This window comes from Cervus canadensis, chromosome 20 (assembly GCF_019320065.1).
Source record: "Cervus canadensis isolate Bull #8, Minnesota chromosome 20, ASM1932006v1, whole genome shotgun sequence".
Lineage (NCBI taxonomy): Eukaryota > Metazoa > Chordata > Mammalia > Artiodactyla > Cervidae > Cervus > Cervus canadensis.
In genome coordinates this window covers 36647901-36792079 of record NC_057405.1, presented here as the reverse complement: position 1 = coordinate 36792079, position 144179 = coordinate 36647901, and the positions used below count along the sequence as shown (strand labels likewise).

The following is a 144179-nucleotide window of genomic DNA, read 5'->3' as shown; positions in this document are numbered from 1 at the left end:
TCTCATTCACAGAATAGCCTCACAGAAGTCAATTTTACAAAAACCAAATATCGAGTAAGTAGCAAGCATAGGGATTTAAATGTGATTAAGTCTGACTCCAAAGCTTGTTATCACTCTCTCTATTCCACTTTCTCTTTATCCGTAAGATGAAATGACTGGACTAGATATTCTCTAAGACCCCTTCCAATTCTAACATTCTCTGCATCTCCATCATGTAACCACTTCACTGGACAACTCACTTTATTTTTTCCTTGCTGGCAAAGCAAGCTTTTATTTATTTATTTTTTTCAAAGCAAGGTTTTAAAATGAGTTCTTTGACTGGTACTATGAGGGCGTGAGGGCTTCCCAGGTGGCTCTAGTGATAAAGAACTCACCTCCAATGCAGGAAACATAAGAGACATGGGTTTGATACCTGCGTCAGGAAGGTCCCCTGGAAGAGGACACAGCAACTCACTCCAGTATTCTTGCCTGGAGAATTCCACGGACAGAGCAGCTTGACAGGCTACAGTCCATAGGGCACCAGAGTCAGACAGAACTAAAGAGACAGCACGCATGCCTGAGTGCCTGATCTTCCTTAACTTGCATTTCTTTCATTTACAAATGCATCCTTCATTTAGTATATGAAAGTGAAAGAAAGTGTTAGTCGCTCAGTCATTTCCGACTCTTTGCGACCCCATAGACTGTAGCCTGCCAGTTTCCTCTATCCATGGAATTCTCCAGGCAAGAATATTGGATTGGACTGCCATTCCCTTCTCCAGGGGATCTTCCTGACTCAAGGACTGAACCCGGGTCTTCTGCATTGCAGACATTCTTTACCACCCAAGTCACCAGGGAAGCCCTATTTACTATATATGTCATATTTAATTTTGTAAAAATTCCCTATCTGAATCTTTGCCTGTTCTTTGAAAAGTACTAGCAGGTTAGACATTAAATGAAAAATGATTCAGATGGTAACGAGTATATGTTGGGAAATTCAGGTGATATTTTCTCTTTTATTTACTCCATTGGTGTAGAATACTCAAAGTGTGCTTTACGAGTTCTGCATTCTGCAGGAAAATTTCTAAAACATCTACAGAAATGTGGAGCTTGAATAAGGCCCAAGAACATAAACATAAGGCCCAGAAACATAAAAGCAATAGAGTATTCAGTAAACACATGGGCTTTGGAATGACACAGCTGAGACTAAATCTTGGCTGCTAACAGCAATGGTTTCTTGGACTCAGTCTTGGTCTGATTCTCAGATAATTATCTATAAAATGAGGATAATTTTAGTATCTACCTGATAGAGTAGTTGAGATGATTACATAATTTAATATATGTAAAGCCATAGTGCCTGACCCAGGATAACTGCTCAGTTAAAAGTTTTTGTTATTCCTATTATCACCTTCATTATCAACAACCCTGTCAATAGCAGCAGCAGCAGCCTTGTTATTCAGGGCTAGTCAGAGGCAAAGCTCAAACCTAGGCCTCATGAGGCCTATCTCATTATTCTTCCACTTGAGTTTCAAGGTACTCTGCAGAATTCTAAGTTAATAATATTGCACAAAACTGCTTAAAAAATGCCTTCTTTTTGGATACCTCTCTCAACACTGGCAATTTTGTTTCAGTAAACATCACCATATATGTACTTTCCCCAACCCTGCCCTGACCATGGTCAATTAGGATGAATGTCCCAATAAAAAGCAATAGCAAAATAAATCTTCATCACAAATGCAAATAGCAATATTAGAGAGCTGAGACAATGAAATGCATAACCAGTGAGTGACAACTTGAAGTTGACATTTTTCATCAGTCTGGCTGTCTGTGGCACAACTGTTGTCTAATTGTCCCACATTCTTCAGATGGTAGAATCTTTGCATAGAGCTATTTTGTTTTCAGAAAAGTTTTCAACTCATATCTTCCCATTTGAATCTCATTATTCCATTTTACAAGTGAGGATAGTGAAGCTGAGAAGTGACTTGCTGTATATCACCATATGTGAAATAGATGACCTGTCCAAGTTCGATGCATGCAACAGGGCACTCAAAGCCTGTGCATTGGAACAACCCTGAGGGATGGGATGGGGAAGGAGGTGGGAGGGAGGTTCAGGATGGGGGACACATGTACACCCATGTGATTCATGTCAATGTATGGCAAAAATCACTACAACGTTGTAAAGTAATTAGCCTCCAATTAAAATAAATAAATTTTTTTTTTAAAGTGACTTGTTCTAGGTGATCCAGTTGGTAAGCAGCTGAGCCTTCACTGAAACCCTGAAATTCTGACCACAAGTGCATATATGCCCTTCAATTAGACAGTACTCTCCCTTTAGCTTGATTTCTTACATAGACAATTATTTACCAGACCATCAAAACGAGAGGCTTCCCCAGTGGCTCAGTGATAAAGAATCTGCAAGCAACGCAGGAGCCACAGGAGACACGGGTGTGATCCCTGTGTTGGGAAGACTCCCTGGAGAAGGAAACGGTAACCCACTCCAGTATTCTTGCCTGGAGAATCCCATGGACAGAGAAGCCTGGCAGGCTATAGTCCGTGGGGATGTCAAAGAGTTGAACATAACTGAAGCAACTTAGCATGCACACAGAATGGGATTTCTATGTTCAGACCAGGTCTCAAGTACTGAGTTGCCAAGCACATTCTTAGAGTAGCAGAAAGATACTAGCATCCTACAAAATAAGTTAGTCTTAAACAGAAAGAAATATTAGTATGGTTTTCTGAGGGGTTCATCGTAGCTGTACTCCCTCCAGACAGAACTAGATACCTGTGAAGATAAAGCTATGAATCTTTCTTTAAAGCCTGGAAACAAACATAGTAACCTTTCCAATGAAAAAAAAAGAAAAAAAAAACTTCACAGAGCAAGCAAGCAATGGCCATCTTTCTAAGTTGTTATCAAGACTTCTGTGCAACATCTGATTCTGGACTCTGTCACTGCCCAAAGCCAAGAAATAAAGAGACAGTGGGAGTCAAGTCCTTTGTAGAAATTAGTGGAGCTGCTGGGGGCTTTGTTCCCTTCCTTCTGCCAAATGGGATGGGACTCTGGCAGCAAAACTTTATAAATCACGAAAACAGTTCTAAGGGCCAAGAAATTACTTCATAAGGGAGAGGGAAGGCGATAGAGAAGGAGGTGCTGGATCCCTGGAGCAATCAACTTTCGTGCTGGGATATGAAGTTTGATTATCTTTATCTGATTTTTGTTACTTCAAACACTCTTGGTCACCAAATACCTCGCATTTTTAGGATCTCTGACTCACTTTTTAACCTGGTGACCCGTCTCTATATCCTGGGTATGTGTTCAATTTTTCCCAACCCATTCAGTTGGCAATGCCTCCACAATCCTTGAGGGCATTATCTTGACTTTTGTTAACTGACATTGGCTTTCATTTTTTATTCTTTGATTCCAATTCATTTTTCAATATGAAGCTAAAACAATCACAGCAGGTTATCATGGGGAAAATGCTGAATTTAATGTAGGGAGACTTGAATTGAGGTCCTGGTTTTGTCATTAACTGTATGACTGTGTTAAGCTTAATTGTATCAAGCTATCTTTAACCCTCAGGAGTTCAGTTTTCTCCTTCATTCAGGGGGGAAAAAATGTTTCTTTCTAATTTCTAAGGCATTAGTATATTCTATAATTCTACAAATTTCTGAGTTCCAAATAATCCATAGAAATTTCTATGTAGCCAAACACTGAGGCAGTATTTCTAAGTAAGACACACTCTCCTCCCACTCCAATAGATTAGAAGAATTTATAGGCTACAGCACATATAGCTAAGGCCACATTTTATTCCAAAATATTTCTGCCCAGGTAAATTAAATAAGCAGATATAAGAGCAGTTAAGATTTTATGTATTTGTTCATATCTTGTTTTAATGTGTAACTTTAAAATATATATAATATGGAAATATTAACATTGAAAAATTAAAATAAGGAAAATTCAAGTTGAATAGAAGATCAAGACCATAATGGTAGACATAAAACAGTGTGTGTGGATTGACAAGGTCTTTAATTGTTATTAACACTGATCTTCATGTCAATCCTCACTGTATGTTTTCCCCTTACTTAAAGATCACAAACTTTTTTATGGGGCAACGAAGTTAACGTTTATTATTTCTGAAGTCAAACATTTTTAAATATTTGTGGTCTTTCCTTATAAAATATCTATCTCATTCTGAAAAAAACTCTGTCCATATTTCACAGGTCCCAGATCATATCTGAAGCACTCAGGACTGGACAATTTTATATGTCTTAAGAAAATAATGTGTGCTCTATGCTTTTTACAGCATATATATCTGATCCATAATTAAATAGGTTTTAAATCCAAGGTCTGGATCTTTATTGAAATGGTTTTCAAGATATACCTCCCAGTTATATATTACTATTTGATTCTTTCAACCCCACTATCAACCCAGAAGATACACACCAAGTAAAAGCTTGATGACCATCTGGTGGGGATCTTACCAAGGGTGTTCATGCTTAGGGCAGAGTCTGGCTTCTTTTCATAACAGCTGGTGAAAACTGGGTGTGGACTTCAAGCCTGTGGACCAGTTCTCAGGAATGAGATAGAATCTTGGAGTCCTGGCTAGAAGAGGTCTGTTTTGCAGAGTACTGGACAGCAGATACAAACCAAGGAGAAAACACTAGTTTTATTGCAAGGATTATCAGTCACTATTGGAAGAATTGTATTAAACAGAAGATCCAAGAAACAAATGTAAGGACATAGACAGGAAATAAGGCAAAATTCAGGCGCTAAAGAGATCATGAGCAAGTCAGAAATCAGAGTGGATGCTGGCATATAGTGAAATGTTTATGATAAATGCTATCTTGTCCACAAACAAATGAAGCAAGGCTGCCAGGACCTTTTTTGGGAGGGAGAGTGGTACAGGGGATGTTGAATGGTAAATAGATTAGTCAGCTTAAAACAGCATTATCTTGGATATATAGGTCCACCTCCCCCAACCCCCCACAGTTACCCAGTAGAGAAGACAAAAGTGTCAAACACTCTTCAAACATTCTGGACCCTCCACAGCCACCTTAGCACCATTGCCCTGGCAAACTAAATGTAACAGGCCTCTCAGGTCACTCAATAGTTTAAGTGCAAGATATCTAGAGGATAAGCATGTTTTTGTCCAATTTTGTTTTAGGAGAGAGTTCTCCATGAGCCCATTCCATTCTTCCACATCTTCGGAGCAGAGGCACTTTCTATCTTTCTTACAGACTATCTTTTCAAGGATATTTCTATAACAAAGAGCCTTTGGAAAATAAAGACAGGTTACACACCAGAGCAAAGGGCAGGTCTGTCTATTGTCCCGTATAATAAAAAGTCTGTCCCTTTTCAGAGTAAAGAGCAAGAATGGTTACTGTCCATTATAAAAGATTCGGGTTTCCTAATCTCAGGACCTTTCTCCTTTAATACAACTCACTGCATGGACAGGTATTACCTAATCTTTTGTACTGTCCAATAAGAATGGGGTGTGGGGAAACAGTACAAGAAAATGCTTGATACTCTGGCTTTGGTATTGTTGATAATAAGGCCCTTTGTCTCAGAAGCAGGAATCCTGTGTCATCTGCCAGCATCTATGAAAGTATGGCAGGTTAGCTTAATTTGCAAGGAGTATAAAATCTCAAACAGAATAAAGATTAAAATAACTTGCTTATAAAAGAACTATCTCTGTTAACTGCCTCCAGGTGAAAAGTGATTCTTTACCATAAGCTCTGAAGAGTTTGAAAGCTTAAACTAACCACTGTATGTACTTTATGTGATAGTTATCTATTATATTTTATATACCAAAAATACTGGCTTTATATAACTTTACTTCAAGAGGCCTATGTATAACTACTGAAAAGAAACCCATTTATACCTAGAGAAACATTGAGTACATTCTCTCTAACATACTAAATGAAATTTCCTCTTAATTGATAAAACTTGGATTTAGAAAGGGGCTTCCCTGGTGGTTCAGATGGTAAAGAATCTGCCTGCAATGCAGGAGACCTGGATTCAATCCCTGGGTTGGGAAGATCCCCTGGAGAAGAGAATGGCAACCTACTCCAGTATTCTTGCTTAGAGAATTCCATGGAAAGAAGAGCCCAAATCCTATAACTTTTCCCCCTTGAGTTTCACCTCAGTTATTCTTGCTCTCTACTCCAATTTGCACTGAATCTTTATTTATGCCTTTAATATATTCAGTACATTTGCAAGGCTCAAATGGTAATCATTTATAATTACACCAACATGTTGTTTTCCAGTTATCACATCTACAACATTTATTGGTCCAGGTCAGTCCTGTAAGCCTTTCACTAAAAACTGGAGGAAAAGTGAACTATATCTACATGGTACTCTTTTTTTTTTTTTTTTTTTTTCTTTCTTTCTTTTAACATGGTACTCTTTACATGGAATTTTTTAACTCATTTTTTAAATGTTATTGGCGTTACGGCTAGATTGGGTCAGTCATCCTGGAATATTGTGGGAGAAAGATGCAGTGCAACCAGACAGAATGAAGGATCATACTATATAAATACAAAGGAAGAAACAAAATGTAGAGAATTACATTGAATTTTAGTCAAAGAGGTCATTAAATTCAAAAGGGGTCCAGGAAGGGAGGAGATAGAAGGAGCAGAGGTGAAGGGACAGGTTGTGACCTGGGGCAAACATTCTAGTCCATCCCAAGCTTAGATTATTCTGTTTTATCACTTCCTTATCCCAGACAATTCCATCCATACAAATGTACCACCCTATTCACTTCAGCAAAGCTTGCCAACACTCAGTAAGTTTCAGTTTAAACACATCACACAGATGTTTACATTCAGCAGAGAAATTTGAGAATTTTCATCAGGATATACAAAAATTGAGTCTGGAAGTCTGTGGTCTAACAAGTCCTCCTACTTAAAGGCATTATGGCTAAAAAGGCTGTTGATGAGGGGACAGAAGGACTGAGAGGTTTTACAGACAATGGGAAATATCACACTCATCCCAACTAATCTGTGTTATGAATCAAGTCATCTTTCTGGCCACATCAAATTATCCAAGACCAGATTTCTGTGTTTCCTCGATTTAGTGTCATAAAAAAAAAAGAGGAGTTGTTTATTTCAAACACTACACAATGGAATTCATGGTTTTGGTTTTTTCAGGAATGCATGCTAGGACCCTAAGTAAGCAGGTCTCTTATTTCTATCAATGGAAGTTTTCCCCTAGAATACATGTTCTAAATTGTCATTTCCCTTTTAGTTTCTCATTTTTCACTTTCTGCTCTTTATGCAATAAAAGTCATTGATGACCTACTATATTTAAAGCATTTCACTCAGCACAGAGTACCCAGTGATGAATAAAACAAAACCTCTGCCCTTAAGGAACTTAAAGTAGACAGTTATCTTTGGAAACAGACCATCATAGAAACAAACACATACTGCCATGCCAACAAAAATATTTAGGTTGTGAGTTGGTTTAACTTGCCACATTTATTAAGTGATTTCACCTATCAGAATAAAATACTTTATATTACATATATTTACATGTATATAAAATTGTTGCTATACTTTTATAAAGTTGGAAGTGATGCAAAATCACAAGCAGCCAGGCTCATTCTTGCCATGCATTTCTATTAAATAGTAAGGTAGTAGAAATGTAAAAACTAGCTTGAATTAAAATACAGTAACCATAATGATGTGTGGTTTATCTACAACCGCTACAATCCCGTCTCCAGTCAGGCACCCAGCACTTGGTCACTCTTTTTCACCTGTATAAAGGAACAGCTAAGTCATTCTTATCTTATTGTGAATTCATTGCCATCATGAGGTTTGCTTTTCTTTTTTTTTTTTAGTAAATCCAAAGAAAGTAATCTAAGGAAAGTTTCAGATAGCATGGTCAGGACAGAGATAATACAGGCATTGAAGACCCATCCTACAGCCATCAGTCAGCATCACACAGTCATCTGATAAACTCACTGTTTGGGTTTAGCCTTTCAGCAGCCACCTCTGCTTTTGCACACAAGATAATCATTACATTGACATCTATGGGCTTCCTAGGTGGCTCAGTGCTAAAAAAAATCCTCTTGCCAAGGCAGGAAATGCAGGTTCAATCCCTGGATCAGAAAGATCCCCTGGAGGAAGAAATGGCAACCCACTCTAGTATTCTGGCCTGGAGAATCCCATGGACAGAGGAGCCTGGTGGGCTGCTATCCATAGGGTCACAAAGAGTTGGGCACAGAGGAGAGACTCACCACACACACACACAGAGGCTATACAGAAACTGCAGCTAAGAAATCTGTATCAGATCTATTAGGAAACAAGGACAAAAATTTAACAATCATTTTCTCCAATGTCCTTCTATCCTAACACCCTCTGCATCAGAGAGTAAAGCCACCTCATGTTCAGTCATATATGGTCTGCACTTAGTATCTGGAGCAGCAACCCTAGAGGAGAAGAGAATAAGCAAATAAAATCTAAATGCAAGCATCTGCACTATTGATACTATGTACAAAATAGGCAACTGATGACAACCTACTGTATAGTTCAGGGAACCCTACTCAATGCTCTGTGGTGACTTAAATGGGAAGGAAATCCAAAAAAGAGGGGATATATACATATAGCTGATCCACTTCGCTGTACAGTAGAAATTTAACAAAGGCTTCCCTGGTGGCTCAGTGGTTAAGAATCCACCTGCAACGCACAGCCCTCATCTCTGTAATCCTCTTATGAATGTTCAAGTTTTGTCATTTGGGGTTAAAACTGAATGTATCCTACTAACTCTTCTTTCTTCCTCAACCTCACTTCCCATCAATGCTCCTGCCATGGTGATATCAGCACAATGTTTCTAAAACACACATAGGTAATTCAGTATGAAACAGCTAGAAGTCTGATAAATCTTCTCACCATTCACCACCTAAAAGAAGTGAAAAGTTGACATACACTGGGAATTAAGACTGACAGTGAACTGACGCCAGACTTTAGGAAGCATTGGGGAAGAATCTTAAAAGGAAAGTTGATGGCACTGCCCACCACAAGGAGAGTAAAGAATACTTATTTATCGAGTACCTCAGTTCAGTTCAGTTCAGTCGCTCAGACATGTCTGACTCTTTGTGACCTCGTGGACTGCAGCACACCAGACCTCCCTGTCCATCACCAACTGCCAGAGCTTGCTCAAACTCATGTCCATCAAGTCGGTGATGCCATCTGACCATCTCATCCTCTGTTGTTCCCTTTTCCTCCTGCCTTTCCCAGCATCAGGGTTTTTTCAAATGAGTCACTTCTTCACATCCAGGGGCCAAAGTATTGGAGTTTCAGCTTCAGCATTCTTACAGTGAATATTCTGGACTGATTTCCTTTAGGATTGATTGGTTGGATCTCCTTGCAGTCCAAGGGACTCTCAAGAGTCTTCTCCAACACCACAGTTCAAAAGCATCAATTCTTTGGCACTCAGCTTTCTTTATGGTCCAACTCTCACATCCATACACAACTACTGGAAAAAAAAATATAGCTTTGACTAGACAGACCTTTGTCAGCAAAGTAATGTCTCTGCTTTTTAATATGCTGTCTAGGTTGGTCATAGCTTTTCTTCCAAGGAGCAAGTGTCTGTTAATCTCAAGGCTGCAGTCACCATCTGCAGTGATTTTGGAGCCCAAAAAAGTAAAGTCTTTCACTGTTTCCATTGTTTCCCAATCTATTTGCCATGAAGTGATAGGATTGAATGCCATGATCTTCATTTTTTGAATGTTGAGTTTTAAACCAACTTTTTCACTCTCCTCTTTCACTTTGATCAAGAAGCTCTTCAGTTCCTCTTCACTTTCTGCCATAAAGGTGGTGTCATCTGCATGCCTGAGGTTATTGATATTTCTCCCAGCAATCTTGATCCCAGCTTGTGCTTCATCCATCCTGGCATTTCACATAGGGCTTCCCTGGTAGCTCAGATGGTAAAGTATCTGCCTACAATGCGGGAGACCTGGGTTCGATCCCTGGGTCGGAAGATCCCCTGGAGAAGGAAACAGCAACCCACTCCAGTATCCATGCCTGGAAAATCCCATGGACCAAGGAGCCTGGTCAGCTACAGTCCATGGGGTGGCAAAGAGTCGGACACGACTGAGCAACTTCACTTCTACTCTATATATAAGTTAAATAAGCAGGCTGACAATATACAGCCTAGACGTACTCATTTCCCAATTTGGAACCAGTCTGTTTTTCCATGTCCAGTGCTAACTGTTGGTTCTTGACCTGCATACAGATTTCTCATGCTTTCTCATACAGGTTTCTTATATTGAGTAGTAGCTGCTGCTGCTAAGTTGCTTCAGTCGTGTCCTACTCTGCAACCCCATAGACGGCAGCCCACCAGGCTCCCCCGTCCCTGGGATTCTCCAGGCAAGAACACTGGAATGGGTTGCCATTTCCTTTTCCAATATTGAGTAACTACCACATGTCAAATCATCTAGTGGGTCTTTAGACAGGAATTCAATTCATCACAATCCACTGGATTTGAAGTGTATCAACCAGAAGGAAGACCTAAATATCCCTGGTGGTGTGTGCTGAGTTGCTTCAGTCCTGTCCGACTCTTTGCAACACCCTGGACTGTAGACCACCAGGCTCCTCTGTCCATGCCATTCTCCACGCAAGGATACTGAAGTGGGTTGCCATGCCCTCCTCCAGGGGATCTTTCTGACCCAGGGATCAAAACTCTTATGTCTCTTGGAAGGCAGGTTCTTTACCACTAGCCCCACCTGGGAAGCCCATCCCTGGTGGTGTGTGAGTGTTAGTCGCTCGGTTGTGTCTGACCCTCTGTGACCCCATGGACTGTAGCCCGCCAGGCTCCTTTGTCCATGGGATTCTCCAGGCAAGAATACTGGAGTGAGTTGCCATTTTCTTCTCCAAAAAAGCTGATGAAAGTATGTAAAATCAAGATGATAACCGTACTTAGCAGCACAGTCACAATAAAGCATCACTGAGATCTGATTGATCCCTGGTGGTAGGTGCAGGTTTTTGAAGCAGGCAAGGGGCTTCTTTCCACTTCTACTTCCCAAACCACCAGAGACCTCCCTTTCTACATCTTGGTCTAATCCCGCAAACTCTAGAAAATCTGGGTAGGGATAGAATGTGAACACAGTAGTAATGACATATTTATTTCTAGAAAAGATAATTCTTACAAATAAGATATTGCTACATTTTAGACATAGGTACAGAGCATATTAAAAAGCAGAGACATTACTTTGTCAACAAAGGTCCATCTAGTCAAGGCTGTGGTTTTTCCAGTGGTCACGTATGGATGTGAGAGTTGGACTATAAAGAAAGCTGAGCACAGAAGAATTGATGCTGTTGAACTGTGGTGTTGGAGAAGACTCTTGAGAGTCCCTTGGACTCCAAGGAGATCCAACCAGTCCATCCTGAAGGAGATCAGTCCTGGGTATTCATTGGAAGGACTGATGTTGAAGCTGAAACTCCAATACTTTGGCCGCCTCATGCGAGGAGTTGACTCATTGGAAGAGACCCTGATGCTGGGAGGGATTGGGGGCAGGAGGAGAAGGAGATGACAGAGGATGAGATGGCTGGATGGCATCACCGACTCGATGGACACAAGTTTGAGTAAACTCCAGGAGTTGGTGATGGACGGGGAGGCCTGGCTGCTGTGGTCCATGGGGTCGCAAAGAGTTGGACATGACTGAGCGACTGAACTGAGCTGAACTGAACTGAACAGACAAGATTTGTGGAATATATTGAAGATTGTAGTTTTTAATGTCCTTATGTGTTCAAAATGACATATAGCAGGCAGTGGAATATAAAGACAGATCAAATTTTTTACAGTGACACTAGATAAACAGTTGCAGTTAGTGAAAATTGAGAAAGAATTCCCTGTACTAACCAGCCATTAAGGCCAGGAGTCTGAGAAGTAGACTTAACCATCATTAAAGTAAATAGACTCTGAAGCCCAAGGGCAATGCACACAGCCAGTGTGTTAGCAAATACAAAGAGTAAATAAATAGAAAAATAAAACAAAAATAAAGCAAGCAAGCTGGACTTCTGGAGAAAAATAAAAAGCAGTGGCAACCTGGGAGAAGTTACATCAAGTTTAAGGCCCAGTGAAAGAAAGAGAACTTTGAAAAAAATGTATTTAAGATGTACATATTTGGTACTTTAAGACCCAAGGACTTAGAACAAATGGAGGAGAAAGCCATAAGGGAGAGATGGAAAACCAGCAGAATATGAAAAACAAGGAAATAGGTAAGAAGAAATCACTTTCTTAAGCTAAAATGTAATAACAGAATTTAAATTCACACTGGAAGACATAAATTAATATATTAGCACTGTGAGAAATCAAATCAGTGATGTAATATACATACCTGAAACAGTCTTCCAAAATACTTTGAAAAAAGAAAAGACTAAATGGTGGTATATAGACAAAGTAACAAATATCTAAACATGCAGAGCAACTTTCAAAGCACTCTACACGCATTCCACTTTCTCATTTCTCTCAATAATCCATTTCATATTTATAGATTTAGCAATTGAGGGGAACAATGACTAGCTCAAGTGCACGAAGCAAATAGGGAAAGACTTACAATGAGGCCACTGGACATCAAAGTCTGCTGTTTATTAGTTGGTATGCCATAATTTCCAAGGGAAAAAAGTCACATAAAAAAGAGAATTTAACTGATAAAGGATTTGAAAAGTTACATGTGGATTTATTACCCATAAAGATAAACCTAGAGAAGAAATTTACATGATGACTATAAAGAAAAGGAATAGCTGATGTAAATTTTTTTCTGTAACAATAATTGGCAAAAAGATCTAAGGGAAAACTTCTTGTCCCAATAATTTAATATTCAGACAAGTTAGTATTCATCTGTGAAGGCAACTGAAGACATTCAAATGTTCAGAAACATACCTTCCTTGTAACACTTATCAAAAACTATATTGACATGTTTAACAAATGTTTACATCATACAATTGTGGCAAAAGTAAATTATAAAATAACAGGTATTATATGTCATTTTTAAATATATATATATCATTATAGACATATTCACTGAAAATATCTTAAAAGTTATATAGCAAAATATTAACATACATGAAAGTGTTTTTTAGCCTCATGTGAATTTCCATATTTGTAGTTTGTAATTGCTTATGTCATAAAATAATAATAAAAGTTGAAGTTTAAAAAGATTTCTGAAAGCTAAAAGAAAAATCAAAACTTCATAAGTAATCATATTATTTAGAAAGATTCTAAGTGCTGAACTCTGGTTAAGGATAGGCAGGAAGTTAGCTGAGAGCAACAAGAGTTGGCCCCTTCAGCTAACTATCCAAGAGCTATCTAATCCCACCAAGCAATTTGCAAGCCCCACCCTTAACACACCCTTACCAGTACTCCAAAAATAGTCAGAGGAGGCAGAAAAACCACCCCCACTAGCTTCACTGGCAGGACTTCCCCTACTCTAGCACATGCACAAACCTCACATTATTCTGCACTAAAGTAACCTTTGGTGGCCATTGGACTCATTAACTGCTCATAATTATTCCATGAATACATACATCTAATTATAACAGACTGAATTATGGGAAGGACATCCACAGTAGAGCATCTTGTTATATAACCTGCAGCGGTCAATCAAGGCTGTCAATCAATGGCCCCCTGGATTATGCAAATAACCTTGCCTTAAAAACTCTGTACCCCAGCCCTCCAGGGCCATTTGACTCCCCTGGCGTGGTCCACCTCTCTCTTGCGGTGTTCTCTTTGTTCTTTCTCTGTGTCTGCTCAGTCACTTAGTCCTGTCCAACTCTTTGCAACCTATTCTTTCTTTCTTTATTGTTAATAAACTTTCTTGTGGGGGCTAAGACCTTAGATTCTTCTTTGTGTCCTAAACAAGAACCAATGCCTGCAGGAGGAAGGGTCTCCAGACTCTCCTTCTGCTAACAGAATCAAACTGAAATATTTGATAATAAAACCTAATGAGAAACTACATGAAAAAATAATTATTTGCTAATAATCTTACATAAAAATCAGTATTTATGAAAAATAAGTACCTCAGTAGCAGGAAAGGCTGAAGAGTGAAATATTCCCTAACAGTTCATAACACATGTGGGCCCAAAAGTTATCATGAGGAAAGAATAAAAGCAGGCACTTTTAGAAGAAGCAATTTTAGTGGCTGGGAAAATATGGGAAGCTATTTGTCTTCTTTAATTAGGCAAATATAAATTAAAACAACAATGAAATTTTTTTCACATATGGGCTTGGCAGAAAGTAAAGATTTATATTATCCAGTACTGTTGAGTTTGAAAATTGCTGAAGTTGATCACAGTAAAAATATGTGCAGATGATGGAAGATGTGGGATTTCAGAGTAACAAGTAAAATTTACAATGTGCATGACATTCATCTCCAGCAATCTCACTCAGAACTTCTGTATCCCAGAGAAATAAGTGAACAGGGGCACATAGCACATAGAAGCACCTGCAAAATATTTATTGCAACATTATGTGTAACAGCAAAAAAATTGGAAGCATGTAAACATAAGTTAAAAGGGAATGGCTTAGACCTTTGTGGCTCATCCATACTGTGGAATACTGTGTTTAAAAGAATGAGATAGAACACTATGTACTGGCATACAACAATGTCCAAAAATCATAGCTTTATGAAAAGATCAAATCTCAGGAAAATGCATACAAGATTATTGCATTTCTTACGAAACTCCACAGAGAGAAGAAAACATATATATATATATATATATATATATGTATATATGTATTACCATCTGTCCTAAGTATATGAAAATGTTTACTAAAAATCTGGAAAAGAGGGGCTTCCTTGATGGCTCAACGGTAAAGAATCCACCTGCCAATGCAGGAGACAGCAAGTCGATCCCTGATCTGGGAAGACCCCACATGCCTCTGAGTAACTAAGCCCCAGCACCTTCACTACTGAGCCTGTGCTCTAGAGCCTGCGAACGGCTGCTATTGAGCCCACACGTGGCAACTGCTGAAGCCCACATGCCCTAGAGCTCACGCTCCACTACAGGAGAGACCACCACAGTGAGAAGCCCCACACCAAAACCAGAGAGTGGCCCCTGCTCACAGCAACCAGAAAAAAGCCTGCACAGCAACACAGACTCAGGACAGACAAAAACAAGGAAATAAGTAAACAAAATTATTATCTTTTAAACTAAATGTTAAAAAAAAGAAAGAACCCTTACAATTCAATAATAGAAATAATAGCCCAATTTTTTAAAAAAATCTAGAAAATGAAAAAAATGGGAATTATTTTTTTAATTCCTACATTTTTATATTTCAATGTAGGACTTAATTTAAAATAAACATATATCTGTCAAAACCAAGATTTCCTATAAACAGAGGCTAAGTTAAAGATTAAATCTTACTAGCTTCACTTGGGAAAAGAATGCAATCAGTGGCTACAAGAATGAATGAGAGAAACCAGCACATGAGACAAGGAAGTAAGGAAGCAGAAACAACATGGACTGGCACAGCTTCACAGGAAAGTGTGGTTGGGGACATGTCCTGGCAGGCCACATGGAACATCCGTTCGCACGCTGAAATAGTTGGGGATGAGATGGGAGTGAACTAGAGAATCAGCTCTCTCTCATCGCCTATTTCTCATTGGTCAACTATCCCTTCACAAGTTAACTCCTCTGTCCTTCTGGGTTGTATTAGTCATCACATCTGAAGAGTCTTTGGGAAAGGCATATCTCTTGCCCAATGCTCAGTGCTCAGCAGAAAGCAGAACTAGTGGGAAGAGAAAAAATTGTCATGCATTTAGTCGAGTTGAGCCTGCTTTACATGCTGCTGTAGATCTCCCTCCATCAGGTGCAATAAAATCTGCCATCTTGCCAGGGGAATCTGAGACAACAAGTGATATTTGGGAACGAGGCAACACTATAGTGTAGTGGTCAAAGATCTCCACTGAGCAAATAGCCAAGACCCCGGAAGTACATGGCATCAAGTGAATGTGAGAAGATGCATGAATGTTTAATTCTACCACAGATATATTAATTATGTAAATATACTAATTACAGAAATAAAAATAAATAACCTAAAAAAATGAGTTATTAATATATTTTTACCTTCAATATAAGAGACACTAATGAACTAAAGCATTTTTGAAAGTATTTTAATTCTACTAGTTAAGCAGGAGTAAAATTTAAAGTGGAATGCTTACTTTCCAAATTTCTAGACAAGTTAAAACCAAAATATAACTCATCACTAGTAAAAGGAGACTCCAAGGGAGCACAAAAGTCATGAAACATCAAACAAAATACTAAAAAAGAAAGATTTAAATTTTGCTGAATGGTCAACCTCCCTGTTAAAAGGAAAAATACACAGTATCAAAGCAAACAAATCAATACCCAAACATTTATTAGGAAAACATTCCTCATCAGTTCTGAGACCTCTCAGAGCACATAAATGAAAAGATATTAATTTTATTTAATGCAAAACATCTCCAACTGTCAGTAGAAAAAGTTAGTCCCCAAATGAATAGATGAATACAGATGTCTATGCATAAAATCTAATGGCAAGAACTAATTTGGAAGTTTGAATCTAAATGCTTTACTTAATTATTTTTAATGGAATGTATCTTGTCTATAGTAATAGAAACATGATTATATTTCCTTGTTTTCTAGTATGAAAAAAATGATCATTTTATAAATCATGGAAACCACAGTGGCACTGAGATGTTTTGATGGGGTGAGGAGAGACACAGCACAGGAAGAGTGTGAATCCTCATGATTATGGAGAAGATCCTTTGGGAGCTTTACTTCTCTATATGTTTTGCATTTTTTAAAGTCTTGGCATGAAACTGAACAGAAGTATAAAGGCAACAAGAGAAATCTACCAGTAACAATTCAGATAAGATTTTTAAGAGAGTTCATTATGATTAAGAGAAGTTCCTTACTTCTGTGCCTCTGCTCCAACATAGCTTTTTTTCCCTATAAACATTTTACATATTTTTATGCATTATTGTAAATGAAACTTAATCTTTTTTTCTTCTCTACTTCAAAGACTTTTAGTGGCTTTCCCAAAGCCATGTCTAAATGTTTGAGATAATTGTCGCACTACAGAAATTTACATATGTTGTTGAAGTCCTTACATTTACCCTCAGGAAATTTTGCAGTTAAAAGATAGTTTTTTCTGTGTCATCATTGCTATCCTTGATATAAGCTGCACCCCAAAACATAAGATATGAAGGATAAAAAACCATATATGCAGGATAAAAGCAAAGACTTATGACTATAAGTAATGCATAGGTTACTATGACGACTACTCTTCTGACACTAATTTTTTCCCAAGGAACGATCTTGGCGCTGCCTTTATATATCTTTATAGAAAAACACATTAACTATGATGTGTTTAGTTCTAGATTCTGAACATTTTTATGGTATTAGTGTCATTCTTCCGAGATATTCAAGCACTAGCTTTATCAGTCATTCATTTTGAGTTTCAAAACAGACTTGGGTCCAGTACACGTGAACACATCAATTTGTCAGTTTATCTACACTTTTCAGCCATTAAAAAGAAATGAAGAGGGATTAAAAGAAAGAAGGGAGATGATGACACAAATCTAAAATCCTGAAATATTGAGAGCAGTTCAGTTCTATGAAAACAATCATAAAATTTATGTTCATTTTATCAGTATTGGCCATATATACGCTATACTTTACCAGCAACTGACATCATTATCAATAGCATGAAGTACCTGCCTGAAAGCCAAGTCAGCTCTGAAACCAAGAGAAGAGAATGATACCAACCACCTTCCGAGGGCAGAGAACCAGCTGCTCCTTAGTAGAGTCACAGTGGCTTTAACACTCAAAGTACTCCTCTGTCATTTAAAGACACACCTTAAACTGCAAAAGGAATCATCAGAGACACAGAAACGAAGCCTCTAAAATCATAGATGATACTATCTCTATTGTGAAATTCTGCTCAGAGTTTTGATGTAAAGGATAAAAATATGTTTTGTTTTCTGCCATATCAATAGTTTGATTTTTAAATGAAAACATCTTCCTTCCACAAGGAAGACCTAGAAATTAACCTGGAATATAAGTTATCACAAAGCCTCTGCAATCTATATTAGACATTGGGCACTCCACACTGTTCAGCCTTCTGGAACACCAAAAAAAATCAGTTGAATAAAACATCAATCCAAGGTACAGAACTCAAATACAGAATGCCATGAACTCCTACCAGAGCTCATCTTTGCAAATGGCATTTATCCCTGTTTAATACTGTTTCAACCTGGCCTGTAACATCAATCTTTTTGACACTTCTGATTCTAGTATATGATATTACCATTAATATAAGATGTTAATTTTCTAATACATATTTAAATGGAGATGAAGTTCTCTTACCCTGGTCATCACACCAGTCCAGAAGAGGCACAAACAACTATGGCAGAAGGATGAGATAGGAATTAAAAAGAATGGATAAGAACTCTGCCTTCGGCCCTGCACTGAGCTCAGAGGTGAGGAGGCCTAAGTGAAAGAGATTCAGCATCAGGGTAGAAGGAAGAACACTCTGCCACACTCACTGATAAAGCCATAAATGTTCATGGTATGATAACGTGAAGGACATGATGATGCACAAAGCCTTCAGGTCCAGAAATCTCAACCCTGCCACTTAATATTTTATCATCAGGGATTTATGCCTTTGCAATTACCAAGGGAGGGGATCCCACAGTGTAAGTTGATGGCCAACAGGAGTGAAATGGTAGCCACTTGAAGAAAGAAATACAGAAGAGCTAAAATACAGGATGAAAAGTTTGTGATGAAAAAGGCCACTGAGAGGGTAGGTAATTTTGCAAGTTACAAAAAGAAAAAAAGATCAATTCTACATGCATCACTCGTTTCCCTGGATAAAAGTCCACTCCCTAGTAGAGGAAAATGACCAGTAAGAATCAAAACAAATAAAACATGCATTGAACACCTAGCATATAATCTAATTGGAGAAGGAAATGGCAACCCACTCCAATGTTCTTGCCTGGAGAATCCCAGAGATGGGGGAACCTGGTGGGCTGCCGTCTATGGGGTCGTATAGAGTCGGACACTACTGAAGCGACTTAGCAGCAGCAGCATATAAACGTCTTGTCATGGCTGTGGGCTGTAAGGAAGAAACAAAATGTGGAAACCAGAACAGGAAGAAAAGGAGGCATAATAACAGAAAGTTGCAATGATTAAGAAACTGTGAAGCAAAAGTTTATACACATTTTGTACTAAATATAAGAATTTCTAATTTCATGTCCAGTTCTACTTGGAGATGTGATCCTATTGTGATATGGAAATAAATTGGTATCTCATGAGAAAAATCCTGGCTACTCCTCATCCCCAAGGGCTACATCTATAAGAATGAACTATATGAAAATGTTTTGCAGATCTTAAAAGCATTCACTCAAAATCTGCTTTGAGTAAATACCAGCTTATAGCAGCCAGAGAATAAAATTGAAACTATAATTTCTTAGAAATAAATATGTAAAGTACACTAGAAAAAGATATTCAAAATAATTTTTCCTCCCTTGATCCCTAAAGAAAAAATTTCCTAAACCTGTTTCCTCAAAAATATAGGAGTTCAAGGAGGAAGCATGAAGAATTGCAATTAGTGATACTAAAATGAACTCCATGTCTCCTTAAGTAAGTTTCTAAAACTAGGTGGTTTTTTTTTATTCAGTAGCATTCTTTTATTCATCCTTGAATAAATATTTGAGCATCTCCTATGAGCAAGTCATGCTGCTTAAAATGAAGAATATAATCAGATCTACACTTAAGGAGCTTTAAGATGTGCTGAAGATCCCTGGGTTGGGAAGATCCCATGGACTAGAAAATGGCACCTCACCCCAGTATTCTTGCCTGGAAAATCCAATGGACAGAGGAGCCTGGTGGACTACAGTCCATGTGGCCACAAAGAGTCGGACATGACTGAGCATGAAGAGGTAAGCCACATCCAAAAAACAATTATAAGGCAAGATAAAAAATGACAATGCCAGAAGAAAAATGAAAGCAAAATGCCAAGAAAGTTCGGAGGAAGCAGAAATCATTCCCATAATGTTGGAAAGTACAAGGTGTTTTTCATGGAGCACACATCAACTGAGTAGGACCTTGAAGAACATGGAGGATTTCTATAGTTGCAGAGAGCAGCTGGAGGAATTCCAGATGAAAAAAAATACTGCCATAAAAGGAGCAAAAGGCCCAATAAGTGTTTAGGAGAAGAACATGTAGTCCAGTTATGTATGTTCAGTGATGGTCCAAGTATTTTAAGAACAAAACACTAGACATCCACAATTTATCTAGAAGTTCCTGGCTCATTCTCAGATTTTCAAGGCAGGCTTTTATACAAATGGTAAATTATCGTCTGTTGAAATAATATCATAAAATTTAGATCTGGGTCTTTCTAACTCAATGCTCTATTTTAGCAGAATTGAAAAACTGACTTTCGAAGAGGATAATGGCATTTCCAACTTCATACAGCTAATTAATGGCAATGTTAGGACTCATAGTGGAGCTTATATTTTGATGCGGAAGGAAGAATTTCCCTGATTCATAAATACTTTCCCACTCCACTCTTTACCTCCCCAATCATGCCAAAACATGCATTGGCTCACAGGCTGACCCGTGCAGTCTGTAACGAAGGACAGGATATTTTCTGTGTAAGATGCTACTTGGCTTGTATAGGGAGTCAGTCCCCACTTTGGCCTCATTGGCTCTAGGTTCTTATCACCTCCTGGACTGGACCTTTATTAACTAAGGGGGCCAAACAACGATGTCACCAAGAAAAGGAATTTCTAAAAAGAACCAATAGCAGTTGAAATGCAGGAAGTATAACTTTCTTAGATTTGACTCCCTCTAGAGTATGCTGGAGGAAAAGACTTGATCCAGTGAATTCTTTTTCAATACACATTTTAAAACAAGAAAAGCTCTTGATACAATATTCCCCTTCTTCCACAAAATCTACAAAGTTTCTTAAAGAAGAAAAGCCATAACAATTCCATTATTCTTAATGGATAGAGCTAAAATGTTTCTGCTGAGGAAACTATTGATTTATATCTCTAACTCAGCACCTGCTGGTACCAGGACAAGAGGTCTCTAAAGTCAAGTCGTTAAATACTGGCTTTGTGATTTATAGTATTAAAATTCCAAATTCCCAATAATATCTTTAGTGTGAGGCAGCTGGTGGTTTTTCCAATGGGCTGGCATTTGATAAATGCTATCAAATAAACCTACCAAGAAGCCTTTATTTCTACAAATTAAAGTTCACTAACCAAATTCAAATATATTCAGCTTTTTCACATGTATAATGAACATACAGTTACTTGTAAATGTGAAAATGTTATGCATTTTATTACGGCAAGATATATATGTATTAGTTCCATACTGCAAAAACAAAAATCAGGGACTTGCTTAATTCTCCTAATATCTTAACATTTGGGTACCTTTAAGAGATTTCTTCTACTTGTTTTGCATTTTCAATCTCAAGTAGGTTTATTAAACAGAGAAATTTTCTCAAGGTCATTGAAACGTTAAGTATCATACATTGATAACAATCGACGTAACTATGAAATCCCTCAAAGGAATAATACTTTTGCTAGGATAATCAAATTACATCTAACCACTTTTGTTCTTTCTAGCAGGAAACCTACCTAAAGTACATCTATATATGTGTGCATGCATACTTAGTCTCTTCAGTCATGTCTGACTCTTTGTGACTGTATGGACTATAGCCTACCAGGCTCCTCTGTCCATGGGATTCTCCAGGCAAGAATACTGGAGTGGTTGCCATTTCCTTTTCCAGAGTATCTTCCTGATTCAGGGATCGAACCCAGTCTCCTGCATTGGCAGACTGATTCTTTAACACTGAGCCACCAAGGAAGCCCATTTATGGATATAGATACAAGCTTTAGTGACCTGTTTAGTGGACTTCTGCTATTCTAGGTTGGCAAAACCTATTTTAATGTTATTTTATTATCTACCATCCCCAAATTTAAACAGTGCATTTGAGGGGGCAGGGGCGGCGGAGAATATGTGCAGCTTTGCTGGATCTTAGTTCCCGGACCAGAGATCAAACCCAGGCCCTGGTAGTGAAAGCATGGCGTCCCAAACACTGGACTGCCAGGGAATTCCTGAAGAAACCATAAAATCTTAATTTGAAAATGCCTTAATACTCATCCGAATTTATGTAGGAATTCTACTCTGCAGGAAAACATATTCCACTTTAGGCAACTCTCATGGTCCAAAGCAACCCTTATGTTCTTCTCTCTCAACAAAGCTCCTATCAGTAAAGAAATCTCTCTTTAGGCCTTGGGTCTCTGGCTACTAGTTGATTAGTAAAGTATTTTGGCCTGTCAACTAATATTAATAATTAACTTGATTGATTAATATACATTAAAGAGACAGAGAAAAGTCATGCTGGTGGGAACCTATACGAATTGGTTATTTATTTGAACACTACGGTATATTGAGAGTTCATTTTGACTTCATTGAATATTGCAAAGCAGATAACTGCTCAATTTCTGCAGGATTTAGAGGGGGAAAAAAACTTTTTCATAAGTTGCAAAATGTATGACTAATCTTTATTATATTGTATTACACAGTTGTATGATCACTCCTGATGTCAATAGACTATTTCCCATTCCACAGACTGGACTCACTTGACTTTCTGTTTATTTAAGTGACACTTTTGTTTGAAATTCTGGGTGCTTCTTATCCCTTTGAGTCACAGACCGCGTCTGGGAGCCTCTGCTCTGGCACTTTTAGCACCTCATTAATTACTAACTGTAGCAAAGTCCTGCTGTTTTGCAACTCCTCTGCCTTTGTTGGGAAATCACAACCCTTTTCTAGAAGGAGAAGGCAGGACAATAGTTATCTGCCAAATGTCCAGTTTGGAAGCATATTACAAAGGCTAATTATCTTAAGGTCTTGTAACTTCCCTAGATATCCAAGCTTAGCAAGATAACTCATTGTGGCTCTGAAGTACCTTTAAACATAGCACCAGAGACACACCCAAGAAACCTTTGCATTTAGCTAACTGTTTTTAAGAGAAGTTAAATGATTATTAAAGCTCTAAGTGAGAAAAAGTGATGAAACAGAGTAAGTCTCCAAGTTCACACAGACACCTTTTAGAGGGAGAAGCCCAAAGCATAATATCCACAGGCTTAAGAGAACCCCCAACTTCTTTAGCACTTGTCTGAATCTCCCATTTGGCTTTCAATATGTGCTCTGCTTCACAGTTGTTTATGTTTTTGTGCATACAAGTTCTGACCATCCCACGCCCCCCACTTCCAATAAATTTTAAGCCCTTCAGAGGCAGGGGTGGTATCCTTTAATATTCTTTTCATCTGCAGCACCTAGTGGAGTACACTGCACATTTCTCTACGTAGGTATTTAAAATACACAGTATTTTCCTACCACAAAAATAAAACAAATAAAATCTAAATAGTTCTATAAATGGATGCAAGGTCTTGAATGACAACTAACAATTTTATGAAGGATTCATATAATTGGCGCTCTATGTCAAGATGGTTGATGTATTGAACGGATGCGAGGATCATATCCACACCAGTATTAGAAAACCAGATCTGAAAGAGACACATGCAATCCAATGTTCATCACAGCACTGTTTATAATAGCCAGGACATGGAAGCAACCTAGATGCCCATCAGCAGACGAACGGATAAGGAAACTGTGGTACATATACACCATGGAATATTACTCAGTCATTAAAAAGAATTCATTTGAATCAGTTCTAATGAGATGGATGAAACTGGAGCCCATTATACAGAGTGAAGTAAGCCAGAAAGATAAAGAACATTACAGCATACTAACACATATATATGAATTTAGAAAGATGGTAACGATAACCCTACATGCAAAACAGAAAAAGAGACAAAGAAATACAAAACAGACTTTTGAACTCTGTGGGAGAAGGTCAGGTGGGATGTTTTGAGAGAACAGCATCGAAACATGTATATTATCAAGGGTGAAACAGATCACCAGCCCAGGTGGGATGCATGAGACAAGTGCTCAGGGCTGTGCACTGGGAAGACCCAGAGGGATGGGATGGAGAGGGAGGTGGGAGGGGGGGATCGGGATGGGGAATACATGTAAATCCATGGCTGATTCATGTCAATGTATGGCAAAAACCACTACAATACTGTAAAGTAACTAGCCTCCAACTTATAAAAATAAATGGGAGGAAAAAAAAAAAGTGTTGTTGCCCTTTGTTTCAGGAATAAAAAGACTACACATTTTTGAAATCAGTATTCCTCAACTTGGAGGCAAAATAATAAAAGAAATCCACAGAATAGCTTTCCACAGTACTGAAGAACGCCTACTCATTCCTTCCCTATTGAATCCTAAGACTCTCAATCACATTATCCATTCTGATTTGCTCTCTGTCTTCCCCTAAATATTCTGGTTATCTTCTCTGAAATGTTACCTTTCAGCACCACCCCTTTCCCAAACAAAGTGATTCAGAGTTGTTGAAAATCATTCACTGATCTAGGTGCAGCAATGACTCTTGATTAAGATAAGGGGATGCAAACTGATTTGAGCCCCACCCACCTCCACCTCTGCTTCAGATCAGTTCAGTCGCTCAGTCATGTCCCACTCTTTGCGACCCCATGGACTGCAGCACACCAGGCTTCCCTGTCCATCACCAACTCCCAGAGCTTGCTCAAACTCATGTCCATTGAGTTGGTGGTACCATCCAACGATCTCATCCTCTGTCTTCCCCTTCTCCTCCTGCCTTCAATCTTTCCCAGCATCAGGGTCTTTTCCAATGAGTCAGCTCTTCGCATGAGGTGGCCAAAGTATTGGAGTTTCAGCTTTAGCATCAGTCCTTTCAATGAATATTCAGGACTGATTTCCTTTAGGATGGACTGGTTTGATCTCCTTGCAGTCCAAGGGACTCTCAAGAGTCCTCCCCAACACCACAGTTCAAAAGCATCAGTTCTTCAGGGCTCAGCTTTCTTTATAGTCCAACCCTCACATCCATACATGACTGCTGGAAAAACCATAGCTTTGACTAGATGGACCTTTGCTGGCAAAGTAATATCTCTGGTTGATAATAGGCTGTCTAGGTTGGTCATAGGTTTTCTTCCAAGGAGCAAGCGTCTTTTAATTTCATGGCTGCAATCACCATCTGTAGTGATTTTGGAGCCCAAGAAAATAAAGTCTCTTACTGTTTCCATTGTTTCCCCATCTATTTGCCATGAAGTGATGGGACTGGATGCCATGATCTTAGTTTTCTGAATATTGAGTTTTAAGCCAGCTTTTTCACTCTCCTCTTTCACTTTCATCAAGAGGCTCTTTAGTTCTTCCTCACTTTCTGCCATAAGGGTGGTGTCATCTGCATATCTGAGGTTATTGATATTTCTCCCAGCAATCTTGATTCCAGCTTGTCCTTCATCCAGCCCAACATGTCACATGATGTACTTTGCATAAAAGTTAAATAATCAGGGTGACGGTATATAGCCTTGACCGACTCCTTCCCCAATTTGGAACCAGCCTGTTGTCCCATGTACAGTACTAACTGTTGCTTCTTGACCTGGATACAGTTTCTCAGGAGGCAGGTCAGGTGGTCTGACAACTTGAGTGTGTTGACATTCCCTTCTCCAGGAGATCTTCCCAACGCAGGGATAGAACTCAGGTTTCTTGGATTGCAGGCTGATTCTTTACTGTCTGAGCCACCAGGGAAGTACCTTGAAAAGCTCCCTTAAATGATTATATTGTGAAGCAGCTTCTCAACCCTGAATGTACATGCAAATCACCCAGGAAAATGGTTGAACTGATCCAGTAGACTGATTCAGCAGATCTTGGGTGGGGCCTGAGGTTTGGCATTTCTAGTAAGGCGGTCTCTGGGGTGCTGCTCATATGAGCAGCAGGGCTTATTAAATTGACATCTTCAGGAACAGAGTCAGAGCTAGAGCTTGGCCTTGGTCACCAGCGTCTCCTTCCCTTCTCCCTCTCACCTACACACATCACTTATATATTTTAGATTCCAGTGGTGAGTAAGACTAATAGCATGGAGGGAAAGATGAGAATAACCTGCCAACCTGTCTCAATGGAAAAACAGTTGGGTGAACGAATGTGACAACATGCCAGAGCGCTTTACATAGTCGGTAGAACTGAGCTTTCAGGAACTGCTGCTGAAAGGGAACCTGAACATTCTGAAGGAGCAGGTACACAGACTCAAAGGCGAGAGAGAAAGATTTGAGCCCAAGTGTTTCCTTTGAACAGTGAGAACTTCAGCACCTGAACTCCCCTTTCCCTATATCTTTATCAGATTTGCTTCAAAATCTGGCTTAACACCCAAATCCTCAAACACTGACAGCTTGACTGACTGACCTAATTCTTCTCATTTCTCTGTAGTCTAAAGAGTAACCTTTTTCTAGGGATAAGAATATATCCAGAGCATAAGATTTTCATGGTTCTTATATTTCTTTATGTCTTCTTCTAAACTAAATTATGAGTTCCTGGGGACCTATGTCCATCATTTCTTTGGTATAATTTTCACAAGGGTAATAAATTCATGTTTATTGTTCACATGGCAGACACAGTATTCTCACTAATTAGCAGTGTGGAAGCAGAATCCAAGTGGCTTTTTTATACATGGAACTAATTTGAAAATAAATGACAATTTCATCAGTACAAGTATAGGGTAATACATGGAATAAACACATGGCCTTATTCAACTGAGGAAGTTATCATTTTTTTTTTCCTTAAGTGCAACTGAAAAAACAGGGCCACTTGTATAGCAAATTCATATTGGAATCCTATATTATAAAAACAAATATGGGCCTCAGGAAAATAAAAACAGAAATATTAGATCTCCCTTCTATTATATTCAGAATTCATCTGACCCTAGATTTTGCAAATACAAGTAAATGAAAGTCTATGAGGAATTATTAAAAGAATCAGAATTAAGGTGTTTAACCCAAGGAAATTGGTAAATTCATAATATTCTCTGTATGAAGAGTTCTTCCTTTGAAAGTGGTAATGAGGATCAATACAATACCCAGAGAAGGTAGTTAAGGAGTGTTGGATAAATGGGAGCACACAAAAGAATGAACTAGTTAATGAATGTGTTGTTCTGCCCCCATTGATGTGAAACAAAAGGATACAGATTTCTAAAATAGTGATGAAACACTGAACGCTAAATGAAACTACATGTAGAATCTTGGTGTGGTCAAAAATATCCTAGAAATGAGACGGACTGGGCTTTAGTCTCAGCTTTGCCAGTGTGATTTTGGGCAGGTCATCTAATCTTTCAGGACTCAGTTTCCTATCTACAAAACAAAATAATATATACTAGGTGATCTCTAAGAGCACTTCCAATTCTAGAAATCCATGAATTTTGCAAGTCGAATTAAACTAAAACTTTCATTAAGAATTGGAAGTGTTACCAGCTTCTGGGCAGTTTTTGGTTTGCTTTCAGAATTTAAATTCAGGACAGAAACTTTATGCTGGCACAAGTGGCATTAGTGTTAGTTGCTCAGTCGTATCCGACTCTTTGAGACCCCGTGGACCGTAGCCCACCAGGCTTCTCTGTCCATGGGATTTTCCAGGCAAGAATTCTGGTGTGTGTTGCCATTTTCTTCTCCAGGGGATCCTCCCGACCCAGGGATCTAACTTGCCTGTCTTACGTCTCCTACTCTAGGAGGTGGGTTCTTTACCACTAGCACCACCTGGGAAGCCCATAAGCTGCATTAGAGTGAAATAAAATTTGTTCTGTACTTTTTTAAGCTTGCAAAGAAGACTGGAAATCCCTCCCACCAAGGTCTCTAACAGCAGAGCAGGCTTTGTGTCTCAGGGATTCCTTAAGCATTCTGCCTCAGGTTCTAGTGGCAGCAGGTTTCCCTATAGTATTCCAGCTCCCATCTAACACGGTCATAGCATGGAGGCCTGTATATAAAGTAATCCTGAAGCCCCTTAGGGCTTGGTGTTCCAAAGTGCCACAATCACAGTCAATGGGTGCACTTCAGAGGGCGGGAGCTGTAGCATCAGAGTGAAATATTTGCCAATATGAAAAATTAGAGTAACTACCAGACCCTTCAAATTCTCTAAAAAGTGTTCATAACAAACATATCCTACTCCAGGGAACCAGCTATGCAATCTTTCAGTCAATTTTACCATTATCAGTAAGAAACTATTGAATCTTACCTTGTAAATGATTCATTATTACTATTTTTATGGAAATTGTATATTTTAATTCTCTAATTTATTCTCCTTCTGCACACTTATTTTCATTCACATATGCTAGGACCTATGGAGAAAGAAATGGCAATCCAGTCCAGTGTTCTTGCCTAGAGAATCCCAGGGATGGGAGAGCCTGGTGGGCTGCCGTCTATGGGGTCCCACAGAGTCAGACACAACTGATCGACTTAGCAGCAGCAGCAGGACCTATGCTGACTGAAAGAATCAAAATCTGACTTTAGGGAAATCTTAGTAGCCCACTAACTACAAAGTTTTGTTTCTCACTCCTGCTGCATGTCCAATTTAGCCATCAACAGGTTGGGAGTAAGAAGACTGGCCACCATAGTCCCCCAGGGACCTAGTCTGATGAAGGCTTCATTTTGTCAAAATTATTTTTAGGACAATCCATTCTTTAATCTTTGACACAATCTTCTCCTGTGGTAAGGGAATTGCTATAAGGCATCTAACTTAAATTTTCATTAACGCTTCATTTGCTCACCTCTAGAAAACTAAGTTCATCCTTGAAACAGTCACATCTCCCCTTCTGCTGCTTTTTTTTGCAGCTTCTGTTTCTGTCCTTACTTTTCAACCTCCCATAGTCACTGAGCATGCTTATTAGACACGTCTCCCACATAATCACATTTCATAATGTCCTGCACATGCTGATCTTCTTTCCTTGCCACATGTCAGAGATCTGTTAAGAAAAAACAACCTAATTAAAATAGTTCATTTGTTCTTAACTTTCTAGGGGGCATGAGCATTTAAAATTAATTTTTAATTATGATGATTTCAAGTAGTATACATAATGTTGTGAACAATTTCAGCAATGGGACTGAACAGGTGAAAAATATATATAATCATGAGCACACATAGAGGAAAAGATAAAGCAAGCTATATATACCAATATAATTACTTGGGGGAGACATCCTCAGGTTATTACTTATCTATTAGAAGCTGAGCTGGCATCAGATTTCTAACTACTATACCATATGTCTCTAACAAAAACATGAAAGACACCATATTTTATATAATTTATGATGCTACTAAAAATTTTAATTCTTATGACCACAGATGATGAAAATTCACCATAAAGTCAGGCAAAATCACTCTGGCATTCTTAAGTCAGAGAATCAATGAACACCGAGGGAGTAAAGATGGTGGTTTCACCTTATTAAATTCCTTATGTTCCTCTGCACTAAAATGATAAGTCCATTTGTCAGTGTTAGTAGGTAAAAGGAAGGCTCTCAGGAAGAAGGCATTTAAACAGTGGTTCTTTTTCATAAAGAGGTCTCTATGCTGTATTCACAAATCTTAAGTCACACTTATCTTAGCCCGTGAGACAAGAGAGAAAGGAAGGAAAATAACAGGCCCGAGTTACCTCCATATAGGGAAGCTCTTATGACTCCTCCCAAGACAACAATGCCCCAACAATTTTTTCCTCCATGAGTTCCAAATGATAACAGCTCTCTACTTTTGGACTTAAGTCCAAAATTTTGTCCTACAAATGTCCTGGAACTCTGTTGCTATTGCTCAGTGGCTAGGTCATGTCCAGCTCTTTGCAACCCCATGGACTGCACCTTGCCAGGCTTCCCTGTCCTCCACTAACCCCACCTGCCAAATGGAAAAAAGTCAAAAGCAGGCTAGCATCCACACGCCAGAACCACCAGCAAACCAGAAACTTTTCTATTCCTCATACAGGTTTAAAAATGCCTATATCTGGGACATACCCCCCAGACCAATGTGAAATCAAACTACGTTTCTAGAAAGAAAGGCTTCTGTGAGGGAAGAGAGGAAGGAGACACTGGCAGAGCTAAGTCCATCCTTTATCACTAATGTGTGAACTAGACTTAGGTTTCAGAGTAAGGCGCTTCTAAAGTGGGGGAGGGTTAGATCAACCAGTGGATGAGACTCTGCAGGGGATGTATGGGCAAGGTGGGGTGACCGAAACACTGTCTAAGAGAACATGTTGCAAAGAAATACTTGGACGTCTATGGAATGACGGAGCGCGGGGCTGGGGCAGGAGGATGAGAGCAGCCGTACACCAAGGAAGACTGACTTTCATTTTTTGTTGTTGTTGGTTACTATAAATATATGCAAAATACTTCTAAGAAACTGGAGAAACGAAATGTCATTTTTCTCACATGAGTGGAATCCACCCACAGTGCAGCTATAATAAACTGGTCAAATCATTAACCCACAAAGACCCCTGCATAGGTATCAGCCATTAACAATACTCCCACATAGTCAATACTGAGCCACATTGAATTGCTGGAAGAGGAGGAGGCCTGATACCACTCCAGGAGTACGGCCTCCTCCCTAGCAAGCAGGCAGCCAACCTTGACCACTGACCTTCACAGAGCAAAAAGAAGGAGAGCTTATCCCCTCCACCTTTGAGTTAGGGCCAGTCTAAGCAAGGGAAGGAATCCTTCCTTATCTGCATTAAGGTTCACTATTAGTCCTTTAAATGTTGCCCATCTTAGACACAGAGCTTATCACGCCCCGCCTTCCCCCAAAGCATTGTTCCTCTTTCCTCTTCCCACAACACACCACCAGCCTTATCACACAGTATTTATCTCCTGGAAGCTTTCATGGTTTATGTGGCTCTCTCCCTCACTGAGGGGCTTCCCGGTGGCTCAGTAGAAATGAATCTGCCTGCAAAGCAGGGAACTGCAGGAGACAGCGGCTCAAGTTTGATCCCTGGGTCAGGAAGATTCCCTCAGAAAGGCTGGCAACCCACTCCAGTACTCTTGCCTGGAGAACCCCATGGGCAGAGGAGCCTGGCAGGCTACAGTCCATGGGGTCACAAAGAGTCAGACACAGCACTTAGCACACACGCTCCCTCACTGAGTGTTCTCTACTTGAGGGCAAGGTCCTAGTCTTCAGAGTTTTGTATCTCTAGAGCCTAGCATGGTGCTTACCATATGGTCAGTGAATGCTGAAATAAGGGTGACCAGTTGACCAAAACCAGCTACCTAAATGTATTGATTAACAATCAATGTGAACCAGAAGCAGCAGGTAAATATATAGATGGAGAGAGGTTGTTTCTGTTCTGTTTGTTTTGCTTTTTAATAGAATTGCTTGGATGAGATATTTCCTTAAAGCTTGTTGAACATGCCCTTATGTGTCTCTCCATGACATTCTATTTCTGTCATAAACCATTACATTGTTTTTAACCAGAACGCCAATACAACCTACACAGTCATCACTTCCACATTCTGGTCTTAAAGACCGTGCATGAATTTCTGGTCCAGCCTGGTGTCCTTCAATGGAGGCACCATCAACGTACACTTACTTGCAGAACAAATGGGTACCTGATTTACCTTTCCTGTGTAATCACCTTATTTCTGATGCCCAGCTATAATTTTGTATATGAATTTCACTTTGCTCATTGCCATTCTGATTCTAGTTATTCACTCTGGTTTAACCCACAGCTTTGCTCCAAAATCTGTTGTATGCCTACTTGTTTACATCAGAAGCCTTCCTGGCTTGAAACCCTGCAACTTCCCCTATTATCCGCCCCTTTACCTATCTCAGTTTTAATCAAGAGTACATTCCTCTGGATAGGGCTGATGACATGGTAGAAAAAGCACTGACTAAGTCAGATGGCCTAGTTTCAAGTCTCAGCTCTGAAACTTATGTGTCACTTAGGGAGGGACCTTGCAAGAATTTTTGAATAGGTGGTGTTTTTGTTTTTTGTTTCTTTTTTTAAAAAAGATTATTTATTTGGCTGCACAGGGTCTTAGTCATGGCATGCAGGAACTTTTAGTCACATCAGGTGAACTCTTAGTTGCAGCATGTGGGATCTAACCTGGGATCTGACCAGGGATTGAACCTGGCCCCCCTGCATTGGGAGCACAGAGTCTCAACACTGGACCACCAGGGAAGTCTGGAACCCCAGAAGAATTTTTGGAACATACTTTTACAAAAAGGACTATCTATGATAGCACAAAGGGAAGGGAAACAATAGGAGACGTTAAGGTACCCAGGAACTAGCCATTTTCACTCCTAGGTAAAGAGGCAGGGAGAGTCAATGTTGTTATTGAAACCTGGTTAAGAACTAGGGCCATAGAAACGGGGCTGCTTGACAGAGCTGTGGTCGCCCCTATGGATACAGCCACTTCTAGAATGATGCTGAAGCTGAGAGGGAGCAGAATCACTCTTTCCTCCCGTATTCTGATCTCCTCCTGGTGGTCCCATTAACCGAACTGAATCAGGAACCAGAGGAAGAAAGTGCTGGTGATTAGTCCGTAGAAATCAACAACTTGGGGGTCAGGGAGAGCAGAGAACATAGCTCTTGAGGGTGACATAGCCAAAGAGTGTCAATATAAGTTTAGGCAAACAACTTTATCTTTCTGACTTATGTTGTCTCATCTATGAAATCATGTGCTTCGAGGCTGTTTTGAGACAACACATGCAAGAGCAACAGCAAAAAAGTTGTTCATTAAAATTATCATGTAGCCTTGCCCATGACATCTTATAGGATTTGAATGTCATTGACAGTAATCCTTCCACCTACATCTGTGGCCACAGCCACTCAACCTTCACCTTTGACTTCCTGAGCATTTCCTGGGACAAAAGAGACATGGATATCAGTCCTCATCCAAAGACAGGAGTAGGAAAAAGAAAGGAATAACACAGAATAAAAGGAAAGACCAAACACTCAGTGAAATCCATGCGCCTTCCCCACTTACAATTCCTAAAAACAAAAAGAGATTGAGCAGTATTTCCATGAGGCGCAGAAGTCCTTTTCCCTAATCTCTCTGGGCGTGTGCTCAGAATCCAGGATTAAAATTTGTTCCTCTTTGTCCCCAAGTCTAGAGACATCTAGAAAAATGAAACTAGTCCTGGATCTGACTTGCCAGGCCAGTCGTCTAGGATTCTTGTAAGGGCTTAGGCATTTCCAGAAAATCAACACATTTACAGGCAGATTTCTAAATCTGGACCTATTCAGTTAAACACAATTCTGTAAGTGAAAGCTGTGATGTCACATAACTAGAAATAGCGTTGACATTTGCAATTACAAGCATGTCTTTCTTTTTTGGATATATTGCCATTATTTTCAGAGCTAAGAGGGACTCCGCAGATGATTGGATTCAGAACAAGGACCCACCTTGATCCCTAGATTTCTTGCCCTTCGTATCACAACACACAGCCTCTTTCTATTGATATTCTGTAGCCAAACAAAATTTTCTGAGGTAGTAAATAATTTATATTAAGTACTACCAGACATTCACTATTTAAATGAGCCAGTAGTCAACTGATTTGTGAAAGGTTTTTAAAAACAGGCACACCAGACTGCGTGTGCGCACAGTTGTGTCTGATTCTTTGCAGCCCCAGGGGACTGTAGACCACCAGCCTCCACTGTCCATGGAATTTTCCAGGCAAGAATACTGGAGAAGCATTGCCATTTCCTACTCCAGGGGATCTTTCTGACCCAGGGGTCAAACTGGAGTCTCTTGCATCTCCTGTATTGGCAGGCAGGTTCTTCACCACTGTGCCACCTGGGAAGCCCTTACACCAGATGGTGCTCACCACAACTTTCCAAGTGTCCCATAACTTCATCTGGGAGGAAGAACATTCTTTCTCGTTCACAGAAAGTAATTCATCATGGGTCTTGATTTTCTCATGTTCTTAGTGCTATATAACCATTTAATCATTTTTTAAATTGCTATAATAATTCTGTCTCCTCTGTTTCTCTCTCTAAAAATAGTCATTTCCTTCATCTACTCATTTCAATGGCTTTTAAATACTGCTGTCTGCTCTCAGTTTCAGGAGTGACTTCCAGCTGCATCAGTTACACAGACCCCACCCGCAGTACCCTGCTTGACTTAACTCACTCAGAGGCCGCCAGATCTGAGTAACTGGAGAGCTGAGCGTTTTCAGGGTCTGCATGTTAGCTCTGTGGTATAATGACTGATGTCAGCCCGAACTTTGCCAAACATCTCTCATCACTACCAGTGATGTCCCATTCCAAACTCTAGGGCTTGCTCTGTCTTTCTGGAGCATGCCTCCACCACCACCACGGCCCCCCACCCCACCTCACATATTTGCAGTATGGATTCAACAATATGACAGTTATTTTCTTTCCTTAAAGTGCCACTGCTGCAAGGGACAAAAATAACTTGTTACTGTTGTCACTGCCTGGGAGGGGGAAGTAAAGAAAGGAGAGATGAGAAGCTGCAATAACTAGTCTGGATGTGTTTAACCCTCTCTCTTTGTCCAAAACTCTTCTCTCCTCATGGGCTGACTCAAACTCCTGGTTATCTAAACTCCCTGGAACTGTAATATTTTCTGGAGAAAAACAGACAGCAAGCAAAAGTTGACTTCTAGGCTAAGCCTATGGCTTTTAACTTGCTTTAGGCTTGGGCCCTAGAATCCATCGGCAGCCACATACTTCTGTAAGCATCGTTTTCTTGATTAAAAAAAAAAAAAGGACTATGTTGCACAAAATAGGCCATGGCAAGCTTTCCATTAGCTGCAAGGAGAGTGGAGGGGACATAAGACTCAGCCAGGCAAGAAAATACGCATTTAATAGTATGATAACATGGATCAGGAAAAAGTTATTCTAATGCATAGCTTCAAGAAAGAATACACTCGCCATTTATTTAATGTTTTCCTTATGTTTCCTCAGAGCAGCACTTACTCCTTGACAAGCTTTTCCTGCCCACTGCATCTTTTCTGGGATGGCTCAGGAATTGTAGCTTCTCACTGTGTTTGTTTATTTATTGACAGGGCCATTCCTGCCCTCATCCAAATGAATGTATGTCTGCACAGCACACAGTGAAAAGTAAATGTCTTTCTTCATGTTTATTTCCCTGAACTTGTTCACCAAATTGCTTTTTTACATCCCCTTTTTGCAACCTCACCCCATCCGGCTCAAGTATCTAGGATTAGAAAAGCCCTCTCTGGAGTCCTTTTCAAAGGGAGCCTCCCACAGCCTTTAAATCCCCATGTTTTATGGTGCAGATATTCAGGATCTGAGGCATTAAGAAAGAAGGAAAGCAAAGCTGGCTGAGAGGGGCACAGAAAACTAGAGTAGCTTCTTCCTTGGACAATCAGTATTGGAATTGTCCTGTTATCTGCAACTTTTCTGGTTCAAAATAATACTCAGTCATTTGGAACAGGACATTATGCAACAGATAAAGGAAGGGTGTGTGTGTGTGTGTGTGATGTATAGAAAATACAGCTCCACCATGGAAAGAGAAATGTTGCAAATGACAATCTTTAAAATAAGCCCCAAAAGATCACCTTGATGGGTTGTTGTTTTCTGCAGAATAAAGAACCTAAAGAAAACTATTTCTACCTTCAAAATTCCCATACAGGTATGCAAAGTAATACATGATATTTAATGAAGGAATTCACAAGGAAAGGCCAGTCTCTCAGATTCTAATTTTTAGCACCTTCACAGGAGTGTTTATTTCATGTTTCCTTCCTATTGCTTCCAGGTCATTTCATCTCCTCACTTTGGGGATGAATAACAGCTATATCTTCATAGACACACAACAATTTGAATGAAGCATTGCAAGTTTGCAAAATGCGATGGATAGAAGCAATCACTTTTTTTTTCTCCTCTTATTCATCAACATATAAATTAAGGCAATCCAGTAAGAGGGATTACAAATGGATAAAAGAGAGAAAAAGACAGATCTTACTGTTTTTCTGCAAGGCGTTAGCTATTTTCTAAGCCTAAATTTTTTAGCACAAGCATTAGCAAGGTGTCTTTGAATCAGGGACTTTTTCAAAGCCACCCCTAAGAAGCCTGGGGCTGTGTAAAGCTGTAAGGCCATAGAGCAGAACCCTGGAGACAGTCTGAGTAATACAGCACAGAGGACAAATTAACATTAAAATCACTTTGGGGGCTTGTGACTTTCAGCTTTTTCAGTAAGTACTGGAAGCTCTTCGACTTGTGGTACTGGAGAAAAGAGATGGGAAGCTACCACTGATTAATAAGAGCCTGGGTGGACCCTGCTCTGAAGGGCCAGCCCTCAACTTTCCCACCTCGGGTGGGGGGGCGGCGGTGGGAGGGGGGGGAAGGCGCGGGAGAACAACGAACCTTATTTACTGCTGCCAAGGACCGCTACCTGCACTGGGAACAGGAATAGCGGACCTTCTCCTCCTCCCCCCGCCCAAGCCGGGAAAAATCTTTCCCAAGATCATTCCCAGTCCCCCAGATGAGAAACCAAATTGCACACGAGATCTTCTGGAGAAGATTGAGAGAGAGAGAGAGCGGCGCAGAGCGAGGGCGAGCTGACTGCGGAGGGAACTGCCCGAGGGGAGGAGGAATCTTCCAGAGCCCCGGCAGAGACTCCCTTTGGGAGAAAGTCGCAGCACAGTTGAACTTCCAAACGGTGTGTGAGAGCACACGCCTCTGAGACCGACCCGCGCCGGGCAGGTAACGGGCGGTCAGGCTGACCGCGAGTGTCCACCGAGATTCCTCCGGACCAGCCGCCCTGCGCCCGACCAACTGCAGCGACTTTTATTGAAAAGAAAGAAAGGAAAGGAGAGAAGCAACCGAGGAGGGGCTCGAGAAGACGGGGAAGGAGTCCGCAGCCAGAAACCCTCCAGCGATCTGCCCCGGAGGGCGAGGAGCGAGCTGCCGTGCGGCCGGGGTTGCGCGCGGGCGCCGGGAGCCGGGACGCTCGGCCGCAGGGAGGAGCGGAGCGCGCCCGACCTCGGGCGGCGGAGACCCGCCCAACTCGGCAGTCGGGCCCAGGGGGCGGGGAGGGGGGGACGAGGGGCGGGGTGGTCTCGCGGCCGCTGGACCTTCCACCTCCACACTCGCAGCCGGAGCGCGCCCACCTCTCCCCGCGAGAGCCGCCCTTCGGAGGGCTTCCACCGCGCTCGCAGTGCCTCCTCGGCTCCCCCCTCCCGGGCTCTCGTTCTCCCGCCTTCTTCGCCGCGTCCAGAGATGCTCCGCCGCAGACCCGGGACCCCTTAGGCGCCTCTTCCCGTGCCTCTGCCAAATCGCGACGCCTGTACTTTTCCAGCTCCCTCTTTCCCTCTTGAAATTGAAAGTTATTGAGGTCGCTCGGGGTTGTTGCTCCAGCAGTTTCCTTCCCCGCCCCCAAGCTCCCCCCGCCCCCCGCAGCCGCCCCCCTCCCCCTCCCTCGCCCTGTCCCTCCCTCGCGGCCTCCCTCCTTCCCTCCCTCCACCAGTGGAGCCGCTCCTGCTTGCGAACGGCAGAAGCAGCTCGGGGTCTCTCCGCCGCCCCTTGGCCATGGCCGCGGTGCCCACGGCGCCCGCTCCCCTCCGCTCCCGGGACCCCCGCCGCTGCCGCCGCCACCTCTAAAGCCCGAGGGGCCGCCACCGTCGCCACCGCCCGCCCGGATCCCGCGCAGCCGCGGCGCACCATGCTACCTGCGGCCACCCTGGCGAGGCCGCTCGCTGCTTCTGGAATCCTCACTCGCGGCATTGACAGCCACCGCACGGGAGCCCCCGCAGCTCAGGGCTCGGACAGTTTGAAAGTACAATAGTTGGTTTCCCCGACCACCCGACCCCGCTGCGTTTGCCATCCCGGCTCGCCTGTCGGATCTGAGTGGAGAAGTTGTCCGCAGCTGGGGTTAGCGCTTGCTCTCTCCATTACGCCTAACACCTACGTGTATTTCTGAAACAGTCAATCTTAATTAACAATCAAAAGGAAAAAAAAAGGAGCAAAGGAAGGGAAACATTATTGGGTTACTATGCACTTGCGACTGATTTCTTGGTTTTTTATCATTTTGAACTTTATGGAATACATCGGCAGCCAAAACGCCTCCCGGGGAAGGCGCCAGCGAAGAAGTAAGTGCAGGCTTTTTTACGCATTTGCTCCCTCCCGCCGCGTTCACCTGTCGGGTCGCTTTCCCTTAACTTGAGTCGGCTCACAGCAGCGGCAGTCCTCGCACCCACACCCCACGCCTGGAGAGGAGGTAACAGTTTAGGCTCCGGTGTGTCACGCCTTCCCCTCGGCGGCCCCTCTCTTGCTCCGCATCTTCCTGGGTGCCATAGCCCGGCGGACCCTGCGCTCCTGTGCCTCCCGCGCCCCCATAACCGCAGGTTAGCGGAAAAGTTCGCTCCTTGGTTAAGACCAGCTCAGGGGATGTGTGCTTTCCTCCCGAGACTGGGACCGGAGCCTCCAGCCCCCAGGCATCGCGGACGCCCGGCTGGCGAGGTGCCCCTGAGCCACTGTGACCGGCGGGGGAGGCGCGGCCGCGGCGCCCGCTCACCTTGCGTCGCCGCCTCGCGTGGGGAGACCTCGCGGGGTCCTCCCGCGGCGCTGGGGTCGCGAAGAGCTCTCCCGCCACTCGGGAAACGGAGAGCCAGCGCCTGCGCGGCCGCTACCCTCAGCCACGCGCGAGTGGAACGGTAGGGCGCGCCGGGCGCTCTGGATTCGCTTGCCTGCGCGCTGGCGGAGCCGCGCGGCGTACCCCTCGGGGGATCGCGAGGGCTGCCGAGCCAGCCGCTGGGAGCCAAGAGCGCCAGGTTTCCAGTGACAATCTTGCCTGTCACCCGGGAGGGCTTTTACCGTCTCAGGCCCTTTCAAGTGGGTCCCCTGGGGGCAGACACACACCGAGGCTGGGGTTTCCCTAAAGACTCTGGTTCGCTTCCTCGCTTCCCCTTATCCTGACTCCAGTTCCTCGGAAGCTTGGCTGGTGTAGCCTTCCTAGGACTGTGCGGTAGCTGGGATAAAACGGGTACCCCCAAGGGCACCCCCAACACGGCTTGGTCTGTTTCAAGGTGGCGTCTTCCACAGATGAGGAGACAAACCCGAGAAAGGCACCTCTCCTTGCTCCCGGGAAGCCTGGCGCGCCGGGCGCTCTGGCTTCTGTGCAGAAGTGGGGTGTCCCTTCTTCGCAGATAGAGCCGGAGCGACCCTGGCTCCAGTGTAGGGAGCGCTGGCGGGGACCCGGAGGGAGAAAGCTTCCCGGGGCGCAGAAAACGATGCTATTGCCTTAACCAACTCAGACCTCCGCCGCCGGGGAGCCAATGACGCTTGGCGGCGCCTGCTCCGGCGCGCAGAGCCAGCTCCCAGCGCTGGCCCGCGAAGCCCCTCGGGGTACGCGTGGGTAACAGCGCAGAAGACACAGCGTGGGCTTGTGTGAGATGGAGATTTAGTAATCGCTTGTCCGCCGCTGTTTGTGCCCTGTCCCTGGACGTGAGGGTCCCCTGAAAGCTCCCTTTGTGCCGCTTGCCTAAGGCAGACAAGGTTTGATTCACCTGAAAATTGTCTTTAAAAAACATAGCTGAGCCAAAGCGCCCGGGGCTCCCGCCCAGCCTCGCTGCCTCTGGGTTCTCGTGGCAAGGGGCAGGAGGGCCTAATCTAAACACGTCAGGGCATCCTATTTGTTATTCTTGGCCTCTGGATGGTTGTAGTCTTCGAAACTCTTCCACCTACCCTTCCCCTCGAGCCTTGCGGCTGCCTTACAAAACAAATGGCTTGGGACTCGAGCCTTGCCCTGGCTCCTGGCAGCCCCCAGGTCCCCTTCTTGCAAAGTCCGGCCCGAGGGACTGAGTCTCTCCCGCAGGTCCGTGGGGAGAAAGAGATGCTAGGCACAAGTGGCAGCCTCCTGCCTTCCCATCCCTCTTCCAGACAGTACCCCACCCGGCGCCCATGGCTCACACCCTCTTTCACCCTACCGAGCATCCCAGGGCAAGGAGCCCCGCAATTGCAGGGGAAGGACAGGGTCTTGCGTGTCAGTGTTAGAGTTGTCTCCGATTCCGGGGTCAGGGGTGGGGGGTGGGGGTGGGGGGCTGTTTGAGATGAAATACACCGGCAAGAAAGCTGACCACCATTGGTTCTCACTTCCCCAGCGAGGACAGCGGTGCAGGAAGCTGCCCAGTGGTGCTACCCCAAGTCTTCTAGGAGCAGAGGGGGTTGATGCACCGCTGGGCTTGGACTCGAGCCGATTTACAGAGTCTAAAGACGAGCCGCTTTTTGATCTGCCTTCATCGTCTCAAGGCCAAGTCAAAGGCGCCCTCTTGTTGTGCAGCGGGGATGAGAGACGGAGTGGGTGGAACTGTGTTGAAATTCCGATTGTGCTGTGGGTGTGGGGCCGGGAGAGAATTCCCCTAGCAGGGGATGCTCCTTGCGCCTTCACGCTTGAGTCTTGCCTTTGCTACTGGGGTTTGCTGGTGCAGTTATGGGAGAGGGGCGACCCCTTGCGTTCTTTAAGGAGACAGATTCTCTTGGCAGGTGTAGCATGGGGCTTGTTTGTTTTGAGAATGGGGAAGGGGAAAGAGGGTAAAGAGAGAGATTTGTTCCAAAATCCAGAAATTCAAGGTCAGATTGCATGTTCACATACTCATTGTTTGGGAAATCTCTGGGGGGAAAAGTTTTCTCAAATAGGGACTGGTAAAAGGTTGTTTCAATGAAAAATAAGGTAGTAGAGGTATTCTAGAAAGAAACAGTCTTTCCCCCTTTTCTTCAAGAGACAATTAAAGTATTTAAGGGTATCCATTTTGTCCTTAGAGTTAAATAGCTTCACTCTCCTAAACTTTAAAATCTTAACTAATGATAGAAAATTGAGGTGCATGCAAGAACTATTTTTCAAAAATGTTTAAAGCGATCTCTTGAATGTTTTTGTGGAAAAGTTTCTTGCAAAAAAAAAAAAATCATTTGCAGTGTTAAATATTATTAAGTATAAGGAGCCATGACTAATCCTCAGATAAAGGAGATAAAGCTATATCAATAATCCCGGTTTCCCTCAGTCAACTGGTATACTGTTTATTTCTACTTTGTTGCAAACTAGCTTCTTGTTTCCTTTTATAAAAGAAACAACATTTTAAACAGGAGTTTGATACTCTAAAAAATACTTATTGGGTTATGGATAAGGATCTGCCTGCAATGCAGGAGATGTGGGTTCGATCAGGGGTCAGGAAGGTCCCCTGAAGAAGGAAATGGCAACCCCCTTCAGTATTCTTGCTTGAAAAATCCCATAGACAGAGGAGCCTGGCATGACAAGAGTCCATAACGTGACAAGAGTCAGACACAATTTAGCAACTGAACCACCACCACCATGGTGTTATGGATGAAAAAATACCCAATAACTTTATTATTTACTTGGATTCATATACAGCTCCTAGAGTTGACTAAGTTGAATTTACTTAAGATAAACATGGAATGCATCCTCATTCAACAGTCCTCAACCAGAAATGTTTTCAGAGGATGTTACATAAAGAATCCTCAATCCAGTTTTAAAATCATTTCCCACTCAGCCTTTGCTACTTGATAGAGTTAGCTTCTGAATTCCAGATTATCTGCTAATAAAAGTAAAGGTTGTGCTTGCCATAATAACCACAGTGTCTTACAATTGCACCACACTAACTTGAGTTATTTCCTAGGGACCCTATATAGCCACTTGAGGTATAGAGGCTGGTATTAATACACCCATTTTACAGGGAAAGAACCCAAGAAACAGAGGCTAAGTAATCTGTGCAAAGCCATAAGATACTGAATGGAACTTGTCTCCTGCTATTTATGCTATATGCTAATACATGTTTGAGAGTAGGTGTCAGGACTATTAGATAATAAATCTGATTGTCTCCAAACCATCACTTATCCTGTGTTTGGAGAATAAGCCCTTATGGTTGACTGGACATTTTTGAACTGTTCTTTATATGTATTATACATTAATGATATGTGTAAAAGAGTTAAATACCTGATAGTTTGCCAAGTATAATATATTATTTGGTTATTAGGAAGACATTGTAGGTTCATATTATGACGGAATACTATTGTGAGAAACATCAGATGCCATTGTGGTATCCTTTTTATTTGATGCCATCTATTGATTCATTTTTAATTGCTTAGATTCCAGATAGATCCAAGTTTTGACAAGTCATTGTATGCACAATAATTACCAAGCACCCACTGCACAATCTATAAAATTTTTTTAAAAATATTTCATAAAGATGTTTGAAATAAAGGAGTAAGAACACAAGAGAAATCATTTTAATGGTGACAGACTGAAAAATGATGAATACAGTGGCCATTGCTCATGATATCTTGGATGCTGAGCCATTCTCTGAAATTATGATACACTCTTGATGATTAGGGCTTCCCTGGTGGCTCAGACGTTAAAGCGTCTGCCTGCAATGCAGGAGACCCGGGTTTGATCCCTGGGTCGGGAAGATCCCCTGGAGAAGGAAGTGGCAACCCACTCCAGTATTCTTGCCTGGAGAATCCCACGGACAGAGGAACCTGGTAGGCTACAGTCCATGGGGTCGCAAAGAGTTGGACACAACTGAGCAACTTCACTTCACTTGATGATTACATAACTAACTTGGAAAATAACAGGTTAACTGTAAGACAGAAAAATCATTCATTCTACTATACATTTTGTAATATTAATTTTGAATGAAAGTGTGTCTGGTTTGGATATTGACTACAGTGCATTTTTTTCACTTGTCCACTTTTGTCACCAGTCTACCTTGTTTTTGAGAGAAACACTGTTTAATGGATGGAGATATGAGCAAAATTTGCTAGAGGAAATATATTCTGCAACATATCATATGATATCTTCATGAATCAAAGCCCCAAATTCAGACTCTTAAGTAAGCAGTGATGGCAACATCTAAATATAAGCAAAGATCTATTTTTGTGAATTCTAATTTAATCATTATTACAGTATCAAAATTGTTTCTTAAAATATCTCTTTGTCATACTATTTTAATCCTTTATCACTTCAATAGAATGATTTTACTAAGAGCATTAAGAATGATAGTTTTTAAATACTGTCTCTTTAGTCCCAAGTTATTCTATGTAAAGTCATTGACAATATAATAGGCATAAAATTGATCAATGTCATCACTTCAGTATTTTTTAAGCATGAAATATGAACGGTTTTTTAGCTTGTAAGTAAATAAGTTTTGTTCAATCGTTTCTCCATTAAGTATCTCCTGGAATTTGATATTCTACAAATTAGGTCCCCAGAAAGTGATGAATGGGGAATTACAACATGTAGTTAATTTTGATTTTCAAATTATGGGGAAACTTTCGCCACACTACTGCAAAACAAGTTTATTAGTCATCTGATCACTTGAGGCTATTTTAATCTGAACAGAGATCTTCAGATTGCTACTATTTCAAATATTTTCTAGTTAAATGGTTAATCTTTTTTTAAAAAAAAAATGCAGTCGTTCTTTTAAATTCTGTGTATTTTTGATAGAATACTGTGCGCTGTCAGATCCCTATGTAGAATTAAGACAACATGATCCCTCTGCAATTACAAGAATAAACTATCAAAAAAATAAAACTATTCCACACAACAGTTTTCTAAATCATCTTCCCCCTGCTTTATCTCTATCCAAATGTTTCACTTTGGACATTGTCCTAACCTCTCTTCCCACTTCCTCACTATTCACTCTCCCCAGCCCCCAAAACATTTTTTTCCAAGTAGTGAATTCTTGAAATGCCATCAGAGTGGGTATTATGTTTCATGAAATGTAAGAATCAACTTTGGTTACCATTAGGAAAACATCATTCAGTTTTGAGAGCATGGTAAAGATCATGTAAGACAGTGTGTTGAAATTATATGTTTTACTTGGTTAGGACTTTTTCTTCTCTGAACAGTGCATTGTACACTGGTATTCTTTTGAGAATGATCATTTGTAAAAGTGTTGCATCATAAATTATATAGATTTTTTTTTGTCTTGCTTTTGATTTTGAGGAAAGATGTGGGTTGCTTTCTTGATTGTGAATTTTTTCGTAAGGTTTAAAATGATTGGATTATCTTAAAATTTACCATATGTTGGCCAACCTAGTAAGTTTGAAACGCTTTGTACCTATATCTTAGCAAACATATAGCATATAAACATATAAGGTATAAAATACATATCTGTAAAAGATGCTGTCCATTTTTTCTATTTACTTAATTCTATCCATCAGATCTTTCTATTCAGGATTACTACTAGTATTCTGATTAAAGTATGTATCCAACACTGCTGAAAAGACTGGAATGTTCCATTCGCAAGGATTGTAGGGGTGCTGATGATGCCATTGAGTGTTAAGAAATCCCACTTTCTGCTCCGAAGGTATTTCAACAATATGAAACTTTTAAGAAAAAGACCTGAATTCTTTTTACCTAACTTCTCTTCCCACTTCCTCACGATTCACAATTATCCAAACCATAAAATGTTTGAATAATTTCAAAAACTCATTTTAAAAAAGACGGTTGCAGGTGCCTCTTATCTGATAAGAATGTTTCTGCCTTATTTGTAATCTTGGCAAGGGAACCAGTACCATCTGCTGTCACTAAAATTCTTCTGGAAGTTTTTAAGGAAAATTTAACGGTCCTAAAGGATATGATTGCCCAATTAAATACATATTTAATAGCCTTTAACTCCCTCTATGCTTTATGCCTTATGCAAGTATCTAACCCAGTCTTCAAATTACTACTTTATGAGGCTCCCCTCTGACCTTCATAATGTGATGGATAACAGCAAACATCATAAATCCATGCTAGAGCCTGAGACCTAAGACATCACTGAGGGAGAATTCCAAGTGTGTTTTGGGAAAAGTAGACAGAAGTAGAAGACCTGGGTTCTAGGTCCAGCGCTGCTAGTAATATCTGAATAAACCAGACAAACCCCTATACCACACAAAGCTTCAGTTCCTCCTCTGTGAAGTGAGGTGGTTGGTTAAAATTTTAGATCTAAATGATTCTTATAGTCTCTTCAACCTTTAATCTTTTGGTCTAAGAGCATGAACCATGAGCAAAAGTGGGGACTTATTTCTTCTAAACCTAGCTATCTTATTTAACTAAGTTTAGTAGATGAAGAATATAAATGAATATAAGAAGTATTCATTTATTGTAAGTAAAATGTAAATTCATCATATAAAGATTAATAAGTAACTTATCAACATAGAGACTGAACTAATTATGTTATCCCACACACACCCCCCACATCACAATTTCTAGTGCCAGAAGACTACAGCCATAGCATCAATCCACACACTCCATCTCCAGCATGTTCATTTTGTCCTTAAGCATAAGAGTCACAGGGAACTGGTTTGGAATCCCAACCAGAGAGATGCTTCAGAACTCCCTTACATGACAGGTTTTTAGAAGGGGCCTGTGCTGGGGGTGGAAATGGCAATTACAGTGACCCAGGTTTAAGTTATAAAACCCTGTGTTATGAGAGTGACTGAGCAGAAGAGTGCCTATGAAGGGAAAAGAGGAAGAGAGCCACATTTGTCCAAACTCTGGAGTATAAGGACTCAGGTCTGATGAAAAACAAGGCACTTCATCTGGGCTTCCCTCGTGGCTCAGCTGGTAAAGAATCTGCCTGCAATGCAGGAGACCTGGGTTCGATTCATGAGTTGGGAAGATCCCCTGGATAAGGGAACGCTACCCACTCCAGCATTCTGGCCTGGAGAATTCCATAGACTGTGTAGTCCATGGGGTTGCAAAGAGTCAGACACGACTGAGCAACTTTCACTTCACTTCACTTCATCTGTTTTAAGGAGCCTAATATATCATTCTCAACTGTGGTTTCTCATTTTTGTAGCCCTGTTTGTGCACATAAGAGAGTGGTCACTGGTATCAGGAGCTTTAATTTTACGTCGCCAAGACTTCCAACTGAAGATAATACTTGTAAGTCTCATCAACTGTGGAGCTGTATTAGTTTGCCACAGATCTTAGGAGACCTAAAAAAGTTTATAGTAAGGAAAGATGTTTCCTAAAGTGTAAAAGTGACTTTTTATGTCATTCCACTTGGATCTAACATCTACTCATAGCATTCTACTTTCAAGCAGAATTTTCGAAGCACACTCTCTTAAAATAAGAAATTCTCCAGTGGGGAAGAATGGAGGGAAGGCTAGTTAGGGACTTTGGGATGGTCATGTACACACTGCTCAATGTTACGGGGCAGCCTAGATGGGAGGGGAGTCTGGGGGAAAATGGATACATGTATATGTATGGCTGAATTCCTTCACTGTTCACCAGAAACTATCACAGCAGTGTTAATCAATTATATCCCAATAAAAAGCGTAAAAATAAAGTAAACACAAATTCTCAGAATGGATTGAAACTTGAAGGAATTCAGTACATCTATATAGAACATGAACTACTTCTGCAACATGCCCATTGAGTAATTGTCTAGCCTCAGTAACAACCAGTTAGGGCTTCTCTGGTAGCTCAGATGGTAAAGAATCTGCCTGCAATGCAGGAGACCTGGATTCGATCCTTGGATTGGGAAGATCCCCTAGAGAAGGGAATGGCAACCCACTCCAGTGTTCTTGCCTAGAGAATCCCAAGGACAGAGGAGCTTGGCTGGCTACAGTCCATGGGGTCGCAGAGTCAAACATGACTAACACTACTCAGTAACAACCAGGTCCCATGCCTTTGCTTGCTAGTCAAGTTGGGTCTTCTGTATCAGGAAGCAGATTATGTTTTCTAGCATGCCTGTTCTCCTTCTTCTGAGCAGTTGACAGGGGCATGAGATTGAGATTTAGTTACCTTAAAACTTCTTTCTAAAATGGATACACAATAATTCAATGCACCATATTCACTCCCAAAAATTGCCCTTAGAAAACTAGCTGGTAAGCACATTTATAATTATACCCCAATACAAAGCACATTCCTGAGAGTAAGTGGTAAAGCAGCCCCCATTTTATAACCACATAATACAAGCCACCACCACACAATATAAAATGACATAATTTGTGAAATGCTTATTTTAGAACACTCTTTTCTTAACATATGCTTGATTAGCTGGTAAGAAAAAGAGCAGCTATTTTCCCATTGTTATGTACCCTCATACAATGGGACTGGACGTATGTGAACACGGTCATCTCGTCAAAGGCTGTCCAATAAGAAGAGGCGGCATCAGTCACATTTAGATGATAAGAAAGAGGTGAAATGTTATGACAAAGTGTGTATAGATACTGCATGGCAGCTATATTTTTATAGTTCTCAGAACCAGTTATATTCACATGCATTCTATCTGAATGTGCATGTATATTTATTTATTAAAGTGACTAATGTGATGATGATGATTTAAATAGGCGCTGTGTTTTAATCACCCATGGGTGCCAGACTTTGTCCTTGATGTTTTTGCAAATATTATCTGAGTGCTCACACTTAACCTGTAAGACAGGTGCCAATAGTCTCATATCAGTTGCCTGAGGTCACTTGAGTAAGATGTGGTACCTGGGCTTCCAGCTCAGGACTGACTTCAAAACTCATGGCCCTCCTTGATTTTTTCATGTCACTTCAACTGTTGGGATTGGAGTACTTGAAGCAATCTTGGCGGGGGATGGGGCGGGGGCTCTCAAACCCTACCTTACTTTTTTTCTTTCCCTTCCTCTCATTGCTTAGTATCTCTTCCTCCTCCTTTAACCACAAGCCTTCTTCAGACTTTTACTCCAGAGGTTGCTTCTGGTATTCTAATACTCTTTCCCACATCTCTTGCCTTTCTTGGTGGTTTTTCCTCTCCTTTCTTAAACCTGCCCTACTGATAGTTTTTAAACATAGAAAGTTGCTTAGAAGCAATAGAATAGCACAGTTTATATGAAGTACTTGAAGATTATTCTTCCCATCTATGGTGTGCAATTCAAGAGAAGACTAACTAAGTCATGAGAATGTGGGCAAAGTATGTAATTTTGCAGTTAAATATCAAAATCCTTCTATGTAATTTATAACCACAATAGATATTTCACTGGCTAGTGTTTGTTATCCAGAAAAGTTATCTTTATGGTGCTTCATAAAATCTCTTATTTATTTTCCTTTTACCATGAGCATTAACAGTAACTTCCACCCTGAATTCTTGCTTTGTGGGCCTTGGTACAGTGATTTTCAACCCTGATTTCAAATTAGAATCACCTGAAGCTCTTCAAAAGCTTTAGAAGCTCTTCAAAAAAAAAAGTCAGACTCCACCCTAGACTAGATACAACCATCTCTGGGGATGGGACCTGGACATCTGCATTTTCAAAAACAATCCTGGTGATGCTAGTTCAGTTCAGTTCAGTTGCTCAGTCGTGTCCGACTCTTTGCAACCCCATGAATTGCAGCACGCCAGGCCTCCATGTCCATCATCAACTCCCAGAGTTTACTCAAATTCATGTCCATGGAGTCAGTGATGCCATCCAGCCATCTCATCCTTTGTCATCCCCTTCTCCTCCTGCCCCCAATTCCTGCCAGCATCAGGGTCTTTTCCAGTGAGTCAGCTCTTTGCATCAGATGACCAAAGTATTGGAGTTTCAGCTTCAGCATCAGTCCTTCTAATGAACACCCAGGACTGATCTCCTTTAGGATGGACTGGTTAGATCCCCATGCAGTCCAAGGGACTCTCAAGAGTCTTCTCCAATACCACAGTTCAGAAGCATCAGTTCTTCGGCACTCAGCTTTCTTCACAGTCCAACTCTCACATCCATACATGACCACTGGAAAAACCGTAACCTTGACTAGACGGACCTTTGTTGGCAAAGTAATGTCTCTGCTTTTTAATATGCTGTCTAGGTTAGTGATAACTTTCCTTCCAAGGAGTAAGTGTCTTTTAATTTCATGGCTGCAATCACCATCTGCAGTGATTTTGGAGCCCCCAAAAATAAAGTCTGACACTGTTTACACTGTTTCCCCATCATCAAAACTGAGAAGTTCTATTGAAACCTTCATCTGAGGATAACACTGAGAGCTGAACAATTTGAAAACAATGCCAGTTTCATGAGAGTTAGACAAAATAGACTTGTGGGGATTATGATAAGAGATGAGAGCTGTGTCATTGAACAGATAGTAGTTTAAAATGTAGAGCATTTATTTATCTGATAGCCCCAGTTTGTTAATCAGTTGAGTCCTGTTTAAACTTGTGGCGCTGACTGGTTCGGCCGAGATCATGTGATTTAGAATTGTCTTGTTCAGAGAGTCTAAGGAGAGATGCCAAAGGGCCCACAGTAGGACATGATGGAGAGTGTAACAGATGCGGCTGTTGGTTTCCCTGATGGGAACCTTGCTGCCAGGAGAAGTGGATTCAGGAGTCAGAGTGCTTGCTGTTGAACTACAGCAGGGGTGAGGAAGGCAGTAAATAGGATGGAAGATGAGGTATCAGCCATATCAAAGATGTTTTTCAGAGCTACATCATCATAAACAACTGTTTTCAAGTCTTACAGATGATTGTGCCCTAGAGTCCTCTTTGTTTTCAGGAAAAGCGAAATGGTTAGGAAATAGCCTCTAATAAAAAATAAACATCTTTTTCTTTTATGGTTTCTACAATTCCTGACTAACTTTAGATTGACTACTGGTGATCAATGAAACTACTATAAACAGCATAGTTTTAACTCTATCTTAATGGGTGAAGTTTTGCAGTAGGTTGTTTATCCTTGAACTTACTGTTCTTCCTTCCCTCCTAATGTGCTCTTCTTTAAGTGGTTATCTTCATTAAATCTTGTTTATTATTTTCTAGCCCACGAACGATGTTCAGACCTTGCCATAAGCCAGGGAAAACTCCGTGTAAAAGTGAAGTGGAAGTCTGGGCTTCCTGTCAGACTTAATTCTGCTTGTTAAGGGGGCTCCTTGGGAGAATTTGGGTTCCAGTGAGTCACTAGGCCAAATCCCAATAACCACAATTGCCAAAAGCAATTAGACTGAGGAAAGCCAGGCTTTGGGGGCAGAGGGTCATCACAGCACGCTTGAGCCATTGCTCCGTGGTCAGACCTAGTTACTTGTCCCTGGGGATTGGGAGCAATCGTGAGTTACAGACAGCAGGAAACCCACCAGAAAACAATGCTTTTCCACCAATTTTTTTCCTCAATAGGTTATTCACCCTACGCATGCACGAGATGGAAACTTGCCGCCAGTATACGTGCCCAGTGCAAATCACGGTCATCTTATAAACCACCTTGTCTGCCTGCATGAGGGCAAACCACACATTCAGAGCTCCAGATGTCACCACTGTACGCGCTCCTCCTCCCTTCCTGAGTAGATAAAAAGAACTCCAGGAATGCAGCCTGAGTCTTTGTACAAGAGGTGTCCGATTAGGATGGGGAGGGAAGGGAAAGGATCTTTGTAAACATCCTAAGGTCAATTTAGATATAATATTACTGAAGTAATATTTGGAAATAAGAAAACAGAAGTACATTACACAGGATAGGAGCTCTAAAACCTCTAGAGCTAGGAAAACACCAAGAGCAAACTTAGGATTTCTTTTACTGAAAACAGTACCATTTTAAAGTGTGGCACTGTCCGTAGCTAAGTCAAAATTATTAAGAGCTAAGTGGTGCTCTGATTTTAAGCTCTCAATATGTTAGAAAGTAGAAGCTCTAGTGGTAAAGAACCCTCCTGCCAATGCAGAAGACGTAAGAGAAGTTGGTTCGATCCCTGGGTTGGGAAGATCCCCTGGAGGAGGGCATGGAAACCCGCTCCAGTACTCCTGTCTGGAGAATCCCATGGACAAAGGAGCCTGGAGGGCTAGAGTCCACAGGGTCACAAAGAGTCAGGCGTGCCTGAAGCAACTTAGCATGGGAGAAGATTGTTAACCTTTCTATAGGAAAATACTCAAGTAGCACATATATATCTATCCTTAATAATCTCAGTGAAAGTTCACCTTTGAAACTATTGGCATTGCCTCAATAGCCAGAAAGGTTACTCTGTCACCTCGAGTGTTGGATCTTTAATTGAACAAAGACACAGAGTCCCCACTGATTAGTGTCCTAAATGTGGTAAGTCTGACATTCTTTTATGATTCAGAATGACGTCAGTATACTTCAGTACTCCCATGATCTTAAACCTTAGACTCCTATGACCTGAGTCTGTCTTTGTTTAAACATGTGGATGGGTGAGATTGCTTCTTTTTAAATCCACAGAAAGGCAGGAAGTCAGATTCTCATTCTTGCCAGCCTTCTGTGGCAACTGGCAATCTCCAGGTAACACTGGGCAAGTAAACTCTGAACTCATACCCTTTGCCAAAGAGTTATCATGATCTGCTATCAATATGATGGCAGTTTAATGAATCATGTATTTGATTTTCTTTGGTCTTAAATCTGACCATGAACTGATTTAAGAATGGAAGAATCTTAACTTTTGGAAACTTAGCAGCAAAATGTGCTTACTTGTATCATACTTTTTGATGACTTGTAGTTTCTGCCATGAAATACAAAAGATATAGACTAATGTTGCCTGACTCTTGAGAGTCTTGAGAAACTCTTGAGAATCCCTTGGACTGCAAGGAGATCCAACCAGTCCATCCTAAAGGAGATCAGTCCTGGGTGTTCATTGGAAGGACTGATGCTGAAGCTGAAACTCCAATACTTTGGCCACCTGATGCAAAGAGCTGACTCATTTGAAAAGACCCTGATGCTGGGAAAGATTGAGGGCAGGAGGAGAAGGGGATGACAGAGGATGAGATGGTTGGATGGCATTACTGACTCAATGGACATGAGTTTGAGTAAACTCCGGGAGTTGGTGATGGACAGGGAGGCCTGGCGTGCTACAGCCCATGGGGTCGCAAAGAGCTGGACACAACTGAGCGACTGAACTGCACCTGAACCTGAACGTTGCCTGGCCACAAACTAAAGGACCACATATTGAGCCTCTTCCCCGGTGGCTCAGATAGTAAAGAATCTGCCTGCAATGTGGGAGACTTGGGTTAAGTCCCTGGCTCGAGAAGATCCCCTGGAGAAGGGAATGGCCACCTACTCCAGTATTCTTGCCTGGAGAATCCCATGGACAGAGGAGCCTGGTGGGCTACAGTCCATGGGGTCACAAAGAGTCGGACACAACTGAGCAACTAACAGTTTGACTTTTCATTGAGTCCCTGAAGGTTTGTCTCTTACAGATTTCAGTCTTATTTTCCAATGTATGACCGATTTGTTGATCTAAGTTTAAAAGGACCCTCATTACTATTAGATAACAAGAAGTAAAGCCCAAAAGTAGTATCCTTACGCCCCTCTGGTCTCAATTCACACATTCATTTGATGCCAATATTAAAATGTTAACTTGTAGCCCCCTCCACAAAGACTATTGTAATTTAAAATGGGCAGTGTCTCCTGTAGCATATTTCTAAGACATCCATCCAGCATTCCAGTTCTGTCCAGAGCTTCATGTAAATCCAAGCTTTTAACATAAATCAGTGGGATTCCCTTGGAAGCCAGCTAGACTTGCAAGATCATGCCGATGCATTCTTGGCCCTAGTACAATCAATAGCATGTGCCATTCTACCAAGCATGGAGCCTCCAGGAGCCAGCCCTAATTCATATGTGTTTTCAGACTTGTGACCATTATGTGTCCATACCTCAACATTTAATTTTTAATAGAATAAGGGAGATTTCCGGCAAGAGTAGCTCTAGACCGTTTCAGGCTACTTCTACTGTTTTCAGTACCCACATGGACATCTCCTTGACTTTCCCGGAATTCATTGTCAACTGTTTGCCTTTGAACTTAATAAACTGCCCATACTATAATGGAGTGCTTACAAACCCAGAAACCTTTGTGGAATCGTTTTTTAACCAAACTACTTCTTTCATAGACTTTGGGGGCAGAAGTACCATCGTTCATCAGATAAGAACACATTTCAAGTGAAAATTGCCGAGATTTTCCAGTGTAGGATATTTTCTCTTTCCTTTCTAGCCCAAACTTAACTTCCTCATCAACTCCTCAAATTCTAAACCATTACTAAGATGAGTCAAATAGTCTTAATTTTAGGCTCTTCCAAAGAAAAAACAAACACAGCGGAGTTAATTTATAAAACACTGCTACATTTATCTTGGCAGGTTTCACTTCTCTCCTGTCTAACTCTTGCATGCTGACTCTCTCGCTCAGCAATTCATGGAGGGAACAAGACATTTCTATATATTAAAGCACCTTGAGGGCCATTGCGTAGAATGATTTCGATGTTTCTTCACAGTTCCTGTACAAGATTCTTTCCTCATGTACAATTTGTTTGCTGGGTCTCTGAAACCTAAACCGTCCCTTTTACTTTAAACCTAAAGCCAATGGAGAGCCATTTTTATAAGAGCAATAAATGAAAGTGGCTGTTCAGATACTTCACTTGAATTGGTCTACACACTAAAGTACCTTTTTGTTAATACAACCCCCTCATGTTCCAGCAAGAAGCTTCCTGAAAATCTAGGACTGCTTAAGATTAGACAACCAGGGGCCAGGAATCCCCCCCTCCCCCCAACACCAGCTCCCTGCTCCTGGGAGTATGCCAGCAGTTTTGCAGGATTCATTCTGACAACTGTTCTGGTGTAAATATTTAGAGAAATCCTTTCCATTAGAGATGAGACAAAGTGTAAGTAAGTGTTCCCAAATGATAGATCTTATTAATGTTTGCAACAATAAGCCTTATGCTATCTGATGCCCAGATCCGATATGGGACACTAGAGACAATGATGAAGGGGGAAAAAAATCAAGACAAGAGTTAGACTGAACTCTATGGAACCTGAGCTGCAAAATATTATTTTAAGTTATCACCAGAGAGATGACATGTTTTAATGTACACAGAATGTAGGGGAAATGAGTTCGATTAAATTGAGAATAGTAAAACTTGGCTACTGGTGTTTTTAATGATTTAATAAAAAGTGAGGGGCAATTACAGATTTTTTTGATCAACCCTGCCAGTTAAATACAGTTCTTAGCTATTTCTCCATATTCCCAAGAAAATGAAGTCATACATCTGAGATCCTATCTGATGTAAGTTCTCATTTCTATATTATTCAAGAACTACTAAAAAGGATAATGGCTAGGCTCTAATGCTTATATCAAATACCACTTGTTAAAACAGGGTGGTACCCTAGCCTCAATGGGTGGAAGAGCAGTAGTCCACATCTGTGCTTTCCTATTTGTATGGCGTGTTCAAGTGTTTTATATACTAGGAGATTACCCAGCTAAGTAATTTAAAGCATTGGAGGCTTCACTGACTGAATTTTAAATTAATTCTACTATATTGATGATTACTGTGATACTTGATTAGAAAAGGTATTCATCCTTTACACCAATTATTGTTTCTTTCTTCCCTTGATGATTTAAGGCCTACATTAAAATATAAAAAGCCAAGAATTTTAATTCAGTTTCTATATTGACAAGTCACAATCTAAGATTTCTTATTAGTATATGTAATTTTTTCTTCTTTATAGGAGTAGGATTTTTCTTCACTTTCCATAGGATTTTTTTTTTCTGCTGAAAATCATTTTAGAAAAACAATGCTCTATAAAGAATATTATTAAAATATCTACAGTGAGATTTTATTCCTCCTTGTTTTGAGTCTAATTTATTATGACAACCATTTGATGCTGAGTCTCCAGTCGGATCCCACTTGAATCCTGTATTTGTTGATGATTTAGCAAAGAAAATAGAAAGAGATTTAAGGAAGATGAAATGGAAACTTGGTAAACTTCATTGAAGGAGAATATCTTTTTCCTTGGCTTTTTAGAATCTTGATCTTTGTGAGTTTGGACTATGGTTAGAGAAATGCCACACAAGAGGGTGGGTGAATTGATTTCTGATTAACACTCTGCTGTATAATTTAGACAAATCATTTAGTCTGTGATTCAGTTGCAGCCATTATAAAATCTGATTTTTAATCTTTTTTTTTATTTGAAAGCAGGAGACTGATCTTGAAGTCCCTGTGACAGTAAGATCAAAGAACTTTCCCTTTCTTCCTTGTAGCATTCTCTAAACTTGACAACTATTCATCAAAACTTCAAGAATATGGAGTTAGGGCTTGAATGCAGCGTAAGTTTCTCTTTGTACTTTCATGGGGTTTTTTAGATCGTATTTTTAAAAACTAACAAATGGAAAAGAAGTTCTATTGGGGGAAAAGTTGAAATTAAACCTAGCCCTTATCAAAACAGCATAAATTCATTCATTTATTCATTCAACAGTTATTTATTGAACATTTAGTATGTGCTGAGCTTACAAAAGTGAGCAAAGCACATGTGAAACCTGCCTTCGTAATACATCACAGTGGTTAAAGGGAAAAGAAACATGAAACCAGAATTAAACAATAATCAGCTTACAATAAATGAGAACTGTTAAGCACTCTAAGCTGTATAACTTTTCTTTTTTAAGGCTTGCATAAATATAACTGGAAATCAAATTGTTTACAAATAAGCCAGATTAGCAAGACACGCTAAGCTATATAGCTTTTCTTTTTTAGGGCTTGTTTAAATAGAATTGGAAATTGAATTATTTACAAATAAGCCTCATGAACATCCAGGTTTTTCTCTGGAGAATAAGGACAGTAGATCTACTGTAAAGAAAACACAGGAAAGTAGAAGACAGATCAACAGAAAACACTGGAATTTATTGAGTCTCCTGGTATTTTCTTGTTTGAAAATTTATGACCAATGAATAGGAGTCATCATTTAGCATGACCTTTGTGACAATCATAGGAAGTTTGCCATGCAAACCATAAAAATGGTTGACATTGTTAGGTAAAGCTTGTAATGGAGCGGCATGGTTTAGCTGAGTGAATTTCTTTTTTTGTCACTGAACAATATCTATAGTTGAACTTTCACACTAGTTCATTAACTGGAATTACTTTTATCAAACAAGCATTAAAATATTGTATGTTTAAACATAGTGCATTTTTGCTCATATCTCAGAGGCATTTTCCAAACCTTTTATAGTAACCTTTGACCACTCACTACATGGAACATACAATCCGATCTATTAATACTTAAAGCACAAGTTTGGCAAATGCATGTCAACAAGTTATTTGGATTTCTATGTAAGTCTGTTAGTGATCTTTCCTAACATCACTTGATAGCTTTAAGTCAATCAGTTGTCAGAATTCAGATTCCTGAAAATTATATGACCCGCTTCTTTTCTGTGTGTTATTACTAGCCTGTGAAGGATTTTGAGTAAAGAGAGGTGACCCTCAAGTGTTTTATGTGTGTTATCTCATGTAACCTTCACCCCAGTCTTGTGCAATATCAATATATAGTTAACTGTTTTAGAAATGAAGAAACTAAGGCTTAAACTAATTGGGAAACAGATCAAAATGACATAGTCAGCAGGGGTCAAACTAAGTGTGTACCCAGATCTTCTAGCCTGAAGCACTGTTTTCTCCATTACACTCTGCTTTTCATTAAGTCCATTAACCATGAAGACCAAAGGAGGTTTAAGTGAGGAAATTCTCTTTCTGCTACTGAGACAGAACTACTAACGCCTTCTTAGACAAGTGAGGTTGAAAGAGTAAACTGGGCTCACTGGCAGAAGTGGTTACTTGGGAAGTATAAGCCTTTAAACTGTTGTTACAGCAGGGGCCTGATAAGATCACAGCTACTGTTCTGAAAAGTCCACTGTCACTGCTCAGCAGGAGTAGAAGTGGTAGTAGGAAATGGAAGATGTGAGCTCTGTTCATAGCAAAGGGATTGGGGAGGAGAATGGGGAGGGCGCTCGGCTCTCTGGCTCTAGCCAATGGGTGGTACCATTTACTGAAATTGAGAATACTAGAGAAAGAGCCATGTGGATTAGGTGTACAACATGTTTTAATAGCTAGGAAGATTGGAGGAAATTATGTCTGTGGTATAATTCCCTTATGTAACTTAAGAGGAAAAAGAGAGGCCAGAGAAGTGAATTACTTGACCAAACTCACTTTGCAGTGGAGCCAAGAGGAGAAACAACTCCTGTGGCCATTCTGTAACACCAAACACCACACAGCAGATGGTTCCAAGGACTGATATTCCAGAGAAGTGCTCTGTGGATCTTCCAGCAATCTGATTTCCTATTTGTTTAATTAATGGTCATTTCAAAGAAAATTATCTGTTCACTGGCTATTTATTTCACAATCTCTTCATTTTCTTACTCCAAGATCTAAACCTTAAAAAGTCCCTAGTGTAACAAGACTCACAAGAGGACACAATTAAAAAAAAAATAACTCAATTATACATATTGCCATAAAATAAAGTTGTCAGTTTTCTTGTCAAATGTATTCTTATTCTATTCCTGGGAATGGTAAGTTCAAATCTGGTCCTGAGATGGTAGAGTACCATCATGCCCATTATTAACAATAACAAACATATCAATATATTAGCTTAGTCAAAAATTTCATTCAGGTTTTTCCATAAGATGCTATAGAACCTCTTACATCTTATGGAAAAACCCAGATGAACTTTTGTTTTTCCATAAGATGTTATGGGACATTTTACATCTTATGGAAAAACCCAGATGAACTTTTGGGCAACCCAATAATTTTGTGTAACTTATAAGCTCTTTTTCATGTTTGTCTTGATTTTTTCAATATCCTATGAAATGAGCAGAACAGGTTTTACCATCCTCACTTTATAAATAACACTCAAAGATGTTAAGTGATTTGTATAAACATCATAAAGGTGGTAAGTGGCAAACCTCAGCCTCAGGTTTCTTACAGGGGAATATGTCTTTTGTTTTACTACAAGTTTATAGCCTTTCCTGCATTGGCAGAATCCTCTTTTATCTTCCTGTGAAATTACTACTATTAATAAAATTTTCTTTGAGTCTGACAACAAAGGCATATAAATTAAGGGAAATCGGGAAATCTTTGTTATGGATGAGATTATTCTTACTGACTGATAAGGTGAATTGGTGGTTCTTGAAGTTCCTTTCTCATTGTAATACCCAAGCGTGAGCTCATCCTGGAAGGTGGGATGTGGGGAAATTCTGAGGGAAAAGGGTACCCCAAAAGGGGGACCATTTTAAAGAATGAACAAAAATGCTTTTAAATCTAAGAATAAAATTCTAAACCCATGACTCCCTCAATAGTCCTTATAAGCTAAAAGAAACTAAAAATACAAATTCATAGTAATATATTAATTTATAAAATTATTAAAGATAAAATACTTTCCCATTTTGTTATTTCATTGTCTATAATCATTTACTTTTGTTATATATAAGGTCATGAATTAGGACCTTGAAATTAGCTTCCTGATTAAAATTGACTGAGAGCTTTCTGATGATACAGTATCCAAAGGAACATGCTTATTGCGGGCATGATAGAAAATGAACCAATTTGGATCTCTTTTTGTTACTAAAGATTTTGGCTCTATAGTCTCAATGGAGAGTGATCACTTGTCATGGACCACAGGAACATTTCTTTCATCCAGTAAGGAAGATAGAACATCAGAGGTATAACAGTCAACTGTCTGTGCTCCTACTCTGGGCAATACTAATAACTAACTTTCCAAGACCTGTCTTCCACAATGACTAATCACAGGGAAATGAACATCAGGGAATGATCTCAAACACTGGAAAATGTAATGGGATATTGATCCTGTAAGAAATTACACTTAGTGTCAGCATTTTAGCTCTCTTTGGTTTTGGAGAACTCTTAGATTCCATTCCTAAGTTCTCACATGCTCAGGTGTAATGATTAAACTGCTGGATCTCAAGCGCTGTGATTCCCAGCTTTGTGTTCTGAACTCATATAATGCAAGAACAACTTGTCCTAAAGTCCCATCACCTTTCAAAACCATGATGTATCCTTGTTATTGTCATGGTCAGCTCCTTGGCCTGCTTCCTATGTTTAGTCTTAACTTTCTCTCCCCTCTATTTCTCTCCACAAATTTTACATTCCAGTCAAACCAAAAAAAAAAAAAAATACCCTGAAGAGTGCCACTAATGCCAGGAGATCCTTGTCAAGGCACCAAACTCCATAAACCTCAGCTTTTGCTTTTTGGGGTTTGACTTTTCTTTTTAATAAAATGAAGGGGGTTAGGGTATTCTTCTTTATGGTATATTGTGAACCTGTTAATATGCCTTGTCCTGTGCTATGGCTTTGGGATATAAGAGAAATAAGACAAGTCCAAGCCCCAGGACCTCAAAATAAAACAATCATTTTTACCTACTTTTCTCCCTCCCTCATCACTTGTCCTTCTGGCTTGATATCTGAATTCCCTTATCTCAGTTACCACATCGTTTTATGCCTGGTCTCCCAAGTTAGAAACCCCCAACTCAACATGTATTACTCCTTCATTTGCCCATTGAAAACTGATTGTCAAATCCTGTCAGTCCTGCCCATCTTCTTTGGAAATAACTTTAAGATCTGTGCTTTCTTTTTAACATCCAGTTAATGCTATACTAATTGAGCTGACAGCAATGCCAGGTGCAGAACAGGACATCCTACTGACTCCTTCAACTTTAGTCTTCCTTCTCCAGTACATCTCTTCTCACCATCAGAGAGGATTCACTTAAAACCAAATTAGATCATGTCTTGGATTTGTCCATAAACAGTTCGTCCAGATTACATTTAAGATTAAATTCAAACCCCCCACCCAGTTTCTCCTTATTTCTCAAAATCCAGCTCAAATCTGCCAACTAGGTGTTTTCTTTCTGCCTGGTTTGTACACAGAGTTAACCACGCTGGCTTAACCGAGTTTGTAATCTCTAACCATACTTGAAACTCCTAGGTCTTATCTATCTTTCCATCCTAGGCACTGGGTATTGTCTGACAAACTGTCTTAAGGAAAACAGAAAGCATATTGAGCATGGTCTATGGTATTAGGTTGGTGCAAAAGTAATTTTGGTTTTGTGTTGTTGAACTTTGCCATTTGATATTGGAATACATTCTTAAAATGTGGTTATGTTCTACATCATTTTAATGTGCATTTCTTTATGTTTTTTGCTAATGAATTATCACTTGCTGTTTATTTTATATGCATTTTAGACTATGGAAATGATGTTAGACAAAGCAAATTCAAGCAGTTTTCTTATTTGAGTTCAAAATGGATTCATAAAGCAGCAGAGACAACTTGCAACATCAGCAACTCATTTGGCCCCAAAACTGCTAATGAACATGCAGTGCAGAGGTGGGTCAAGAAGTTTTGCAAAGGAGAGGAGAGCCTTGAAGATGAGGAGTGCGGTGGCTGGCCATTGAAAGTTGATAAAGATCAGTTGAGTGGATCATCGAAGCTGATCCTCTTAAAACTACACCAGAAGTTGCCAAAGAACTCAACGTCGACCATTCTACAGTTCTCTAGCATTTGAAGCAAATTAAAAGGTAAAAAGCTCAATAAGTGGGTGCCTCATGAGCTGACCACAAATCAAAACAATAGTTGTTTTGAGGTGTCATCTTCTCTTCTACACAACAACAATGAACCATTTCTCAATTGGATTGTGACATGTGACGAAAAGTGAATTTTTATGACAACTGTTGATGACCAGTTCAGTGGTTGGATGGAGAAGAAGCTCTAAAGCACTTCTTAAAGCCAAACTTACACCAAAAAATTTATGGTCACTGTTAGGTAGTCTGCTGCCTCTCTGATACACTACAGCTTTCTGAATCCCAGTGAAACCATTACACCTGAGAAGTATGCTCAGCGAATCAATGAGATGCACTGAAAACTGCAATGCCTGAGTTTGGCATTGGTCAACAGAAAGGGCCCAATTCTTCTCTACAACAATAGCTGACTGCATGCCACACAACCAATGCTTCAAAAGTTGAATGAATTGGGCTACGAAGTTTTACCTCCTCCACCATATTCACCTGACCTCTTGCCAGCTGACTACCACTTCAAGCATCTCGACAACTTTTTGCACAGAAAATGCTTCCGCAACCAACAGGACTCAGAAAATGCTTTCCAAGAGTTCATCGAATCCCAAAGCATGGATTTTTATGCTATAGGAATAAACAAAGTTATTTCTCATTGGCAAAAATGTGTTGATTGTAATGGTTCCTTTTGATTAATAAAAATGTGTTTGAGCCTAATTATAATGATTTAAAATTCAGGGTCCAAAACCATAACTACTTTTGCTCCAACGTAATAGTATGCTTCAAAGGGCCCCTAAAACACCCCCAAAGAAAGATATTTAACTGATTAAGTTTATTTGGTATGTTGGATTACTTGGGAAGTACTGTCAAATGAGGGCTTCCCTGGTGACTCAGACAGTAAAGAATCTGCCTGCAATGCGGGAGACCCAGCTTCAATCCCTGATTCAGGAAGACCCCCTGGAGAAGAGAATGACAACCCACTCCAGTATTCTTGCCGGGAAAATCCTATGGACAGAGGGAGCCTGGTGGGATATAGTCCATAGAGTCACAAAGAGCTGGGCGCTACTGAGCAACTAAGCATATGAACTTTGTGAAAGACAGATTTACGTTCACTGTGGGGAGATGTGTTAATATGTTCAATATGATGGGATGCTGTAAAATAACTACATTGTTTGCCCCCAGATATCATAAGATTTGTTTTACTAAACATGATTAAATAGACTGTTCTGGGGAAGCTGTTTGAACTAAATCTCTCTAAAGTTCCAAAGGTTTATGATTCTATCAGCTGAAAGCTGGTTAATTTTATGGGTGTCAGTGTTCTCATTTGAAATTTAAGAGAGAAGGAAGAGTTCTAAGATCCCTTAAAATTCCACAGCTTTATATTCACCATTGTCCCAAATATTCTTTTTATATTCCTGTTATGAACATTCCTATTCATAACATTCCATTTCTTTCCATTTGTCTAAGTTCTTCTCTTCCCTCAAGTCCCATAACTATTCCTAATTGCTCTCTGCAATCTTCAAATACCTCAACCATCAGTAATTGCGCCTACCTTTTAATGTCTGCTGTACTTCATTTCTAAACTATATATTTATAGCCCTCAGAATATAAACAGACTATTTTACTATGGTATTATAGAATTCTTGAGCCAGGGACCATGTTTTGTTTCCCAGTCCCTAGTAGAGAATTTCCAGTAATCACTGAGTAAGTACCTAGTTGGGAGGATGGCCATGATTTGATACTGAGAGTATGATACTAGTATCATCTCCATCACATTCACCTAGAGTGCTTGTTATAGATGGAGCTACCGAAGCCCGCCTCTTCATTCCCAAAAGCAAAGAGTTTTGGAGTGAAACCTATGCATCTGCATTGTTAACAAGTACTCCAGGTCGTTTTCACACATAGCAAAGTTTAGTCTAGATTTTAGTCTGGACATACTCTAGAACCTTCAGGTTTTTTGTTATCATTCTGGTACCACTTCCATGGCATGCCTGACCTCTTTCCATCTGTTTAAGCAAGTTCTTGTCTTCAGTGGATTGCTAGAGTCCCAGAGGACCTCTTGCTCAGAATGTTGTGTAAGACCATCTTGGATATTCATTAAAAGTTGTGTCTGCAGTCCTTAAAAAGTAGCCCCTCTCTAGGACTGTTAGTGAATCCTTGGCTCTTCAAGGTTCCCCAAATCTCCCGTCTCCTTGCTTGGAGGCTTTTGAAGAGTTATTATTGACCAAAGCTCCCAGCTGCCTTGAATAAGAGCGGACATAATACAAGAACGTGATTGGTACTTCTCAGGTAAAACAAAATGTCTTACACTTACTGATCTGTAACAGGTACCTATAAGAGTGGGCTTCCCAGGTAGCACTCGTGGTAAAGAAACGGTCTGCCAATGTAGGGGACATAAGAGAGGTGGATTCCATTGCTGGGTCAGGAAGATACCCTGGAGGAGGGAATGGCAACTCACTCCAGTATTCTTGCCTGGAGAAACCCATGGACAGAGGAGCCTGGCAGGCTAGAGTCCATAGGGTCACACAGAGTTGGACACAACTGAAGCAACTTAGCACGTATGCACACACACCTATAATAGTGCTGGGTGCTTACACATGCATGTATGCACACACACCTGTAATAGTGCTGGGTGCTTACACAGGCTCTCACTTAATTCCCTCCCTCCACCCCCACTATGTCTACCAGGTAGATATTCTCAGGTTACAGGTGAGGAAGCTTAGGTTCAGAGAGGTTACACAACTGTTGTCTATCTAAATAAATAATCAGACTGTGAACTCTTCGACACAGATTATTGGTTTTATTCATCTTTGAATGTTCACCAACTTGCCCCATGTCTGGATGTTTAGAAAACTCAATCTCTTAGATGAATAGCCAGATGAAGAGGTACATTTTGCTTTTCCAGCTGGTAAATGTCAGAACTCGGTTTAAGTCCAAAGCCAGTTCTCCTCCTCCCAGCCCCTGTGCTCCTCTAGGAAGCGTGGAAGCCCCATTTCTGACTGAGGCAGTGCCACGGTGAGTGGTACACATAAATACAAAAACACATCCTACTCACAAAGGTGCATGTCTGCACCTTCTGTTGTGTCAGCAATTTTGTGAACTTAGGGAAAAAAAAAATCCACTTTTTTTTTTTTTTCTGCTCAGGATTTCAGATGTCAAACATAAAGCTGGATTTATTTAATGGTATACCCACTATTTGCACATCTTCTTGTGCCTGTTAAAATACCACAAGTCCCTTGCCTGCTGTTTGCTTATGCTAAGACTTCAGCATGAGATATGCCACTTGAGCATGCTATGTGGTGAGAAGATCCAAGTTTATTCCTAATATAACAAAGTGGAGTTTGTTTTTAGCACAAACTGAAGTTTGTTTCATTCAAGAATGCAAACTTAGTAGTTATGGAATCACACCCATGCAGATTCATTACCATTAAACTATCACATTTTCTGTTTATGTTGATTTCTAATTAATTCTCTCCTTAAAAAAAAAAGGAATGGCTCAGCCAGACCAGAGCACATAATGATTCCCACTGTTGGATGAACACTGTTGGATCTGTCTCATGAAAAACGCTGCTATTACCACCCACTAACTCATCAACAGGTCCTGGCTCTCTACAGAATCTGGGTCTCCGTTACCCCCATCCACGCCTTCTTGTCCTCTATTCACCTCCACTTGGGAACATAGCCACTTGGAGAAGGGGAAGCTCTCCGGCTCCTACCAACAGCTGGAGATGTTGATTTCAGTACCTTATGTATTACACCCATAGCAGAGTGCATTAACTTTATAATAGATTTTCTACTTGTAGTTAAGGGGGAAAAATTCCACTATTTTTGATTCTACAAATGCTTTTTGCTGCAGTTTCAGCATCGACTACAGCTATTGGTAGGTCACATGAAAACTTATATGGTTTTCACTGCGTTTGAAGAATCAACTTTGGAATTAGCCCTTAGGTTATTTTATTCATTTAATGGGAGGAAAAAAGGACATAATAGTGGGATTCTAAAAGGAAGGTTAGATCATAAGTGAAAACGATAATGTTGTTGCTCTAAATTATTTAGACTGTGTCAGTATGTGTCATTAATGGCAAGAATTCAGAAAAATACACACAAAAAAGATCATATGCAAGATTGCAGAATGTTTTACTTTTTACTTTTTTGTTCTTATGACATCTTATATATTTCGTAACATTTTTGTTTCTCCTCACCACTACCAAGGACCCCTCCCCTCCCCCTACACATACTCCAGTACAATAGAATGAAAATTTAAAACCCCAAAGAAAACTAAAATTACTGCTAGAGAGAGATGGGAGAAACAAAAATGAAACAACATCTTCCCAAGAGCAAAGTACAGGTAGAACAATGTACAGGCTCTTTGGAGATTGGAATCTGAATGTAAATTCCTAAGTTATGTCTAGTTAGAACATTATCCTTTAATATAAAACTTGGGACTTCCCTGGTGGCTCAGATCGTAAAGCGTCTGCCTACAATGCAGGAGACCTGGGTTCAATCTCTGGGTCGGGAAGATCCCCTGGAGAAGGAAATGGCAACCCCCTTCAGTAATCTTGTCTGGAAAATCCCATAGATGGAGGAGCCTGGTAGGCTATAGCCCATAAGAAAACCTTTGTTTGTGGAATATAAGATGCTGGTTCTGTTCTATAACCTATAAAATTAGCAAAAATTAAAGTGGATGACTAAATCAGGCAAAAATGTGTTTTTTCCTTTCCTTCTGATGTCTGCTTAGCAATGCAGAGTCTAAAGGGTCTTGGTAGACATTCCCAGCTATTTACTTTGGTCATTAAGGGTCTGGAGGATCTGGTTCTAAGCTCGTCTCATACCAGTTACAGCACCGCAGCCTCATTGGTTCCCCTTGGCTATTCCTTCTGCCCTGTTCTTTCCCACAGTCTTTGTACTGACTGAGGCTCCACCTGGAGTACTGGCCCTCGGGTTTTCATGGCTGAGTCCTTCTCATCCTCCTGGTCTCAAAGAAAGGGTAAACTTCTTAAAGGGGCCTTTCCTGACCACCGTATTTAAAGTAGATTCCCAGAGTTATTTTCTGCTTTATCCACCTGTTTACTTCCTTCACAACACTCATTACAACCTTTGACCATTTAATTTTTTTGCTGACTTGCTTATTAACTGATTAACATCATGAGATTGGGAACCAGATGTCTTATTCACTCCTATGTTTTCTGCACCATGTGTAGTGTTGGGCACATAGAAGTTATCTGAAATTTTTGTTAAAAACCTTAGCACTGGTGCTCGCTTCGGCAGCACATATACTAAAATTGGAACGATACAGAGAAGATTAGCATGGCCCCTGCGCAAGGATGACACGCAAATTCGTGAAGCGTTCCATATTTTTTAAAGAAAGAAGAAAAAAAAAAAAACCTTAGCACTGATCTCCACTATATACATGTGTGTATAATAGCATATATATGTATATGTTATATATAATAACATGATATATAATGTATATATAACATATGTAATATTATATGCAATATTTTATGTAGTACATATGTATTACATATAATACTATATATACTCTTGAGAGTCCCTTGGATGGCAAGGAGATCCAACCAGTCCATCCTAAAGGAGATCAGTCCTGGGTGTTCATTGGAAGGACTGATGCTGAAGCTGAAACTCCAATACTTTGGCCACCTCATGTGAAGAGCTGACTCATTGGAAAAGACCCTGATGCTGGCAGGAATTGGGGGCAGGAGGAGAAGGGGATGACAGAGGATGAGATGGCTGCATGGCATCACCGACTCGATGGACGTGAATTTGAGTAAACTCCGGGAGTTGGTAATGAACAGGGAGGCCTGGTGTGCTGCGATTCATGGGGTTGCAAAGAGTCGGACACGACTGAGTGACTGAACTGAACTGAACTGACCTGATACATATATACACACGATGCAACCCACTTTCATCTTTCATTTCTAGTTCTGATACTATAGTCTGTGGATACACAAAGCACAGTCATTGGCCACCAACTTGGCATCTAGTTCCAAATATTCATCATATCTTAGATTTCGGGAAATCTATATCTGCCATCACTTGCTAGCCATGTTCTTAATAATTTGAGCTGGCTTGATTTTAGTGGAAAGTCTAGCTAATTGCTACTTAATGTTAGGTCTGTTTTATTGCTGTGGTTTTATTTTAAAGTATTTATAGAATATAAATATTAGACTCCCTTCAGGAAATTATTATTCAGTAAGAGAACAAGAAAGATCTTCCAAGTTTTCAAAGAAATAGTTTCCATTAAAAACAGTATGTTTCCCACATAATAATGGTGGAGTCCTAACTGGGCTATATTCAGCAGCTGGTGAATACATTCCTCTCTGAGATTGCTAGGAATTTTGTGAACCCATTGGTCTGGGCACAGACTTTCAGAGTATCAGAAGTTGATTCACTGGGATAAAAGATGTGGCAGACTCGATTATTTTAACTGCTTCATGTCAGCTAATGTCTGTAATGTTGATTTAATAAAATACCAAATAGGAGGTGTGAATGTCATGTGTCTAACACAAAAACATGTGTACATTTGTATATTTACATAGCATAGGTGAATTTTAATACATTTAATGATTAAAACATTGGTATACAAAAACATTAAAATTATCAGATGATGCACAGTATTTCAACAATAGAATATATATGTATGTATATATAAACATGTCACTCTTTCAACAAATTATCAGTCAAATATAATAATGGATGACTATGCTAGACCTCTGTTATCCAGATATCATTATTTAAGAATGTATACAAGTACATATGCAAATATTGTATGTATACAATTGTATACATTGTATGTATACAAATGTTTATGTATAGAAGTATTGTACTTATATGTACAACAAGTAATCATATTTATTCAAAAACTTTTGATATTTTGATGTTATACCTAATAGTCCCAAGTTGCCCAAATGGTTCTAGAGATCTTAACTATAGTCACTTCTGCCCTAAAAGATTTAACTTAGGAATAAATAAGAAACATTGACTCTCAATATTTTCTGGGGTTGAATCAATAAAATTTGAAAGAGACTGCCAAGTTATTCAGATTTTTAGTATTAGATTTTTGTTAAAGTGAATATTGCTAAACATTCCAGAGGAACCATGGAACATCTTTTTCTGTGACCAAAACATTGCATTAAACTTAAAAATGATTCTATAACAATCAAGTCTCAAGATATGATAGAAATTTGCTGTCCTTACTTAGGCAGGAAAAAGGTCTACATTTTCTCTAAATGAATTGATAACTGAAGTAAATGTCACCTAGAAAACTGTGTGTGTGTGTGACTGAGCCTTGCAGCATGCCAGATCCTAGTTTCCCAACTAGAGATCAAACCCATGCCCACTGCATTGGGAATGCCAAGTCTTAAGCAGCAGACCACCAGGGAAGTCCCCTAGGGAAGCTTTTATTATATTATTTTGAGTGATTTATTTCATAATTAATGACGCATCCTCAGAATATATGCGATATAAAATCTGATTTCTTTACTCTATGTTCATAGATACAGTTCATTTAAAATCAATTATTGGGCTTCCCTAGTGGCTCAGATGGTAAAGAATCTGCCTGCAATGCAGGACACCTGGGTTCGATCCCTGGGTCAAAAAGATCCCCTGGAGAAGGGCAAGGCAACCCTCTCTAGGCTTCAGCAGCATGTGAACTGAGAACTTCCAGATGTACAAGCTGGATTTAGAAATGTCAGAGAAACCAGAGATCAAATCGCCAACATCTGTTGGATCATAAAAAAGCAAGAGAATTCCTGAAAAATATCGGCTTCATTGACTACGCCAAAGTATTTGACTATGTGGGTCACAACAAACTATGGAAAATTCTTAAAGAAATGGAAATACCAGACCACCTTACCTACCTCCTGAGAAACCTGTATGCAGATCAAGAAAAAACAGTTAAAACCAAACATGGAAAAACAGACTGGTTCAAAATTGGGAAAGAAGTGCGTCAAGGATGTATATTGTCACTCTGCTTATTTAACTTAAATGCAGAGTACATCATATGAAATGCCAGGCTGGATGACTCACAAGCTAGAATCAAGATTGCTGGGAGAAATACCAATAACCTCAGATATGCATATGACACCACCCTTATGGCAGAAAGTTAAGAGGAACTAAAGAGCCTCTTGATGAAGGTAAAAAAGAAGAGGGAAAATGCTGGCTTAAAACTCAGCATTCAAAAAATGAAGATCATGGCCTCTGGTTCCATTACTTCATGGCATATCGTTTAGTTCAGTTCAGTCGCTCAGTCGTGTCTGACTCTTTACAACCCCATGGACTGCAGCACACCAGGCCTCCCTGTCCATCACCAACTCCGGGAGTTTAGGAAAACTCATGTCCGTTGAGTCGGTGATGCCATCCAACCATCTCATCCTCTGTCATCCCCTTCTCCTCCTGCCTTCAGTCTTTTCCAGCATCAGGGTCTTTTCCAATGAGTCAGCTCTTCTTATTAGGTGGCCAAAGTTTTGGAGTTTCAGCTTCAACATCAGTCCTTCCAATGAATATTCGGGACTGATTTCCTTTAGGATGGACTGGTTGGATCTCCTTGCAATCCAAGGGACTCTCAAGAGTCTTCTCCAACACCACAGTTCAAAAGCATCAATTCGCTTTTTCCGCCCGCTCCCCACACCCCGCCCCCCACCCCGAGCACCGCTTCGGCCTCACTGCGCTCGCTCTGAGCTCCGGGCTCCTGCTAAGCCAGCGCAGCTGTCGCCTCCCTCCAGTCGCCATCATGATCATCTACCGGGACCTCATTAGCCATGACGAGATGTTCTCTGACGTCTACAAGATCCGGGAGGTCGCGGATGAGCTGTGTCTGGAGGTGGAGGGGAAGATGGTCAGCAGGACAGAGGGTAACATCGATGACTCGCTCTTTGGTTGAAATGCCTCCGCTGAAGGCCCCGAGGGCCAAGGTACCGACAACCCATTAATCACTGGTGTCGATATTGTCATGAACCATCACTTGCAGGAAACCAGCTTCACAAAAGAAGCCTCCAAGAAGTACATCAAAGATTACATGAAGTCAATCAAAGGGAAACTTGAAGAACAGAGACCAGAAAGAGTAAAACCTTTTATGACAGGGGCTGCAGAACAAATCAAGCACATTCTTGCTAATTTCAAAAACGATCAGTTCTTTATTGGTGAAAACATGAATCCAGATGGCACAGTTGCTCTGCTGGACTACCGTGAGAATGGTGTAACCCCATATATGATTTTCTTTAAGGATGGCTTAGAGATGGAAAAATGTTAACAAAGTTGGCAGTTACTTTGGCTCAATCACCTGTCGTCATAATCGGCTGGCCACTGCTTTTCATCCACACAACACCAGGACTTAGACTGATGGGACTGATGTCATCTCAAGCTCTTCATTTGCTTTGAGCGTTGATTTATTTGGAGCAGAGGCATTGTTTTTGAGAAAATGTGTTACGTAGGTTGTCTAAAAATAAAACGCGTTTAAACTCATTGGGGGAAAAAAAAAAGCATCAATGCTTCTGTGCTCAGCTTTCTTTATAGTCCAACTCTCACATCCATACATGACTTCTGGAAAAACCATAGCCTTGACTAGATGGACCTTTGTTGGCAAAGTAATGTCTCTGCTTTTCAATATGCTGTCTAGGTTGGTCATAACTTTTCTTCCAAGGAGTAAACGTCTTTTAATTTCATGGCTGTAGTCACCATCTGCAGTGATTTTGGAACCCTTGTGGCATATAGAGGGCAAAAAACTGGGAACAGTGAAAGACTGTTTTCTTGGTCTCCAAAATCACTATGGATGGTGACTGCAACCATGGAATTCACACGCTTGCTCCTTGGAGGAAAAGCTGTGACAAACCTTGACAGCATATTAAAAAAAACAGAGACATTACTTTACCAACAAAGGTCTGTCTAGTCAAAGCTATGGTTTTTCCAGTAATCATGTATGGATGTGACAGTTGGACCATAAAGAAGGCTGAGCACTGAAGAATTGATTCTTTCCAACTGTGGTGCTGGAGAAGACTTGAGAGTCCGTTGGACTGCAAGGAGATCCAACCAGTCCATCCTAAAGGAAATCAACTCTTGAATATTCATTGGAAGGACTGATGCTGAAGTTCCAATACTTTGGCCACCTTATATGAAAAGCCTACTCATTGGAAAAGACCCAGATGCTGCAAAAGATAGAAGGCAGGAGGAGAAGGGGATGACAGAGGACCAGGTGGTTGGATGACATCACCAACTCAATGAACATGAGTTTGAGCAAGCTCTGGGAGATGGTGAAGGACAGGAAAACCTGGCATGCTGCACTCCATGGGGTCGCAAAGAGTCAGACGTGACTGTGTAACTGAACATGAACAACAACAATAATGGATTCCTTCTGCATAACAATTACAGTAGATGTTAGTATTTGCATTTGGGCTTTAGAAGGGAATTAACGTAACGCAAGGGCTTCCACGGTGGCTCAGCAGTGAATAACCCACCTGCAATGCAGGAGTTGCAGAAGACACAGGTTTGGATCCCTGGGTTGGAAAGATCCCCTGGAGGAAGTCATGGCAACCTATTCCAGTATTCTTGCCTGGAGAAGCCCATGGACAGAGGAGGCTGGCAGGCTACAGTCTATAGGGTCACAAAAAGTTGGGCACAACTAACACTACTTAGCATGAACACACAAAGTTGGAAAATCATTTAAATGGTTAAAGAAACAAACTTAGATTCCAATGCTGCAGTTGGTTTTATATTTCATAAATACTAATATAAAGGTTGTGTCTTTTTCTAATGCGCAGTACCATTGAAAACTCCATGTTCTGGATATTTTATTTAAAAAGTTGAGTTAGCTCTCATGACAAGAGCCTTTAGGAATGGTTGCATCAGTTATGCATCGTAAGTTTATCAAACAGAGAAACAGTAGGAAGGTTTGTTTAATAGCTAGAGAAATTGAAGTCACTGACACAGATAGTGTCCACACTTCAGACACTGAAAACTGGTCTAAGTTATACATTTAGATATATTCTTCATACTTAACTTTCATATACAAGTTAAGAAAAGATACTTTCTTCTTTCCCAATTTTAGGAAAAGTCATACAAATTTCACCATGTATTTGATGCATTGTAACCAGAAGGTCCCAATTTAGAGTTTCCATGAATTCTGCCCATTTTTCACTTTATATTTATCCACATTACACATCTAAAGTTTACTTATATGTAAATAGGTTGGTTTGCTGTTGTTTAGTCTCTAAGTCATGTACAACTCTTTTGCAACCACATGGACTGTAGCCCACAGGCTTCTCTGTCCATGGGATTTCCCAGGCAAAAATACTTGAGTGGGTTACCATTTCACTTCTCCAGAGGATCTTCCCAACCTAGGGATAGAACCCACGTCTCTTGTGTCTCCTGCATTAGCAAGTGGATTCTTCACCATTGTGCCACCTGGGAAGTCCTAAATAGATTGGTGTCAGGTATCAAAGTTCTAATTTCTACTCTTGGATCTAACCTCACTATTTGTCCAGTAGCTTATAGCATTTCATTGAGTCCTAGTCTGGGGTTCCAAAATAAGTAATTGAGATAACTTCTGTCCTTACTAACAGTCATTTCCATGCTTATATTATTTGTTTATTTACTGACTGCGCTGGGTCTTTGTTGCAGTGTCCAGGCTTCTCTAGTTGTGGTGTGTGGGCTCCGCAGTTGCAGTGTGGGATCTTAGTTCCTCGACCAGTGATCAAACTCAAGTCCCTTGCTTTGGAAGGCAGATTCTTAACCACTGGACCAGCAGGGGAGTCCCTCCATGACTAATTCAGCCTTCTGAGATGCATGCTTTGAAAGCAAAAGTGATATAGAAATACAAAGTATTACTGAAATTGTTGTTATTTAGTAGCTAAGTTGTGTCCAACTCTTTGCAATCCCATGGACTGTAGCCCACCAGGTTCCTCTGTCCATGGGATTTCCCAGGCAAGAATAATGGAGTGGGTTGCCATTTCCTCCTCCAGGGGATCTTCCTGACCCAGAGATTGAACCCACATCTCCTGTATTGACAGGCAGATTCTTAACCACTGAGTCACCAGGGAATCCCTATTACTAAAATTAGCTGATGATACATCCCTTTCTCTTCCTTATTTGGACTACTGTTCCTTCTTTCGGTATCTTTGGCAACCTCCCCCTTTCAAGATGTCCTCTGTAATTAAATGACTCCCACATTCATCTCTAAGAACCATCACAACATTAAGCTCCATCTACTAAGCATCTCTTTTTGGATATTTCACAAAATCTGCAAAATCAAAGACCCCAACCATGTTTATATTTGTAGACCTTCTTATTCTATGTACCTTGCCCTTCCCTCCAACTGAAGGCTTTTATTTAGCAGTCCCTTTCCATTCTGTTTACTGGCCAAAGTGCAAAACACGAGTTATTTTACGTATTCAGTCCACATTCTGTTGGTCAGCATATTTGATTGACTCCACCTCCCAAGTATCCTTGGAATATGCATCCCTTCCTCACCACATCACACTACTTCTGCTGTATTTTAAGCTTTCATCTGTCTTTTTACCTTGATCATTGCTTTAGTCTTCTAGTTTCCATGCCGGCCATGCTGCCAGGGAAATTTCCCCTCTATAATAATACAGATGTGGTTATATCACTCACCAGGTTTAAGTCCTCCAAGTCTACAGAATAATTTCCTTGGGCGAGCCCACAAGAGGTTTTGTAATCTAGATCTATCCTGTGCTTCAAAATTTTCTTGACATGCCTTATACCTCCATTCACTACTAGTTTAGCATCAGTTGCATGGAACTCATGCCCGTCTCCTTGATGGGAATGAATGTGGTGTTCCCTCCTCCGGCCCCACCATGGCCTTTTTACATACTGCTAACTTCAACACATTTTCTAAGATTAAGTTCAAACGTTAGATATTCTATGAAACTTCCCCACCACCAATCCCTCCAATGCTCAAATAAAATAATAATACAAAACATTGTTTGCAAAGAAATGATTTGGAAATTGCAAATGAAGGTATTACTAGAGTAGGGGGGAAAGAAACAGCATGACAAGTATTCTATTTTCTCTCTTAGTATTATAAGATTTTAAGGCTAAAAGGGTTGTTACAGTCAATCCAGACCAAAGTTTTCTGTGGTTTCCAAATAAAAAGTAAAAACTCTTCCCTTAAGATGAAGTTTGGGAAATTTGTATCTAGTTGTGTAATACCAACTGCATAACTTGCATGATCCTTATACAGGGTTCAAGAAAGCAAAATGTCGTGATACTCAACTACAAAAGAATCTAGAATCATAGAATCTGAACTTTGTAGTCTTGATTATTTTTCTTACTTCCCGCAACATAATACTTAACCCTTCCTGAATAAGTAAAGTTTGCCATTATTTGTAGCTGCCCATGTTCAAAATTCTCTGATTAAAAACAAACAGGTATTTTCTTTGCTAGCTAGAACAATTGCATCTTTGATTTTTCAAAACTATGTTGTCAGAACCTTGAAAGAGCAGATCAGAGTTGTAAGTATTAAACTTCATAATTAGAAAATATCCTAAATGGCTACGCCAAAGTAATTAACACAGTGTCATAGTGGAATGAAGAAAATTGGGGGAAGGAATGCTATTTTGTCAAAAGCTTTTGTCTCAAAAAGCAAAATATGGGGGGGAAAAGAGTAATTGTAGTACCATGTGTAAGTTGAATGTGCTACATTTCATCAGTAAAAGTTTTAAAGAGGGGGTTGAGCGAGATCACTTTAGTACATTTCATAATTTGGGACAAAATTGTTAATCCTGGGATGCCTACAGAGGTCTCTCTTGCAGAAGTTTCCAGACATTCAAAACCCAAATTTTTAAATAAAATTTATTTCAAGATATATCCATTTTTGAGGCTCAGAACATGTAAATCATGTTTATTTTTGTAACTAATCTATTTAACCTTATAGTTGACAAAAGTTTCAAGGTGCTTAAACTTAAACACTTGTGTTCCTTGGAGCAACTGTGTCTCAGAGACAGAGAGACACATTGATGTGGACCAGTCCAGTCCATCTTCATTTAAATTCAATCGCTTGCTTCCTTGAGCTTAAAATGACTTTCTTTCAAACTGAGGTCTATTTTTCCATGGATAATTTTTATGAAAGGTTTTTACAGGTTTTGACCTACAACTATCACTTGTTGAAATGGATCAATTTGATTCCAAACACATGGAGTTTTCACCCCCCTTTCTTTTTTAGGGTCTTTCCCCGATTAAAATATGTACACATTTTCTGTAAGTCTCCAATACTGGAGTTACTGGCATGAAAAATGACTCTGTTCCTTGGAAGGCAGCATTCACTTACAAGTCCCCCAGGTCCTGTAATGTCTAAACCTCCTGTGCCACTTTATATGTCCGCCCCACCCCATGGAGGAGCATGTGCAGGAAAAGCAGACTTCCCTTCCCCCACACATTTCCTCAGTTTATTTACAAAATGTCTTGGAATGAGAATGAGCTGCTTGTGGTTCCTGTGGCTGATTCAGGGATGGTTTCCTCCAGGCAGAGGATGCTGGTCAACTGAATGACCTCTCAGCAGCTAACCCGTGCGCCCCTGTGGTAAGGCTGATTGGGTTTATGTGTACCCCTTCTAACTAAGCCTGTTTTTGCAGTAAAAGACTTTGCAATAATCAAACATCACTGTGAAGACAGACTTAATAATTGAAGGTCCCTCCCACCACCAACAGAAGAGAGGGAGACACAGGAATGCCTTTGCACTCTTGTGCATCAGTCCTACTTCTCTTAGGGTCAGGATGATTTCCTTCTGCATTCCTAAAGGGACAATAAAGATGTTAATATTGTATTTGAATAGAGAATACATTAGAAGAAAAAATCATCCCAAACACCAGCTACATGAGAGATGCCCCTCAGTCAGCAAATTCCATCTGCTCACACACAAGTGTCTATAACTAGTTAATAGTCATTAAAAAAAGGTTTAAAGTTATGAAGATCTCAAGTAAACATGAATCTTCCAAATGTTTGTTTGTATTTGTTCAGACTTGCTAATGAATAGTCTCACCATGCATGTTGGTGACTCTCAGAAATCTTAGAATTCTCAGGAACATGTGTAGTAGCAGCCCTTAGCATGGATTGGTCATGTCTTCACCAAATGTAGATTTCACTTAAGTAAATGAAAGATGAGGACACAAAAACTATGACTTCTCTCCTAATAGATCAAATATTGGACACAACTTATAATAAATATTATTCAATATTATAAATACTTAGTATGATCCACATGGAACAACTGGTAAGGTAAATCACATTTTCACCACTATATCAATTTGAACTGGTAAATATCATGTGAGCAGAAATAATTCAGGAAATCATTGGCAAGGAGTGAAGTGCTAAATAGCTACATAGCTTCAGAGTCAATTTGCTTTGAATCAAAGAGTAAAATTGTGTTTTCTAATACACCAGAGTTTAAAAAAGATATCCTAGAAAGTAATGTTCCTTCTCCAATTAAGTCCCAGTCTATGTTGTCATCCTTATTTGAAAACTTTAGATACATCCACCACATACTTGAAAAGCAAAACTAATATGTACTGATTTCAATGAAAGAGCACAAAATTCTCATCTCTAATTTACTGGGATGCTAGTTCAGTAAGGATACTTCCACTCAATTTATATTGTCTATAAATATTTTGAGGCAGTATATTCTTATTTTTCAAATGCTTGCATTTTTAAAACTTTGAAAGTAAAAACAATGCATGTATGTATTCAAGGGAAACAGCAGATCACAGAAAAGAGAGGGAAAAATTTTGAACTCATTCACCCATTACCACCAAATTGCAAGCTAATAAAAGAACATGTGTATCCTGCCCAGAGAACGTCATTGAGCTTCTATATTTATGATTTAACTGTTATTTTTGTCTTTCTACATTTGTCCCCCCAGTGCATCCTAACGTCAGTCAAGGCTGCCAAGGAGGCTGTGCAACCTGTTCAGATTACAATGGATGTTTGTCATGTAAGCCCAAACTATTTTTTGTTCTGGAAAGAATTGGCATGAAGCAGATTGGAGTGTGTCTCTCTTCATGTCCAAGTGGATATTATGGAACTCGATATCCAGATATAAATAAGTGTACAAGTAAGTGCCTAAACAAAATTATGTTTTTATCTCATCCTTGGGGGATGGCATCACTGACTCGATGGACTTGAGTTTGAGCAAGCTCCGGGAGTTGGTGATGGACAGGGAAGCTTGGCATGCTGCAGTCCACGGCGTCGCAAAGAGTCAGACAGGACTGAGCAACTGAACTGAACTGACTGGGGGGACTTTCCAGATATGAAATGGCCTCTAGCATTTTTGTAATATTCAATGTTAAGTAAATAATAGTCTTTACCTGACAATTAGACTAAGCCATACTTGAACTTAGTCCTCAGGACAGGAAAATTTTCACTACTCTAAAAAATATTCCAGTTTTGAGAGGTGTTTTTTGGGTTGTTTTTTTTTTTCATTGTAAAAAACAAAACTGAGAATGTGATTATTCATTGAACCTGTAGAAAAATATGGCAAGCACCAATGCCGTCTGGGTTCCCACTGCTATCACAGAATCCAAGTATTTAATGACTGAAAGAAGCAATTCAGCTACTCTTGCTTCTAGAAGGATTCCATTACAACAACTGAAATATTGACTTATCAGTTGGAATTAAATGTTGGAAACACTCTCAGATCACTTCTCTTGCAGACCCTGAAAGTCTTCTCTCCACACTGTAGACCCAAGAACCTTTCAAAACATGAATTAGCACACAGCACTTCTCCAGCATACACCACATATGGCCCTGCTTTCCTCTCCAAATTCCCTCCTGTGACTGCCCCTCGACCACTTTGCACAAACTTCACTGGCCTGCTTGCAGAATCCTCTCACCTCAAGGATTTTGAAATCATTGTTCTACACTCCTTGTCTGGTAGTTTAGAGAGCTCTTTGCCCACACCCTCACTTGGCTGGCTCTCTCCCTTCATTTAAGATGCTACTCAGATGTCATCTTCTGAGAGAGGCATTCCATGACCATCTTATCCAAAATAATCAACCTCTTCCCCTTATCTGTCATTTTTCGTATCTTTTTCCTACCTTTTGTGTCTGTCTTAATTTTTTTCCAGAACACGTGTCACTCTGGAATAAGTCCGAAACAGACTGCCTAGTTTCAAAGACCACTCTGTTCCATGGTCTTGAGTTAATTACACAATCTTTTTGAGCCATAGTTCCCTTATTTATAAAATGAGAGATCATAGGGGCTACCTCACTAGGTTGTTGTTAGGTTTAAATGACTTAATATTGTAAAATATTTGTAGCAGTGTGTGACCCACGGTAATCACCATATAAGGGTCAGCTATCATTATTGATCACATCTCCCTTCTTAGAATATAAGCATCATGAAGTAAGACTTTATCTCTCCTTTGTATGCTGTTGTCAACCTGTATCCAGAATGGTGCTTGGCACACAGTGGGCAGTCAAATATTTGGTGAATGAACAAAGAAATCTCAAGAGCAGCATGAAGGCAATATCGTAGTACATTTCATGAAAGTTCTAATAAGACATTTTTACTATCATTTAATAGAAGTAGACATGTAGTCTTATATAACCTTCTTGTCAAAAATTTTTTCACAAGGCAATAAGAACAACAATTTTGAAATCAATGACTGATGTATATCAACTAAATGATTGTGGAGGAATCTTGAATTCTGTTTGGCAAAATAGTTTTGAGGCTGTGTGTTTAACACACAAGTTGCAGGTGCCAGTGTTGTAAGCATACAGAACTGGACCCACAAAAAATAGTTAACTCACAATAATGGAAGTATATTTCTCTTTTCTTTTTTTGTTTTCAGAATGCAAAGCTGACTGTGATACCTGTTTCAACAAAAATTTCTGCACAAAGTGTAAAAGTGGATTTTACTTACACCTTGGAAAGTGCCTTGACAATTGCCCAGAAGGGTTGGAAGCCAATAACCACACCATGGAGTGCGTCAGTATTGGTGAGGACTTAGGAGGTTTGAGAAACATCAGAGCTGATAACGTCAGTCTCCGTGGAAGTACTGCTCAGAGTCCTGCCTCACAAGAACCTGAGGGGTTCCTCTTAGAGGCTCACTCCCTTCTTTACAAAGATAACATCTTAATGGGCCTCAGCATGTATTACAGTAAATTTAACACCTTGTGGATGCCCCATTATTTCTTAGGAACTGTCGATAACTGTTTCAACTATTGTGATCATTATAGGCTTATTTTGTTTCATTATTTAATGAAGTTTTACTTATAGCAATTTATAGGTATACACACACATATTTCCATATAAATATATATATGCATGTGTGTATGTGTGTGTTACAAATTTAATCTTGAACTACATTTCCACCTTAGGTTAAGAGTTTCCACCTAGGTCTAATGTCAACCAGTGACCAAAGTTATTTTCCAAAAGGAGGAAACATATTCTCTGGATCCAGCCCATTAATACTCAGTAAATGGATCAAAGATTTAAAGAACTGGATATGATAAATGTTTTTTAAAAAATCACACTTTTTTCTCTCATACTACTTACTTTGCTGGAATTCTCTGCTTACACAGGTATTCAGAGACAAGAAGAGGATTTTGGACTTACTCAAACTGACAGAAGGACACAGTCCCAGGGTCTGATTAATTGCAGGCTGAGTTTCCTGGAGGGGAGGTTCCTCAGACAAGTTGTTTGTCTAAATAACGGATCACTGTCAGGCTATATTTTCCCCCTTTTAAATGGTGTGCAGCTACTACAGCTACAAGTTTGATGAACAGTTGGGGAGCAGATGCTCAACCAAATGGGGAAACAGCATACTAAATCTCAAAATCCCCTGGGCAAGGGCTGCAAGACCCTTTGATGCTGCAGTGATGTTGGCATATGCACACAAATGTCCCCTTGATTCAGTACAAGATAGTCTCCAGGACACCCCTGGGGTCCCCACAGACAGATCCATTAGAATATAAAATACTGGAGTAATAACTCTAAAGTGGCCCTTCAACCATTTCAGGTCCATATGAGACTTTTGTTTCTAAACAAAGTTTGTGTAAGAATGAAACAAATAGATGATATTTTAAAGATAATTTCAGAAGCATCTGGGAAACAACTTTCCTGAAACAGCGCATGGCTCAATTTGGTTGAGTCTTTATTTTTTTCCCTCTAGTCAATAAAAACAGAAAAATAACTTAGAAATAGAGGAAAAGATACATGAGAAAGCACTTCACATTCATCTCTCTGTAGGTCCTGAGGGCTGATGATTAGAGGTAATAACTTCCAAACTGTGGAGAAAATAGGAAACAGTTCTGTGGAATATTCAAGGACAGAAATTCAGAATGAGTTGCAGAAAGTTAGTGGTGTTGCTCTACCTAGGAAAGGGGTGAATGTTTAGACTTTATCAGTTGTAGAAGGGGTAGCATCAGTCCTTCAAAGGCCATTTATCTTAATGCTTATCAGATGGAGCATTTAACATCTGAAACTGTGGGGTTGGCTATTAAAGCTTCCTGGTAATTTATGCAAAGTAATTTAGATAAAGATTGGTATCACAATTAAATTTAAGAAATGTATATATTTTAGAATAGGGGTTAGCAGTCTAAAAACCATTTAGTGTATCTGACTCCTTGAATAGATCAGTGTAAATCAGGAGTCCCCAACTTCTGGGATCTAATGCCTGATGATCTGAAGTGGCACTGATGTAATAATAATAGGAATAAAGTTCAAAAAAAAAAATGTGATGCACTTGAATCATCCCAAAACCATCCCCTAACCCCTGGTCCATGGAAAAATTGTCTTTCATGAAATAGATCCCTGGTGCCAAAAAGGTTGGGGACTGCTGGAATTGACCTCAGACATAGAAATAGGCAAATCAACTGCTTTAGTTCTCGGCTGGCTTTTGTTGCTTGCTCCCTAAAGGATGCCTCCCATTGCATGGTATCTGGCCTACAAGCAGTGTATTGGCCATGCCGTCGGTTTGCCTCAGAATTTCATGAAAAATGGTGACCTGCTTGATGACCACAAAGAACTGTTAAAGGCTGTTCCTTTAACAAATCTGAAAACTAGAACCCAGTGAGCTGAAACAGTGATCCCAAGGACACAATGTGAGTTATTGTCAGTGCTATAATTAGTACCTCGACTCTAGCTCTCTAGGACAGAGGTTGAAGGATGTGTCTCTCCCTTTGCTAAAATCTATACCATATGACTGTGTCTTACCCAGATTTTAAATTGAGAGAGCATGTCATAAACCGAGAAAACACTACCCTCATACAGAGCTAGGGTGAAAGACTTAACATCATAATATATCCACTTCTCATGGTTTGCAGGTCAAATTAAGCAAAAATGTCAAATGAACCCAACTTTTTAGTAGACCTGTTACTTCCACTTTGTGCTCCAAATATTTGTCTCCTTTCTGCACTGTCATTCTGCCATTGTCATTGCTCTTCTTAGAGAGCTGGTGTTCAAGTAGTCATAGAAGGAAAGTACCTAGCTCCAAACAGTGAGTAGCGAAGTATATGGCCTTGCTACATTCCCTCTGGAGCTATGCAGTCAGACAACAAGAATGAGAAGTGAATAATGTTGTAAGACCATTACTAGTGAAACATTCAGTTGAACTTTTCTCCATTTCAAGAATTCCTTTTACAGCATTCCAGGCTGATGATCAACCACATCATGACCACTTCCGGGGACTAGAAGCTAATTACATTTTTGAGACACTTGTTTCACTATTGAACAGTAAAATGTTTCCAATGTTAAGATTATTCTTAATGCAGAAGATAGAAGAAAGGCAGAGTTGAGCAGTTCTGTTTTTTTCCTTAATTACCTCTTAACCAAATAGTGCCCCAGACCTACACTGTTCATTTAATAACCTGTTCAGTTCAGTTCAGTTCAGTCGCTCAGTCGTGTCCGACTCTTTGCGACCCCATGAATCGCAGCACGCCAGGCCTCCTGTAATGACCTGAATATTACTTAAATCACCCTTTTTGTTGTCTTTACATGTTCAACAAAGTTGCCATTTTTTTCTAAAAATATTTTTTTGCACATAAACATTAAAGGCTCATTCCTTCTTCTCTCAATACTTTTTAACTGTCTTGTCATGTTAGAGCCCTTTATCGTCTGAACTTGTTTGTTTTGAATATTTTTCCTCCTCCTTCTTCAATGGAATAATATAAGGTTGTCAGTAAAATTTCATTTTTAGAACCATTCATCATCTGACTGAAGCTACCTATGTGGTAATTTTTTAAATCTGTTTCTCTGAAGTTTAGATATGCTTTTTCCCAGAGCATCTTTGCTCTTATAAAAAACCTCTAAAGTTTGGGTCATTTCCACATCATATAATTTTTTTTCTAATTTAGTACTCATAGTTCTAGCATTAAATGAATACTGGACAAAGTTACAGCTCACAAACTGGATTTTTTTTTTTCCATTTACTTTCTTGGAGGTATTTTTATTGTTGTGTACTAAAGCTCCCCTACGTTTTAATGACTAATATTGGGATCAGAGATATGACCTTAACTGGCAAGAGATTATGATGTCATTAAGTGATCTGGTTGCTCTATTCTCTAGCCAGTATTGTAACAATATAGCTGAGCATGAAGACTCTTTTGAAAGTGGCTCAATAAAGTTCATTTAAGTTCATAGAAACTTAAACTCACACCCATTTCCACTCATCTCTGTGTTGCACTCAGATAGCTGAAAGTGACTGAAAAAAGCATGTGGGGAAAAAAATGTATTATGAATGGTTTTAAATTTCTAAAACATTTAAGTTATATTTCTTGAGATTGTATGAAAAATAGTATTCTGCTCTGAAATAAGGATTCTTTACATAAGAAGCCAGCAAAAAAGGTTACTGGGAATTTGTTTTTGTAGAAAGAGAGTCTTATATCATCTGAAAGGGTTACTGTTGCAAGTCATTTAGTTGTTGTAAGTCAAGAAGTTTTATGAACATAAATATAAGAATATAACCTTGCAGGTACATATTTTTATAAGTGTAAAGATCTGTTATAGGAGAGACCTTGGAAAGCCAAGATTGAAAAGATTGATACATACAGAAAAAGGGAAAAAATTCTACAAAAGAAGCTTTAGAAAAGGATATTAATTCATCCTAGAAACAAGCCAGTCAAGTGAATTCTAGAAGCAGTTAATCGGCTGAAATTGACCTGGAATTCACTTAAAATAGACACTGCTATGCCTGATCTATACCAAATAATAATTGGCAATATTACAGTACCCAACAGCACATGAAGCAGCAAAGGCAATGAGTTGTAGGCCAAAGACCTGGATTCATCTTTTGCTTAACCATTGTCTCGTATAGAAGTTCTCAAAGTGTGTTCTCAGTACCTGCAAATCTGTATCACCTGTGTCATAAAAAATGCAAATCCCAGGCCCCACCTAAGGCAATTGAATCAGAAACTCAGGGTTGGGACAGGTCCAACATTGTTTTAGCAAGCCCTCACTGAAGGTGATCCTGTTGCACAGTGACTTTGAGAATCAATTCTTGAGAATGACTAACATAGCAAGCTATGGTCAGTCAATTCAGTTCAGTTGCCCAGTCATGTCTGACTCTGCGACCCCATGGACTGCAGCACGCCAGGCTTCCCTGTCCTTCACCAACTACCGGAGCTTGCTCAAACTCAATGTCCATCTAGTCGGTGATGCCATCCAACCATCTAATCCTCTGTTATCCCCTTCTCCTCCTGCCTTCAATCTTTCCCAGCATCAGGGTCTTTTCCAATGAGTCAGTTCTTCTCATCAGGTGGCCAAAGTACTGGAGTTTCAGCTTCAGCATCAGTCCTTCCAATGAATATTCAGGGTTGATTTCCTTTAGGATTGACTGGTTTGATCTCCTTGCAGTCCAAGGGACTCTCAAGAATCTTCTCCAACACCACAGTTTAAAAGCATCAATTCATTGGTGCTCAGCTTTCTTTATAGTCCAACTCTCACATTCATACATGACTACTGAAAAAAACCATAGCTTTGACTAGACTGACATTTGTTGGCAAAGTAATGTCTCTGCTTTTTGATTTGCTTTCTAGGTTGATCGTAGCTTTTCTTTGAAGGAGCAAGAGTCTTTTAATTTCTTGGCTGCAGTCATCATCTGGTTAGGATCAATCAATAGTCTTAGCAGAGCTTCCCTGGTTGCTCGGTGGTAAAGAATCTTCCTGCCAATGCAGGAGATGCAGGTTTGATCCCTGATCCAGGAAGATCCCATGTATCACGGAGCAACTAAACCCATGTGTCACAGCTATTGAGCCTGTACCCTAGAGCCGGGAGCTGCAATTACTGAGTCCTGTGCCACAACTCCGGAAGCCCGTGTGCCCTTAGAGCCCATGCTCCACAACAAGATAAGTCACTCCAATGAGAAGCCCATGCACCACAACTAGAGTAGCTCCAGCTCACTGAAACAAGAGAAAGCCCCCAAGCATCAATGAAGACCCAGCATAGCCATCAACAAATAAATAAATTGTAGCGGTGCTCTAGAAATTATAAAGCATTGGTTACTCATGAGTAATTACACTAATGCCTGAGTTAAAATCTACAGTGAAAAGTAAACCCAATGCAAGAGTGAGTTTACCTGGTAATAGGAGGATTAAAAAGGGGGAAAACATTCAATTCCTGCCTTTCCCTTTTTCCTTAAGTCATCTTGCCCAATTTCGTTCTGCAGGATTTCTGCTCAGAATTTGGGCAAGTACTGATGGAAGCAAGCCTTTTTGTTTATTTAACAATTGTGAAACTATGTGTGAGTGAACTGAGGCTGTTTCTGGTGTCCTGTTTCAGTGCACTGTGAGGCCAGTGAATGGAGCCCTTGGAGTCCATGCACGAAGAAAGGAAAAACATGCGGCTTCAAAAGAGGAACTGAAACACGGGTCCGAGAAATAATACAGCATCCGTCAGCAAAGGGTAACCTGTGTCCCCCCACCAGTGAGTCAAGGAAGTGTACAGTCCAAAGGAAGAAGTGTCCGAAGGGAGAACGAGGTACAGTCATAGTAACAACATGTGCTCGGTTGGATCCACGTGATTTGATGCAAATTTCACTGTTTCTTAGGGAACATTTAGTATGATCACTCATGTCTAAAAACGTCTAAAATGTGTACCAAAGAATATGTTGGTTGCAAAGTACAGAATCTTGAGGTGGTGATTCTTAAAAATGGAGCTTGATATCAGAACTTTACACACAAGTGTGCTAAATGAATCCTGGAGAAGGAGCTGCATTATAATGCATCTATGTCTATATCTTCCTTTGGGCCATTATCTTTCCTATCATGCACCTTCCTAGTACCTGGAAAACTCATGGGAAGCCTCAGAAATGCAAAGTCTAACAGCATTTGGTACACACATGAGAATGGTAAATACCAGCCATCAACTTACTCCTTTTTTCATTTCCTACAAATCAAAGTAGTGCAATTAGGTGTTAAGCTTTTATAGCAAAACATGTTTTAAAAGTTATATATTTTATTAGCATAATACAAGCATTAATGACAATTGATCTCCAGATTGTTTTCATATTACACTAACTTTATATATCAGATTATAGAACCTACCAAACCAATATTAAATAACTCTGTGTAAGGGCTTGTTCTGAAGTCTTGTTAGGGCCAAAGAAAACTCATTTATCATTTAATATGATGCTTTCTGGTGATTAAACATCTATCTAGAAGATTTACTGTTGTTGACTTAAAATATAATTTTTCCATCTTTCTTTCTTATCCCCAGCACCACTGCCTACAAATATGCTATGTACCTATTGGTAGTAATCTGCTGAGTCTATAAATGATCCTTTCAATTAATTAATTGAAAAAATTAATGCAGCCAAGCTACAGCTTGGCTGACTCTATAGTTGAACTTCCTTTGCTTATTTCATTCATTCATCATTTTATTGAATTTGTACTTTATAGCCACACATAGTGCTAAGCACTTGGGATTCTCAACTAAATAGGGTACCATCTCTATTCTGAAGTTACACTCAGAGTCCAGCAGAGGGTTAAGATAAGTTTAAGCAGATAATCATAGTATCACATATGAAGGGAGACTTGGTGTGTGAAAAAAACTCAATGGAAACACAGAAGAGAGTGCTGTGAAACTTTAACTTTGCTCATGCAAGAAAGAACTTGGGTCACCCATCCTCAGCAGTGTCCTCACTGTACCAAAAGACCAAGCTGACCGTCATCAGGATGGGTGCAGCCTGCCATGGCCATTAGTAATCAAGTAGTTAATGTGACAGACTTCTTGAATACATGGATTATTTTAAAGGAAATTTCAAACTTTTGTGAATTTATAGGAGGCTTTGATTAAAATTAAGTTTAAGGAATGAAAGTTGGCTAGTGAAAAAGGTCTTTCTGACATTTGTTACCAATTAATTTAAAACATCTTAGATTTTAAAAGTTGGATTTGGAAATCAAATATTTCATCACTCTTACTTGTTGGTAAGCTCCCATAGCCGTACATTTACTTATGTTTACTAAATTTTCTTGAAATTTAATGATTCACAGGTGGTCTTTGTTCATATTATTCTTTGCACAAAGATTCTACATTACTAATCAGTATTTAGTGTACTTTGCTTTTAAAATATAAGTGAAGAAAATCTCATCCAATAGATAAATTATAATACTAATTACATTTTATTTCTTTTTTTGAGAAAGTAGTCTTCTAATACATTTTGCTAGCACTGACTTAAACATTAACTTTGAAAAATGTTAGGTTTTAGACTAGCAGCAAGTAAAATAAATGCCATAAGAAGTTTAAAATAATAACCTGTAACATAAGCTTGACTTAAAGTTTCTTTCTGGTCTTTTTCTTCCCTTCTAAGTAGGATACCATGACATTTTATGTTTACAATGAGAACTGTATACAAATAGAAAATTTTAGGTGCTTTATTCTTTTCCAAATTTGATAATCAATAGACTACCGAGTAGAAAGTGTGAATTACATGTATAATTATGTTCAAGATTCAATTCCATTTTTAATTTTCACTCATGTTTTTATATGTCTGTCAAAAGTATTTTCTCAATTAGCCTATCTAGAAATTTAAGATAGGAAGGAAACCACTTTTCTCTTCTTTCCTTAACTTCTCTAATCTATTGATTTTCTTAACTTCTCTTAATAATAACTCAAATGTCAAATAAATATCTATTTGAATATGAAGAAACCAAATAGAAAAGTCATTATGACTTCTGAACTTGCCACTCTAGCAAATATCACATCAAAATCATACTTCTACCCAGAGTCTTCTCATTTATATTGTATATCTCAGAGCTGTACAATAAAGTGATAAATATAAACACAATAAAGTGATGACGATATGATTTTTCCTATCACTAGAATAGCTGTTACTTTAGCTGCACCTAAATGCTTGTAGATTTATAAAATAACATCTTCTAGGTTCGTGGCTGAGCATTTCCATATGAGTAAGCTAAAAGATAAGATTTTATAAACCAAAATTTAGCCTGAAAATCTTGAATTTAAATTTACATCTATCATCCCTGCCTAAGAGGTTAACAATAGACAGAGGTAGATAATTCTTATTTGGAAAAGGTATGGAGCATGTGTTCAGGATTTTTTCTGCTGTGTTGTAATTGCCAAAGGCAAGGTCTCCAGGGAAGAATGATAAGATCCAGAAATCACTTTTCAAAATGTACACAAAGAAGAAGCTGAATAAGAGGAACTAGATTTTAGTAACAGAATGGATTACTCTGGTTGTGAGATGGATATTTATACACATGAAATTTTCACATATATATATGAAAAATTGGTTGCAAAATCTTACACATACACACATTTTTCTTACTGATATTCTTCTCATGCTTAGAATAATTATCATAAATTAATCCAAGGCAATAAATGTCTTTTCTGTAGCCCCAAATCTAAACTTTTCTCTGATATACTACTTGCTTGCACATTTAAGATTGTTTCCTTTTACCTGACATGCAGCCTTTTAATCACTCTTAACTTCATCAATTATAATCTTTTATAAGAAGTTATTACCATTGCAATAGTTTCTAGTTGAGTCTATCTCAACTGAATTATGTATATCTGAAATGTCACAGATATGTAACATGTATTTTTAAGAGATTATGAAGGCTAACACATATGCTAGTATCACATATGCCTTAAAACAAAATATTTGAAATTGAGATAAGCAAGGAAAAAACGCACTTTTAATAATTTCCAAATTATGCTTATTAACTCTTTTGATATATTGGGTGTAACCATCTTAGATAAGGGGAAGTGAAGCAGAGCAGGGAAGTATATATATGTTTGCATTTGCAAAAGCATGAATTTTTTGTTTGTTTGGAGTGGAAGGTAGATGCAAAGAAGAGAAGATCACCAAAATGTTTCCCATTCATATGTAGATTCCTTTAATTAACTGAAGAGAATTTCCGATAGATACTGGGTTTTGAACAAATTTACAAAGAATGAAAGAAATTTTGTCCTTTGGTGAATTGCATGAACAAGATCCTAATTAATTACATGTAGTACACTGTCTTGGGATAGAAAGGAGAGAGAAGAACAGAGTCATGGAAAAAATGGGGACAGGGTCTACTTTCTTGGTGTAAAGAAAGAAATAGCACCCTTCTTGGCAGAGAAGGAGAAAAGGAATCTGTTAAAATATAAATAAGTGAAAATATCCAGACATTTCCAGGGAAGAAACAAGCACAGGAATTATTGCATTATTTGAACGTACTGTAGGTCACCTTATGTGCCTTCCCAAAATTAAGTCCAGTTGTAAAATTCTACTAGATTTTACATAGAAGAAAAGTGTTGTATGTTAACTTACAAACTGTTATTAATCATGTTTTTAAATACCAGTATTATACACATGCATTATATTTATCATGAGTGCTATATTTAAAATTACAGCAAATTTAGTTTTAAAAAAAGGAAGCAAATAAAAAGTGAATCTACTTTGTTCCCAGGTTTGCGCCTCTGTCCTCTGGTTTACTTCTTAAAATATTTGTAACAACCACTCCAGTGATGAAGAGTTGAGTTTTCTACAGGAAGGATTCATATTAAAAATTCATTCAAATTCAAAACAAGACATTTAGCCAAAATTTTTGGAATCGTTCTCAAAATCCAAATAGAAGGCTTCATTAGCTCAAAATTGTAGGATGCCAACTGGCTTAGAGAATTTCGATGATGTCCTCTCACCACCTTCCCCTCGTGGAGGAAGACCAGCTGGCCTGCAGACACTCCTGTTTAAGCATTGGAGGGTGGGTGCACTCTGCTCTTTCCCTGCACACAGTCGGTACGCTGGCCCTTTGACATGTCAGAGAAAATTCCACAAAGTAGAGAGCTGAGATAAGGATGGCATTAAAGACTGGATTACAGCCAGTCGTGAGTCTGCTCCCCAGTGTATACATCTTCTTGTCAGAGTTAGAGGAGGAGGATGCTACAGGCATCTAGGGGGCAAGGCTGCTAAATATCTTACAATGCATAAGACAGCCCCCTACATCAAAAATTATCTGCCAGTTTAGTCCATCCTAAAGGAGATCAGTCCTGGGTGTTCATTGGAAGGACTGATGCTGAAGCTGAAACTCCAATACTTTGGCCACCTGATGCGAAGAGCTGACTCATTGGAAAAGACCCTGATGCTGGGAAAGATTGAGGGCAGGAGGAGAGGGGGACAACAGAGGATGAGATGGTTGGATGGCATCACTGACTCGGTGGACATGGGTTTGGGTGGACTCAGGGAGTTGGTGATGGACAGGGAGGCCTGGCGTGCTGTGGTTCATGGGGTCGCAAAGAGTCAGACATGACTGAGTGATTGAACTGAACTGTGCCAAAGAGGAGAAACCCTGGGGTAAACTCAACCGTTTCTCTTTGTGATCCTTCTTTAGGGTCTAGTCAGCCCCTTACCTGAATGGTTTTTTGTTGAGATTCTGTGAAGAACCAATGTAAGTTTTCATTCAACCAAGGCAAGGTTTCATTGCCACCAGTGGAAACCTGTGCGCGGTGCAAACCTTTGGTAACAAGAACAATTTGGTGGAACAGAGGGGAAATTTTTGCCACCCAATTTCCCTGGTGGCTCAGACCATAAAGAATCTGCCTGCAATGCAGAAGAGCCAGGTTCAACCCCTGGATTTCAAAGATCCCCTGGAGAAGGGAATGGCAACCCACTTCAGTATTCTTGCCTGGAGAATTCCAGGGACAGAGGAGCCTGGTGGGCTACAAGTCCATGGGGTTGCAAAGAGTCAGACACAACTGAGTGACTTTCACTTTGAATTTAAGATATTCCAATACCATACAAAAAGATTTAGCTATGTTTAAAGCCTCTAAGAAAAGTAATCTATTGCAAATATATAATGCCTTTCACTCTGAGATGTGGTCCTTAATATAAATCTGTGGCCTTTCTCTTAAAGGCTAAACCCAGCTTTTCATTTAATGTCCCCAGTGGAGATGCCTGTCATTTGTTTGGTAAAATTTGTTTAGCTCATTTTTTTTTTTTGGCTGCACTGGATCTCTGTTGCTACACATGCTTTCTCTAGTTGCGGCAAGTGGGGTCTACCGTTTGCAGTGCGCTGGCTTCCTGCTGTGGCGGCTTCTCTTGTTGCGGAGAACAAGCTCTAGGTGGGCAGGCTTCAGTGGTGGCAGCGTGTGTGCTCAGGAGTTCCAGCTCAGTCGTTGTGATGCGTGAGCTCAGGCGCCCCACGGCATGTGGGATCCTCCCAGCCCAGGGATCAAACTCGTGTCCTCTGCACTGGCAGGAGCATTCCCAACCACTGGACCACAGTAAAGCCCCATCGCTCTGTCTTCACCAAGACTAATTATGTGACTGTAGTCATCTCTGTTTCTCAATACTTTCCTGTCTATTCGGTTAAACCATATGCAACTGCCATTTTCTTGCTTATAAATGTGTGTGTGTTAGTTGTGTCTGACTCTTTGCAACCCCATGGACGGTAGCCTGCCAGGCTTCTCTGTCCATGGGTTTCTCCAGGCAAGAATACTGGAGTGGGTTGCCATTTCCTTTTCCAGGGGATCTTCCAGACCCAGGGATCAAACCCAGGTCTCCTGCATGGGAGGCAGATTCTTTACCATCTAAGCTACCAGGGACCGACTCGTACTTTGCTTGTCAGTGGTCAAATATTAACAATTTCATGGGCTTCTCTAGTGGTTCAATTTCTCAGCTTCTCTAGAATCTGCCTGCAGTGCAGGAGACCTGGGTTCAACTCCCAGTCGGGAAGATCCCCTGGAGAAGGAAATGGCAACCCACTCCAGTATTCCTGCCTGGAGAATTCCATGGACAGAGGAGCCAGGCAGGGTGCAGTCCATGGGATCACAAAGAATCAGACCTGACTGTGCGACTTTCACTTTCACTAGAGTTCAACCTAATACTTCAAATTCTAAAAATTCTCTAAATTCTATAAATACTCAAACGAGACTTAGAGTACCATTGTTACTGACTAAAAGATTACAGTTTGTATATGCTATCACCAAATACAAATTTTGAGCTTTTAATATTAATACAGGTGTGCTGCTGTTACTGATCTCTAAAGACCACATAAAAACATGGCTCATCTAGTCCATTTCAGTCACGTTCACTCATGGCCTACGCACTGATTTATCTGATTATGTATTTTTTCCTTCACTATGTCACTCAACTCTTACTCCTCTCTTTCCCGCCAATTCCAACCTAATCTTTGAAACATTAAATCAACTTGCAAATTCCACAGCTCTGTGTCCAAATTTATTATCCATATGGTTAAAAGAGTGTTATTGCATCTGTGATAGGCCCCAGCTTCTCTCATGGATTCCTCTGACATTGACATTACAATGGCAGGATCTTTGTAGGCATTCTCTCTTGCCCAGGTTTGTGGGTTGAAGAGCATGCTAAGATCCTTTATATGTGTACAGTTTACTCCCCTCTGTAATAATGGAACTGAAGGGTCACATCCAGTACCTAGAAAGATTTTGGAAAAAAGTTAAATGACAGTTATTAGATTTCTTGCTTTGAACACACTTTACAAGGTCATTGTATGTTCTTAAACTTCTGTTAATGAAAAAGTTCTGCAGAAGATGCCTTTCATTTCATGTTTTGCAATCCCAGGTACTATACTATTTTTTATAATTTAGCCAATAGTTATTATCTCATTAAAATTAATGCCAAGTTTGTACCATTCCATTTTTGTAGGTTCTCTTAAGATTTGAGGGCTATTCACAATAGACATTATTCACAGTAGACATTATTCACAGTGTGAAATACTTAAGTATTAGTATTATCTGTGCAGTCTCTGCTGGTAGAAGAATCATTTTTAGGCTTCACCAGTGTGTTGGTACATACACTACAGCATCTCTATTCTAAAATTATTTTTACAATAAATCTTTATAGCAAATTATTTTTTGCAAATGCCTATATTTTCTGAGATTTCCTTTTTTTTTTTTTTTTTTTTTAATAAATATCTAATGCTTTCCACCCATTGGTGTGTATAACATAGTGCACATTGGTCAGGATGTTGAATCAACTAGTAGCGATAGTATACAAAGCCTTCTTCAGCCCCTAACCAAGCAATGATCTTGACATTGTTTACATCCTGTGCATTGGGATGAAATTGTTGCAGTTAGTTTTTGCTGCATAAGAAATAACCCCCAAACATACAGGCTTAAAACAATAAATGTGGATGGGCAATGTGGGCTGGGATCCACTGTGCAATTCTGGCTGGCTTCTAATGTGGTAAACTGGTTGAGGACAGAGGAAACTGCTATTTCTATCATCCTCAAGGTGGCCAGGAATTCTATAATGTTCTAAGAGGATGAGAAGCAGTCCTCTTGAGTATGTGCTGAGAACTGGCATAATTTTATTTCCACCATGTTTTGTTAGTCTATGCAAGTTACAAGGCCAGTCCTAATTCAAGAGTTAAAGAAATAGATTTCCCCTCTTGCAGGGAGAAGCCCCCAGTACTTTGCTATTTGCTCTGCATATACAGGGATGAATGCAGAACTGTAGCTGTTTTTTTCCATCTACCACAGAGGTCATTCTCTTGTTTGTAGTTAGATGAGTGTGACCGCTCTTTTATTCAGCGTTCTCTTCCTGTCTAAGGTAATGTCTCTTCCTGTGTAAAAACACACTCAGCGGTTGATACAGGCGATAGTGTATAGGAGATTATTTCTATTGTACTTTCCAATTTGTAAAGGGAAGAGTAGGAATATTAATAATAATTTTTTAAAAAGCCAGTCAAGAAACCCTCATACACTCAACAAGTCTCTGTTAAAACACCAGCTTTATGCTAGGCACTTTACGGTGCTGAAGATATATTGGGTTGGCCAAAACATTCGTTCACATTTTTCCACACCCTCTTACAGAAAAACCCGAACGAACGTTTTGGCCAACCCAATAACAGTGCACAGGAAAGACAGAAGTCCCGGCTATCATGAATCTCTTTTTCTAACTATTAGTGTGTTTATGCGTGTGTGCTAAATCGCTTCAGTCGTGTCCTACTCTTTGCGACCCCGTGGACTGTAGCCCGCCAGGCTCCTCTGCCCATGGGACTCTTCAGGCAAGAATACTGGAGTGGGTTGCCAATTCCTCCTCCAGGGGATCTTCCCACCCAGGAATCAAACCCATGTCTCTTATGTTTCCTCCACAGGAGGATAGGGGGTTCTTTACCACTGAACCACTGGGAAAGCCCGTCATGGTTTATATCGGGCCACAGAGCAAAGACCATCAATGATCAGCTCACTTGTAGCATCCAATTGTGTGGACAGTTTTCATAGTGATTTGTTCTGTCAGTAGCTGCAGTTTCATTAGTTTGTGTTTACAAAAACATTTGTTTATGCTGGCAAAAACGAACTCTCTCTGCCTGCTTTTCTTTTTGGTCTCCAGGCAAATCTTTTTCTCTGTGACCACCATGCCGATGTGCTAATGTGTGTTTGTGAGATGACTGAGTAGGGTTAAAGGTACAGCTTGTAGCTGTGGAACAGAGCTGAGTTAATGGGCCCTTTGGAGAAATGACCCTGAGACCTTGGCTTCATGTGCAGCCTGTTCCAGCCAGCTGAGATCCCTGCCAGTGAAGAGGGTTCCCTAGAGAGAGCCTCAGAGAGCATCAGCATAAATTTAAATTCTGGACCCCCAAGTATAGTTTCCAAAAGGGCCTTCTTGTCCTTTGCTAATTACAAAGTAAACATTTCTCCAGCAAAAAAGACACTTCCTCCTTTCATGCTGCTGTCCTCCTTCCCACCTCCCAAACACAGTCACTCCTTGAAACTGCTGGTGTTGCTGAAACCTCTTTGGCAAAGAAATCACCTTACATTTGAAGGCACAAAAGAATTATTATTTCCATAGATCATTATCTTGTTCCCTTTTTTTATCTACTCCTGTAACTTCTTCATAGAAGCATTATAGACTAACTTTGTAGATTGTTAACAGCCTGACAGAAAAGACTAGTTACCTCCATCCACCCGCCTCCCAAGAGGCCAATACAACCAAAGTTATAACACCAAGCCAATACAACCAGGTTACAATAAAATTCCCTGACCTCATTGAAACAGAAACATTCTCAAACTTGTTTACATTAAAACCCTATCATTTTTAGCATCATGAAATGGAAAGATCACTTGAATGGTTTCACTCTCATACATTGCTCTCAAAGCAGACCCCCAAATAGATTATGGTGTACTTTTGTACTAAAGGACAAACCCAAGCATAAAATTTCTAGTGCAGTGGCTGGTACCGGTGGGCTATTATCAGTAATAGGTGCAAAATGGGTAGAAATTTTTCAAAACCCATCATTCTACTAAGTTTCTGCTCTCTTTCACATGAACGTCACTTTTATTTTCTTTTCGATTTGTTTTTTCCTTTTGCTTAAAGCACCTCATACTTCATGTCCTAAATCGGAAATGTTTTCTATCACTTTTCTTACTGTTTTTAAGTTTCTTTAAAAGATTATTTGCAAATGTTGTAATTATTAACAGTAAAACAGTTTGTCAGAGTATTTATCCTTCACTGATAGTCCTTTTTCACCGAACTCACTGTTACCCTCTGTGTATTCACTAGGATATTTAAAAATGACAGATTTCAAATTACCTTAAGCAGAAAGGAACCTATTGGCTGAAAACACAGCTTGCTCTAAGTGCTCAAAGGATATCAATGGATACATCGTCTTTCCTCCTTCTTGCTATTTCAGTTCATCCTGCCTCTGTTTGTGTTTGTTTATTGGCATTGTTCTCCCCTGCTACAGGGAGACTGTCTCTACTCACAGGGAAAGCTTGGCTGGGGACGCCCTAACTCTGCATCCAGGTTGCTCTCAGTCCAAAAGGATAGTAAGCTCTCTCTTTCAGCGTCCATTCATCCAATCACATGGAAGATGCAAATTGACCCTGCTTGACTCATGTGTCTGCCCTTGAACCCATCACTGTGGCAGAGGAAATGGAGTGCTTGATTGGTCTGCCTCAGTCACATGCCCACTGCTGAAGCCAAGGGACACACGGGCCATTTTGAGTGGCAGTTCCATGTAGAAATAAGAGTGCTAGGCTGAAGAAACAACAGATGCACATGATACTCTTCCAAAAAAACAAAAAGCTCAAAATTAAGAAGTTTTTTACTCTTCTATAGGGTAAAAAAAAAATATTAGTCGCTCAGCCGTGTCTGACTCTTTGCAACCCAATAGACCGTAGCCCTCCAGGCTCCTCTGTCCATGGAATTCCTCCAGGCAAGAATACTGGAGTGGGTAACCATTCCTTTCTCTAAGGGATCTTCCTGACACAGGGATCGAACCCAGATCTCTTGCACTGCAGGCAGATTCTTAACCTTCTGAGCAACCAGGGAATTCCAAAATTAAAAAGCTTGTACTCTTCTCCAGGGTAATCCTTATCCAATATTATTTATGGAAAAAAAATGTTTAAGTAAGAAAGTGTAACCAAAGCTTTACTTCATCTGTTTTAGACTAGACAGGCGTGTCCAGCATAATGCTAATATTTTAACTGATTTTTTTTTTCTGATTTTTCTGATTTGATATAAACCATTCTTTGTGAGTAAATGGGCTCTCAAATGAATAGAAATAGAATCCACTATTCCTATGAATGGTTTCTGGGATTGATTTCTGCAGGCTAAAGTAAAGTCATGTCCATTTCCATTTCTAGCAGCTGAACATTCTGTGTGAAATGTACCAGTGTGGGTAATGACCTTTTGCTTGATTATGCACCAGGCCACTGGAACTTTAAGATTAACTCAAACCTAATTACTGAACTCTTGTGTTTATACTGGGTATACACCACCCGGTCATAACTCTATCCTTTGTGAGCCCAAGCTGCCATAATTGAAAAATATGTTTTGTAAAAGCTTGTTTTGTTTATTTGTTGTTTCTGCTGGAAAAGCCAACTTTTATAATTTTTGCAAGAGATCAAATTTAGGAAATGGTTTGTGAACAGAGGCCAATTATGTTTACTATCTCAATGCAAAATGTACATTTTAAAATGAGATGTGCCTTTTACTCTTGTATTAGTGAAGACTAATTATGTGAAAACTAATGTCTGGAAACACAGTGGCACTCATTTTTCATTGATATTTTTTAATTAATTAATTTTTTATTTATTTTTGGCTACCCTGGGTCTTCATTGCTGCAGGCAGGCTTTCTCTAGTTGCAGAGACTAGGGGTTACTCTCTAGTGATGCGTGGGCTTCTCATTTCAGTGGCTTCTCTTGTTAAAGAACACAGGCTCTCGGTGCACAGGCTTCAGTAGCTGCAGTTCATGGGCTCTACAGTTCAGGCTCAGTAATTGTGGTGTACAGACTTAGTTGCCCAGCAACAAGTGGTATCTTCCCAGGCCAGGGATTGAACCCATGTCCCCTGCCTTGGCAGGCAGATACTTAACCAATGGACCACCAGGAAATAACTCACTGATTTTTTTCTTTTAAATAATATCACATTTTAGGCAAGGAAATATCAGTATACTGAATTCACACTTGGAAAAATATAAGTAATTGCTAATTCCAAAAATGAGTCATAGAAATGTATACATATCTAATTAATTACAACCTGTGAACAAAAAGTATTATCCTAATTTATAGGAGAATGCTAATTAGATAGCTAATTATTTTTTTATGGACTGTAGACATATGAAATAGTGAACTATTCCTCAAGGTAATAAGTACAAACTGTTAATCTCTGATATTATGCTCCTCTGGTTTCCAACCAACACTAAACTCATAAAGGAATCTTGTTTTGTTTCAGATTGGTTTGTTTCAATAGTTAAGATGCAGTTGACTAAAGTACTTTTTGGACAAACTGGTGGTGGATGCACACTTGTCCAGTTTTTCTAATTTTTCTTTGAGATGTGTAGGAGAAGGGAGTTTTTCTATTTAATTCCTCTCCCTAGGACCTTTGGCTTCCTCCCATCTTTCATGCCCTTAGTGTCCCTCCTCTTGCTTTGTGTCCTGCCTCATCACCCTTTCCTTCCATTCATGCAGGTTTCCTCCATTTTCAAAGGATTGTCTGTTCATAGAAATCATAATTTCTTCTTGTGTTCACAGTTGTTAAAGTAGTTTAATACATGCAGTGTCAGCCTACTTAAATAAAAGAGCGCTGAACTAGTTTGACAAGCAAAACATCTCACTTCAGCTCTGGATTTGCTGTTTCTTTATTGTCTTTGGTTAATTTTCACAAAAGGATTATTTTTGATGACAGTAATTGTATACATGCTATGGCATGTATAGATACCAGAATGGCATACTACCAATATACCATAATAGTACACATAGATAGCAAAATGTTTTCCTCTTTTTTGCTCTTAGTACTACAACAAAAATCTCTATAGTGTTAATGAACTGATGCACTCGTTTTCTACCAGAGGTTAAAGAGGTGGTCATTTCAGTTCAGTTGCTCAGTCGTTTCCCACTCTTTGCAACCCCATGGACTGCAGCACATCAGGTTTCCCTGTCCATCACCAACTCCTGAAGCTTACTCAAATACATGCCCATCAAGTCAGTGATGCCATCCAACCATCTCATCCTCTGTTGTCCCCTTCTCCTCCCACCTTCAATCTTTCCCAGCATCTTTTCCAAAGAGTCTTTTCCAATGAGTCAGTTCATCGCATCAGTGACCAAAGTATTGGAGTTTCAGCTTCAGCCTCAGTCCTTCCAATGAGTAGTCAGGACAGATTGCCTTTAGGATGGACTGGTTGGGTCTCCTTGCAGTCAAGGGATTCCTAAGAGTCTTCTTCAACCCCACAGTTCAAAAGCATCAATTCTTCGGCGCTCAGCTTTCTTTATAGTCCAACATGTATGTATAGATCCATACATGACCACTGGAAAAACCATAGCTTTGACTAGACAGACTTTGTTGGGCAAGTAATGTCTCTGGTTTTTAATAGGCTGTCTAGGTTGGTCATAACTTTTTTTCCATGGAGCAAGTGTCTTTTAATTTCATGGTTGCAGCCACCATCTGCAGTGATTTTGGAGCCCAAAAAGATAAAGTCTCTCACTGTTTCCATTGTTTCCCCATCTATTTGCCATGAAGTGATGGGACCAGATGCCATCATCTTAGTCTTCTGAATGTTGAGTTTTAAGCCAACTTTTTCACTTTCCTCTTTCACTTTCATCAAGAAGCTCTTTAGTTCTTCTTCACTTTCTGCCATAAGGGTGGTGTCATCTGCATATCTGAGGTTATTGTTATTTCTCCCGGCAATCTTGATTCCAGCTTGTCCTTCATCCAGCCTGGCATTTTGCATGATGTACTCTGCATATAAGTTAAATAAGCAAGGTGACAATATACAGCCTTGATGTACTCCTTTCCTGATTTGGAAGCAGTCTGTTGTTCCACATACATTTCTAACTGTTGCTTCTTGACATGCATACAGATTTCTCAGGACAGGTGGTCTCGTATTCCCATCTCTTGAAGAATTTTCCTGTTTGTTGTGATCCACACAGTCAAAGGCTTTTGCATAGTCAATAAAGCATAAGTAGATGTTTTTCTGGAACTCTCTTGCTTTTATGATGGTTCAGCAGATGTTGGCAATTTGATCTCTGGTTCCTCTGCTTTTTCTAAATCCAGCTACAACATCTGAAAGTTCACAGTTCATGTACTGTTGAAGTGTGGCTTGGAGAATTTTGAGCATTACTTTGCTAGCATGTGAGATGAGGGCAATTGTGCGGCAGTTTGAACAATCTTTGGCATTGCCTTTCTTTGGGATTGGAATGAAAACTGACCTTTTCCAGTCCTGTGGCCACTGCCAAGTTTTCCAGATTTCCTGGCATATTGAGTGCAGCACTTTCACAGCATCATCTTTTAGGATTTGAAATAGCTCAACTGGAATTCCATCACCTTCACTACCTTTGTTCATAATGATGCTTCTTAAGGCCCACTTGACTTTGCATTTCAGGATGTCTGGCTCTAGGTGAGTGATCACACTGTTGTGGCTATCTGGGTCATGAAGACCTTTTTGTACAGTTCTTCAGCATATTCTTGCCACCTCTTCTTAATATCTTCTGCTTCTGTTAGGTCCATACAATTTCTGTCCTTTATTGTGCCCATTTTTGCATGGAATGTTCCCTTGGTATCTCTAATTTTCTTGAAGAGATCTCTAGTCTTTCCCATTCTATTGTTTTCTTCTATTTCTTTGCACTGATCACTGAGGAAGGCTTTCTTATCTCTCCTTGCTATTCTTTGGAACTCTACATTCAAATGGGTATATCTTTCCTTTTCTCCTTTGCCTTTCACTTCTCTTCTTTTCACAGCTATTTGTAAGGCCTCCTCAGACAACCATTTTGCCTTTTTGCATTTCTTTTTCTCAGGGATGATCATTATCCATGCCTCCTGTACAATGTCACAAATCTCTGTCCATAGTTCTTCAGGCACTCTGTCTATCAGATCTAATACCTTGAATCTATTTGCCAGTTCCCCTGAATAATCATAAGGGATTTGATTTAGGTCACACCTGAATGGTCTAGTAGTTTTCCCTACTTTCTTCAATTTAAGTCTGAATTTGACTATAAGGAGTTCATGATCTGAGCCACAGTCAGCTCCCAGTCTTGTTTTTGTGGACTGTATAGAGCTTCTCCATCTTTGGCTGCAAAGAATATAATCAGTCTGATTTTGGTATTGACCATCTGGTAATTTCCATGTGTAGAGTCTTCTCTTGTGTTGCTGGAAGAGGGTGTTTGCTATGACCAGTTATTTGTCCCTTGTTATATGTCCCAGGACATATTCTTGTTATTTGTTCCACCTAATCCCCTAGCATAATACTTTTTCAGGATTTTTGTCATTTATTTCTCCTTTTTTTAATTTCTAGATGCAGAATTAAAAACACTAGGTTACAAACCAGCTTTAAATTGGCTAGGAGCTTAGGAGAACTACTCTGAACACTTTTTATATAAACTCTAAGGAGGTCAGATGTAGAAAAATCTCAGCTGCTGTACTTGGATCCCATGATCCACTGACCACTTATAATTAATATTAATAAATGGCAGATGACAGATGTTTATTGCTTAACTAAAAATGTGTGTGCAATACTAGATTTAAAAAAATAAGTTAGTTTAAGACCCAAAGGACTTGAATATATGTATTTAGAATATTGAAAAGAATAAAACTACCAACACATGATCCAGAATCTTCTAACTGCAAAAACCCAAAGTTCCATAGGAAACATAAAACTGTTTTTAATTCATGATATTAGATATTGGATTTGCCATGAAACTCTGTTCCTTTAAACTAAAAGGCCTGTTTCACAAACCTACATTTCTCTGGAAAGGAGGCTTATGAATCATTAATAAACCCTTAATTATTGACATTGCAGTCTAAAACCAGATTGTTTAACATATTTAGCTTTTATAGTCAATTTTTTATTAAAAAATTCAAATTCTGAGTTGGTTTAAATCTTAATATTCCATGGAGCCCCACTAAATTGCACAACAACTGGAAGAGAATTTTCTTACTGCTGGACACTAAGGGGTAAGGTGGGGTAGTTCAGTTTCCTAGTTTCATTATTCCTGGGAACTTGATAAGATGATTAAAATAGAGATGAGTCTTCTAGTTATTAAAGAAGAAATAATAACGGTTTTCCAGGGTAATTATAGTGGGCCTCAAATTACCTTTTTCAAAAAGCCAAAGAAAATAATTTGCTTGGTTTGTATATCCCTGCCTGCATGCATGCTAAGTCACTTAAGTCGTGTCCAACTCTTTGAAACCCTAAGGACTATGACCCACCAGGCTCCTCTGTCCATGGATTCTCCAGGCAAGAAAGCTAGGAAATAATTTGGTTAGGTTGTATATCCTTGCTGTATATCCTTTACTCAAACCCAATAACCATATCCATTGACATATATTCTTTCTGATGGGGCTGTGATTTAACAATATGATTTGTCTAAATCTTAGCAGTTTTGCATAATTATCTCATGTAGTTCTTTTAACTATTTCAGGTATCCCTGCATTTCTATTATCAACTCCATTTTAAAAATGAGGAAATTGTGACTTTGCATTTGAGTGCTTAGTCACTCAGTCGTGTCTGACTTTTTTTGACCCTTTGGACTGTAGCCCACCAGGCTCCTCTGTCCGTGGGGTTTTCCAGGTAAGAATACTGGAGTGGGTTGCATTTCCTTCTCCAGGGGATCTTCCCAATCCAGGGACTGAAATTGAGTCTCCTGAATCTCCTGCATTGCAGGCAGATTCTTTACCCACTGAGCCACCTGGGTGCATGTGAGTGGGTGACTGTAAATCACACATAGGAAGCTACAGACATAGAACTCAAGCTCAGACCTGACTCCAAGATCAGTGAGATTTCAAGTAACTGAGGCTGAAAAAAGTTTATAACAACCTTAAGAATGTTAGTGACTTCCCTGGTGTCACTAACTAAGAAGTTGTGACTTCCCTGGTGGCTCAGATGATAAAGCGTCTGCCTGTAATGTGGGAGACCAGGTTCAATCCCTGGGTTGGGAAGATCTCCTGGAGAAAGAAATGACAACCCACTCCAGTATTCTTGCCTGAAAACACCCATGGATAGAGGAGACTGGTGGGCTACAGTCCATGGGGTTGCAAAGAGTTGGACACAACTGAGCAACTTCACTTCAAGAGTATTAGCTAGTAAATAGATGATTCAGGACTAGAATGTGGATATTTTGTCTGTTAATCCAATCTTTTTTCTATGCTATGTCTTTCAACATTTTTGCCACATGTTCAAGATGACCATTTGTTTATATTTTTCCGACCTTTTAAAATTATATATACCACACATGTGGTTGGCATTAACTGTCATTTCTTATTGTCATTTTATTTGCTGGTAAAATTGAGAACCTTCTATTTCTACCACGAAATCTGCTACATCTTTCCTGTTTTACAATCATTCTGTTGTTCAAAGAACAAACTCAAACTTAATGAGCAAATTGGCCTTTTGCCTCAAATCACACTGCTGTTTTAAAGCCAAATGGTTTTCACAAATTGCTAACATCGTATTCAAATGGAGTAAATGGTTATGTTAGCAGCATCATGCTGCCTAAACAAAGACACTGTCCGTCAATAGTCTGTGACCTTCAGGCTCTAAGTGCCTTAGTGCAGTTTTCACAGGGTTATGTTTAAATATGGAACCTAATAACGATCCTCATTTGGGTTTTTAAAAGGTTATGAAAAATAATACCTCATCTAACTACTATAAAATAACAAGACAAAATGAAGTTCACAAAAAACAAAAATGTATTTCAGAGGTTCAGATTTGCAACTCAGTTTACAAAATATATATGTCTCCTAAGTGTCGTGTGAATCAGTGAATATGCCAGACGTGGAGCAAAGTTCCCAGCCCAGGAGGCTTCCAAGCCTGAAGCAAGATGTAAGAGGATAGAGTTCCAAGAGAGAACACAATGTGCATGTAGGAATAAAGCAGATGCAGCATGACTTTTGGTTTGTTCTTTGGGAACTCACGACTGTATGGAAAAATCACATGCTGCTCTCAATTGCTCTAGACATCTGCTGAAGGCACGTGAGATTGAGGGTAGGGCGATGGTGTAAAATTCCTCCTAGAATATAGTAGCTTAACTTTGAAACTGTTACAGAAGAAAAGTTTATTTCTAACATTATAAACATGTAGCATGTTCCTCCAGGTAGGGAAAGAGAGGGCAGGAAGCTGTTTGTTTGCAAAAAGATGGGAGCATATATTTCTTCTAGTAGTTTTATTAGGTATCTATTTACAGACTTTAGTTTGGGCTGTCAAAGACCAGCCCACTTCTAATGGTGTGCATGTTTGTGATACCTTGCTCTTGGCAAAAGCTTAACAATTTAAAGAGGCTTTTAAATATTTTTTAGACATGAAATTGAGCTCACAAAATAAGCTTAATGGCAAGTTAGTCAAAAACACATGGATATGTTGCCTTTAAATTATATACAGATTTTCAGAGTTAAGATGTGGTAAAACCTACTAGTGATCTATTAAGCCTTCTAGAGCACATGAAACATAATTAGACATCTTCAAATTCAAGGATGGCCTCATGGAAATAAGAACAAATTGGTGGTTGCCATTTTGGCCTTGCCTGTGTGTTTTTACAAACACTTCATTTAATCTCATTTTTGAATGGTGGATATGCTTCCATCAGGAAAAGAACAAGAGGTGTGAAGAGAGCAAAAGAAACATCGGAGGTTAAAAAATCAGGGTAATAATTACATTATAAAACTGCTTCTTTGCTGGATTTTATTTTGTTGTTGCTGTCCTGTGGGAACATGAAGACCATGGCTTTACAAGTTGACCTCACTCCCACCATAGGGCTTCCCAGGTGATGCTAGTGGTAAAGAGCCTGCCCATCAATGCAGGAGATGCAAGTTTGATCCCTGGGTGGGGAAGATGCCCTGGAGAAGGAAATGGCAACTCACTCCAGTATTCTTGTCTGGAGAATACCATGGACCGAGGAGTCTAGCAGGCTACAATCCATAGGGTCACAAAGAATTGGACGCAATGTAGCGCACACACACACACCAGGTATTCTCTGGCACCATTAGAATGTAATTAGTCTTACTTCATTCTCCTCAAAAGTTAAGTACGCATGTGCTAAAAAGTAATTCAAATAATACATGTTGAGTCAAGAGAACTGGAAACATAGTCACCAACTACATTTTTTTTTTTTAACAAAGTCCATTGTATGATCTATTTGTATTTATTATCAGCCATACAATAAAGTTCCATTTGAAGTACTCAGTAAAATTTTCCTAGACCAATTTGCAAGAATGTCTGATAGAAATAGTGTTTAGATTTACAAAGAAGCTTGCTACCCTTGGGCAACTTTATCTTAATGCGTTAAGCTAGCTGGGGAATCATTATGAGTAACTCCTTTGTATCCCTGACTTTAGGTACAATTACGTGAAACTTTATTCAATTTTAAAACTCTTTAGTGAATAGATTTTGTAGCACTTTTAAATACAAAAAGTAGTGATTTTCCCAGCTTACTGAATTCGCCTCACTCTCATTATGTTCTATAATTCATTTTTCCTCTAGCATTTATTTTCCTAGTATGAGTTATTTGTTGATTCATGGTTTTATCCTTATAATTGACAGTGTCTCTTATCTTTGGGTATGCCCATTTGTTTTGGTTTGTTCATCTGTCTGACTTAGAAAATTGAGTCCTTTTACTGAAGAGAAAGTCCCAAAGCATGGTATTTAGTTTTGTTGAGGTGGAGGAGGGGGAGGGGTTGCATCTGCTAAATATTGAAAACTCAGAAAATCCAAAGAAATAGCTTTCCTGGTGTGAATTACAGAACATGTTTGAACGATATGCAGTTGTGACCCTTTCCTCAGATGCATATGATTGATCTATTGTAGTCAAGTGGAAAATTGGTTAGGAGAGCTGCTTCAGTTATCAAATAATACTTCCTGGTAACATGAATTTTTTTTTTTTTTGTAAATGATATAAAAGACTGGAAAAGCTTATATTTTGTTGATAATTTAAACACTTCTAAAATAACCATTTGTTTCAGTATTAATTTGCATAACAAATCCTCTTTCTACCTGATGATATTGCAAAGGTCAATTTCAGCATATTTATCATAGTTTGTTCTGAATATAAATTCCAAATTCACATACTTAAGCTGAATTTTTTTTTTTAATTTCTTTTATCTCCATACTGGTCTCAATCTGAAAACTAGTAGGAACAGATCTAGTATTAAACCCTGAATATTCGTAAATACTGTATTATTAAGACTGGCTTACCAAATTTTCTAATACTGGTGAGTGAAGACACTTCATTTTGAATGAGGGTATTATTAGCTGTATTCCCTCCAAGATTCATCTTAAATTTTTTGTTATGAGCAGTGTGTATTTATAATCGAAAAGATCACTATTATTTTAAAACACAAAGTGCCCATTTGAAAATGATATGCTGTTGGATGCTTCGTAATGTTAAACAGATGCAGACATAAAGACAAAAGCAAATTCCAGAGTATTTTTGCAGCCATGAAACCACCATAAAAAGAGTGTTTGTGACCCCAATGTTACCTTAACATTGTCTTCAGCATTTCATATTTATTTATAATAGATAACTCACCAATATAATAAATATAGATTTATGAGATACTTTAATGTTCTTAAAACAAATGAAAAACCACCCAAGAGGAGCCTCACCAACCCTGAGGTTGTCCAGATTGCATTGGCTAAGATTAAGTAGAAGATCATTCATCTCCAAGGGTCATGCAATTAATCTCAGAGTGGGAGTTAAAGCAATGACTAAGCAGAAAAAGAAGCTGAAGTGCAAGCCTGTAACAAAAGGAATCGACGCTCCAATATCAGGGAACTTGTTATTTCCTTTCTGTGTGTGTGAATAGACCTAAATGCTCACTCCTAACTATCAGCTTCTTTGGGTCCTAAAATCCCACTTGTTTTATTTTAGGTCAGCCATTTTTCATGACTATTCTTAATATGGCCAAACACATGGAGGGAATAAGCCTTTAAAAGAACATAATGTGTTTTAATGTCTAGGAAGGGGGTGAAAAAGCACTTTATCTTAGGAATCACCAGAAAGTAATTAGGATGAATTTATAATAATCCAGGGTTTAGACAATGAAAAACCTCAAGATACATTATAAAAGAAGAAATATTCCACTCTAGGGTTTATATATTTATTTAATTTCAAATAAAAGTCAAAGTTTCAGTTCAGTTCTGTAGCTCAATAGTGTCTGACTCTTTGCATCTCCATGGAATGCAGCACGCAAAACAATGTTCAAGTTTATCTTCATTTAACTCAGGTGACACTCGTTAACAAGATATGAATTCCTTGTTGCTAAATTACAATACTCTTGATAATCCCTATGATTCTCCGGGGCAGCAAATTTTTACTTCTAATAAACACTACCTATTTCCACCCCCCTCCACCCTACTAAGTTCTCAAACCTAACATTTTAAACCAAGACTTCTTTTGAACTTGTTCTTTGCTTAATGGTAGAGCCTTCCTCTAACTGGAGAGAGTTCTGACCCCAAAATTGGCCTGCCTTGGGGGTTTTTAATGTGATATGCCACGGCTGATGGCTCCCAAAAGTGACTGCTAAGTCTGCTGCTCACGTCAGTGTTCCCACTGGATATTTTGCTCATTCTTTGGGAATTTAGAAGAATAACAAATAACCAACAAATCATCAAAAGCTATAACATGTTACCCAATTCTTGGGAATAAGCCAGTGAGACTAAAATCTGCTTAAATTATCACGAATGTGAATTCCCAGCCTTTCAAGCTACCAGATTGTACCAAATGCTCACCAACAACAATTCCATATCTCAGCTGTACAGAAGAGGCACATTCATCTGGTATCTATCAACCATGAGGTCTTGCCTCCCTCCTTCTTAAACCCAGCTGGCCGTCCAACAGGCAGGACCTGTACATTGCTCCGAGCAGAAGATAGTGCCCTGCCAAAGAGAGGACGTGGATGCAAATATAATCTGAAATTAGTTTATGGTTGGCACCAAATATTCCATGCCAGTATTAAGTTCTGATCACAAGAACTGAACTCTATATTCAATTAGAATTTCTGGTAAGGTGTGACTAGTCAGTCAGGAACTGTAAAGATGAGAGAATCTCAAGGAGTTTTTGTAACATTTAAAGTTGTTGTTCAGAGTTGGGTGAACAACTAAACTGGTTAAACAGGAACTGAAAAGAAGTTTTTAAAATGTAAATTAAAAAGATTTGCATCTACTTTGTCTCTCTTTTTTTTAATAACTTGAGTAAGATAGATGAAAGACAAAGGGAGAAAGGACTCACAGGAAGCCAAACTTTTTACAAATGTGTTTGTTTTTCCTCAAAAGTCAATTATTTAATGGCTATCCAGGGAAAGGAGTAAGAGACAGCCAAATAGTGGTCTTAAAGTTTTGTTTTTGTTTCTTGGGGTTTTGCTGAGTTTTTTTCAATGATTGAATAGAATAATAAGTTTTATTTCACTAGTATTAGTCTCAGACTGTGGGTTACAGTCCTTTGACTCATTTCTGAAATAGAATGACGTGTTTAATGAATCTGGCATTCATAGAATATTAATAGGTATTTACCTAACTGTTTCTCTAGGACTTTACATTCTGTGAAAGAGTCTATAGTTATCTTTAATTCAAAGATTGAAATGTTAACTAATTTTATTTCACTGTATATATTTTTAAACAGTAGATTATACATTAAGTTGACAAGTACTGACATTTTATAGAATTTGGGTTGAACAACAACTTTAAATGTTACAGAAACTCCTTGAGATTCTCTAAGATATATACACATGCTTAGTTACTAAACTCAAAACAGACTATATGTCTTAAGGCAACTTAAATTTGAGCCCTGTTTTCTCACATAATAATAAAAATGAAAGACAAGTAACATGATTAAATTTTGGGCAACTTAGTTTTTAGGTACCTCTTCAAAGATTTTCCTAAAATGATTGGAAGTCTAATAAATTAAAAATATTCTCCATGCTATAAATATGCTCAACTGTAAGTCAGAATAGGCTTCCCTGGCAGCTCAAACGGTCTACAATACAGGAGACCTGGGTTCAATCCCTGGATCAGGAAGATCCCCTGGAGAAGAAAATGACTACCCACTCCAGTATTCTTGCCTAGAAAATTTCATAGACAGAAGAGTTTGGTGGGCTAGAGTCCATGGGGTCACAAAGAGTCGTACATGACTGAGTGACTAACACTTCACATAAGTCAGAATAAATAGTAAAATATCTATTTCCTATGAATTTTCAAAGAAAGACATGCTGGGTTAAGGGTCAAAATCAACATGAAACAACATTTATTGCCTTGCATTACATATTATATATGATATAATAATAATATGTAATCTTAAACATTTCCAAAAAATATTTATCTTTATTTAATTTATATAAATCAATAAAATATGTGGATATACAAAATAGATATTGTTCTAGATTGCAACTAGGTTTTTTCATAGTATACTTCAAAAGTATGAAAATATTGCTGGGAAAGGAACATCTGTGTCTTTTCACATCTAACTTTTCTTGATTATTTCTAAGAAAGCAGACTAAACATGCAGTTCTGACATAATACAGCATCCCATTTTGATTTCTGGTTAGCTCAGAAGCCTTCACTGGCTGAAAAAAGTCTCTGAAAAGGGCAAAACTTTCTGACCTCAGGAGGTTCTGATAGGAAGAAGTAAAGCAATGAACACTGTGAGTTCAGAAAACATTGGAATAAATTCCCTGAAGCTCTATAACCACACTGGTGTGGGTGCTTGGAGGAAGGCATAATTTCATTCTTAAAGAATCTCCCTGAAAAAAAAAAAAAAGAATCTCCCTGTTTTTACATTCTTTCATTTCTCTTAAAGCTGATCTTGCAGATGATATACTCCAGATGAATTTCTGCTTAATAGGAATCATTGTTCACAAATTGATGCAGAAAATGTATTCACCATACATGTAAAAATAAGATGGAAAGGACCCATCTTGTTTTACAACTTTGTCTTAAAATTAATCAGATCATATTCAGGAGAAGCAAATTTTTGGTTCTCACAAGAACTGGATAAATATTAGAGGCTATGAACTTTTTAAGAAATTAGTATTTCTGACATTTGGCTGCTTTTGATCTACTATTTTTCACTTGATCATCAGTGAATTCAGTTTCTCCAAATGTCCAGGAAGAAAGTTGCCAGAAAGAAATTTATGGTGCTTATGTTCTAAAAGTCTTTGTAGACAAGCGAGATGTTATTCAGAACCAAGATGATCCATTCAAGTTTCCTAGAGCATTTAAATAGCAAGACAATGGCCTTCAAAACCATTTTGGCATATATTTATGAGCTGAAATATAAGAAAACCATTACAAAGTTTGGGCTCATATTAGTTTTCTATCACTGCCAAAATTCAGTGTCTTAAACAGCACAAAGTTATCATCTTACAATTCTCTTATATCAGAAGACCCACCCGTGCCTGATCACTTTAAAATCAGGGTGTCCAAGGGGTAGTGTCTCTTTCTAGAAGCGCCAAGGGAGAATTCAGTTTCTTGCCTTTCCCAGCTTGTATAGATTGCCCACATTTCTTGACTCTTGGCCTCTTCCTCCACCTACAAAGCCACAGATGGCAGGTTGAGTCTTTAACCATACCATATCTCTGACTCTCTCTTCTGCCTCTTCCTTTTAAGTTCTTTTAAGGACTCATGAGGCCTTCCCCAGTGGCTCAGCAGTAGAGAATCCACCTGCAAAGCAGGAGATCCAGGTCCAATCCCTGGGTTGGGACGATCCCCTGGAGAAGGGCATGGTAACCCACTCTAGTATTCTTGCCTGGAGAATCCCATGGACAGTGAAGACGGGCACGCTACAGTCCTTGGGGTCATGAAGAGTCGGACACGACTGGACATGTGTACACAAGGACTCGTGAAGGCTTACCTAGATAATCCCAGATATCCTATCCATCTCAAAGTCACATGAACAGCAACCTTAATTCCATCTACCTTGTAAAGCAGCATATTCATAGGCTCCAGCTTTAGGACATGGACAGCTTTGGGAGACTCTTATTCTGCCTGACACTAAGCTGTTCCAGCAAAACAAGCCATGCTACTTAAAATTTGAAGGGCTCCCCCAATTTACATAATGCTCTCTGAAGGGGCCCTGGATAAATGATTACCAAGCCAAGGACCAAACATTAACTGGCATTGCCCCTTTTTATGAAGTGAAGACTCACAGTGATGATTTCCTCCATAAGAAATTGCTGACAGATTCAGCTGTCTACCCAGTTCTTTCATTACTCTATGTGTCCCTTCTGACTATCCTCACTGACTTAAAAAAGAAGTTAATCGTTCTCATAAACAGACTATAGAAAATATGACTAAATCCATCATCTCTAACTCATCAGGCATGTGTTGCATATTAATCAGAGGACAAACTGAAGCCTAGAAAATTGAAAGCTGAATGTAACGGTACCATGAGTAAGCCTTGTATCCTCACTGCTTCCAGCTGGGGTGACGTGATGATGCCATTCTTCATATAGAACAGTTTTATTTACAGGATCACACCATCACCAAAAACAAAGATCCCTTTACTAAAAAGAATGTAAAGAAACTGACAAAGCAATATCATTGTGACAAAGGCAAAGTAAGTCTAAAAAATAACTTGATGTCCTATAAGAAAATCTGTTTTCATGAATAGAATTGTCAAACTCTTTTGTTGATTAAGCTCTGTGGTATTATCACTTGCCCAGCTTTGCATGGTTCTGGCATTGAACATTCTGTCTATTCATCCTTTCATTTGACTTTATGAGTGGAGTAACTACTGTATTCCGGAAACCATCCTAGATGCAAGAGGCGAAAATGACAAGGAGGATACATAAATCTGTAATGAGACTCACTTGAGAGTTTACAATTTCATGTGAGAGTTGGTTGTAAACAAATAATGATAAAATAGACAGATGGGTCGGGTGTTCTGGAAACAGAGGAGGTAAAGTATAATTGGTTCTTGAAGAACAAGTAGCATTTTTCTAGCTAAAGAAGCTTTCTATTAAGGACCGACATCCAAGGCACAAAAGCAAAAAAAGAGTATAATGTGATCAGTTAATCATGACACATGTGGTTTTAGCTAAATCAAAGACGAATTAGGGAAAGAAATGGCACTCAATAAAAGAGCCTGGAGTCAGATTCTGAAGGACCTTCTAAGCCACATACTCCCAACTTTGGAAGTACAGGAACCAGGGAGATTAAAAAAACAAGAGACCAACAGGAAGGGCAGAGCAGCCCTCTGTGCCGAGTAGGTAACCTGACAACAGGGTAGGAAACATCTGGAAGCAAAAAAAAAAAAAAATGCAATGTCCCTAGTTGTACAAAATTATACTCTAGAGATGGTAAGAGGCTTGAACTAAATGAGAATAAAGAGACTGTAACATGTTTGAGAGACATGTAAGAAGTAAGATTTTTTTTCAAATTTTACTAAAGCACATGGACTTGAGTCATAGTCCTAGACAGCATATTAAAAAGCAGAGACATCACTTTGCTGACAAGGTCAATATAGTCAAAGCTATGGTTTTTCCAGTAGTCATGTACAGATGTGAGAGTTGGACCATAAAGCTGAGTGCCAAAAAACTGATGCTTTTGAACTGTGATGACGGATAAGACTCTTGAGAGTTCCCTGGATAGCAAGGAGATCCAACCAGTCAATCCCTAAAGGAAATCAGTCCTGAATATTCATTGGAAGGACTGATGCTGAAGCTGAAACTCCAATACTGTGGTTATCTGATGCGAAGAGCTGACTCATTGGAAAAGACTCTGATGCTGAGAAAGATTGAGGGCAGGAGGAGAAGGGGGTGACAGAGGATGAGATGGTTGGATGGCATCACTGACTCAATGAACATGAATTTGAGCAAACTCCAGGAGATAGTGAAGGACAGGGAAGCCTGATGTACTGCCGTGCGTGGGGTTGCAAAGAGTCACACACAAGTGAATGACTGAACAACGTAGACTTAAGTGGGTTAAGGACTTCCACCAAAAGTCTTAAAAATTTAAGTGCCCCTGAAGTTTTATTTTAGTCCTATTAGAGCTTTTCTATTTTCAAAGGTGACTTGGTTTACTCCAGTCTTTTGTATTTTCATAGAGACCACCACCACCACCATCATCATAATATTTTAGGAGTTAAAACTTTATAACTATAAATTACATAATTATATAATTTTTTCAATTTTCTAAGTACTTGTTCCTCACATCTATCCCAACTAGTGAGAAGAAGAGGAATTATCTGTTCATGTTTATAAATGAGGCAATTAAATTGCAAAAACTTCACTTAAGGTCACATAGCTGCTAAGGAACATAGCCAAATATAAAATGCACATTTTCTGATACCCATTTCACATGTTTGACATTTAATTTAATGCCACACATATTTTTAAGCTCATACATATTTTTAAATGAGGTCTTGAGAGTTTAAGTAACATCCCCCAAGGATAGACAATGACTAAATGATTTGGCAGGGAATCAGACTCAGATCTGTCTAACTTCAAAGTCCAAGGTCATACGAGCTAGACTCTATTGCATCCCTACTCACCTTCTGGAGAATAACTAAGGAAGACTTCATGGACAAAGCAGCCTTTGAAATGTATCTTGAAGGATGTCTATAGGCAAGGAGTGATTTTCAAAACATTTAACAACTAGTATAGCAAAATATGTGATTAATCCATGTGTGAATCAAAAATGTTAAATATATTAGCATACCTAAAGAACACAAATAGTTATTATGTGTTATAAGCAATAGGGAAAACCATCTATTAGAGCCTTTGGTGAGCTCTGAAATATTTGCTGATTTTTAGAAATCACTGGATTGTTTTCTGTTAGGACAGAATCATCACCCACACCCCCAGACCTGTTCATACTCAGGGAAGGCTGCCCACAAGACAGCCTTTTGTGCTTCGCTCCTCAAGTCTTCTGGAGCTAAAAAGGCCAATGAAGTTTGCAGGATCCAAAAATGTACTTGATTAAGGATGCACAGGGCTTCCCTGGTAGCTCAGCGGTAAAGAATCTGCCTGCCAATGCAGAAGACACGGATTCAGTCCCTGGATTGGAGGATCCCCTGGAGAAGGAAATGGCAACCGACTCAGTATTCTTGCCCAGAAAATCTCATGGACTAAGGAACCTGATGGGCTGCAGTTCATGGGGTCACAAAAGAGTCGGACACATCTTAGTGACTAAACAACAACAAAAGGATGGCCAGGGTGTGATGGAAAGGGAAGGATTCTCCTTCCTGTCCCTCCAGGCCCTAGCCCAGCAGAGACAAATCTGCCAGTCTTATTCCTGCCTTCCTTAAATATTCTTACTCCTCAGCATTTTCAAAATTAGTTTTAATATTTTATTAGCATTATTAATACTTATTAATATTATTAATAATAATACTATTTTGGCTGCACTGGGTCTTCTTTGCTGTATGCAGGCTTTCTCTAGCTGTGGTAAGCAGGGGCTACTCTCTAGTTGCGGGTCTCAGATTTCTCATCGCAGTGGTTTCTCTTGTTGTGGCACACAGGCTTTAGGCACTGTCTTCAGAGGTTGCGATGCGTGGGCTTAGTTGCCCCGCAGGATGTGGAAACTTCCCAGGGCAAGGATTGAACCTGTGTCCCCTGCATCGGCAAGCAAACTCCTTACCACTGGACCACCAGGGAAGTCCATATTCCTCAGCATTTTCAATCACCTCCTGACTACTACCCTCTTTCCTAAAAATCCCCTGGAGAGACGGCAAAGTTTTATAGCAGTCATTAGTCACATATTCCCCTTTCTACTTTCAAATGGTCTTCAGGGATACAGGAAGATTCTGTATTTTTCTCAGAAGATAAAAAACCAAAACATGAGATATTAATAACTGTTTATTCCTTTAAAACATTTTTTGCTATTTCATTCAGCCTTTTTATTTCCAAGACCTTCTTATTTGATTCTTAAATACTCAATTAAACAATAAATATTCATTTTCATGGAGATTGAGTAAGAGGGCGTTCCTTCCTTCAGAAACTGTCACAGTTTCTTTCATTTTCAGCTCATTTGGCTGAAGTCTTTCCAGGACTTTCTCTGGTTAATTGCATTACACGTGCCATTTGCTGCCCTTGCTACACCCTCTTCAATTGACAGTTTCATCATATTATCAAATGGCCCCTCATTATAGTGGAATTCCACTGAATGCAGAATTCAGTGCATTACAAGAGCCACAGTCATTCAAAACTCAAAAGGAAATCAAGCTTCTGAGACTGTGTAGTACCAGTTCAAAAGATTGGGCCCAAGACTGGGCCAAGATAAACCAGGGTCATTTTTCATATTTTAGAAGAAGGCTACATTCCTAACTCCTAACACATCATTTATGCCTGCTATAGAAGATAACTTGAAGAAAAAGTTATTTTGCCATCTTTCAACTTTTCCCTTCCCTTCCTCCTCTGTTTCCCGTCTCTGTCTCTCTCCCTAACCACCTCTTATTCTCCAGCCTCAGAAAAAATTTTTGTTAAGCCCCATTTCCCAGTTTGGGGCTGAGGAGTTGGTCCACATTCCGAGTTCCAGTGAAACCTTAGAGCCTTCAGATCCCTAACACTGTTCTGGAATTGAAGTTCCTCCTCACAGTAGAAGGCAGTCAGATCCTCTGTAATCTCTCTGCACCCTGGACTTCCAAGATCTCTTCTGAAGCGGCCTTGTGGATACTCCAGTTATTCATCATTGGTTTGGTCCCAAAGATGATCTTCTAGAGCATGACAAATCAAAATTTGTTGCCTGCGACCATGATGTAGCTCTCTGGAGTGGGTTGTAGTCACTTGAAACCAATGCTGAAATGGAAGTGGCTAACTGGCAGAAAAGTGACAGCGTTAATCACTCAGTCATGCCTGACTCTTTGGGACCTCATGAACTGCAGCCTGCCAGGCCCCTCTGTCCATGGCATTTTCCAGGCAAGGATACTAGAATGATTTGCCATTTGCTTCTCCAGGGGATCTTCCCAACCCAGGGATCAAACCCAAGTCTCCTGCACTGCAAGCAGATTCTTTACTGACTAAGCTACCAGGGAAGCCCCTAACTGGCAGAGGACTCCAAAATGTCATTCATTAAGACAAGTTGTTCAAAATATTGGGTAATCACAGCACGCTTTGGAGAAGGAAATGGCAACCCACTCCAGTATTCTTGCCTGGAAAATCCCTTGGACGGAGGAGCCTGGCAGGCTACAGTCCATGGCATCACAAAGAGTCGGACACGACTGAGTGACTTCATTCACTCACAGCACGCTTGCATGTGTGAGAATAACACCAAAAGTATCTCTGTGCATGCCTGCCCTTCCCCATCTCTCCCTCAATAGAATGACAGGCATTAAATCAAGAAAAAAAAAAGCATCATTCATATTTTCACTTAGTCTTTCAACAAATATTTATTGAGTCACTACTGTGTACAGGAGGCTTGTGACAAAAAGCAAGGCAAAACTGCCACATTCTTCCGAGCAATGGTAGCAACACTTACCTGTGTACCCAGGTGTGGAGGCCTCCCTATTCCTCCAAGTGCTCTGTGCATAAAATTATGCAAATGAATCAGGAACCCACTACTGGAAGCCCCAACATTATCCACCCCACCCGAAATAACCCATTCTGTGAATTGTATTTCCTTTTCAAATATTTTTATAGGGAAACAGAATTAAGGTTGAGTTTCTACAAAGATAAGCCCACCATATTTTCACTTATTACTACTACAAAAAATAGAAATATAATTATATATACATTATATATATAAAATATAACTACTTTTACAAAAAATATAAATATAATTCAATATCATGATGTATTACAAAAGGGCCTAGAAATATATAGGTCAGAATTCAGTAGATAATATATATATAAAATACATATAATGTACACTTAGAAACCCAATCAAAACAATGGAAGGAAATGAACTAGTTGGTCATGAAGAAAGAAGAGGGAAATTGGGCTTTTCATGATAATGTCAACGTTAGGAGAGAAAGTCCACATGTAAAAGAGTATTCAAAGAATGAATATAATTTTTAAACTTTTCTGCATTAATCAAATGCATATTAGGGTATCATATTCTATTTTTCATGCAACATTTTGAAAATTTGCAAAGAAAGAAAGGGTGCAAGTTAATTTAAGTTTAATTTAACATATGGAAAATGTTTGATAAGAAAAAAAGTCAAGTGTAATTTAGCAATGTCTCTTAATTTTAAAGGTTTGAGTTTCTGAAGGATTCTTTTAATTGGCTAAATCCCCTTTTAGACTTACTGAAAATTAAATTGGAAAACAGGCTTTCTGTCATGAATTGGTATTTTTAAATCCACCAGAAAAATAGAACTTTTCCATCTGTGGTGGGAAAGGACCTATAAATAAATATGTGCATATATACTTATATATATACACAAACATACACATTTGTTGCACATGTGTCTACCCTCCTAACTCCTTTCCCACCCTAACATGCATCAGTACAGTGAAAATGGAAGCACAACAAAAAACTGTAAAATGAGATATGGTAAAATATTACTGTGAGTGAGTGAGTGTTAGTCTTTCAGTTGTGTCCAAACTCTTTGCAACCCCATGGACTGTGCCCATCAGGCTCCCCTGTCCGTGAGATTCTCTGGGCAAGAATACTGGAGTGGGTTGCCATTTTCTTCTCCAGGGGATCTTCCCAACCCAGGGATCAAGCCCAGGTCTCAAATCTTGCTTAATTATCAGATTGATATTTCTAGATTAGTGAACACTCAACTGCTAAAAACTTAAATTAAATTGTTTGTATTCCATTCAAGTATATGTAACTACTGTTGATGAAATAAAATTACAAGGTGCTGTCTTGTTGGTCATGAAAATGAATGTGAAAAGTATTTCTAATCAGAACAGATATTTGCACCAAAAGTGAGAGAAAAAGAACTAAAATAGCTTGTTTTATCTGCTAAAGGTGAAATACGCCCCTTATGATCTTATTTGCATGGACGAAGAAAATTTATTTCTGACACATTTTAATATAGTAAAGGCTACATGGGATTTTCTATGTTTTCCAAGCTAGTTAAAAAGTCAATAGTTTAGGATAAAGTCTATAATAAAAAAGAAAAGTGAAAATATTTGAGGATGTACTGAAGGTGTGTTAAAAATTAGCTTTACATAAGTAATCAATAAATTTCTGAAAACAGTAAATTATGACTATAAAAGAGTGTGACATCTTTACTAAAAATGTGGAATAGCACATGCTAAATGAGACTCTTGGTGGTTCTTTTTCCCCCTGTGATGTAATTCCAGATTAGAGTTACATTTTTTCCCCCATAGAGCAGTAAAAAGCTTCAAAGGAAAGAAAGAGTGGGATGTGGTAGGATGAGAATTAGACAGCACAGTCAGCTGGTACATAAAATGATGAAAGAGACTAGAATAATATCAACATCTTGTATAATCAATCACTACAAATGTGTCATCAAGTACGAGGCCATCTCCAACTGTCAATACAACCGTGTAGACAATCCGGGTAAGGGGGGAAGTACAGCACAAACATGCCTATCAACACTTCTTTTTTTGTCTCAGAAGAACAAAATTCTGAGACGAGACAAGTTCTTGGAGCAAATGGAAATTTATCCAAATGAAAATCAAATGATAAATGCCAAGAGAATATTCTTTCTTTGGATTTATTTCAGTTCTTTAATTTAACCAGCTGGAATGAATTTTCAAGTAGCATTCTGTTCAGCCTTTTGAAATGGAGGACTTTCCTGTTAATTGGAAAGTTATATTTCATCAAAGATGAAGACGGTGCTCTTGGCTTAGAGATTCTCTTTAAAAAAAAAAAAAAGTATTTGGTGGATATTTACCATAAAAAGATTTCAGAACCTGTATTTCAAGTATGAAAGACTGAACTGTGAGCCTATACACCTAACTGAAGAAAAAGAAGAAAATTGAAATACCAGTGTTATCCTAAGCTCTACACGAAAATGCATTATCACTGTGTTCTCTCTCAAGAGGAATATGCAAGGATGTAAAACAGTTTAAAATATCAAATGTTAATTTTCAGAATCAAATGTTGATATAACTGAGGTTTCTGATCTTCTAAGGTAAATGAATTGGGTAAGTCAACATATTGAAACATTTTTAGTTGTTACTTTGACATGTTTTGTGGGGACTGGGGTAACATGATTGTCCACCCAGAAAGATTTAAAGCAAGAAAATGAAAATTCACTAGGAAAAAACATTTTTAAGGCTCAGATTTTCAAAGCAGTCTACACTTTGAGCGGTATTTTCAACTTATTGTTGACTAGTGATATATTAAAATTGTTACATTTATTTTTTAATTGACACAAATTAGGAAAACTAATTTATCACAAAAGTGAAACTTTTTAAAGGATTAATTATAATGAAGTATTAAAAAAGTAATTGTTCATCCTTCTTAAAGGAATCACTCAAAATATGGTCTGAATGATAATTGTGAGTTCTGCTTTAAAATAATTTTGCAGGAAATCCCATCTATAATACTATCTTACACACTCTAAGTTTGGCAATATGCATATGGTAGGAATTTTCTAAGAGGCTATTCTACTGGGTGTTTTTTTTTTTAATATTTAAATGGCTGCAATCAATTTTTTTAAGGGTGATATGAAAAAAAAAATTGATGGAAACATTCCACAGAGTCACATATATTCTCTACCTTGCTCTATGAGGTGGTGGCCTATATAGCAGCTACCCTGAGTTGAAGGTGGGCCATGAGGAAGGAAAGAGGGTAGGGAATGAGTGCTACAACAAAGATAAACACATCCATTCATTCCTGAGAGAGTCATTAATACTTTGAGAAGACTGATCTCAACTGAAAATTTCAGAGAGGACGTTTGACAATGCCACAAGGCAGGCTTCAACAGTTTTTGAAATAGCAGTACTGGCCACATCACTATCTGAATTTCTGAAGATAAGCAATATACACACATCCTCATAAATTCACAAACAGTATGTTTAGCAATCAAAAACTCATATGCAGAGTCAATTTTTTCCAAGGAGAGCCGTAATAGTAATTTTACAAACTAGTAGTGAATTGCATGGTAGAAGGAATGAACCAAATTTAATTGATTTAAAGCTGAAATTTACCAACACATTCTTTGACAGCAAATGAAAATCAGAATGTTTACATGCTTATCCAATAGATAAAATTGTATAAGACCCAAGATCTAGTTCAAAACACACTATGCAAACATGCTTAGATCAAGAAACTTTTGACACATAAATTGTACGTGATTTAGTTTCCAAGAATGTTGTCATCTACCCTAATGTGCTGGGTAAAATTTCAAAGTCAAGTTAAGAAATTTTGCACTTAAAAAAAAAAAAAGTACACTGAAATTACTAATTTCAAATGAACTTTCAAACCAAAGTAGTTGATTCAAAAGAAATCAGCCCACATAAAAGAATATTAAATTTAAAATAGTTATATAATATAAATTGTAATGCCCTATTGTATTTTTTAAATATTGTAAAATAAAATACAGGATACACTTTAGTTTTATAATGGGTAAATTGTGCATATTGCAAATAGTAAAACATTTGAGGGTTCTTTTTTCTCCTTGTACTTTTTAACTATTTTAATACTGATGAATACTGATGACTTACAACAAGAAGGCATCGTAGTATGCTTTATTCAATATCTTTAACTTTGGACTCTCAGTTAATGCCCCTTTTGAGTGCAGAAAGTCTACAGGGTAGTATTCTGGGCAGCAGAAGCACTGTGATAGACTGGAGTTACCTTGGGAGAAAGGCTTATGAAAAGTTCAGTTGGGACATGGAGCCAGAATTCAAAATTTCACATCCTATATCTTCAGTGAGTAATGAAACTATTTAAACAACTGAAGGAGAGAAAAAAATCCATAAAGACCTGTTGACAACAATCAATAAGAAACATATTTGCTTTGGCAAAAGCAAGTTCATTATGCTAAGATATTATGGAAATACAGATTCTAAAAAGTTATTATTACTATTTATGATGTCTGCCACAAAATGAAGTTATTGATAATAGAACTGCCTTCAAACCTCAGTGGGATTTTGAAATTTGAATTCATACAGTTTTTCTTCCTCTTTATCTGATATTAAATGTTATTAAATGTAGCTAAATATAAAAAATCTCTGATAAATTCTATTAGAATGTTAAAAGCGTAGTAGTAGTAGTTTTAAAGGTCAAATGAAGTTTCTAAGTTACATATGAGTGATGAAATATATAAATGATTTCCAAATTATATGTATACAATATGTCACCCCTATATGATTGTGAGACGGGTGGAAATAATGAAAATTGACTTGTAGAAATAAAACAGAAGCCTGTAATGCATGATGTAAATGAACGGTGCTGTCACAAAACATCTACTGCAAAGTCCTCAGATTCTGAAGAGCAACTGGGTGCTCAGGAAACTGGAATTTCAAGAGGTAAAGGAAGTATGTTCTCATCTTTACAAAACCTCTATGTTTTCTTGTGTTAGTTCACACCTGGACACTGTCTTTTCTTTTTTGCTTTTTTGTCCTCATCAGTCTCCGTGTAAATAAAACAAGAATACAAGGATGTCATGTCACATTGTACTCTCAAAATAGAATGTGAAGGCAGAGAAGTGCAGTGGTTTTCCTCATCTTTTTCCTCATCTGGAAAGATGTTTTCCTCATCTCTCCATGGAGGTGATAACAGAACTTATAGACACAGTACTGACTCTTAGAAGTATGGCTGGCACTTGGAAGTGTTCATTAAATTTTAGTCATCTATCATTACTCTTACTATTTCTAAAAATTGTTACTGTTTTTGTTCAGTTGCTAAGTGGTGTTCAACTCTTTGAGACACTGTGGACTGCAGAATGACAGGCTCCCCTGTCCTTCACTGTCTCCCAGAGTTTGCAGTTTTCATGTCCACTGAGTCACTGATGCCATCCAACCATCTCATCCTCTGTTGCCCACTTCTCCTTCTGCCCTCAGTCTTTCCCAGGATCAGGGTCTTTTAGAAAAAGCAAGGGGCTTCCAGAAAAACATCTACTTCTGTTTCATTGACTACGCTAAAGTCTTTGACTGTGTGGATCACAACAAACAGTGGAAAATTCTTCAAGAGATGGGACTACCAAACCACCTTACCTGCCTCCTGTGAAACCTATATGCAGGTCAAGAAGCAACAGTTAAAACCAGACATGGAACAACAGACTGGTTCAAAATTAGGAGAGGAGTACATCAAGGCTGTATATTGTCACTTTGCTTTTTAACTTACATGCAGAGTGTATCATGTGAAATGCCAACTGGGTGAATCACAAACTGGAACCAAGATTGCCAGGAGAAATATCAACAATCTCAGACATGTAGATGATACCACTCTAACAGCGGAAAGTGAAGAGGAACTAAAGAGCCTCTTGATGAAGGTGAAAAAGGAGAGTGAAAAAGGTGGCTTAAAACTCAACATTCAAAAAACTAAGATCATGGCATCCAGTCCCGTCACTTCATGGCAAATAGATAAGCAAAAAGTAGAAACAGTGGCAGATTGTATTTCTAAAAATAGACAGCCTAAGTCATCTTCATCTTGATTATTACAACAGGATTACTAATTGGGAGTTTAAGGAGCAAAGAGAGGAGAGACCTAATTAATCCAGCCGAGGAAAAGGTTACAAGAATGGGGAAGATTTTTCTGAAGGTGTGACATGCAAGCACTTAAGTCTGAGTTAGATCCAGGGATACTAGAGAATGCGTTCTAGGGAAATGCATCAGTGGGACTTGTAAGCATTGTGGGTTATGGTGAGTGATGTGCAGGGGTGACTAGGGAGAGCAGGATGAAGACTTCAAAGTTGACAACTACATAAGCAAGGGCCAGGTCACAGAGGATAAGCGCCCTGGGTGCCATGGTAGGAAGCTTGGGTTTATCTTCTTTAACCTCTGAAAATTTACACTCAATACCTTATAGTCAGGACAGTCTTGTTACAGAATCCCCAAAAGAATGGGACATAAATAGATTTGTCGTTGTTGTTGTTGTTTAGTCACTAAGTCATGTCCCACTCTTTGTGAACCCATGAACTGCAGCACGCCAGGCTCTTCTGCCCTCCTCTATCTCCCGGAGTTTGCTCAAATTCATGTCCCTTGAGTTATTGATGCTATCTATCTCATCCTCTGCCACCCCCTTCTCCTTTTGCCTTCAATCTTTCCCAGCATCAATCAGGGTCTTTTCCAGTGAGTCAGCTCTTCACATCAGGTGGCCAAAGGATTGGAACTTCAGCTTCATCATCAGTCCTTCCAATGAATATTCAGGACTGATTTCCTTTAGGATGGACTGATTTGATCTCCTTGCAGTCCAAGGGACTCTCAAATCTTCTTCAGCACCACAGTTCAAAAGCATCAGTTCTTTGGCACTCAGCTTTATGGTCCAACTCTCACATCTGTACATGACTACTGGAAAAACCATAGCTTTGACAGACAGACCTTGGTTGGCAAAGTGATGTCTCTGCTTTTTAAGATGCTATCAAGGTTCATCTTAGATTCCCTTCCAAGGAGCAAGTGTCTTTCAATTTCATGACTGCAATCACTGTCTGCAGTGATTTTGGAGCCCAAGAAAAAAATATGTCACTGCTTCCACTTTTCCACCTTCTATTTGCCACAAAATGATGGATGCCATCATCTTAGTTTTTTGAATGTTGAGTTCCAAGCCATTTTTTTCACTCTCCTCATTCACTCTCAGCAAGAGGCTCTTTAGTTTCTCTTCACTTTCTGCCATTAACAATAGATGAACACCTCTTATTTTAACCCTTTTCAATTGGTAGCCAAAATGCTGTTTTAGTCTTAATATCTTTGCAAAAATGGGCTCAAGATAATTTCACAAATTACAGCATTTAGCAGAGCATGTAATGATACATCAAATTATTTTTCTGCAAGTAATTACTCAGAAGCATCTTGGAAGTTAGATGGAAATACAGTTGAACTAATTCATGTATTAAACAATGGTTGACCCTTATACAACTTCAGAGGGTTAATCCAAGTATAATTTATAGTCACCCTCCATATCTGTGGTTCCCCTGCATCTGGGGATTTAACCAACCAGAAGTTGTAGTACTGTGGTATTATTGTAGAAAAATATCCATATATAAGTGGATCTGTGCAGTTCAAACCTGTGTTGTTCAAGGATCAACTATACAGAGTAGATAAAACAGGTAGCTTAAATTTCCGTTTGGAGACATTGTCTGCCTATTTTGCTTTAAGTATCCATTATACCATATTTGCACTGTATTTGAAATAAATTCCTAGGCTAAAATAATAGAAAGGAAATAAGTATTTCTGTTCTGTTAAACACAAAAAACGCAAAAGGTTTTAATGCATTTCTCAAGTCGATTCTACTTGGTGAAAATATAGCTGAGAAGGAATTTAGCCTTGTTGACTTTCTGCTCTGTTCTGCACCACTAGGTCAAGCTGTCCTGTGTTTATATAGCCCACAATTCAAAGACCTTTAAATATGTATTTACACAATAGATCATATTTGCTGAAGAAGTCATACTGTAGCAATTTCCCCTCCTTTGCGAAATTTCTTCAGTGATGTCTTCACAAAAAAGGGGAAAAAATGGAATTTTCATCCTCTAAACATAAAATTCAGGTCCAGCTCTAGGTCCAAAAATCATCAGATTAACTCCTTTTTCACATCATTTGTGCTCTTTTGAAAGTATAAAGTCTTGGCTTCTCAAATGAATTTCCAGCCATACCCAATAAAGAGAAACTACCTAACAATTAATTTCATACTTCTGATGAGATACTCATTTAACTGGCTTGATGGTAGATTCTGTGATATTTAGTCCTCAGTTCATAGAGTGTGGGATACAGTTTTAGCTTTCTGAGAAAACTTAGTATTTGAAGTTGAGCTACTTAAAGCTCAATAGCTCCCCTTAGTGGTACCTTGCAAGAAATTCACCAAGAAGCAGCTTTTATAAAGATCTATGGAGAATCCCAGGGACGGCGGAGCCTGGTGGGCTGCCGTCTACGGGGTCGCACAGAATCGGACACAACTGAAGGGACTTAGCAGCAGCAGCATACACAGATATTTCTAAACATCCAGAAAATTGTGAACTGATATTCCTAATTTGAGTAATTCTCAATAAACAAATTCTATTTGTGATTCTAAGGAGAACAATTCTTTTATTCATAACCCTATTACATTTAAAAAGATAACTGAGCATTTTCTGTGGTTTTTATTTTTACTTGGAACTTAAAATATGTAATACATAATTTAGGAAATATTATTCAAGATCACTTATTTTGTTCTTTTTTAATATATTTATTCTTTTCAGTTCATACTTTTGTTTGAACATATTTTAAAAAGACAATCTACAACTAATTTTTATTTAGTATATAGGTGCCTTTTCCAAATGTACTAATTAGAAAATTTGACTTAAAAATTAATGGCTACAGTAAATCAAAAAAACATACCAGATATTCATGGGAAAAGTATAAGAAATTAAATGGTCAATGCTGTGAAATGAAATAAACTTTTTGAAAGCACATGTTTAAGAAAATTGGACTTCTATTGATCTCTAGTTATGGTTCTTAATGTAGTTGCACAGAAGAATAAACTGGGAATGAACATGTTATTAACTCCTGGGCCCATCATAAAACTACTGACTCATAATCTCCAGGAGTGGCACTAGGAATCTATTTTTCAAAGTCATCTGTGCTTGGAAACCCAGTTTGCAGAAGATCCTAGGAAATGTTTACATAAGTGACAATACGCTATTGTATTCATGGGCTTCCCTGGTGTCTCAGACCAAAAAGAATCCACCTGCAATGGGGGAGACCTGGGGTTCCATCCCTGGGTTGGGTAGATCTCCTGGAGGAGGGCACAGAAACCCATTCCAGTATTGTATTCATAGAAAATAACTTCAGAATCTCAAAAATGTCAGTCACCTACTCAGTTATGATTTGCAACAAATATTGAATAATATGTGGCTATATGGTCTTCACAGAGATTTTAGCTAAATTTTAGCTACTCTTTTAAAAGTCAAGGCTCAAAAATAAATACCAGTCATCACCATATTCACTTTATGGGTTCTTATTACTTTTAGAAGTGTTTCTGAAATAGAAAATAGCCTTTTCTCAACTAGTCACAGAAACACCCAAATTCTGCTTTGCTCTCAAATTCTGACACTTGCCCTCCTCCAGTTTTCAGTACCACTGGTCCTCAGAACAAACTCCCAAAATGGCAATCAAGTACTGTCTGTCGTTCCAGTTTCTCTGGGTAATATACTATATATAGACTCTGATCAAACCAAGGGAGTCTACTTTAGTTCCCCAGATTCACCATGTCCTTGCATGCCTTCATGCCACTGACATATTGTTCACTGCCTGCTGTGCCTTTTTCCCCTCATCAGCCTGGCAGACTCTCATTCATTCTTTGAAGCTCAGCTTAAACATCACCCCATCTGGGGAGTCTTGTTCGATCTCCATTGGCAGAGTTCAATGCTTTCCTTGCTCTGCAACCAATAGATCTTGTGCATGCTACTATTTTTGCATTAGTGTGTGGCTTTATTTATTGTATCTGTCTGCATCTCTCACTTGTCTCTCCAGGTTTTAACACACTCCTTGGCAGAGATAGAGGCTTAACTCCTGTTTGTATAATGAGTTAATAACATTAGCCCTCATTTCTCCCATGATTAATGTGTGCCATGTACTACAGTAAGTGCTTTACAAGCATCCTTAAAAAGTTTAGCAAGTGGTAATGATTATCCCCATTTTAAATATCAGACAATTAATCCCAAGAGATATCAACTTGTCAAAAGTCACACAACTAGCTGGTGGCAGATCTAGAATTTGAACACCATGTTTTTCTGACTAATGTCATTTTAATGTTCTTAAATGTTACACTTCTATGCAAGGACTAATTTCTTTTTGATGGTTTCTATCCAAACACGGCCCTCATAGCTGGGACATGGAAGCATGATGAACATTCTTTTAATCATTGGAGCACTCTACAACCCAATTCTGGTGCACGTGTGTGCATGCACACACATAATCAGTGAATGACAAAGCACAAATGTAGATGTAAGACTGTGATAACTGGAATGCATAGTTTGCAAAATCACCAAAAGAAAAATGTATAAAAATAACTCCTGCCCACATCAATGAAAAGTCAGCAGAATAGAAAAAGAAATCCCCTTTAATGAAAACCTGACAGAGTTTCCCAAATTGCATGTGATTTTTAATGGACTAGAGACACTCTTCTGCATTTTTATTTCTTGGACAAGAGGAAAATATATTATTTATGCAAAAGGATAGTTAGCATTTCCAACCACTAACACATGGCCTGTAAAAAATAATAATCTCATTTTTCTGTTGTGCAATAGCCCTCTGTTAGGCAACAGCAACGTACAACGTGCTAGTTTCCTGTTACTTCAGTAGAGCCTCCCCTTTCACTCACCGCCCAGACTAAATAGTTACTCCTTGGATAATAAAACTCTAATACTGAACTTCAAGCTACTTCCAAGAATGTTTCTGCCTGTATTAAGAAATAATCATATCAGTTTGCTAATAAGCAGAAATGCACTGTAAGTTGAGTATGTTGTCACATGTAGCTAGCAAACATATAAATCAATCCATGACCAAGAAAGAAACAATATATTTTTTATGGTTGGGATCACAGCTGTAAAATGTTGGACCATCATCAAGAGAACAATGTCAAACACTGAACTTTTGGATGATTTCCATAAAAATAACATTTTGTTTAGGGTCAGTAGTTTTTATGGAACTTTGGAATGAATTTCACTGACGATATTTTTAGAGTTGAACCTGAACACCTCCAAAATGCTCTTCAAATGGAAATATTATGTAATCTAACCTTTTCAGCCATGTTCTTTGGAAAATCAAGCACATACCACAAAAACCAGCATCTGTCTCAGTTTGTACATATTTATGAAAATTAAATTATAGTACACATGCAAGACAATAAATTAACTTTTCAGTTTTCTCTTCATTACTAAGTTCATGTCAGCACTGAAAATGTGTAAAGCCAGCATGAAAAAAAAAGAAAACACCCTGAATTTCTTCTATAGAAATCTTATCAATACAGCAATATTCTTTTAAGTGAAAAGAATAGTGGAATTCATCAATACGACTAGTCAGCCCTAGACGTAATAGTCAACTCTAATATTTTTTGTTCTCTACATATCCCAAATAATTTGCCTGATATTTGATTTACGTGGTCTGAATTCTTATTTTTGTTTACTCTCCTTTTAAAGTCTAAACTTTGGAGATTTTTATGTTGAGCCCAACAAGGCAAGTTTTCACAAAGTAACTGGAAGATTTTATAAATATAGTCTCAGACAAAGCTAGTTGTGGCATAAAATCCAAGGAGACTGTGTTGGCTGAGCATACATATACAGTATTAATAATGTTGGTTCCTAGAATTCCATAACCAGAGCTCAAGAAAAGGAAAGCCAAACCACTGAATTCAATATTTGCAGCCTATTTCAGGACATGAAAATATTTTGGTTCTCCCATGCAAATAATTTCTCGAAAATACTTTTGTTCAAAATGACTTTTTGTAGACTGAAACTAATTTCAGATTCTGCATGACTCAGTATGTAGGGATACACCCAATCAGAATTTCTTCCACACCCAGGTATACTTAGTTCTTAGTTTTCACTTACTGTATTTTTGAATCAGTAATTTTTTACTGGGATATGTGTGTTAATGGAGATTGCTAAACCATGTCCTCAAAATTACTTTACGATGTAGGTTGTGTGTATAAAATGTTAACATAATAATAAAATATAGCTAATATACTAATTTGAAATTTAAAAAACAATTCATCTAATTTGGTACCAGACTCATGCACTTTGATCAAATTGCGGGCTGAGTCACTTCAGTCGTGTCTGACTTTTTGCCACCCTATGGACCGTGGCAACCTGCCAGGCTCCTCTGTCCATGGGATTCTCCAGGCAAGAACACTGGAGTGGATTGCCAGGCCATCCTCAGGGAATCTTCCTGACCCAGGGATCAAACCTGCATCTCTTATGTCTCCTGCATTGGCAGGTGGATTCTTTACCTTAGACCACCTGGGAAGCCCACTGATCAAATTACTCTCTCCTAAAACTGCTAACGGTTACCCAAGGCCAATAGAATGAAATTCATTTCTTCGCCCTAGCTCCAATCTTTCTTTCACTCTGCTTCCTACATCAAAACCTTTAAAATTGAATTGACTCCACTTTTTAAAATGTTTCACACTGTGTATCTGAATAAATCTGTGCTTCAAACCCTGTTCAAGGTCAAGATTCTCATGGAATCCTGTATATTTCAATAAATATCTACTCATTTCGTTGAAAGAGATAAAGTTCTTGCCCTCGTGGCTAATACCATAGGTTTATTGATAAGTCATAGTCACAGGTACCCCTGCATGTAGATAATTTTCAATAAAAATTACTTTCAACATATAAATATTTGTATTAAAATATAATTATCCTCACCCTTTTTGCATATTTGTTGTGCAAATTAATTCTCTTCTAGTAAATGACATGCAGATGTATCAGTTCAGTTCAGTTCATTTCAATCACTCAGTCGTGTCCGACTCTTTGCGACCTTGTACACTGCAGCATCCCAGGCCTCCCTGTCCATCACCAACTCACAGAGCTTGCTCAAACTCATGTCCATCGAGTCGGTGATGCCATCCAACCATCTCATCCTCTGCCGTCACCTTCTCCTCCCACCTTCAATCTTTCCCAGCATCAGGGTCTTTTCCAATGAGTCAGCTCTTCACATCAGGTGGCCAAAGTATTGGAATTTCAGCTTCAGCATCAATCCTTCCAATGAACACCCAAGACTGATCTCCTTTAGGATGGACTGGTTGGATCTCCTTGCAGTCCAAGGGACTCTCAAGAGCCTTCTCCAACACCACAGTTCAAAAGCATCAATTCTTCGGCCCTCAGCTTTCTTTATAGTCCAACTCCCACATCCATACATGACCACTGGAAAAACCATAGCCTTGACTAGACGGACCTTTGTCAGCAAAGTAAGTCTCTGCCTTTTTAATAGGCTGTCATAGCTTTTCTTCCAAGGAGAAAGTGTCCTTTAATTTCGTGGCTGCATTCATCATCTGCAGTGATTTTGGAGCCCAAGAAAATAAAGTCTGTCACTGTTTCCATTGTTTTCTCATCTATTTGCCCTGAAGTGATGGGACTAGATGCCATCATCTTAGTTTTTTGAATGTTGAGCTTTAAGCCATCTTTTTCACTCTCCTCTTTCACTTTCATCAAGAGGCTCTTTAGTTCTTCTTTGCTTTCTGCCATAAGGGTGGTGTCATCTGCATATCTGAGGTTTTTGATATTTCTCCTGGCAATCTTGACTCCAGTTTGTGCTTCATCCAGCCCAGCGTTTCGCATGATGTACTCTGCATGTAAGTTAAATAAGCAGGGTGACAATATACAGCCTTGACATACTCCTTTTCCAATTTGGAACCAGTCTGTTGTTCCATGTCTGGTTTTAACTGTTGCTTCTTGACCTGCATACGGATTTCTCAGGAGGCAGGTCAGGTGGTCTGGTATTCCCATCTCTTGAAGAATTTTCCACGGTTTGTTGTGATCCACACAGTCAAAGGCTTTGGCGTAGTCAATAAAGCAAAAGTAGATATTTTTCCTGGAACTTTCTTGCTTTTTTGATGATCCAACGGATGTTGGCAATTTGATCTCTTGCCCTTTCTAAATCCAGCTTGAACATCTGGAAGTTCATGGTTCATGTACTGTTGAAGCGTGGCTTGGAGAATTTTGAGCATTACTTTGCTAGCATGTGAAATGAATGCAACTGTGCAGTAGTTTTAACCTTTTTTGACGTTGCCTTTCTTTGGGACAGAATGCAAATCGGTAACTGCTACTTGGAAAATTTTGAAAACAAAATAGAACCTTTTGTAGGAGTCAGATAACATATACACATCAGTAAGTTTCTTGAAAGAAAGGATTAATTGCTGTCTTGTCTGACTCTTTGCGACACCATAGAGTGTAGCCCACCATGCTCTTCTATCCATGGAATTCTCCAGGCAAGAATACTGGAGTGGGTTACCATTCCCTTCTCCAGGGGATCTTCCTGACCTAGGGATCGAACCTGGGTCTTCTGTATTGCAAACAGATTCTTTCCCATCTGAACCACCAGAAATCTATTTGAAAATTTATATTAATTATCCATCAATAGCTATCACGTAAAATTATACTAAACTTACAGAAATAGAACCTTCTGGAATTCAAAACTATCAAATATTAATTGCTTCATCATATGTTGCATGTGTTTCATGTTTGCATTGCTTAAAGAATAGCACAATAGCCTACAGAAAACTAATTGAATGAATGATTTAAATAGTAGATAATTTCGTATCTACGGGTATGGTATGCAACCTAAGAGAAATTCAACTTGCCTTTAAAAACTTTGAAAACTGAAATTGAACATGACTGAATGCTTTTTAAAAGGTGTCTCCTTTCATTTCAGGAAGAAAAGGAAGGGAGAGAAAAAGAAAAAAACCTAATAAAGAAGAAAGTAAAGATGCAATACCTGATAACAAAGGTCTGGAGCCCAGCAGGGAAACTCCAGAGCAACGAGAAAACAAACAGCAGCAGAAGAAACGAAAGGTCCAAGATAAACAACAGAAATCGGTATCCGTCAGCACTGTACATTAGAGGGTCCCGTGAGATTGTCGTAAACTCGTGATGCTGCTATCTCCACCAGATGCCCAGGACAGGTGCTCCAGCCATTAGGACCACAAACGGACAACGTGTCAGTTACCGCTCAGTCTAAACAACATTCCAGATAGTTGCTATATTCTTCATACAAGCGTAGTTAACAACAAAGAGCCAAAAGATCAAAGAAGGGATGCTTTTGAATGTTTCTCTTATGTGCTTCTGTGCATTTTTAAGAGACAAGAAATTTTGTACATAATCATCAATAGGCTAGAAGCTGTAACAACCTAATGATGACAGCTGGAGAAGCAACATCTTCTCCCTATAAAAACATGTTTTCAAGCTATTGTTTAAAGAAGCAAATGATAGTTCTGCAAACTCACAAGATGCTGTGTCCCTTCAAAAGACACCAGAGATCAGAGGAGAGAAACACCTTTCAAAGGACAGTGTTCATTTGTGCAGGAAATCTAGGGAGTGCTCAGATATTAAGGCCTGGCATTTGGAATCATAGGAATTATCACCACGGAAACAACTGTTTTAAGCTTGGTTCTCTTGCCCTCATTTGTCCTTCTGCAAGAAGCGTGAGAGTGCACATATTTTCAGAATTAATATACTGTATGGGATTGGAGGAAGGCAAAATGTGGAAGAAACCATAGAGCTGGAGATGATTTTTGTGCTTTACAAAACTGTGAAGGGTTGTGATTACCTGGAACAGGTCTCCAGTCTATGTCCGCACTGTGTGATTCAGCCTCTGCTACCCCTTGGGTTATATGTCTGTAAACATGTACCTGTAACTTACTTCCAAAAACAAAATCATACTTATTAGAAGAAAATTCTGATTTCATAGAAAACAAAAACTAGAGCAAGGAAAATATAACATGTTTGCAAAGTCGTGTGTTTTCTTTCTCTCTCAACTGGGAGGGGGAAGAACAATCTTCTTACCTGCTTAATTGTCCACATGGAACTAAAAGGGATACTACTTTCTAACAAAGTGTATCTAATAGGGGGGAAGGCCACCACAATAAATATATTTGTTGATAGTTTTTAAAGTTTTGCTCATTTTATTGTTTTATTAAAAAGTTGTTACTCTTAGAGACTCCTGAATTAGGAAAGAGGATTGTGTATCCTATGGAATTCAGAACATATTACATTTCTCAGTGTTTGCTTTTGGAGTCCAGCCTTATCTGAACTGATGGAAATTTACATATAAAGTATTAGAAGATATTTATCCCATTTTTCTTATTGTGATTAAAAAATTCTAGTTATAGATTCAGGGGCCTCCCTAAATGATTTCATTACTCCCCCTTCCTTGCTTCAAAATTTGTATCTTTTCTTGTATGTTGCGTTCCTCCAGCATCTTGAACATTTGGCCTTTTCTTCTGCATGTTTTTTCACTCTCTAGATCTCTTTGGGGAACTGAAGTCACCCTATCTGGAGGCTTCACCAGTATTTCAGAGAGGCCACAGCCAGCCTGGGGCAAGAGGAGACAGGTGCCACAGAATCTCCTGACCCACCATAACCTTCCTGTTGCAACGGAAGGACACACAGCTATCCTGTCCACCAGTCTTCCTAGCCCTCTATGGAGCACAGCTTTCTGAAGAGCTGGCAATGAGTCTGGTTTCTTGCTGCCAATTTCTGGCCACTCTTTCCCTACAAGCTGTACTCTTCATGCAGATTGTTTGCCTTAATTCTCTTTTCCTCTTTCAAGATATAAAATTTTGAGTGATGTGTTCCTGCTTCTTATTCTGAATTTTCTTTTCTTGTCCACGTGAGATGTGTTATGTATAAAAATAATCCTATCTTCAACTACAGTTTATATCACCAAGGAGAAACAAACATTTTCCTTACAGAGTTGTGTTAGGTGGAAGTATAGTCCCATCTTCTAGACCTTAGAGATGGTTTCTATCACCATCTTTGTCCTCAGTCTTACCTAGTCAAGCCTATGTGGCCAAATAATTTTTGTGTATTTTCTATGTTTATCATTGTCTTCATCCTTTCAACAAGCAATGACTGAGAAGGTCTACACCTGCATATGCAATGTGGAAAAAAAGGTTAAATAAACCGGGACACAACAACTGTGGCAAATGATTATGATGTCTTCCCAGGTATTTTGACTACAGACTTATACTCTCTGGTCCCCCAGACAATGGCAGATAATCTAAATCCCTGATGCAGCACATAATTACAAGTAGAATTATTACAAAGGAAAAAGAAATGAAAACCAGCACTAATAGTCACATATTGGGTGAAATGTAAGTGAAGACAAAGAAAACATCAATTTTAACTGCAGTTCTTAATCCACATGTAATTAGATCTTTAAGCACATGAAATCATTATCATCTTCAAACTAGCAGCCAACTCAACTTTGGGAAAATCTGTTTGACTTCTGATAAAATTCCTATACTAGTCACTGAAGGCATTTATGTTAGTTCAAGGTGATGTCCCTAATAACTCCTCATTAGTGACAGTGTCCTTCTGGGCTCCCCAACTTTGCTTTTCCAAAAAGTGGAAATGTACAGGCTCTTAGATGAGAATTAGAAGTTTCACCACTCAATATAATAATTATTCTGTACATAATAAATATCCAGAAAAACAATCCCACAAGCCACACATATGGATCAATTTTTATCTTGACTAACATGTGATATTATCCATATGTGTGCTTAGTCCTTGAAATTATTACATTAACTTCTTATTCCTTGAAATTACTACATTAACTTCAAGGAATAAGTAATTCCTTGAAATTGTTACATTAACTTCCAGGAATAAGTAATTCCTTGAAATTATTACATTAATTTCCAGGAATAAGTAATTCCTTGATGTAATAATTTCAAGGAATAACTATATCTGTGGGATTCAGTGGAAATGAAATGAATATTAGTAGCCAAAATGTAAACACAGGTTTTGTCTTAGACCTTGTTAAAGTTAAGAAATCACATATTCTTAAAAGTAAGCTTTTTTTTTTTTAAATAAATGAGCATAAAGACACTGAGGAACTGACTAGACTCTATCTCAGTCCAACTGCAACTATTTCTGGGTAAATTAGTGGGAGACAAGGCCTCTTTCTCGGAGAAGGCAACGGCACCCACTCCAGTCCTCTTGCCTGGAAAATCCCATGGACAGAGGAGCCTGGTAGGCTGCAGTCCATGGGGTTGCCAAGAGTCAGACACAACTGAGCGATTTCACTTTCACTTTTCACTTCCACGCATTGGAGAAGGAAATGGCAACCCACTCCCATGTTCTTGCCTGGAGAATCCCAGGGACGGGGAGCCTGGTGGGCTGCTGTCTATGGGGTCACACAGAGTCAGACACGACTGAAGCGACTTAGCAGCAGCCGCAGCAGCAGCAAGGCCTCATTCTAAAGCTGATATGTTACTTCTTGTAATACAGAGTTAGTATGGAAGCCAATATAAATTCATCCTCCACTAAAGAATAAGATTACATAAAGATGGTGGTTGGATCAACTGGGACTTTTTCTGTTGCAAACAATAACACTTCACCTGTTTTTTTAACCTATTTATTTTTAATTGAAGCATAACTGCCTAACAGTATTGTGTTGGTTTCTACCAAACATCAACATGAATCAGCCACAGGTTTCCCCATGTCCCCTCCCATTCTCACCTCCCTCCCCAATCAGGTTGTTACCAACCTACTTACCAACCCCTCCAGGTTGTTCCCAAGCCACTAACTTAGTAGATGTGTTATCATTTTTATTATATTCCTACTTCTGGATCTATTAGAAAAATGAAACAAAACCCCAAAATTGTCTGTACCTCCTTCATGCTAACCAGTTATCCTTTGACTAAATTATATTATGTAATTATCTCCAAAGCACAGTGAGCAAGTTATTGATATATTTGCTGTTAAACTGAGGAAACTGAAGCACAGAGAAGCACTCAAAGTCACAGAACCAGTAATCAATAAGCCTGGAAGTCACTTCAGCTCTGCCTTGCTCCTTCCCCTACCTCGTAACTCTTTGGAATTCCCTGGTGATACAGTGGTTAAGACGCCATGCTTCCACTGCTGAGGATGTGTGTTCAATCTCTAAATCGGGGAAGTTGCACGTGCTGTACAATGTGACAAAAAAAAAAAAAAAAAAATCATGTTTATTCTTCATTCCAAAGAAGTCCATAAATGTATTATGAGAGTATTTTCTTGTGATCTGAACTAATAGCTCATAAAGAAGCAGCAGAGAAGTCAAATCACAGAAGCCTTGGCCCAGGATAAGACTCAATTCTGAATCTGAACTCAAATATGACTATGTGTATGAGTGTGTGTTGGGGTCGGGGGGTAGGATGCAGGCTCCAAAGAGTCTATGGGCTGGCTAGTAGGAGATTTGATGGGAGGATTCAAGTGGGCTCAGAGGGAAATGAGAAAAATGAGAATTATGTGCCCTCAGAAAAAGACCGGCAGTCATATACAAAAGGAATGGCAAGTATGGCTGCTTGGGAAAGTCCTGGATGGCTATAGCCATTCTTTATTACTGTGTACTGACTCTCAATCCAGTTCTCTTACAGTGTAAGCAGGATATTGGCCAATTCTAGTATCTTTTCCTTGAGTCCTTGTCAAGGGTTAAAATGACATGGGAAGAAGCATCAGCAGGTCTTTTTCACTACTGGAACTGCCAAAACAACTTCTTTCAGATAATTCCTCACTTTCTCCTAGCTACTTCAGACATTCAGTGTCCTTGTTTCAGTTGCCACATGTCTTTTCTTGCCCATCCTGCCTCTCCAGTATTTCAAAGAGCAGCATATCCATCATATGAGCAGGTTTTAAGAAATGAAGAAAAGAAAGAAGAAATGAATGGAGGAAAGTAAAGACAGAGGTCAAAAGAGTAACCACAGCTTTATTCATAGTCATTACTTATTTATTTGCTTATTTATTTGGCTGCACCAAGTCTGCTGCATGTAGAATCTAGTCACCTGACCAGGGATCAAACCCAGGTCCCCTGAACTGAGAGAACAGTGTCTTAGACACTGGACCACCAGGGAAATCCCCATAGCCATGAAAATTCACTTGTAAGAGAATCTCAACCAGTAAGAATATTTTATTAACTGGAAAACTGGCAGCATGACAATTTCAGAAGACTGAATTTCATGACCATATATAGTTTGAAAAATACCTTACACTTCTATATCTACAGTCTGTACAATGAAAAATATTGTTCAAAATGATATTGAGACAATCAAAAATATTGAATAATCTACTAAAGACTAAGTTTTACTTTTGAAAATAGAAAATTAGCAAATCCTTATTGGAAAAGTTTTTGTACCATTAACATCAGTTACTATTTTAGTTATCCCTATCAAATTTCCACATCACAAGTAGATTTTAAGCAAGAAAGAGTTTTTCAACCCACTTAACAACCCATTAAAATTTTTGCAGAAATGCCTACTTTTATAATAAAATAAGTGCTTTGAAATTACAAAGCACAGTAAATATACAAGCTACTATTGTTGCTAGCCAGTCACTAGCTAAAGCAACAGATTGCCTTTCTCCATTCCTCACACTGTGAGACACTGGAGACTATTTTTAGAGGAAATTATCCATATCCCTCCCAAGAAGGGATTAATAAAAGCACTCATTCCTGAGTTGACAGACCCCATATTTGAGAATGCAGCACGCAGTCTTTTCTTCTGGCTTATTTTTCTGTTGGGGCTTCCCTGGTAGCTCAGTCAGTAAAAAATGCCTGGTGTGCAGGAGACCCCAGTTGGATCCCTGGGTCAGGAAGATCCCCTGAAGAAGGAAATGGCAAACCACTCCAGTATCCTTGCCCAGAAAAATCCGATGGAAAGAGGAGCCTGGTGGGAGTCCATGGGGTCACAGAGAGTCACTACTGAGCAACTTTCCCTTTCACTCTATTTTTCTTATAGCTGCTGTCATTGGCGCTACATCAAAAATGGGGAAGGGGACACCACTTCATTTTGCAAATTTTGTGGTGCCTAAACACAGTAACATAAGTTCCCAGCAAATCTTAATTTTATACTGGAAACGTTTTTGACATTTTTGAGTGCGTTGTTGAGTGTGCTGTCTGTCCCTGGATCATCCACACTCTTGCCGAGTTCCAACCTCCCAAGAGGCAGAAAGTTCTTTAATAGCTCAGTCAACCATCTGGCCATGACAGTCTCAAGCTCTGAAAAAAAGAAAATAGAAGAAAACTTATGATTCCAAAAGAATGGGGGCCCTTAGCTTTACTCACTGAAAGCTATGTATTACCTCTCTGCTTCTCCCCAAGTGAAAGTGAAAGTTGCTCAGTCATGTCTGACTCTTTGTGACCCCATGGACTACAGTCCATGGTATGGATTCTCCAGGCCAGAATACCCGAGTGGGTAGCCTATCCCTTCCCCATCAGATCTTCCCTATCCAGGAGTTGAACCGGGGTCTCTTGCATTGTAGAGCGATTCTTTACCAACTGAGCTATCAGGGAAGCCCTGCTTCTTCCAAGAATGTTATCCAAAAAAAGAAGAAAAGCCACATTCCTAGCCTTAGGGCATGGGGCACTGGGCTCTTCCTGATGGCAATGTCAGTCATCCTGGACTGTAGCCTCTTGCTTTGGTCCTATACTTTGCTTGGTTGTTTTTTTGTTTTTTGGTTTTTTTTTGGTTTTTTTTTGTTTGGCTAGTTTGAGAAGGGAAAAAAAGTGACCTAATGATTTAAAAATTAGGAATAAGCTGGAGAAGAAATAGTTTAATAAGTTCCTCTACTCAATGTAAAACTAAGGAAAGACATTATTTTACACTTCTTAAAGCAGTAGTTTAATACAATCAAAACAAAATGAAACTAGGACTTCCCTGGCAGCCCAGTGGAGTTATGACTTCGTGCTTCCACTGCAAGGGGCTTGGATTGGAGCCCCGGTTAGGGAAGATCCTGCATGCCATGAGTCAAAAAGACACGGTACAAAAATAAAAATAAAAACTAGAAAAAACAAAAATAAAAACACTTGGTATTTAACATCCTAGGGATTGTCTTTATGTGATAACTATTGAGAAGCAGATCCTATTTATCATCAAGTTTGCCCCTACTCATCTTTTTCCCATAGAAAAAAATGGTTATGACTCATAATAAGAGCACACCAAACACTACAGGAAAATAGATTATAATTTTATCCAAACCAGCAGTGACAGTAATTTATGATTCCAAAAAAGACATAGACAAGCAGAGTCAGTTTAGGAAAGTGAATCATTTTCATGCAAATAGATCCTAACTTTCTTGATTGCCATCCTAGTCTCCTTTAAATGTTGACATTTTTAGCGTGGGAGGGGGGAAATGAATTATTGTGGTAAACCAATATTTCCACTTGTTGACTGTGGAATATTTAAAGCATAGCTTAATATGCAACATGTGAAAGAAAGGATCAAGAGAATAGAGCTTAATTGGAATCCATATGATCCAATCAAATCCAAAATGCTACTATTTATAGAAAGGAAGAGATCATTAGAATGTGCTATTCCATGTCTCCAGATTTTTCAAATTTATTATGAAAATTATCCTTTCCACATCATCAAAATAGATTGTTTGGTCATAGCCATTGCTCCAGGCTGAAACAATATGAAATTCAGGGCCAATATCAATTTCCTTGCCTCTACCCTTTCCACCCCTCAAAACAACCAGCCAATTAGATAATTTATAAGCAGTTAAATTAACAAAGAATAATTAAAAATTAGTAAGTTTAAAGAGAAATGACTATAGAAAAGCATCAGTTGTTTCAGATTTGATATAGTCACCTGTGGGATAGTTCTATAAAACTAGTCAGTAGATGTATCTCCTGTCTTAGTCCATTTGGACTGCCATAACAAATTAACTAAGTCTGGTAGCTTATAAATAACAATTCTGGAGTTTAGAAACTCAAGAAGAAGGCACCAGAAGATTTGGTATCTAGTTAGGGCCCACTTAGGGCTTCCCTGGTAGCTCAGCTGGTAAAGAATCTGCCAGCAATGCAGGAAACCCCGATTCGATTCCTGGGTCAGAAAGATCCACTGGAGAAGCCATAGGCTACCCACTCCAGTATTCTTGGGCTCCCCTGATGGCTAGCTAGTAAAGAATCTGCCACAATGCAGAAGACCTGTGTTCCATCCCTGGATTGGGAAGAGCCCTTAGAGAAGGGAACGGCTACCCATTCCAGTATTCTGGCCTGGAGAATTCCAGGGACGGTATGTATAGTCCATGGGGTTGCAAAGAGTCGGGCATGACTGAGCGACTTTCATCTCACCTTTGAGGGCCCACTTTCTGGTTAATAGGTGGCACCTTCTTGTTGGGTCCTCTTGTGGTAGAACAGGCTAAGGATCTCTCTGGAGCCTCTTTTACAAGGGCACCAATTCCAATCATGAGGGCTACATCCACATGACATAATAACCCTATCTCCTAATACCATTACAACAGGCATTAGGATTTCAAGATATGAATTTGGAAGGGGACACATTCAGACCATAGCACCATCCACTTATGAGTCATCATTTAAATGAATAAATAATCAAAAGATAGATTCTGCCATCCTTATTATAAAGCTAATAGCAACAGTACTTTGAGGGACCAATAGGGCTAGCCAATTAGATTTAGTATTTCCATGTGTATAAGTTACATATTCTCTTAAAATTTTTTATCATCTCTAGATAGAAGTTAAAGCTTTATATTATTTTGCAATAATTGCTCTACCATCTCTGGCATCTGTTGTAAATATTAATGTTTTCCAGCCTGTAAAAATGATAAGAAAACATTATTGCCTTTGTAGTTATATAACTTTATAAGTTTTGATACCAAAAAAACAAGAAAATGTGAAAATACAGAAGTCTAACTTTGCAAAGAATCAGAGTTATTTAAGTTCTGAAGGAAAATTCTTTATCTATAAAAATCACAACTGAACTACTGAACTAACTAACATAAACTAAATACTATTTAAGCAGTGCTTCAAAGGGTTGAAAAAAATAAAATATACCTTTGAGTACCATTTGAAATGGGGAGGTAACCCTGTGTAAGATTATTTTAGACCCTCAAAGAAAAGTAGCATATTGTCTTGAAATATGTGTCACTTGAAACACTATACAACACTCACATATTAAGTTAAAAGTGAATTGAGATAACAAATTCATTGCTAAAGCTTGGAAAGAAACATACTGCTAAAGTAGAGGAAAATAATTAAAAGTGAAATTCCCTATACATTCTAATTTGCAAGACAAAGCTTCAGTCTTACTACAAAGCGCTGCATTGTGGTTCTAAAGACACCACACCAGCCCTAATTCATAACTGTCCTCAGCGCTTCCCCAGACTTCTTTGGGTACCACGCTCCCAGCTTGGGACTTGGCACTGCCCTCAGCTTGCACTCCCACAAACTCAGTCAGTAGATGTATTTCCTATCTAGACTTCCCAATGGAAAGTCTAAGGAACTCAGGAAAGCAGAGGTAAGGGAAGGCAATCTTTGGGGAAAACATTGCTGTTTTATATTACAAAAAAAAATTTTTAATGTCATTCAGTATTGTCAAAGTGTCAGTGAAGTAATCACAATGAGAAAAATGAGAACTTTGTTGAACTTTCTCACCCCGGTTTTGCAATTTAATATAGTTTTATTTTGCAACACATAAAGGGAAAGGATTATAGCGTAGTTGGGCACAGGAAGCTTCCCAACCTTGATCCAGCCCTACTGCACACTCATAACCACCTACTGAGCCCCCAGCCCTGAGCCTGCTTCGAGAAGCACCAGTGATGCTATCCAAACACGATGAACTGCCCTCCAACTGGGTGCCTTGGGAAAACCTCCAGCTCTTCCAGTTTCACCCGGGACTGGAGCCAGATTGTAAGCAAATGTGTGAAGGCCCAGTCACCCCTTCTGCCTTGTGTTTCTTTCATTTCCTGTGCAGGATAACAGCTCCAGGAACTCAGCTTTTCCTCCCAGGGTAAATCACGTAAAACCTACGGGACTGAAAAAAAAAATAAATAAGAAGAAGAAAAAGGAAAGAAAACTCCAGAACCCTCATAATGAAAGAAATGACAGAGAACATACTGGGGGGAAACCAGCCGTCTCCATTCTTTCTAGCACTGGGTAGCTTTAACCCACACCCACGTGGACTGTCTTGACTTCAAGAAGCTGTCTCTCTATAAATAAACTGACCAGTGTATCCTTAAAACATAAACGGCTTGGACTGTCATAATAAACACTGCAAAATAAATACCAAATAACATCTGGAGGCAAAGCTTAGGAGGGAACGGGGCGAGAGAGAGTGCTAACTTTCCTTAGTTCTGTTACTAAAGTATGGACTTCATTTTTAAAATTTAGGGCACATTTTCCATTATTAACCAAACACAAACCCAAGATGTACTGATTTTACTTTAAAATCTCAGATAAGGCAATACTGTCTGTAATTGTGTCTTTGAGCTAATCTTAGTGACATTTTAGCTCTCTTGTTTTCTACTATTTGAAACAGTGTTCAGTAATTAAGCCACTTCATTTAGATATGAAGATGGTTGGTATTTAGCTCTAATTATTATTGGTACTGTTAGACAAGGAAAGTATCCCCTTTTGCCTTAGGAAACTAAAATCTGCACATACTATACTAGGAAAATGCAACATTTTCATCCTAAAGTGTTATTACGTTAAATTATTTCTCCTTGCAATGACAAGCAAAAAGACCATGTTCCATCTGCTTCTCATCTGCATCCAACTTGTGGGTAGTGATTCAATTCGGTTAATATTTATAGAGACAGCAACTGGTTAGACACTCTTCCTATGCAAAATCATTACAAAGAATGCTTGAGTCTCTCCTAGTGAATTTAAGGATTACTGTGTGCACACTTGCCCCAGAGTCACCTTGCTTATTTAGTGTAATGCTCGCATAAAATTTTTGTAGACATAGAAAGCATGGTACATCCAATGCCAAAGAAAGAAAAGCACTAGAAATATGTAGTTTGTAAGTAAAATTTTATACCTCAAAAAAAATCATCATGCCTATTTTATAGTAAATAATAATAATCAGTTCAATTATTCCAAGCTTAATACCCTCAATTATTTTTTCTTCCTAGTTCATAAATCTTGATTTTTCAAGATTTTTCATTATTAATAGGATGATAAATATTTCTCAAATAAATATGTAAGGATGTTTAATCTCATGTAAGTGTTTTTCAAAAGTACATTTGCTTCTCTTTTCATAGGGAGTAGAGTTTGGCAAAGGATCTTGCTGAGATACAGTCTAAGTAAGGTATCATCTCATCTGCTAACAGTCTGCTCCTGGTGACACATATTTTTTCCATTTTTCACATGTGGCTGAAACTACACCAGCAAAATGGGGAACTCAGTTTTCCTATTAAAAAAAAAAAAGATACCATTTGGCTGCATCATGAAACAATCCAAATGTACTTCAGAAGAAACGGCCAAGATGGATTGTTATATGGAATCGCTGGAGAACACTGAGAAATAAGTCATCAGACATTTCATTGCTTTTTTTCCTTTCTTTTTCTGATTAACCAAAATGCCAGTTTTAGCCAGGCTGCATGAAGGATATTTTATATTCCAGTTTCTTCTATCAGAAACTGTTAAATGTGGGCAGTAGGTCAAATTTACCGAGGCTACAAGTTGTAATATATTTAAGAGACTCTCGCTCAGTTTTGATGATTAACCATTCCCTCTCTTTCAACAAACAAAAATACAGCAAACAAAATAAAGATGCATTCATATTGCAAGTTGCAAAAAGAGCATTTGCTTTCCATTCTACAAGATTTTGAATGTCACAAAGTCAAGCATATTTAAGCAAAAACAAATATCCCGTAGCTCAACAGAAAGGAAGAGGACGTCCAAACACGGCGCAGGGGTGGGGCGGTGCGGGCACAGTGTTCGCCATTTTTCCATCTCCCTTCCTCCAGTTCCCTTGACTGACCTGCTCAGTGACTCCTCACTCCTGTTTCTCTCCCAGTCAGTAGACCCCCATTCGGCAGCATCATGAAGCACAAAATCCAAATGTGCTACAGAAGAAAAAGCCAAGATGAATAGTTAGACGGAATCATTGGAGGACACTGGGAAATAAGTCTGAGGTTACCTTATGGAGTGAAATTTCGTGGAAAGGGCACAGTCTTTGAGACTCAAAGCGCTGCAACTAAATCCCTTTCTGGCAGACCGTGCAATCTTGGAAAAATAATTGAAGTTCTTTGATTCTCAGTATCCTCTTGTATAAAATGAGTATATTATTCCAGACCATGCAAAATTGTTGTCAGGATTAAAAGAAACATAGTATATGGATTGCAGAATAAATTAAAATTTTTTAAAAGTATATGACTTGCCGGGCACATGGTGGGTACAGCACAAGTTGTTGCTGTCATCATCAGATCTTTTATGTGTTTTGTTTAAAACATTTAGAATCTCCAAATCACTCTGAAGTGTAAGTTCTTATATACAAGCATATTCTCTTGCACTTTACTTCATGGCACTTCACAGATAAAGTGGTTTTGACAAGCAAGGTTTGTGACCACTTTGCCTTGTCAGGTGATGGTTAGCATTTTTTAGTAATGACATTTTTTGTTTTGCTTTGTAGAGATCAGCAATGTGTTTCTAAATATTCTTTTTTAACTTTTTTTTTTTTAATCAAAGGATAGTTGATTTACAATGTTGTAGTTTCAGATGTACAGGAAAGTGATTCAGTTATACGTATATATATATGTATGTATTCTTTTTTAGATATTTTTCCCTTATGGATTATTACAAAATACTGGGTATGTTTCACTCTACTATACACTAGGTACTTGCTGGTCATCTATTTCATATATATTAATATGCATACATTCATCCCAAACAATTAATCCCTCCTTCACTTTCCTCTTTGGCAAACATGTTTGTTTTCTGTATCTGAGGTCCATTTCTGTTTTGTATGTAAGTTCATTTGTATGATTTTTTTTCAGATTCCACGTGTAAGTGATATCATATGATATTTGTGCTTGTATTCAAGTCACTCTCATTTTATTAATAACAGCCACACAACACAAGAGGAGTGATGCTGGCCATTCAGATACACCGAAGAGAAACTGAAAGATGCTTCCTTTAAGTGAAAAGGTGAAAGTTCTCGATAAGGAAAGAAAAAAAAAATGTATGCTGAGGTTGCTAAATTCTATGGTAAGAACAAGTTTTCTATCTGTGAAATTGTGAAGAAGGAAAAAGAAATTCATGCTACTTTTGCTGTCACACCTCAAGCTGCAAAAGTTACAGGCACAGTGAGTGATAAGTACTTAGATAAGATTGAAAAAGGCATTAAGTTTGTACAATAAGACATTCAGAAAGAAAGAAAGAGAAAGATCATATTCATTTAATTTTTATTACAGTATAATTATTTGATTTTATTATAAGTTATGGTTAAGCTTTTACTGTGCCTAATGTATAAATTAAACTTTATCATAGGTATGTATATATAGGGAAAAAAATATAGTATATATAGGATTTGATACTATCTGTGGTTTCAGGCATCCACTGGAGGTCTTGAGATGCACCCTCTATGAATAAGGGGAGACTACTGTAGTTCTTTGACAGTGAAACAAGATAGGAAGGAAGTGATAGAGTCATAGGCCATGAGAAGACTCTGGCATAAAAGAGCATACATATGCTGTTTGCGGAACTCCACGTTGCTGTTATGTTCTCTGGCAAGAGATTGGTGGGTGTGTGGGCAGGGAACAGATGACAAATGGCCTTATTATATGTTATGTGAAAGACTTGGAACTTTATCTTGAAAAGTGATGAGTCTGGGAAAGGTTGTGAGAAGGGCAATGGATTGATTCTATTTGGCTTACAAAGATGCCTTTGGTGACAAAGAAAAGATAGAATTTTTTAAAAGAACGAACAAAAGAAACCTCAGATGAGCAGTACAATCTCTGAGTCAGGAAGCTCCCCTGAAGTAGAAGTGGCAGGCCACTCCAGTATTCTTGCCTAGAAAATTCCATGGACAGAGGAGCCTGGTGGACTACAGTCCATTAAGTCACCAAGTCACATATTACTGAGTGGCTGATTACGTGCAATAAAGTTGTATTACTGAACTCAAAAATATACAAAGCCTGAACTAATGCAGGAAGAAGGTGAAGGAGAGGAAAGAATAGACATCAGACATCATTTGAAAGGAGGAGCCACAAGAGGAAGCTGGCAAGGGAAATGAATTCATGTGTCTCTTGGTGTGTCTGAGGTTAGTGGTATCACTACACAGAGAACTGACCACAGGCACAAGTGGATTGCCTGCTTGCCTTGTTGATGTTGAAATGTGTGAGGCGTTCAATGGGGATGAACTCAAGGGAGTCTGAAATACAAGTCAGTCCCTTTTAGAGTGTGTAAAATGAAACATCAGATTAGAAGTAATCATCTAATAAATAAACCAGAGGGCATAGGTGAGTGGATCTGAGCAGAATAACACTAAAAGAAAAGGGAAAAGATTGAACACATTTAGCAATATTTAAAGCAATCCCCTAGAGGAGGAAATGGCAACCCACTCCAGTATTCTTGCCTGGAGAATCCCATGGACAGAGGAGCCTGACAGGCTGCGGTCCACAGGGTTGCAAAGAGTTGGACATGACTGAAGGGACTTGGCACGCGTGCACAGAGAAAAAGAAAGTCAGACTGAGAGGTAAATAAAGAACAAAGAAAGTGACAACACAGAAAAGTTCCAAGTGGGAATCAAAAGAAGGTGTGATGATATCAAATACTACCACAAAATCAATTAATCTGAAAACTCTTTGTTGCCAGGATTTGCCAGAACTTGTTTCCTCAA

General features: G+C 39.1%; 1 protein-coding gene, 1 long non-coding RNA gene, 1 other non-coding gene and 1 pseudogene across 3 annotated transcripts; 3 read left to right on the top strand and 1 right to left on the bottom strand.

The window, feature by feature from the left end:
• The first annotated feature begins 37499 nt into the window (after positions 1-37499).
• On the top strand, positions 37500-130508 carry RSPO3 (R-spondin 3). The gene is made up of 5 exons (XM_043439134.1): positions 37500-37932; positions 75920-76111; positions 77849-77995; positions 83776-83973; positions 129272-130508. Exons 1-5 carry the CDS (start codon positions 37836-37838, stop codon positions 129457-129459), a joined length of 822 nt encoding a protein of 273 aa, XP_043295069.1. The 5' UTR covers positions 37500-37835; the 3' UTR covers positions 129460-130508.
• On the top strand, positions 65286-65392 carry LOC122422958. The gene has a single exon (XR_006264042.1). It is a non-coding gene; the product is annotated as a U6 spliceosomal RNA (small nuclear RNA).
• LOC122422646 lies at positions 68679-69587 on the top strand (annotated as a pseudogene).
• An 8494-nt stretch (positions 130509-139002) lies between the features above and the next one.
• Positions 139003-141498, bottom strand: LOC122422517. The gene is made up of 3 exons (XR_006263870.1): positions 141480-141498; positions 141321-141405; positions 139003-139370 (listed from the first exon to the last, which is right to left on the bottom strand). It is a non-coding gene; the product is annotated as an uncharacterized LOC122422517 (long non-coding RNA).
• Positions 141499-144179: the final 2681 nt, after the last annotated feature.

What these genes read in the sequence shown, in the direction of transcription:
- RSPO3 (XM_043439134.1), top strand. Translation starts at nt 37,836, where the DNA reads ATGCACTTGCGACTGATTTCTTGGTTTTTTATCATTTTGAACTTTATG. An exon ending in GGGAAGGCGCCAGCGAAGAA is followed by an intron (nt 37,933 to 75,919) that starts GTAAGTGCAGGC and finishes TTGTCCCCCCAG; the next exon opens with TGCATCCTAACGTCAGTCAA. An exon ending in CATGGAGTGCGTCAGTATTG is followed by an intron (nt 77,996 to 83,775) that starts GTGAGGACTTAG and finishes GTCCTGTTTCAG; the next exon opens with TGCACTGTGAGGCCAGTGAA.